The sequence below is a fragment of the Danio aesculapii genome, chromosome 16 (assembly GCF_903798145.1).
Source record: "Danio aesculapii chromosome 16, fDanAes4.1, whole genome shotgun sequence".
NCBI classification, from domain to species: Eukaryota; Metazoa; Chordata; class Actinopteri; order Cypriniformes; family Danionidae; genus Danio; species Danio aesculapii.
In genome coordinates this window covers 5,240,068-5,379,851 of record NC_079450.1, presented here as the reverse complement: position 1 = coordinate 5,379,851, position 139,784 = coordinate 5,240,068, and the positions used below count along the sequence as shown (strand labels likewise).

The 139,784-nt window shown below is 35.7% G+C and overlaps 6 protein-coding genes across 7 annotated transcripts in view; 2 read left to right on the top strand and 4 right to left on the bottom strand.

Moving 5' to 3' along the window:
* The window catches only part of si:ch73-90p23.1 (free fatty acid receptor 3-like), a 17,449-nt gene extending 9,773 nt beyond the window's left edge, over window positions 1-7,676 (bottom strand). The window contains exon 1 of one of the 2 annotated variants that reach the window (XM_056474607.1): window positions 7,565-7,676. The gene's annotated coding sequence lies outside the window, so the exon portion shown is untranslated. Of the gene's footprint in view, window positions 1-2,536; window positions 2,595-7,564 lie in introns of those variants that run through there. The other variant, XM_056474606.1, reaches the window with a different exon arrangement.
* Window positions 7,677-37,909: 30,233 nt separating this feature from the next.
* On the bottom strand, window positions 37,910-47,874 carry LOC130243457 (free fatty acid receptor 3). The gene is made up of 2 exons (XM_056475632.1): window positions 47,580-47,874; window positions 37,910-39,410 (listed from the first exon to the last, which is right to left on the bottom strand). The coding sequence occupies exon 2, from the start codon at window positions 39,383-39,385 to the stop codon at window positions 38,390-38,392; it is 996 nt and encodes a 331-aa protein (XP_056331607.1). The 5' UTR covers window positions 39,386-39,410; window positions 47,580-47,874; the 3' UTR covers window positions 37,910-38,389.
* A 46-nt stretch (window positions 47,875-47,920) lies between these two features.
* On the bottom strand, window positions 47,921-84,618 carry si:dkeyp-97a10.3 (uncharacterized protein DDB_G0292186). The gene is made up of 9 exons (XM_056475631.1): window positions 84,531-84,618; window positions 84,255-84,312; window positions 78,573-78,920; window positions 78,005-78,271; window positions 71,948-72,232; window positions 67,061-67,165; window positions 66,916-66,977; window positions 61,911-63,743; window positions 47,921-48,643 (listed from the first exon to the last, which is right to left on the bottom strand). Exons 2-9 carry the CDS (start codon window positions 84,295-84,297, stop codon window positions 48,617-48,619), a joined length of 2,970 nt encoding a protein of 989 aa, XP_056331606.1. The 5' UTR covers window positions 84,298-84,312; window positions 84,531-84,618; the 3' UTR covers window positions 47,921-48,616.
* Window positions 84,619-85,516: 898 nt separating this feature from the next.
* Window positions 85,517-104,056, top strand: LOC130243131 (uncharacterized). Its single transcript, XM_056475192.1, has 6 exons — window positions 85,517-85,655; window positions 85,804-85,855; window positions 92,087-92,410; window positions 96,388-96,627; window positions 101,012-101,093; window positions 103,499-104,056. Exons 2-6 carry the CDS (start codon window positions 85,807-85,809, stop codon window positions 103,548-103,550), a joined length of 747 nt encoding a protein of 248 aa, XP_056331167.1. The 5' UTR covers window positions 85,517-85,655; window positions 85,804-85,806; the 3' UTR covers window positions 103,551-104,056.
* An 87-nt stretch (window positions 104,057-104,143) lies between these two features.
* On the top strand, window positions 104,144-123,597 carry si:dkeyp-97a10.2 (uncharacterized). The gene is made up of 6 exons (XM_056475191.1): window positions 104,144-104,422; window positions 104,523-104,579; window positions 110,207-110,545; window positions 112,463-112,699; window positions 115,633-115,732; window positions 122,324-123,597. Exons 2-6 carry the CDS (start codon window positions 104,528-104,530, stop codon window positions 122,385-122,387), a joined length of 792 nt encoding a protein of 263 aa, XP_056331166.1. The 5' UTR covers window positions 104,144-104,422; window positions 104,523-104,527; the 3' UTR covers window positions 122,388-123,597.
* Window positions 123,598-129,531: 5,934 nt separating this feature from the next.
* The window catches only part of LOC130243438 (protein argonaute-3), a 101,857-nt gene continuing 91,604 nt past the window's right edge, over window positions 129,532-139,784 (bottom strand). The window contains 1 exon segment of the mRNA XM_056475614.1: window positions 129,532-139,784. This exon segment is cut by the window's right edge and continues 2,318 nt beyond it. The gene's annotated coding sequence lies outside the window, so the exon portion shown is untranslated.

The window sequence follows — 139,784 nt, the reverse complement described above, 5'->3', positions numbered from 1 at the left end:
TTAATATATTGCACGGTGAATCACCCTAACAAATTCCTGATGGCTTAATGCTTGAAAATGTCTCTTTCTCTGTCTTTGGATACTCTGAAGTATGGTAAAAGCTAAATAATAATATATAATATACACAGTTGAAGTCAGAATTATTAGCCCCCCTGTTTATTTTTTCCCCAATTTCTGTTTAACGGAGAGATTTTCTCAACACATTTCTAAACATAATAGTTTTAATAACTCATCTCTAATAACTGATTTATTTTATCTTTGCCATGATGACAGTAAATAATATTTGACTAGATATTTTTCAAGACACTACTATACAGCTTACAGTGACATTTAAAGGCTTAACTAGGTTAATTAGGTTAACTAGGCAGGTTAGGGGAATTATGCAAGTTATTGTATAATGATGGTTTGTTCTGTAGACTATTGAAAAAAAAAATAGCTTAAAGGGGCTAATATTATTGACCTTAAAATGGTTCATTAAAAATTAAAAACTGCTTTTATTCTAGCTGAAATAAAACAAATAAGACTTTCTCCAGATGAAAAAATATTATCAGACATACTGTGAAAATTTCCTTGCTCTGTTAAACATCATTTGGGAAATATTTGAAAAATAATAATAATAATTCAAAGGGGGGCTAATAATTCTGACTTCAACTGTATACTGATATATTCGATCATTTTCCATCGGCCTTAATTCCCTTTATTCATCATGGGTCGCCACAGCGGAATGAACCGTCAACTTATCCAGCATATGTTTTACACGGCGGATGCCCTTTCAGCCACAACCCAGTACTGGGAAACACCCAAACACACTCATTCACTACGGCCAATTTTGTTTATTCAATTCCCCTATAGCGCATGTGTTTGGACTGTGGGGGAAACAGGAGCACCCGGAGGAAACCCACTCCAACACGGGGAGAAACATACAAAGTCCACACAGAAATGCCAACTGGCCAGCCAGGACTCGAACCAGTGATTTTCTTGCTGTGAGGCGACAGTGTTAACCACTGAGCCACCATGTCGCCCTATATATATATATACATAGAAAAAGACAAATGATTTTGTATAAAGCCAATTATCAAGTTGGATTGAATTTTATAGATTATTATTTATTGATTATCAAGTTTTATCAATTGATTTTACTTTTACTTATCAATAAAGGACACAGGCAAGTTTGAAGGCATTTGGAATATGGAGCACCTTAAGTAAAAGCTTTCGCTTTTTAAATAAAAATTTTGGGCTATTACTATCACTATAAAACTATCAACTAAATAATTTTCAAATAATAAAGTTTTTTTAAGTAATCTAATGATGACACATGGAAAAAACAGTATATAAAACAACAACTATTGGATTAATTTTCACAGAAATACCATTTTAGTTTTCCTATTTTGATGCTATTTTGACCCTGGAGCACCAAAGCAGTCTTAAGTTGCATTTATTAAAATGTATATAATTTATTGATTCTTATTTCATGACAAAAATCATTTGAATATTAAGTAAAGATGATGCTCCATGTGAATATGAATATTTTTTGTAAACGTTCTACTGCAAATAAATCCAAATTCATTTTTGATTAGTGACATGCATTGCTAAGAACTTAATTTAGACAACGTTAATGGTGATTTTCTCAATATTTATATTTTTTGAACACTCAGATTCTCAGAAAGTCTAATTTTGCCTAGATATTGTCCTGTCAATAAACTGAAGCGGACAGAAAGCTTATTTATTCAGCTTTTAGGTTACGTAAAATATCTCACTTTCAAAAAATGGACATTTATGATGACAACACATAAATCATTTTGTTCTCCAGGATCACGTTATATATATATATATATATATATATATATATATATATATATATATATATATATATATATATATATATATATATATATATATATATATATATATATATATACATTTGGTAACACTTTATTTTGATGGTCCATTTGAGTATTAGTAGACTGTCTGCTTAATATCTGCTAATACTGCTCCTTCAACAGACATTTAACTGACTATAAGACACTTTGCAAGTACATGTCAACTTACACTAACCCAAACCCTAACCCCAACATAACATCTACGTATAATCCAATGAGAAATAGTCGGCATGTAGATGCAATGAAACTTAAATTCAACAAACAGACCATCAAAATAAAGTGGGACCATATATATATATATATATATATGTATGTATATATGTATGTATATATGTATGTATATATGTATGTATATATGTATGTATATATGTATGTATATATGTATGTATATATATATATGTATGTATATATGTATGTATATATATATATATATATATATATATATATATATATATATATATATATATATATATATATATACATATATATACATATATATACTGTATATATAATCACATTACATTTCATTTCACATTTAATTAAGTGTTACTTGCAGTTTCTTTATACTTTACTATCAATCTTTAATCAATTTCTACTCCACATTTGCTTTTCAGTGTACAATATCAAAAACTAAAAAGTAGAAGCAGAATTCATACCTGAAGTCAGTCCACCAGCACAAACTCAGATGTGAATATGCCCCTGTCTCTCTGTAATATAATGCTTATAACACGCTCATTGTGACACACACACTTATAATGACACAACAGGAAAGAAGCAATAGACACTTCCTGTTAAACACCAAACAAGTATAATCATTTTACTCTAGCAGTATAGGGGGTGCTAACAACAATCCTCAGTGATATAAGTGGGTTGCTATAGTTGTTGAGGTGTTTTACTAATCATGATAAAATAGTTTATTTTATTTTAAATGTACTCAAAGATTTAATAATGTTTCTGTTGTTTTTAGTTTTTTTTAACCTGCATGAAATTAAATTGATAAATTTTAGTTTGACAAATACCTGAAAAAAATATTATAAAAATATTAATTTAATTAAAAAAAAAAATATATATATATATATTTTTTTATATTTTAATATAATCTATATAATTTATATAATATATATAATAACCCTGACCCTAAAATAATAATAATAATATTTGTTTAACTGCATGAAATGAAATTGAAGTATTACTTTGGCAAATTGTGATTTTTTTTTATGAAATGTGAATTTCCCTTTGAGATTAATGAAGTCTAAACAAACAAACAAATACCTGAAATAGTTTTTCTTTAAAATAATAACAATTTAATAATAAAATAAAATATATATATAAATTTTTATATTATAATGTACTGTAATATAAATAAAGGTTTATTTTTAATAATGTTTTTTTTTATTTAAAATGACCAAAGTAAAATCAAGAATATTCCATACCAAATATTTATTTCTCAATTTTTTAAAGAATAAAAAACTAATATTTCAAACATTCATGTCAAAAATGATCTAAATTACAATTTCATTTGATTTTGTAGTTAAGTCATTAAACCAATTTGTATTTTACTCAAACAACCATTTCAAGAGTTCACACTTAGCTGATGATTGATAATCAGGCGTGTTAGGCATGCTGTCCTGCGAGAGAGCCCTGGGCTCCCACCCATTTTGTAGGGCGAAAGGGGAGTCTGAGCTCAGTAGACCTTGAGAGCTCCCCTAAGTTAGTTCTTTGGGCTTAAGTTACCCTAAGTTAGTTCTTATTGGAATTTGCCACAGTGTGATAGACTGATAACTGAATGGCATATGTTTCTGCATTGGAAGCCCAGAACTAAATGTTCATTTACTGAGCAAATTTGATTTAATCAATTCACCCATAGCGCATGTCTTTGGACTTTGGGGGAAACTGGAGCACCTGAAGGAAACCCACGTGCACCCGCTTCGAATGTTATCCCTCAAATGAATGGGCATTATCAGTGGTTATCAGCTGATAGATATGTTCCAGTGGGGGCCTTCTGTGCCTACTGGTAGGTTCAGAAGGCTGTTATCATCCATCCACATGGTTAATCAGCTATATATCACATAAGGCTGCGGCCGGAAGTTAATGAGAATTATTTATATTATTTATTGTATTTCCTATTAATTGTTTTTATTAATGTCTACCCCTACCCTAAACCCAACCGTCACAGTAATGTAAAAACAAATCTGGACCCGGAGTCTTCTCTATTAGTACAGCTGATTAACCATGTGGATGGATGATAACAGCCTTCTGAGCTAACTAGTAAGCATAGAAGTCCCCTACTGGCCCATATCAGCTGATAACCACTGATGATACGCATTCAATCGAGTGATAACATTTGAAGCGGGTGCACTGAGCCGCCATGCTGCCCTATCCTGGATTAATGTAGGAAAGAGGGGGAAGGGAAGGGGTTGATGGAGGGATTCTTCAAGATGAAAATAACTAAGATAAATAATTCTGGATATTTTTGTGTGTTAGGATTCGTCTGATTGGTAAATCATGTGATAGCTAATAAGGGACCAGCTGTGGTCAATCATAAGCACGTCATCCTCTCGAAATGAGTATATAAATATACTTCAGAACTTATAAATCCAGAGAGGTTTACTTCTTTTAATATTTGTTCCTAAGGGTATTTATATGTAAATAAATGATTTGAGTACATACAACCTACAATGTAAACCCTAATAAGTTAAGACTTCTCAAATGATTTGAGGAAAGTGATTCCCTTCGTTTGAGTAATGGGAAATAAACAACTTAATTAATTGAGTTGACCAGATGTGGTCTTTTCATTGAATTAACTTAGATGTTTAAGTACTGATAACTTAAAATGTCTAATAGACTAAACTTCCACAATGTTCAGATTTTATATTCCTTACTTACTTACTCCCACACTGTAAAACATGCTGGGTTCCACACAATTCCTTCATGTTGATTAAGCACAAATTGATTAAGCTAACTTAAATGTTTTATCAAATTTAAGTGGATTGAACATAAAACAATTAAGTTGTGCCCCCAAAAAAATCAAGATTTGTGTTGATTCAACTCATTTTAAACAAGTAGTTTGAACAATCAGCAAAATCTTTTTTTTTGAGTGCTGTTTATATCAAAGTTGATATTTAGTCGCACCATGTTGGTGTTTCGTAACATCTAATTTTTATAAGGTGGGTTGATAGCCCAACGCTCAACCCCCAACCTGGGGTGCGTTTCCAAAAACCATCATTAGCCAACTAAGGTTGCAAGTTCCGTTGTTGCAAACATAGTTTGTTGTAGTTGATTTGGCGTTTCCCAAATCCATCGTTCCAACGAACATTCGCAAACTGCGTCGCAAACTTCTATGCTTGCAACTACACCTCTGGAGCTGTAGTTAGAAACATAGTTCCTGGCTGTGTTTTATTCCCAGTCATCCCCCCTATGCCCTATTAATTTAGAACATTCTAACACTTAACATTGGAATGATTTAAAATAAAGTATTAAAGTCATCTCTCTTAGGTGTAATTCGCTTTCAAGCTATTTTTACAGTTTAGTTTTAGCGATCTTCATGTTTACAATTGCGCAGTGCACTTTGAAAACATTGATGTCATTTTGAACACAGCCGTGGCTCATGACGAAAGCTGCAGGTGACCTATTATTTGAAAGCGCAATGTATGTTACGTCTCCAAAGATTGTAAAACAAAAAACATAGCATATGTTAATGCTTTTAATTTATAGTAGGTTATTTACTAAGTATCTGTACTGTACATGACATGGGCCTGCTGGTTAGAACATTTCTGCAGTGGTTTACATGTGTCAAATTATAAAAGTAGACTTAAAAAAAAAAAAATGAAAATATATACTACTTAATAATAATAATCATCATCATCATCATTATTATTAATGTTATTATTATTATTAATAATAAAGTATGATTTTTTTCATTTCTTAATAAATAATAAATATAAAATTTCATTTTTTAATAAATCGTCGCATTATTTATTTATTTATTTATTCATATGATTCATATATGATATAAGAATAGAATATGTAATGTTCTCAATAATATTTGTAAATACAAACAGGCCCTATTTGTGCCATTTGCATGTATTTAAATTAACATTTAAAGCGAGTTGTTTTGTTACCAAAACTAATATACTAATATTGGATTTTTTTTTTTATGTGTGTGTGTGTGTGTGTGTGTGTGTGTGTGTGCGTGCGTGCGTGCGTGCGTGCGTGCGTGCGTGCGTGTGTGTGTGTGTAAAACAATATAATTTGCCCAAATAAATTATGGGGTTTTCCTCTAAAGAAGGTATTACTCCACCCCGTTTAGAGCATCATTATGGGCATTTACTAACTAACGTGGTTCAAACAATGGATCTGCGACAGAGATACTACAGTTTTGGGAAACACTCATCACTACATCGTTCTTTTCCCAAACGATGCATTGTACTATGATAATTCAACCGCAAATTGCGTCGCTGTTTGGGAAACACACCCCTGGAGGACCAGCACATGCACACATACACTATGGACAATTTAGTTTACCCAATTCCCCTATACCACGTGTGTTTGGACTGTGGGGGAAACCGGATCACCCTGTGGAAAACCACACCAACACAGGGAGAACATGCAAACTCCACACAGAAATGCCAACTGAACCAACCGGGACTCGAACCAGCTACCTTCTTGCTTTGAGGTGACAGCACTATCCACTGCGCCACCATGGCGCCCCTGCATGTATATCAATTAAGAAAAATGTATAAATATCTACTTAAATATCTACGTATACTAATTTAACTTATCTCTTTGGTCAGATGGGATCAGGTAGTGCCTCTCTCCTGCTGCGCTTCAGCAAAATTCAGCATCACAAGCAAAATGACCACCTTGTGTCATATAAAATATATCGATCGCCCAATCAACCAATCATTTTAAACAGACATGATGAATCGTTTAAAGAAATTAAATATTCATTAAACGTTTTCTGCTGCCTAATGAGTAAGTTAAACACACCTGCTTAAATTTTGATGCCAAAACTTGGAATTTTAAGTAATGTCAAGTTACATTAACTTAATACCTTTAGTAATGAGAACAGCGGGGTTTACAGTGTAAATACAATTTCAGTCATTTTATTATAAACCCATTTAATAATGTTTCTAAAGTTTAATATAGCAGTTTCTCAGCTAAAAACTCCTCCAAACTGTTTTTTTCATGATATGATACACAGCATTGTTTTAGTTTATGAGTTGTATTAATTCCAAACCTAATTAACTTTCATTATTATTGCTATACTTTTAGTTTTTATGTATGTCCCAACCTAATAAATGCCAATAAAGGAACCCGAGGTTGCGATGGATGAATTATCAGATGTCTAATTTAAGCAGAAGGCGAGTGTGAGACGTGTTTGGACGCTCCATTGCTTCGCTTATTTCCTCTTGCGCAAAACTCAATAGGATTGTACAATAGAGGGCAACACGGGCTTGTGTAATACTGTACAATGAAACATTTCACTCTTTCAATATAGCTTACTAGTACTTTCACTTTTGTCTGGAAGTCATTTCAGGACACATTAAGTGTTTACATTTATGAATGTAAATCACTGAGCAGTTTTTACCCCAAGGCCCAAATTTTGACTGTGTTCAGCCTGACGGATGAAAGAAATGACTATCAAACTCAAGAAATAGTCAGTCGGGTTATTATTTACTCACCCTGATGTTGTTCCAGTCCCATATGATGTTTGTCCTTCTGTATAAAATAAAGGAGATGTTTGGCAGAATGTTTGTCTATGAAAGGAAATGAGGACTGAAGCGTTGAAGCGACAGCAACAGGCCATAAATGAATCATAAAAACAGTTTATATAACTCGTGCTCCACATTTCAGATCTTCTCAACTTATATGATGATGTTATGTAAGGAACAGAGCCTTATTTAAGTTAATATTCACTTAGCCATCATAATGTTTCAGAACAAGATATACACACAGCAATATCACCCTGCAGCTCGCTGTTACTCACTGAAGCTAAGCAGGGTTGAGTCTGTACCTGGATGGGAGACCACATGGGAAAGCTAGGTTGCTGTTGGAAGTGGTGTTAGTGAGGCCAGCAGGGGCGCTCAACCAGTGGCCTGTGTGAGTCCTAATGCCCCAGTATAGTGAAGGGGACACTATATTGTCAGTTAGCGCATACCTCTTAATATTGTGATGTGAAAATAAGGGATATACCCCCCTGCTTTAAAAAAAATCCCCAAATTACTCAATATATTAATCTGAAGCTGTTTCATTGTAAATAAACAGTTAAACGGTCAGTAATATGTTTCATTATTATAAATATTATTTACTAAAACTTGTCAATTTTCACTTATTAATTTGTATATTTGCATTCATTAATTACTTCTATTTTTAAAATATGTTTATTCTCTGTTTTTTGTCCTGTCTCTGTAATCCTGTTGCACTGTAGAAGCTCTGTCACCAAAACAAATTCCTCGTGTGTGTGAACATACCTGGAAATAAAGGTCTTTCTGATTCTGATTCTGAATTGTATGTGCCATCAGTCCACCTCTTCTTGTCTTGTTTCCTTCTTTGAATAAGCAGGATTTGAACGCGAGTAACATAAGACAGTCCAGCGATGTTGTTTCGAAAATGTTTAATAACAACTTAACTGAACTATATTCCACGGTCAAAAAACTGTCTTGCTTCCATCTTCATCAACACAACTTCTTCATCAACACAACATCTGCATACAGGGGCGTAGCAACCCGGGGGGACGGGGGGGATACGTCCCCCTCACTTTTAGAGACAGACCATTTAGAAACAGGTGATTAATAATTATATGAACGTATGATCTCATACAGCCATCTTCCCCCCACCCCGCCTTTTAAAATGTCCGCTGCGCCCCTGTCTGCATATCCTCTGTACTAAAAATTTAATTACTTAGTACAGTATTTTGTGCTTTACAATACGTTTTGCTTTTCACATTATTATTAATTTAACATAAATAAAAACAATGAACTTATGGCTCTTATGCAAAAGAAAAAATAAGTAGTATACATTAACAGCAAATACATTAGCAAACAGTTTAGCTTAATAGCTATTAAAAAGAAATAGACCAAGTTATCAAATCTCGTTAATCTTTTCTTCACTGTATAACTTAGACATTCTGATTAAAGAGCGACGAATGAATCTCATTTATTTGGCTTTTTTATTTGTTTACATTAACTTACTAAATAACATTAAATAAATAGGTGTCACTTTAAAAGTGCACACATCTAACCTTATAATGAAAGCATTCAATTGCTTTCCCTAACTGCTTATGCTCATTTAGGACGAAATTAGTTGTGTTTAAAAAAAACCCACCAAGATGGACATCTTCAGATGATGTTATTATTAATTATGTGTTTATGTCATACCTACTAACATTCGGATCATAAAATCCGGGCGATTATAATCGGGGGGTGTGCACGAATTGAAGAGCGGGGGTGTGGGAAACGTGCGTGTGAACTGAAGAGCGAGGAGCGGGTATGAAGATGGTTGCACGTTGGGTTCGATGTGCATGGGGACTGAACCAAAAAGCTAGCCGGACTGTACTAAAAAGGCGGGGGGGGGGGGGGGGGGTACAATTCCGGGAGTTTTCCGGGAGACAGAACAATACGAGAGATGGGCGGGAGATGAGTCTGAAATACCAACACAATCTCACGGCAATTCGTAACTTTTTGATTTAGTGGCTAATTCGTACGAATTCGTACGATCTAATTCGTACGAATTCGTACTATCTAATTCGTACAAATTAGTACGATTTGCTCATCCGCCAATGACGGTTGGGTTTAGGGGTGGGGTTAGGTGCCACGCCTCCTTTTTAAAATCGTACAATTTCGTACGACTGCACAGGGACAGGTACTCGTACGACTGAGCCACTTAACTGTCAAAACGTAAGATACTTACGTTTTCTCGTGAGATCAGGCTGTAAATACGGGAGACTCCCGGCAAAAACGGGAGTGTTGGTAGGTATGGTCTATGTCTGTTCAAACACACACACAAAACCCAGACTTTCACTCCACTTCAAATCGCGTGTACAGAATCCATTTGGGAAACAGCCTCTATTTATTACTATGGAGAGTGTCAGCTGGGACTTTATAAATCAATAGCTTTTCAGTAGTGAAGCTTTTTTTTTACTCACGTAGCGCAGTAGTGTCCACACAAGCTAAATTTACCGATCGCAGATCAATAAGTGACAGCACCAACATTCTGTTAGGCCGCTGTCTAGCGGATGAAGGTAAATCCATATGATGGCGAGAATGACGATTTCTTCTTCTTCCTGTTTTACGATGGTCGACAACAAACTTTTTGGTGCGTTACTGCCATCACTCACTCTGGTCGGTGACGTCGCAAATCAATCATTGGGCTGACACGAGAAACTTGCTTGGTGGAAAGATTACTGAGGGAGAGGAGTTATATATATATATACAGTACCGCCACTCCCTATACACAGAGTACGCAGGCTGCGTAGGGCCTCACTCCGGAGGGGGGCCCCATCTCGGCTGCTACAAAAAAAATATTTTTACATTTATTTAATAATATTTACATAAACTGTAAATAAAATATATATTGATAATAGGATGTTAAATACATTTAAAAAATGTATTTTAATTTTATGACGAACGCAAAAACAAACATGTGACGTCATTTTTTCCGCGTACGTGTGGTGCGGTTCGGTCCACTTATCTTTGCGGCTGCTAGCAGCATATAATTGTAATTGATGCAAGTTGCAGCTCTTTGCCCGGGAACAGACAACAGCAAGTCTGGAGCCGGGAAGAGGAATAAAGTACAAGATGAATCACGTGCATCACTTTTAGGTAACTTATGTCCATCAATCTGGAAAACATAGTTTTGTTTGTTCAAGTAAATTAGTGAGGCTAATGTTTAAACTCCGCCACAACTGCACCAAATCTGCCTTATTTGTTGTTGTTGTTGTTGTTGTTGTTGTTGTTGTTTACGTTCAGTTTCTTACTTTGCGGCTATCCGTTATGCTTTAAACTATGACAGCACATGCTTTATGACTTCTCGCGTTTGCCCCATGTTGCTGAGAATTACTCAATTATTGTTATTAACTTGTGCAATACTTTACAATTCTGTTTGCACACCAACTACATACCCTTGCACTGCACATGTATGTATCATTTATTATATAGTTATTAAATTATATTATTAAATGTTATATAATTCTTTGCAGTTGTTTATTGTTTTGTCTATTTCTATACATTTGTTTCACTGCAATGACAATAAAGTCTCTTTAGTCTTTACATCAGTAGATTTATGCGTTTTTAATAGGCCAGATTTTCATTTTTGTACATTACAATATGAAATAACAAAACTCATTCTGTAATTTCTGAGAAATCAATAATAAAATGAGTCAAATTACTGTAAGCCACAGGCCATAAACCATCTTATTTGCATGAATTCATTATTATTGATTACTTTTGTTAAAAAATACTATTATTAATTCTTAAAAACCACGAATGTTTTTAATTTATACTGACAGCAAGGGTTAGCTTTATTCACCATAGATTATAGTGCAGGTTAAATCCACATGTTGGTTGTAGTTTAAACACATTATGAACAGTGCTTGACTAGCCAGTTGTTTTAATGGTATGTCGTGAGTTTTTCTTTAAATTTCTTGAATTTCTTCTGTATTGTAAATGGAGGTTCAATGCTGAAATTTGACACAAAAGAAGAGGTGGAATGACCAGCACTGCTCCAGAGGCACCAGCAGCTGCATAGGTACAGACACATGATGCAGCACTGAGGACTGTCCATCTCTACAGGTACAGAGAGGGATTTATTCCTTACCTTTTGTAAATGTTCGAAATTAGGCATGTTTCTGCAGAAGTCATGTCAGTGTTTATTTTAATGCAAACTATTATTAAATAACTTAAATATTTGAATGTTTAAGTATAATTTTGAGTGTTTAAAAGCATATTTATCTATATAAATTAATAAATAAATACATGTTTAAATACATATTTTTGTGTGTTTTGTTCCTCTGTTCCTCTAAAATTTCGCATAGGACACCCTTTTGGCCAGCAGCGGCCCTGTATATATATATATGTATGTATATGTGTGTGTGTGTTTACTGTTGTAAAGGCTAAAGTATACTACGGTAACTACTATTATTTCATGATAGTTATTAATGATACTACAATATGTAAGTTAGTGTAAATATTTCCCTTTACTATACATTACTATATATTTTAAATGCGTAACACCTGGTTTTATTGGATTTTTTTGTTTTTGCTGTTATATACTATAATTTCTTTCTGTTTGGTACAATTTTAATTATTCATTTTCTTTTCGGCTTAGTCCCTTTATTAATCTGCGGTCGCCACAGCGGAATGAACCGCCAACTTATCCAGCATTTGTTTTATGCAGCGGATGCCCTTCCAGCTGTAACCCATCACTGGGAAACATATACACACTTGTTTACACACACACATACACTACGGACAATTTAGCCTACCCAATTCACCTGTACCGCATGTCTTTGGACTGTGGGGGAAACCGGAGCACCCGGAGGAAACCCACGCAAACGCAGGGACAACATGCAAACTACACACAGAAATGCCAACTGAACCAGCGAGGCTTAAACCAGCAACCTTCTTGCTGTGAGGCGACAGCACTACCTACTGTGCCACTGCATCGCCGGTACAATATTATTTACAGTAAATAACTGAACAATTCTGCCTCATTTGTTTCATTGACAGTTTTATTGATCACTAAGATATTAATAATAATTTAAGTTGCTTCAATTTAAAAATGAAAATTGCAAAAATAGCTTAAATGTAGCTAAGCTACTTGTGCAAAGTAGCTTTTAGCTTAGCTTACATTTCCTATGGTTTAGCTTTTAGCATAGTTAAGCTACATTTTAAGTAGTGTAGCTTAGCTCACTACATTTTTCAAGTACTGTAGCTTGCCCAACACTGGTAAGTCTACTTGGCATCTTTGCATACAAACATATGTGCGTTTTGACTGCACAAGATCAATCATATCATGAAATTTTCTTCTTTTCTTCATGTTTTTAACCTCGGAAAATCATCACGCAGGTTTGAAATGTCAGGATGTTCATTCCTCAGAGCTTCTCCGCAGATCTTCGAGTTTGTTTAAGTGACTCTGTTATTTTGAGTTTGTGTAAGTGATGAGACGCCCGGAGGAAGCACTTCTTCACGTCACGCTGACAGGCAGGAATACGCCACCGAGAGGCTCTTCAGGGTTTTTGTTGTTTTTTCTCTCTTCAGAGGCGCAGGTGAAGGTGAGAGGAAGTTAAATGTGTCAGGCTCATCATGTCACCGCCTGCAGTTTAATCAGAGACAGTGGCAATCAGCACCGCCTCCACTGACATTTCAGCACAAACTGAAAGATGAATCTATGTGATAATTAGACTGGCCTGTTCTGCGGCTCGCCCTATAATTACCCGGAAATCTGCTGCCGTGTGCGAGTCGAGCGGGACGGTGTTTATCAAAAACACACCGCATTCACTGGCTGCTGATTGATCCTGTGATTGTGCATCAGCAAAACCGCCTCATCAATCCCCACATCAGCAATACTGAGCGACGGACACTCACTGCCCTACTAAAAAAAACAGCTTAAACCAGCCTAGGCTGGTTTTAGCTGGTCTACCAGTCTGGTTTTAGAGGGGTTTTAGCCATTTCCAGGCTGTTTTCCAGCTATTTTCAGCCTGGTCTTAGCTGGTCAGGCTGGAAAATGACCAGCTAAAACCAGCTTGACCAGCCTAACCAGGCTGGGAGCCCAGCCAAAACCAGCTATGTCCAGCTTAAACCAGGCAGGTCAAGGGTTTAGATGGATTTTGCTGGTCATTTTCCAGCTTGACCAGCTAAGACCAGGCTGGAAATGGCTGGAAACCAGCCTGGAAATGGCCAAAACCCCTCTAAAACCAGGCTGGTCAACCAGCTAAAACCAGCCAACCAGCCTAGGCTGGTTTTTCAGCAGGGTGGACACTTTTAGAGATGCTCCATGAAGTAAAATTAGGATTAGTGAATCATACATAAGGCCAGCACGGTGGCTCAGTGGTTAGCACTGCCTCACAGCAAGAAGGTCGATGGTTCGAGTCCCAGCTGGGTCAGTTGGTATTTCTGTGTGGAGTTTGCATGTTCTCCCCGTGTCTCCTCCGGATGCACCGGTTTCCCCCACAGTCCAGTGCAGTGTTGCCAGATGTAGCTGACTGAATCCAGCCCAAAAACTGAATCTGAAAACCGCCGAAATGCAAAAAGACCTGCCCAGTCATCTGGATATCACGGTTAATTGGGGAGGGATTGGGACGGTAGCCAGAATCACGCTAATTTTCACTACCTGCCTATGTCCTTTTTTACCCGCTAAGATAAATTCAAAACCGCCCAATATGGCAACACTGAACACATGTATGTATGTATGTCACACATTATGTCACACGGGTTCCCGATTGCAATAGGCCTTTTTCACACTTCCTGGTTCCGGTAAGCAGAACGGCGTATCACAACATCTGGTTCCAATGCAACGGAGTACGATCATAGACTGTAAAATATATGAACGTAGTATCCGTGACATCACCCATAGGTTTCTGAACACAGCAAAAGAAGCTACAAGTAGGCGTGGCCAACCGTCGCCATTTTGTTCGCGCGTCATCGCACCCACGGCGGGATACCAAACAAGGGCAAAGAGGCGGAGAGTGAGCGGAGCTACAGACACCTGCTGGCACTTTGCTTAGACCTGGCAGACAGACTTTACTTTGGGAGAAACGCTTGATACTCTATTACCTGCGACTCGTTTGTGTTCTGACCACATGTGTTTGGCTGTACACCATATCTGTACACTATATAGTGTTTAGACATTTAAAAACACTGTAGTAATACATTGAGCCTCTAAGCATTGTTCTTATGATGTTTTTCTACAGGAGGAAAACGTGAATTACTTCCAAACACTTCAGATATAGTGTGTGTTAGTAAATCCAAGACTATTGATGAACTCCAGCATAACACTGTATGATAACGCTTCAGATGACTGTTCTAGAGCCTACAGCTAATCAATCTGTCACATTCTGGAGTGCTTTATGGGTCTAAAGAAAAATATTAATGATAAATGATCTTAAATAAAACAAATACATTTATAGAGATGGTATACAAGTATATAACTTTACTCACATGGGAAACAAGGCCACGTGAATGGTTTGTGAGCACAATTAAGTGCACACAGCATCCCATATCATCTGAGAATTGTAAGAAATAAGTCCTAAAGGCAGCTGACTGTTTTGCTCTATTATGGAGCCAGGACTAGCGGAATTTTGATGAATTGCAGTTTCAGCTACTTCCGTATTGGCTTCCCGAGGGAGAGCAGGAGGTTGCCGCTTGAGTAAGATAGAATGGCAGAGTCGTCTCGTCGCTGTTATTGCAGCGTTCCCGGCTGCTCCAGTTTAAAAAAACGACATCCTTACCTCAATTTCCACGAAAAGACAAAGGACAGAGGAAATCATGGATGAAATTAATTAGACGGAATGAATATCCTTCGTTTTAAGTGATATGCCAGAATGCGCTCAGATGCAGTGCACTTCAAAGCGGAGATCATTATGTTTTATCAAATATTGGTGGTCTTAGTTTTATTTTGATGTGAAATTATAATATAGACACAATTCCAGTTAAGTTATCTGCCTTCTACAAACAAGTGCTCCTATCAAGATCATTAATATATAAGCATAATTTTCCCCCACATTGGAATAAACTAATACAAATGCTATTTTTTTACAACAAAATTAATTTGGTTAGTCAGTTTTATAATAAAGCTGGTATACTTTTCTTACAATGAATTCCTTTCTCATCACAGTCTCTCAATAACCCTGCAAGTTTTCAACTGTTATTGGTTCAATTCCATCAGAGACCCATATGTTATGTAGTGGTATTAATCAAGACCATCGTCTTTTGATTTGACTAAATCTTATGTTGGCAAAACTTGTTTTACAGTAAACACCAAGAGTAATAATAGAGCTTTTCCAACTCTTTTCCAAAAAGATATCACTACTGTTCCTTATATAAAGTTTTATTGGATGTCTTTATTAAAGGGTGACTTGATTTGCTGGAAAAAAAAAGTGTGGCTGTTCCCACAGAAATATCAGGTTAGAAACAAAATTAAAGAAATATCCTATAAACTTCTCCACAGATTTTATCCAGCAAACATTATTTACAAAAATGTAAAAGTGGAATTGATGTAAATTGTATTTCTGTAATGAATACGAGGAGACGGTTTTACACTTATTTTAGCATTGTACATACTCAGTCAAAAGGAAGAGCTGCAAACAATTATTAACAATTTTCAGTGTTCAAAACCTCTTTTATATTGTGGGAAAATGTACTTTTTGGCTTTACTGTCTAATTTACTAATAAGCAACCAAATTTTAAGGTATTGATCACTGAACTATGCTTGCATATTACCAGCATCAGAGACTCTTTGAACAAGGAAGCCTACCCACTTTAAAAAATTGTGAACTCTATGATGTATTTATTTAATTATTACATATGTACATTTAGTATATTTGTATTTTTTTTATAATTACCCCCTGGCATGTATATTTTTGTGTTGTTATTTGCTGTTCTTTAAATAAATAATAAAAACATTCAAAGCAGATGAACAAAATGAACTGGAACATGAACTAACTTTTCCCTGAAGATTCAGAAACACACCCTATACGCTACAGACGGACTGTTTTGAAGATATGTGCTTTAAAATTTACAAATTGAGTAATTAGTGTTAAACTGAAGTGCTTTAATAGAATCGTATTCAAACACTGAACACAACAAATATCTTTTATATTTTCCGGCGAGTTGGAGCTAAATTATGTTTCCAGACTTGAGTAAACCTTACGAGCATTAAGCAACCTGTCATTATGGGGCTCCTCGTTCTTTCACATTGACCGATAGCAACTCGCCCGTATCTGACCCTGAATACAAAGGAAGGAGGGGGTTAGCACAGCTTACGGACAACTACTAACATAAAACTAATCCTGCTGGATGTTAAATAGATATTTTTGCTAATGAATGGCTTGAGTTAGCAGATCTTATCCTGTTGGCTGCGCACCTTACTGTAACCTAACGTTGCAAACGCTTCGTGTAAGACACAATTTCTGCACAAATTCCTTTTTAAATGCTGATTTATTTAGGCTACGTCAGTTTTACACATTAACCAAGCAAACAACGTGTTCTTGTTCAAATTACGACAAAGTTAACAGGGAAAATGTCATCCAATGTCCTGAGGCTGTCATGTTTCTGCGACTGTTAGCGAAACCGGAAACAGCGAAGCATTACCGCTGTTCAATTCCGCTGTGAAAAAGGTCTGTAGCAAACATGTAATGTTGTGCGGTAGGATGCCAAATTCGAAAAAACGTAACTTTTACCGTACACCACACTGCTTTTAATGCCAACCGCAGACGTCTTTGGCTTAATGGGAGCTGAATGGAGTGAGGACCTAATTAAAAATGCTCGATTCTGCAGTTCTCATTTCATATCAGGTAAGTTCACGCTATGCTGAATCATACACGTTACTTGTTTTTGATGGCAGACATGATTTCAGCAAAAACAGTTAAATATGGTGAATTAACTGCAGATACTGAATGCTCAGAATGAAATGTAAAAATCTAAGTTCACAGACCGTGCCGTACAGGTGCAGTTCGCTGTCAGAATTTTAGATTTAGATTAGATTCATCTTTATTGTCATTACACATGTACAAGGCAACAAAATGCAGGAAAATCGCCAGAACGAATTTAACGGGATTTTTAAAAAGGCCCTGTTCACACATACAGACCTTTCTGGAAATTTGCCGGTAATTTTCTGTAAGGTCATAGCCGCTTTCACACATACAGACCTTTCCAGAAATTTACAGACCATTTTCCGGAAAGGTCTGTATGTGTGAAAAATATTATAGGAAATACTGTGAAAAATTCATTGCTCTGTTAAACATAATTTGGGAAATAAAGAATAAAACTAATAACTGATAACTGAACACAACAGTATGTACTGCTTTCAAGATTCATCCTCACAATTAAGCAATGCCCTAGCAACAACACAGCCACCAACTTTCAATATTTCTGCATAATAAACACTCACTCATCATCGTTCCTGCCAGTAAACACCCTTTAACTTCAAAAAATGTCCTTGTGTGTTTACTTCAAAACATTACTCTTGTTTCCTGTTTAATGATGAGCAGATAACACACGGAATTTACTTGAAAGCGGATGTTGTGGGATGTCTAGTCTCTCCGCCAGCTGATGATCTACTAACACTAAATTCTAGTGCTTTAAATACAGCAGTGACCTTAAAATGCAGACTGCTGAAAACGTGGCTGCTTGAAAGGTTGGAGGTTTTTACTTATATGTGGCGCCATCTTGTGGCCCCTTTTAACATCAGTTTGATATTAGGGTGTGGGTGTGAAATTAAATGCAAATAGATTAAATAGACAGACAGACAGACAGACAGACAGACAGACAGACAGACAGACAGACAGACAGACAGACAGAGACAGACAGACAGACAGATAGATAGATAGATAGATAGATAGATAGATAGATAGATAGATAGATAGATAGATAGATAGATAGATAGATAGATAGATAGATAGATAGGATGGACAGACAAACAGAACAAGGGATGGATGGATGGATGGATGGATGGATGGATGGAGAGATAAAAACAGTTTGAAGATAGACAGACAGACAGACAGACAGATAGATAGATAGATAGATAGATAGATAGATAGATAGATAGATAGATAGATAGATAGATAGATAGATAGATAGATAGATAGATAGATAGATAGATAGATAGATAGATAGATAGATAGATAGATAGATAGATAGATAGATAGACAAACAGACAGACAGACGCCGGATAATGATTAAATATGGATGGATGGATGTCCGCTAATGATGAAATTCGGATGGATGGATGGATGAATGGATGGAAGGATGGATGGATGACAGAACGATGTAACGATAGATAGATAGATAGACAGACAGACAGACAGACAGACAGACAGACAGACAGACAGACAGACAGATAGATAGATAGATAGATAGATAGATAGATAGATAGATAGATAGATAGATAGATAGATAGATAGGATGGACAAACAGAACAAGGGATGGATGGATGGATGGATGGATGGATGGATGGATGGATGGATGGATGGATGGATGGATGGATGGATGGATGGATGGAGAGATAAAAACAGTTTGAAGATAGACAGACAGACAGACAGACAGACACAGACAGACAGACAGACAGACAGACAGATAGATAGATAGATAGATAGATAGATAGATAGATAGATAGATAGATAGATAGATAGATAGATAGATAGATAGATAGATAGATAGATAGATAGATAGATAGATAGATAGGATGGACAGACAAACAGAACAAGGGATGGATGGATGGATGGATAGATAAAAACAGTTTGAAGATAGATAGATAGATAGATAGATAGATAGATAGATAGATAGATAGATAGATAGATAGATAGATAGATAGATAGATAGATAGATAGATAGATAGATAGATAGATAGATAGATAGATAGATAGATAGATAGATAAAAACAGTTTGTAGATAGATAGACAAACAGACAGACAGACGCCGGATAATGATTAAATATGGATGGATGTCCGCTAATGATGAAATTCGGATGGATGGATGGATGAATGGATGGAAGGATGGATGGATGACAGAACGATGTAACGATAGATAGATAGATAGATAGATAGATAGATAGATAGATAGATAGATAGATAGATCAGAATCAGAATCAGAATCAGAATCAGAATCGGTTTTATTGCCAAGTGTGCTTCACACACACAAGGAATTTGTTTTGGCTACAGAAGCTTCCAGTGTACATAAAGTGACAAGTGACAACACAAAATAATCTGAAAAAATAAAATAATAATAATAAAAAATGATGAACATTAAACAGATGCGGTTAGTGAAGAAACCTGGATGTTGAGTTGTATGTACAGATTGTTATAAATATACAGGTTATAAGGTGCTGTGTACAAGTGCAAATGTAGAAAGTATTGCATTGTATATTGATATAAGGTGCTGTGTACAAGTGCGTATGAGAAAGTATTGCACATATTTATTGCACAGTAGGGGAATATTTAACTGTTCATAAGGTAGACAGCCTGAGGAAAGAAACTTTTCCTGTGTCTGGCTGTTTTTGTGCTCGGTGCTCTGAAGCGCCGACCAGATGGTAACAGTTCGAACAGGCAGTGTGCTGGGTGTGAGGCGTCCAGAGTGATTTTGCGAGCCCTTTTACTCACTCTGGAAGAGTACAGTTCTTGAAGTGTAGGAAGGGTAGTGCCAGTGATTCGTTCAGCAGTCCGGACTATTCGCTGTAGTCTACGGAGGTCAGTTTTGGCAGCTGAGCCGAACCAGATGGTGATTGAAGTGCAGAGGATGGATTGGATGACAGCTGAGTAGAACTGTACGAGCAGCTCCTGTGGCAGGTTGAACTTCCTCAGCTGACGAAGGAAGTACAGTCTCTGCTGGGCTTTCTTCACAATAGAGTCTATATGAGTGTCCCACTTCAGATCCTGAGAGATGGTGGTGCCCAGGAACCTGAATGACTCTACTGCAGCCACAGTGCTGTTCATGATGGTGAGTGGGGGGAGTGCAGGGGGGTTTCTCCTGAAGTCCACTATCATCTCCACTGTTTTGAGCGTGTTCAGCTCCAGGTTGTTGTATCTGCACCATAACGCCAGCCGCTCCACCTCCTGTCTGTATGCAGACTCGTCACCGTTCTGGATGAGGCCGATAACAGTAGTGTCGTCTGCAAACTTAATGAGTTTGATGGAGGGGTCTTTTGCAGTGCAGTCGTTGGTGTACAGGGAGAAGAGCAGTGGAGAAAGAACACATCCCTGGGGGGCACCAGTGCTGATGGTGCGGCTGTCGGATGTTATTTTGCCCATTCTGATTAGCTGCTGTCTATCTGTCAGAAAGCTGGTGATCCATTGACAGACAGAGCTAGGAACAGAGAGCTGGGCCAGTTTGTACTCAAGCAGTGATGGGACGATGGTGTTAAAGGCAGAACTGAAGTCCACAAACAGAATCCTTGCGTAGTTCCCTGGTTTGTCCAGATGTTGTAGGGTATAATGCAGTCCCATGTTGACTGCATCATCCACAGACCGGTTTGCTCTATAGGCGAACTGCAGGGGGTCCAGCAGGGGTCCAGTGATGTCCTTCAGATATGCTAGCACCAGTCTTTCGAATGACTTCATGGCCACAGATGTTAAGGCCACAGGTCTGTAGTCATTGAGTCCTGTGATCTTTGGCTTCTTTGGGATTGGGATGATGGTGGAGCGCTTAAAGCAGGATGGAACTTTGCGCTGTTCCAGTGATCTATTGAAGATATGGGAGAAAATGGGAGCCAGCTGGTCAGCGCAGGTTCTCAGACAGGCTGGTGAGACACCATCTGGCCCTGGTGCTTTCCTTCTCTTCTGTTTACTGAAGATCTGACGCACATTTTCCTCACTGATCTGAAGAGCAGGGGGGGAGAGGAAGATGGCTGGAGGTGTTGATGGCTGTGTAGGGCGATGGTCCGGGCTGTGTTGATGTGGTGTTGATGGCTGTGTAGGGAGATGGTCCGGGCTGTGTTGATGTGGTATTGATGGCCGTGTAGGGCGATGGTCCGGGCTGTGTTGATGTGGTGTTGATGGCTGTGTAGGGAGATGGTCCGGGTGGGTGTGAGGTGTCTGGTCATAGGTGTCAAACCTACAGTAGAACATATTCAGCTCGTTTGCAATATGTTTATTGCTGTCGATACTGGGGGACGGTGTCTTGTAATTAGTGAAATCTTTTAAGCCTCTCCACACTGATGCAGGGTCGTTAGCTGAAAACTGGTTTTGCAGCTTTTTGGCATAGCTTTTCTTAGCCACACCAATCTCCTTTGTCAATGTGTTCCTGGCCCGATTGTACAGGATCCTGTCACCACTCCTGTAAGCATCCTCTTTGGCCTGACGAAGCTGTCTGAGTTTTGGTGTGAACCATGGTTTATCATTGTTAAATGACAAGTAGGTCCTGGTAGGGATGCATAACTCCTCACAGAAACTGATGTATGATGTTACAGTCTCTGTGAGCTCGTCCAGATCTGTGGCTGCAGCTTCAAAAACATCCCAGTCAGTGCATTCAAAACAGGCTTGTAAGACCTGCTCTGTGTCGTTGGTCCATCTCTTGACAGTCCTTAATACTGGCTTAGTAGTTTTAAGTTTTTGCCTGTAAGTTGGTATAAGATGAACCAGGCAGTGATCGGAGAGTCCTAGAGCTGCTCTGGCGACGGAGCGATATGCATCCTTTATTGTGGTGTAGCAATGGTCCAAAATTTTATTGCCTCTGGTGGGGCATGTAATGTGCTGTTTGAATTTAGGCAGCTCATGTGTGAGTTTTGCCTGATTAAAGTCCCCAAGTATGATAAAAGCAGAGTCCGGGTGTTGTTGTTCTGTCTCTGTGATCAGATCAGCCAGCTGTTGCAGCGCAGTACTCACGTGTGCTTGCGGTGGAATGTAAACACAGACGAGAATGAACGAGGAAAACTCTCTTGGTGAATAAAACGGCTTACAGTTAATGAAAAGCACTTCCACATCAGGACAGCACATCTTCTTTAACACAGTTACATCCGTACACCACCTTCTGTTGATGTAAAAGCATGTCCCACCACCGCGCGTTTTGCCCGTTGACTCCGTATCGCGATCTGCTCTGTACAGCTGAAAGTCCGGTAGGTTTAATGCGCTGTCCGGAATGGCTTCGTTTAGCCAGGTTTCCGTGAAACACAGGACAGCAGAGTTGTTAAAGTTCTTGTTTTTGCATGTGAGCAGAAGTAGTTCGTCCATTTTGTTAGGAAGAGAGCGGAGATTCGCCAGGTGAATGCTGGGCAGCGCCGTTCTGAAGCCGCGCTGTCTTAGCCTGACGAGCGCGCCGGCTCGCTTCCCACGCTTGCGCGTCTTGTAGCGTTTCCACAATGCGGCTGCTCCGCCGACTACAATGTTCCGCAAAACGCCACAAAAATCAAAAGATAGATAGATAGATAGATAGATAGATAGATAGATAGATAGATAGATAGATAGATAGATAGGATGGACAAACAGAACAAGGGATGGATGGATGGATGGATGGATGGATGGATGGATGGATGGATGGATGGATGGATAAAAACAGTTTGAAGATAGACAGACAGACAGACAGACAGACAGACAGACAGACAGACTGACAGATAGATAGATAGATAGATAGATAGATAGATAGATAGATAGATAGATAGGATGGACAGACAAACAGAACAAGGGATGGATGGATGGATGGATGGATAGATAAAAACAGTTTGAAGATAGATAGATAGATAGATAGATAGATAGATAGATAGATAGATAGATAGATAGATAGATAGATAGATAGATAGATAGATAGATAGATAGATAGATAGATAGATAGATAGATAGATAGATAGATAGGATGGACAAACAGAACAAGGGATGGATGGATGGATGGATGGATGGATGGATGGATGGATGGATGGATGGATGGATGGATGGATGGATGGATGGATGGACGGACGGATGGATGGATGGATGGATGGATGGATGGAGAGATAAAAACAGTTTGAAGATAGACAGACAGACAGACAGACAGACAGACAGACAGACACAGACAGACAGACAGACAGACAGACAGACAGACAGACAGACAGATAGATAGATAGATAGATAGATAGATAGATAGATAGATAGATAGATAGATAGATAGATAGATAGATAGATAGATAGATAGATAGATAGATAGATAGATAGGATGGACAGACAAACAGAACAAGGGATGGATGGATGGATGGATGGATGGATGGATGGATGGATGGATAAAAACAGTTTGAAGATAGATAGATAGATAGATAGATAGATAGATAGATAGATAGATAGATAGATAGATAGATAGATAGATAGATAGATAGATAGATAGATAAAAACAGTTTGTAGATAGATAGACAAACAGACAGACAGACGCCGGATAATGATTAAATATGGATGGATGGATGTCCGCTAATGATGAAATTCGGATGGATGGATGGATGAATGGATGGAAGGATGGATGGATGACAGAACGATGTAACGATAGATAGATAGATAGATAGATAGATAGACAGACAGACAGACAGACAGACAGACAGACAGACAGACAGACAGACAGACAGACAGACAGACAGACAGACAGACAGACAGACAGACAGACAGACAGACAGATAGATAGATAGATAGATAGATAGATAGATAGATAGATAGATAGATAGATAGATAGATAGATAGGATGGACAAACAGAACAAGGGATGGATGGATGGATGGATGGATGGATGGATGGATGGATGGATGGATGGATGGATGGATGGATGGATGGATGGATGGATGGATGGAGAGATAAAAACAGTTTGAAGATAGACAGACAGACAGACAGACAGACAGACAGACAGACAGACAGACAGACACAGACAGACAGACAGACAGACAGACAGATAGATAGATAGATAGATAGATAGATAGATAGATAGATAGATAGATAGATAGATAGATAGATAGATAGATAGATAGATAGATAGATAGATAGGATGGACAGACAAACAGAACAAGGGATGGATGGATGGATGGATGGATAGATAAAAACAGTTTGAAGATAGATAGATAGATAGATAGATAGATAGATAGATAGATAGATAGATAGATAGATAGATAGATAGATAGATAGATAGATAGATAGATAGATAGATAGATAGATAGATAGATAGATAGATAGATAGATAGATAGATATAGATAGATAGATAGATAGATAGATAGATAGATAGATAGATAGATAGATAGATAGATAGATAGATAGATAGATAGATAGATAGATAGATAAAAACAGTTTGTAGATAGATAGACAAACAGACAGACAGACGCCGGATAATGATTAAATATGGATGGATGTCCGCTAATGATGAAATTCGGATGGATGGATGGATGAATGGATGGAAGGATGGATGGATGACAGAACGATGTAACGATAGATAGATAGATAGATAGATAGATAGATAGATAGATAGATAGATAGATAGATAGATAGATAGATAGATAGATAGATAGATAGATAGATAGATAGATAGATAGATAGGATGGACAAACAGAACAAGGGATGGATGGATGGATGGATGGATGGATGGATGGATGGATGGATGGATGGATGGATGGATAAAAACAGTTTGAAGATAGACAGACAGACAGACAGACAGACAGACAGACAGACAGACAGACAGACACAGACAGACAGACAGACAGACAGATAGATAGATAGATAGATAGATAGATAGATAGATAGATAGATAGATAGATAGATAGATAGATAGATAGATAGATAGATAGATAGATAGATAGATAGATAGGATGGACAGACAAACAGAACAAGGGATGGATGGATGGATGGATAGATAAAAACAGTTTGAAGATAGATAGATAGATAGATAGATAGATAGATAGATAGATAGATAGATAGATAGATAGATAGATAGATAGATAGATAGATAGATAGATAGATAGATAGATAGATAGATAGATAGATAGATAGGATGGACAAACAGAACAAGGGATGGATGGATGGATGGATGGATGGATGGATGGATGGATGGATGGATGGATGGATAAAAACAGTTTGAAGATAGACAGACAGACAGACAGACAGACAGACAGACAGACAGACAGACTGACAGATAGATAGATAGATAGATAGATAGATAGATAGATAGATAGATAGATAGATAGGATGGACAGACAAACAGAACAAGGGATGGATGGATGGATGGATGGATAGATAAAAACAGTTTGAAGATAGATAGATAGATAGATAGATAGATAGATAGATAGATAGATAGATAGATAGATAGATAGATAGATAGATAGATAGATAGATAGATAGATAGATAGATAGATAGATAGATAGATAGGATGGACAAACAGAACAAGGGATGGATGGATGGATGGATGGATGGATGGATGGATGGATGGATGGATGGATGGATGGATGGATGGATGGATGGATGGACGGACGGATGGATGGATGGATGGATGGATGGATGGAGAGATAAAAACAGTTTGAAGATAGACAGACAGACAGACAGACAGACAGACAGACAGACACAGACAGACAGACAGACAGACAGACAGACAGACAGATAGATAGATAGATAGATAGATAGATAGATAGATAGATAGATAGATAGATAGATAGATAGATAGATAGATAGATAGATAGGATGGACAGACAAACAGAACAAGGGATGGATGGATGGATGGATGGATGGATGGATGGATGGATGGATAAAAACAGTTTGAAGATAGATAGATAGATAGATAGATAGATAGATAGATAGATAGATAGATAGATAGATAGATAGATAGATAGATAGATAGATAAAAACAGTTTGTAGATAGATAGACAAACAGACAGACAGACGCCGGATAATGATTAAATATGGATGGATGGATGTCCGCTAATGATGAAATTCGGATGGATGGATGGATGAATGGATGGAAGGATGGATGGATGACAGAACGATGTAACGATAGATAGATAGATAGATAGATAGATAGACAGACAGACAGACAGACAGACAGACAGACAGACAGACAGACAGACAGACAGACAGACAGACAGACAGACAGACAGATAGATAGATAGATAGATAGATAGATAGATAGATAGATAGATAGATAGATAGATAGATAGATAGATAGATAGGATGGACAAACAGAACAAGGGATGGATGGATGGATGGATGGATGGATGGATGGATGGATGGATGGATGGATGGATGGATGGATGGATGGATGGATGGATGGAGAGATAAAAACAGTTTGAAGATAGACAGACAGACAGACAGACAGACAGACAGACAGACAGACAGACACAGACAGACAGACAGACAGACAGACAGATAGATAGATAGATAGATAGATAGATAGATAGATAGATAGATAGATAGATAGATAGATAGATAGATAGATAGATAGATAGATAGATAGATAGGATGGACAGACAAACAGAACAAGGGATGGATGGATGGATGGATGGATAGATAAAAACAGTTTGAAGATAGATAGATAGATAGATAGATAGATAGATAGATAGATAGATAGATAGATAGATAGATAGATAGATAGATAGATAGATAGATAGATAGATAGATAGATAGATAGATAGATAGATATAGATAGATAGATAGATAGATAGATAGATAGATAGATAGATAGATAGATAGATAGATAGATAGATAGATAGATAGATAGATAGATAGATAAAAACAGTTGTAGATAGATAGACAAACAGACAGACAGACGCCGGATAATGATTAAATATGGATGGATGTCCGCTAATGATGAAATTCGGATGGATGGATGGATGAATGGATGGAAGGATGGATGGATGACAGAACGATGTAACGATAGATAGATAGATAGATAGATAGATAGATAGATAGATAGATAGATAGATAGATAGATAGATAGATAGATAGATAGATAGATAGATAGATAGATAGATAGATAGATAGATAGATAGGATGGACAAACAGAACAAGGGATGGATGGATGGATGGATGGATGGATGGATGGATGGATGGATGGATGGATGGATAAAAACAGTTTGAAGATAGACAGACAGACAGACAGACAGACAGACAGACAGACAGACAGACAGACACAGACAGACAGACAGACAGACAGATAGATAGATAGATAGATAGATAGATAGATAGATAGATAGATAGATAGATAGATAGATAGATAGATAGATAGATAGATAGATAGATAGATAGATAGATAGGATGGACAGACAAACAGAACAAGGGATGGATGGATGGATGGATAGATAAAAACAGTTTGAAGATAGATAGATAGATAGATAGATAGATAGATAGATAGATAGATAGATAGATAGATAGATAGATAGATAGATAGATAGATAGATAGATAGATAGATAGATAGATAGATAGATAGATAGATAGATAGATAGATAGATAGATAGATAGATAAAAACAGTTTGTAGATAGATAGATAGACAAACAGACAGACAGACGCCGGATAATGATTAAATATGGATGGATGGATGTCCGCTAATGATGAAATTCGGATGGATGGATGGATGAATGGATGGAAGGATGGATGGATGACAGAACGATATAACGATAGATAGATAGATAGATAGATAGATAGATAGATAGATAGATAGATAGATAGATAGATAGATAGATAGATAGATAGATAGATAGATAGATAGATAGATAGATAGATAGATAGATAGATAGATAGATAGATAGATAGATAGGATGGACAAACAGAACAAGGGATGGATGGATGGATGGATGGATGGATGGATGGATGGATGGATGGATGGATGGAGAGATAAAAACAGTTTGAAGATAGACAGACAGACAGACAGACAGACAGACAGATAGACAGATAGATAGATAGATAGATAGATAGATAGATAGATAGATAGATAGATAGATAGATAGATAGATAGATAGATAGATAGATAGATAGATAGATAGATAGATAGATAGATAGATAGATAGATAGATAGATAGATAGATAGATAGATAGATAGATAGGATGGACAGACAAACAGAACAAGGGATGGATGGATGGATGGATAGATAAAAACAGTTTGAAGATAGATAGATAGATAAATAGATAGATAGATAGATAGATGGATGGATGGATGGATGGATGGATGGACGGACGGATAGTATAATTAAAATATTAACATTGAGCAATAAATGCCAATTTAAAATTTAATATAAAAAATAATAATAAATATGTTTTTAAATAAACTCAATTATTATATATTTGAAAATGTTATAGTTAACAATTCTTAAATGTTAATTGTTTAAAATGTAATAATTCAAAAAGTTAAATAAAAAACTACACGTAATTTTAGTGTGATTGAAACAGATAAATGAGTAAACACACACAATAAATAATAATAATATACTGTATGGGCAAAAAATACTTGATCCTTTTTGTAACATAGATAAGCATTTTCCAAAGCTTCTTGGAAACTATATGTATTGTGGAATGTGCTATAAATAAATGTGAACAGAAGTGTGTTTATGAGTCCCCTATAAGAAGACCATGCAGAATCTGCTCTTAAATGAACAGTTCACCCAAAAAATATCAATTCTGCAATCATTTACTCACCTCCAAACCCCGTTTGAGTTCTGTATTTCTTCTAAAGTACACAAAGTTTATTATACAGAACGCCAAAAACAAAAATGAAAGAAAAAGGATGAAAACACATGTAATTCAATCTATACTGAAAAAAAAATGATTCATTTGATGTACTCATTTTATTTTAAGGTAAGTGTTTGCGAACTATTTATTTGAGCTGAATTTAAACAAATAAATGAAGTTAAACATTACTAAATTTAATTTGTTTGCTTAAATCCAGCCCACATCAATTGTTTGCAACCACTTACCTTTAAAAATTAGTAAATCAAATGAATCATTTTTTAACGATTTATAATGAATGTAGTTGTATTCCAAATGTTACGTGTGCTTGAATACGCACTAAGTGTAATTTTTTCTCGCTAATCATACATTCAAGAGTTCACACTTAGCTGATGATTGATTATAAAGCTTGTTTGGCATGCTGTCCCGAGAGCCCTGAGCTCATAAGATCCTCGAGCCCGGGGCTCCCTCCCGTTTGCAAGGCGAGAGGGGAGTTTGAGCTCAGGTAGATCTCGAGAACTCGTCTGCTGTAGTAGCTAATGAACAGATAGTGATTGCTCTTAAGAGATAACTACATACTAGGAGCACGTCTATGGTGGCGATTTGGATTAGTTAATTAACTTAAGTTGCCTGTTTTTGGATGGTGGGAGGAAACCTGGGAACCCGGGGGAACCCACATGAGCATGGGGAGAATGTGTAAACTGCACAGAAACATCGGCTGGCTTGGTAAGGACTAGAAACAGTGATGTACTTGTTGTTAGGCAACAGTGCTAACCACTGGGCCACTGTGTCACCCATCTAGGAAAGGAGGAGGAGTAGGGGTGGAAGGGGGGATTCTTCAAAACGAAGATGGCTGTTATATGGAACTTAGGGTATTTATAGTGGCTTAGGAATCGTCTGATTGGTGAATCATATTGAATAATGCAGGACCGGCTTTAAGCAATCATAAGCATGTGATCCTCTGGAAATTAGTTTATAAATAAACTTCACATATGTAATCCTGCAGATCTTTATCTTTCTGGAAACTAACTTTATAATCGATGGAAAATGATCAGAAAGTGTCCCTCTTTACCTGGATTCCCCTAATATCGCGCAACAGGAAAGTGTGTGTTGTTTCAGACGCCTCTGCCACATGGAAAGAGAGATGAGCTCTTTATAGATTCTGTCATATAAAAGAGCATGCGGGCTAAAAAGAGATGCGGATTTTTGCTGAAGGGGAACTAGGACAGAAAAGACACAAATCCTCGATTAAAGCTTAAAGTTGACAGCCACACGCAGAATAATACAGTAGCTGAAATAAACACGTGATCTCTGCATATAGCAGTAGAGGAATATCATCGCTTGCATGCACAAAACATTTATTCTTAACCCTTTATGTGCTGCTGTTGGGGATGTTTTCATCCACGCTGGGGTGATTTTGAGTCTTCATTTGGCCATAACTTTCTCTGTGTTTCAGCTAGCAGAATGATTTTTGCTGATAATTCTTATTTTGATGCAGTTTTTGAGAAAATACGTTTTTTTTTAACTAAATGATACAACTCTGGGCAAATTCATACGCTTTTGTTATGTTAGGGAAAACATCCACTGAATTAAACTGCTGTAAAAATGCATCAGATAAATATTTCTTTTTTTTTTGCATAAATCTGTTTTTCAACCTCAGTGGCGGTATAGACCACACTGGAAAAAAAACGTCTGTACAAACAATAGTAAAAAAAATGTGAAGCAGCAATCGTAATAGACTATTTAAACCAAAACAGTATATCACTGTATTACATACATTAAATCACCGTAATTTAAGAAACAGTAAATAACTTCAATTTTTACTCTCTTAATATGTAAAATATGTAAATAATATGGCTTCTGGTAGTACCTAGAATAGCAAAGTCGAGTAAAGGAGGTCGAGGCTTCTCATTTATAGCTCCTAAACTCTGGAATAGCCTTCCTGATAACGTCCGAGGCTCAGACACACTCTCCCAATTCAAAACGAGATTAAAGACCTATCTGTTCAGTAAAGCATACACTTAGTGCACCACTTAGCGGGCTTCCACACAGGTTCTGCATCTTGTTGATATACACTATGAACAGCAGCTACGCTAATTATTTTCTTTATTCTCCATTTCCACCTGGAGATACTCTTCCCGAGGCCCTCAGACTATGCAGAGTCACTGATTCGATCCAAGACCAACGACGAGATGATCCCAAGGTTTCCATATCCTGGACCAGGCCGTATCCTGAGCAGCTACTGTGGTGGTCATGGAGGAGTGGAGAACATGAGACTGATTCCTGTGACGCTCCAGAGACAGACGAGTCTTCGCTGAGGCCAGCTTCCAGCATCCGCCACTGAGACTGCAGCTCTGCACGAGACGTTTGGCCAGCAGAGAAATTAAAATGGTCGCTCCCAACCGAGCCTGTTTTTTTTTTCTTCACTTCCGCCATTAGTGAAGTTTTTTTTTCCCTCTCCGCTGTCGCCACTGGCTTGCATGGTTCAGGATCTGTAGAGCTGCGCATCGTTGGATTTGCTCTTCAGTGTTTGGACTCTCAGTAGTGATTATTAAACCACACTGAACTGAGCTAAACTGAACTGAACTTAAACACTACAAACTGAACTACACTGTTCCTATTTACTATTTACTGTGACCTTTTATGTGAAGCTGCTTGGACACAATCTACATTGTATAAGCGCTATACAAATAAAGGTGAATTGAATTGAATTAAAAACTACAACTTTTAACAGTGAAAATATACATTTTTAGTGGAATAAATGGAAAAAATACCATAACTTCCCAAGCAAGCAATTACCCTAAAAGCAACAGTATAATTCTGTGTTAAAGACACATTTTGTTGCAGTGTACTATACAATTTACAACACAAAACTTTGAAAAATGTAACACACACATACAGCCCTGATGGATGTTTATGTCATCGTTGATTATTCTTACTTTTATATATGGACACATTTTATTTCCAACATCAACACATCTGAGTACGCTGATCGAGTTATTGGAGCATTTCCTACTGTTTTTTAACACTGCCTGTATGTAGAAAATGTTTCTTTAAAGTCTAAAATTTATAGCTTTTGCTTGATTTACTGTTGACTGTATTTCTTATTTATTTAGCAATTTCAGTAGCTTGACTGATTGTTGTAAAATCTGTGGCAAACCACTGTAGTGTCTTTTGTGTTTTACCATATTTATTACACTAAAGTTCTGGCAACCACAGCTGCTGGTAAAACTGAACATTACAATAAAATACTGTTATATTTCTGTTAAAATACTGTTTTATTAATAAATTACAGTTGTATTGTATTTATTACGGAAATAGAATGTAGTTAGGTTCACAATATATTTATTATAAACAGTAGTTTACTGTAAAAGAATTTACATTCACAACTGCTATTTTTAAAGTAAATTACTGTAAACATTTTTACAATACATCTGTTTTATTTAACAGAACTTTACTGTAAACAAACAGCAGTTTTCAACTGTAAAATGTAAGGTTTTTCAAAAAGTATTCTGTAAAGTGCTGCACATTGTAACCTTATATTTTACAGTGAAATTCTGGCAACCAGAGCTGCCGGTATTTTACCGTATATTTCAACCATTATTTTTTACAGTGCAGGGGGAACCAGGCAGGGGCCACACTTTAACATACATCAGTGGTTCTCAAACTGTGGTACGCGTACCACTACACTGTAAAAAAAACCCCGTAATTTTATGGTTTATTTCCGGCAGCTGGGGTGCCAAAAGAAAAACGTAAAATAACGGGCGTTAAATTACAGACATTTACTGTAAAATTAAATAACAAAGGTTGAATTACAAAAATTTAACAGAAATTAAAATTTAAGAAAATTTCTGTAATTTAATATCTGTTATTTTACGGTAAATTTCTGTCATTTAATAGCCGTTATTTTACGGTAAATTTCCGTCATTTAATATCTGTTATTTTATGGTAAAATTCTGTAATTTAATACCCGTTATTTTACGGTAAATTTCTGTCATTTAATATCTGTTATTTTACGGTAAATTTCTGTCATTTAATAGCCGTTATTTTACGGTAAATTTCTGTCATTTAATATCTGTTATTTTATGGTAAAATTCTGTAATTTAATACCCGTTATTTTACGGTAAATTTCTGTCATTTAATATCCGTTATTTTACCGTAAATTTCTGTCATTTAATATCTGTTATTTTATGGTAAATTTTCTGTAATTTAATACCTGTTATTTTACGGTAAATTTCTGTCATTTAAAATCTGTTATTTTGTGGTAAAATTCTGTAATTTAATACCCGTTATTTTACGGTAAATTTTTGTCATTTAATATCCGTTATTTTACAGTAAATTTCTGTCATTTAATATCTGTTATATTATGGTAAAACTTCTGTAATTTAATACCCGTTGTTTTACGGTAAATTTCTGTCATTTAATATGTTATTTTATGGTAAAATTCTGTAATTTAATACCCGTTATTTTATGGTAAATTTCTGTCATTTAATATCCGTTATTTTACCGTAAATTTCTGTCATTTAATATCAGTTATATTATGGTAAAATTTCTGTAATTTAATACCCGTTATTTTACGGTAAATTTTTGTCATTTAATATCCGTTATTTTACAGTAAATTTCTGTCATTTAATATCTGTTATATTATGGTAAAACTTCTGTAATTTAATACCCGTTATTTTACCGTAAATTTCTGTCATTTAATATCTGTTATTTTATGGTAAAATTCTGTAATTTAATACCCGTTATTTTATGGTAAAATTCTGTAATTTAATACCCGTTATTTTATGGTAAATTTCTGTCATTTAATATCTGTTATTTTACCGTAAATTTCTGTCATTTAATATCAGTTATATTATGGTAAAATTTCTGTAATTTAATACCCGTTATTTTACGGTAAATTTCTGTCATTTAATATCCGTTATTTTACGGTAAATTTCTGTCATTTAATATCTGTTATTTTATGGTAAAATTCAGTAATTTAATACCCGTTATTTTATGGGAAATTTCTGTCATTTAATATCTGTTATTTTACGATAAATTTCTGTAATTTAATATTTGTTATTTTACAGTAAAATTTCTGTAATTTAATACCCGTTATTTTACGGTACATTTTTGTCATTTAATATCTGTTATTTTACGGTAAATTTCTGTCATTTAATATCTGTTATTTTACGGTAAATTTCTGTCATTTAATATCCGTTATTTTACGGTAAATTTCTGTCATTTAATATCTGTTATTTTACGGTAAATTTCTGTCATTTAATATCTGTTATTTTACGGTAAATTTCTGTCATTTAATATCTGTTATTTTACAGTAAAATTTCTGTAATTTAATACCCGTTATTTTACGATAAATTTCTGTCATTTAATATCTGTTATTTTATGATAAATTTCTGTAATTTAATATTTGTTATTTTACAGTAAATTTCTGTCATTTAATATCTGTTATTTTATGGTAAATTTCTGTCATTTAATATCTGTTATTTTACGGTAAATTTCTGTCATTTAATATTTGTTATTTTACAGTAAATTTCTGTCATTTAATATCTGTTATTTTATGGTAAATTTCTGTCATTTAATATCTGTTATTTTACGGTAAATTTCTGTCATTTAATATCTGTTATTTTACGGTAAATTTCTGTCATTTAATATCTGTTATTTTACAGTAAAATTTCTGTAATTTAATACCCGTTATTTTACGGTAAATTTTTGTCATTTAATATCCGTTATTTTACAGTAAAATTCTGTCATTTAATATCTGTTATTTTACGGTAAATTTCTGTCATTTAATATCTGTTATTTTACGGTAAATTTCTGTCATTTAATATCTGTTATTTTACAGTAAAATTTCTGTAATTTAATACCCGTTATTTTACGATAAATTTCTGTCATTTAATATTTGTTATTTTACGGTAAATTTCTGTCATTTAATATCTGTTATTTTACAGTAAAATTTCTGTAATTTAATACCCGTTATTTTACGATAAATTTCTGTAATTTAATATCTGTTATTTTACGGTAAATTTCTGTCATTTAATATCTGTTATTTTACAGTAAAATTTCTGTAATTTAATACCCGTTATTTTACGGTAAATTTTTGTCATTTAATATCCGTTATTTTACAGTAAATTTCTGTCATTTAATATCTGTTATTTTATGGTAAATTTCTGTCATTTAATATCTGTTATTTTACGGTAAATTTCTGTCATTTAATATCTGTTATATTATGGTAAAATACAGTAATTTAATACCCATTATTTTATGGTAAATTTCTGTCATTTAAAATCTGTTATTTTATGGTAAATTTTTGTGTATACAAAAACTGTAGGCTATTTCTGTCATTGTTCTGCAGTTATAATCAAATCATGTTCATAGAAAAGTTAGTAATAAACATTTATACACAAGTATTTATGTGTATAAAGCCTCTGTTTTGTCAGAAGTGCTTCTTGTTTGATATGTGAACGACCCTTGCAGCTTTACTTTGGGTGAGATTTCCTCGAGCGAGAATGAGGTTGACTGAAACTTTCTGTTGTACACCACGCCCACCATTGGTACCCTTTAGGCAGTGGAAATGCAAGCCTAATAATGGTGACCCGTACAGACCCGTACCCTACCATACTGTACCAGTCAGAGGAAACGGGCCATAAATTACATCCCTGAATGTTGCTTTGAATAAACAAAGTGTTAAAGACACATTAAAAGACTTTACCCATTGAATAAAACATTCAAAAAAGCTGAAAAACACTCGTTCTGGTGACTTGATGGTCTTTGAAGATGAAAAATTTGTTAAGATGGTTGTGTTAAAAAAAATAAAAATAGAGGAATTGACAAAGTTCGAGATTGAGTTGTTTAAGCATTCATGCACAGCGGCTCAGAATGGAGGAATAAATCATGCATTACAAGAGACTCTTTTATTAAAAAGTATAAAAAAAAACAACTTTTACAATGTTGTCAATAATATATATTTTGTTAATCGACTATATCCATAGCATTGCTGTTCGTTAATGAGGCATATTATAATGAATGTTTGATTTTGCACTTTCATTTGCTCACAAACCACTCCAGCATTTCATTAAACTGTGATATAAAATGGCTGCAGCAAAGATTCAGCTAAATTCAACTCAGGAGCCCTCATTGAAAATATGTGCACAGGGCTACATTTTTGAGAACTGAGAAATTAGTCCTAGACGCTTCTGGCAGTTTTTGTTTTCACAATCCACTAGAGGGCGACGTGTACATTTTTTGACTATCGTAAATATGTTACTGGGGCAATTTTTCACATTTGTGCCATTTCTTGTAAATAAACCAGCGCCCGCTGTGAACATTTCTGTGAATCTCAACGCCTTTTTGTGTTCGTTGGGCATAACATATCATCTTGATATCGACTGACCCACACGCTCCTTTCACTAAACCCAACCCATAGTGTTTTCAAAAGCAAACAATTTTTAAAATATATTTCCCAAATGATGTTTAACAAGGCAAGGAATTTTTCACATTATTACCTGTAATATTTTTTCTTCTGGAGAAAGTGTTTTATTTTGGCTAGAATAAAAGCTGTTTTAATTTGTTTAAAAACATTTTAAGGCCAGTATTATGAGACCTCCTAAAGGTTTAATAAACCCTGGAGTACTTTTTTTGAGTTTTTAACAGATTTGTGTGCGTCAGCTTTAATTGTGAGGAAAACTGGAGAATTCTGAGCTTTTGTCAGCTAATTTCATCTTCTGGGTTTAAAATCATTTTGGGGGCGGGACCAAAATTAGTGACATATCAATATCTGCTAGTGGAATGGTGACGTGTCGGTTTCTCATTATTATTTATAGCTGAGTTTTCTTATCCTATAAGAAGACCCTGCTTCTTAATTATTCATGACTGCAGTGACTTCTAAAGACAGACCTGTCAAGCTGTGAGCACACAAGTTTAGCCGTTCATGAAGGGTTGTATGTGTTTGTTTCCATCACCCTCTGGGTTTGTTGCATGGCTTTTCCTGCGATGCTATCAGGGCCACCGATACAGCAAAGCTGTTTGCATGTAGCAAGCATTTTTGTTGGGAAAGCTGTACAAGAATTGGAGAATGGCGGATTTGTCTTTTATTAGTTGAGTTCCTTCCCATTCAGACACATCACCTATATCTGTGCTGCCGTATTCGCACATTTAAAATCATCCAGACTGCCTGCAGTGCTAATGGTTGGAATAGACAGGGAAGGAAATCTGCTGCACTACTATCCACTGTGTCTGCATTCAGACCTAGGGATTCAGGATAAGATAAGTCCTCCTCATTTTACATGTTTACAGTGTTTATATAAACATGATTATTATTATAATGATAGAAATTGTGGTTATGTGTATTTTCATTTATTCATTATTCTTCAGCTTAGTCTCTATTACAGAGGTCACCACTTATGTGTATATTTTATATGAAGTTTTGAATAACCTATCTATCGTATATGTACCAGGGCATTAAATTATTGTTTATTTCTTTGCATTTTAATTTTGTAAACTATAAAATCATGCGCCTCCTCATGGTTTGAGTCTGATTTTGTGAGCCGACTGACAGATGTTCACTGTCTTGTTTTTCCCCTGCTCTGCCGGCCACGCCCACTCCTCCCTCTGCTCTCCACACCCATCATGGAGCATTTTTTTTCAATTCTTAGGTAGACTTGGACTGAAAGAGGGGCCGGGGGGGGGGGGGGTTGTTTATGGCCCTTTAAGCAATATTTTTTGGATTGTCTACAAAACAAACCACTGTTATACAATGACTTGCCTAATTACTCTAACTTGCCTTGTTAACCTAGTTAAGCCTTTAAATGTCACTTTAAGCTGTATAGAAGTGTCTTGAAGAATATCTAGTCAAATATTATTTACTGTCATCATGGCAAAGATAAATCAGTTATTAGAAATGAGTTATTAAAACTGTTATGTTTAGAAATGTGCTGCAAAAATCTTCTTTCCGTTAAACACAAAATATATGTGAGGGCTAATAATTCTGACTTCAACTCTATTTCTCAGTTCTCAAAAATGTATCCCTGGGCACATTTTCCCAATGAGCCTGTACTGGCTAAAATACTCATGTAATCAGCATGTGCATGCTTGACTTTCTTTCAGAAAGCAAACTGCTCATCTTCATTAAGCGTAAGCTGGCTGTATAAATGACATGCATTGACATGCAATGCACAGCAGACCGATCAATGCAAAACGAAAATGACTTGATAATATGCTAGCGGATGCTGTCATCAGTGCTCTGCGTTTTCTCATCATTTCTCCCCACAGTTTTCCCCTGGGTGAATAAGGGACCGCGAACAGCCGAATGGAACCAGGGACAAGGCAAACGCCTCACCAGTGCCCTCAGGACGTTCTTGAAAGTCTCTCTGAGCGCCGAAGACGAGAAGTAGAAAACGAAAGGATCGAGACATGCATTGAGCGTGCTGCTGAGCAGAGCTGGTGTTCTCCATTCAGAGCTGTAGTTATTTATAAAACCCTCTACGTGAGAGATGTTGAAGGGCATGAAACAGATAGCAAAAACCAAAAGTGTTCCCAACGCCATCCCGATGGCTCTAAAACGCTTCTTAGCATTGACATTGGACAAACGGGACAGTATGAGGATGCACTTGATGTAGCAGAAGCAGCAGATGATGAAAGGAAAGAGGAAAAACACAAAGGAAAGCTCTAGTCGAACCGGAAGAAGGATCTTCAGCTGTTCAGAGCTGAATTCTTCATAGCATGTGTTACGCTTGGACGGATCAGTGATGTTGGGGTTGAAATAATTGAAGTACTGCGTGACATAAACAACACTGCAGTGCGCCATTGACACCAACCAGAATATGACAGTGGCGATCAATGCATTCCTGGGGTTGCGTTTAAGCTTGTATTTAATAGGAAAAGCCACACCGAGGTATCGCTCAACACTGATGGCCGTCAGATGGAGGACGCTGTTGCAGATGATGGAGTAGAAGATGAAACCCGACAGCGGGCAGAGGAAATATGGCAGTGTCCACTTCATGTTGGCCGCCTCTACCATGCGGAAGGGCAGGAAGAAGAGGAAGACCAGGTCAGAGATGGTCAAGCTGAGTAACAGCACGTCCATTGGAGTGGAGCGCTGCCGAACCTTCTGGAAGAACGTGTAGAAAGCCAGGATGTTTGCGGGAAGGCCTGTGATCAGCGTGAAGCCGTACACACCCAACACCAGGTTACTGAGATGCTGTGTCCACACCATAGTCACAGTAGATGCAATAAACACTCTGTAAAAGACAGATAATGAGAAAATTTAAAGTTTGTATTTGTTTAGTTTCGTGCAATTTACTGTGGAGGCCCATTTTTAAAGAAAACATGCTAATTATGAGATAAAAATCAATTATGAGATAAGTAAAATGAAGATACAATGTCATAATAAAATTAAAAAGTCAAAATAATGACATGCTCCAAGTAGCAGTCAAGATCAAATTTGAAATTGTTAAAATGTCAATTATGAGATAATGCCTCACCATAATTATAAGATAGATCGGGCTAAATTTATGATCAAACATTTAAATTCTCACGTAAGTCAAAATTATAGAATTAAGAAGTAAAAAAGATGACAAAGTCAAAGTTGTCAATAATGAAATTTATAGTAGCAATTTTTACGTCATAATTTTGAGATAAATGAAGAAAAAGTCCTGATAATCAGATAAAAATCAATTATGAGATAAATAAAAGCTCTTCAGATACAGTGTCAGAATTATATGCAAAAGTCAAAATAAAGACAAATAATGACAATTAAGATAAAACCTGAAATTGAAAAAATGCAAATTATGAGATAATGCATCATAATTATAAGGTAAGATAAAAGTATTGAATTTATGATCAAACATGAAAATGCTTACATACCAAGTCATAATCATAGGATTATAGAGTCACAATGATGACAAACTAAGTAAAACATTCTCACATACCAAGTCATAATTGTAAAATTAGGAAGACAAAATGATGACAAAGTGAAAATTGTCAATAATAAGATATAAAGTAGCAAATTTAACATATAAAGTCTTAATTTTGAGATAAATTAAGAAACAGTCCTGATAATGAGATTTAAAAAAAATCAATTATGAGATAAATAAAAACTCTTGTGTACTCAGTCTATGTAAAAGTCAAAATAGTGACAAATAGTGGCAATTAAGATAAAAGTTGAAATTGCAAAAATGTAAATTGAGACAATGCATCATCATAATTATAAGGTAATATAAAAGTACTGAATTTATGATCAAACATGAAAATTCTCACACAGTCATTCATAGGATTATGGAGTGAAAATGATGACGAACTAATGCATAATTATGAAAAGTCAGACTTGTCAATTTTGAGATAGATTAAGGACACAATCAGAATTATCATATAAAAGTTGAAATTGTCAATAATGATATAAAATGTAGCCATTTTGACAAAGTCATAATAATGAGAAAAATCAAAAAGAGATACGATGTCATAATTATATTTAAAAGTCAAAATATCAAAATAATGACATACTCCATGTGGCAAATACGAAATTGTAAAAATGGCAATTATGCGATAATGCATTATTATAATTATAAGATAAAAGAGTTACATTTATGAACATTCTCAGATACAGTCATAATCATAGGATTAGGAAGTTAATATGATGACAAACTGTCAATAATAAGATAAAAAGTAGTAATTTTAACATATCATGTCATCATTTTGAGATAATCGAAGAAAAAATCTAAATAATGAGATAAAAATCAATTATGAAATTAATAAAAACTCTTGAGATACAATGTGATAATTATGTAAAAGTCAAAATAAAGACAAATAGTGGCAATTAAGATAAAATTAGAAATGTAAAAATGTCAATTATGAGATAATGCATCATCATAATTATAAGGTAAGATAAAATTGCATCAAACATGAATATTTTCAAACACACAGTCTTAATCATAGGATTATGGAGTCAAAATGATGACAAACTAATTCATAATTATGAAAAGTCAAAATGGTCAAAGCTCAAAATCATCCAAAAAGTTGTCAATAATGGAAAAAAAACTGACAATTTAGAGATAAATAAAAACGAGATACAATATCATAACTATAATTAAAAGTCCAAATAATGACATACTCCAAGTAGCAATTAAGATAAAAGTTGAAATTGTAAAAATGTAAATTATGAGATAATGTTCAGATCATCATTATAATTATGAGATAAGATAAAAGTGCTAAATTTATGATCAAACATAAACATTCTCACATAATTATGAGAATTATTATAATCTAACATAATTATGAGAAGTCACAATTGTCAATTCTGAGATAGTTAAATTTATGACACACAAAGTTAGAATTATAATATAGAAGTTGAAAATGTCAAAAATGAGATAAAAACTAATACATTCGGATAAAAATACATTGAGTCATAATTTTGAGAAAAATGTAAATGTATGCCATAAAAGGCAATTATGATATAAAAGAACATCATGGCATGGCAAAATACTATTAGGAGTTGACAAATGGTTGATTATGAGATAAAAAGTAGCAACTTCAACAAGTAATTATTAAGAAATTTTTATCATTAAAAAAGTTGATCATGCGATAAAGTCAACATTTTGAGAAGCCAAGTCAATAGTTTTAAGTAAATTTGTCAATTATGAGTCTGAAAGTTACAGCAATGACATACTGTAAAGGTGAAATAAAAGTTGAAATTGGCCAAATTAGAAAAAAGAAAATGGCTGCTTCTGAAATCGCATCCTTCCATACTGTACAGTACGCTAAAATCAGTATGCAAGTCGAGTAGTATGTCCAGATTCATTGAATAAAAAAAAAAAGTATGCGAGAAGTACCCGGATGACCTACTATCTGGTGAGATTCTGTAGTGTGCATCCGATGAACGCTATGCTATCCCAGGATGCACCATGAGAGAATTCATGAACCGGAGTGAAGCGATGTAACTGACGTACACATTATGATGACAAAATGGCAGTCATACTTCTCACATTTATACTGTATAAAACAGACTTTTCTATCGGTCGAGTAGTACATTTAAATTCAAATGCAGTACCTACTTTGTAATAGGCGATTTCGGGCGCAACCAATGTACATGACATGTGGACTCCCACAAGGTTCAATTCTGGCACCTCTCCCGTTCAACCTTTATATGCTCCCACTGAGCCAAAGAATGAGAAAGAACCAAATCTCCTACCACAGCTATGCTGAAGACACTCAGATCTACATAGTATTACTGCCTAATGACTACAGCCCCATTGACACCCTCTGCCAATGCATTGATGAAATTAACAATTGGATGTGCCAAAACTTTCTTCAGTTAAACAAAGAGAAAACTGAAGTGATTGCATTTGGGAACAGAGAGGAGGTTCTTAAGGTGAATGCGTACCTTGTCTCTAAGTGTAAAACAACAAAAAATAAGGTCAAGAATCTTGGTGTGACTCTGGAGTCAGATCTGAGTTTCAATAGTCATGTTAAAGCAGGTAGTAAATCAGCATACTATCATCTCAAAAACATTGCAAGAATTAGATGCTTTGTTTCCAGTGAGGATTTAGAGAAACTTGTTCATGCTTTTATCAGCAGCAGGGTGGATTACTGTAATGGACTCCTCACCGGCCTTCCCAAAAACACAGTCAAACAGTGACAGCTCATCCAGAACGCTGTAGCCAGGATTCTGACCAGAACCAGGAAATCAGAGCACATCACACCTGTCCTCAGGTCTTTACACTGGCTCCCAGTTACATTCAGAATAGATTTTAAAGTATTATTACTGGTCTATAAAACACTAAATGGCCTAGGACCTCAATACATTACAGATATGCTCACTGAATACAAACCTAACAGATCACTCAGATCTTTAGGATCATATAAACTAGAAATTCCACGAGTTCAGTCAAAGCAGGGTGAATCGGCCGCTGCTGGAATCAGCTTCCAGAAATGATCAGATGTGCCCCAACATTAGGCACATTCAAATCAAGACACATGTTTAGCTGTGCCTTTACTGAATGAGCACTGTGCTACATCCAACAGATCAGGCTATCATATCTTTCTCTTCTTTTTTTTATTCCTTTATAACCAGTTTAGCACGTTTTAATCTGTTTTTAATCATTTTTTATTTTTATTTTCTTGTCTCTTTTCTTCCAGCTTACAGTATGTAAAGCACTTTTGAATTACCATTGTGTATGAAATGTGCTATATAAACAAACTATAAACAAAATATAAACAAACAAAATTATTTTTTATTTTGTTGTTATTATTATTTTTGTATGTTTGGTTTTGCTCCTAAAATCAATAAAGACAGTGTTTAAAATAAAAAAAGATTTATATATTTTATTTTTGTATTTTGCAAATGTAATAGTTTTGAGACTAATCTGGCTCCATAGTCACCAAACTGTCAATAACTCACTCACAATGGGCTTGCCTTGCATATTACACCAAGTCAAAGTTTTGAGATCAGATAAATGAAGAAATAAAACAAAATGATAAATAAATAAATAAATAAATAAATAAATAAATAAATGATGACCATATAAAGCTAGTCTAAGTAGTAATAACTGATTTAATTAAAGTGTAACAGGTTTTTTTAGGCTAAATTCTGATGAATTCAGTGACCCACTTATACACAGTATTTAACTTATGTGTTAAGAGTGTCACGCGTGGCTCAACATAGAATTAACACATTTCATCTTAACAGGAAGTTGATAAGTATCTCTTCATTACCAAAAACTGACAAACATTTTGCATGACGCTTACCACCATTTTATTATCTTTATTAATGGTCAAATATGACTTTACAGTGAGCTGTTATTTAATTCTTGTGTTATTATCCTCTACAGGCTCTGATATCTAATCCTGCAATATCTTGACCACACAAAAGCAGCCTGAGGGTAGTAAAGAAATGATATTTTTGGAAAGTAGGTCACTTAATAATGGCAATAAAACAACTCGATACAGATGGGACTGACTAAAACAAACAGCTGCGATAAATGTACTACTAAAATATCAGTAGTCTATTAGGAGTAGAAATACACTACTCTAAATATGTACTTCACACTTTAAATATACCACACAAAGATTTAGGATAGGCTCAGAAAAGGTCTGATTGCATTAGAGGAAATGCAATCGGAAATCGCTCACAGCATCAGGTATCACGAAGGAAAAAATAATAATTCAATAATAAATAACAACACACACAGATCAAAATGCATGATTAAGTTGTTGCGGTGTAGTGATATTTAAGGTAAATTGAGTACCTATGCAGCATTAAAGTAATCATATACTGCAGTAAAACAACGAATGTAAAAGTTTTACTCATCATGCATTAGTTAAAATAATAAGCAACACATAATTATGCAACACACACACACACACATATTCAGATCAAAATGCAAGATTAAGTTGTTGCGGTGTAGTGATATTTAAGGTAAATAGAGTATCTATGCAGCAATCAGGTTATCATATCCTTCAGTAAAATTGACTAATGAAATAGTTTTACCCATCATGCATTAGTAAAAATATAAGCAACATAATTCTGCAACACACACACACACACACATTCAGATCAAAATGCATGATTAGGTTGTTGCGGTGTAGTGATATTTAAAGTATATAGAGTATCTTAGCATCAAAAAGGTTATCGTATCCTTCAGTAAAATTGACTAATGAAATAGTTTTACCCATCATGCATTAGTAAAAAAAAATAAGCAACATAATTCTGCAACACACACACACGCACATTAGATCAAAATGCATGATTAAGTTGTTGCGGTGTAGTGATGGTTAAGGTAAATAGAGTATCTATGCAGCAATCAGGTTATCATATCCTTCAGTAAAATTGACTAATGAAATAGTTTTACCCATCATGCATGAGAAAAAAAAATAAGCAACACACAATTCTGCAACACACACTCAGAGATTAAAGTACATGATTAATGTGTTGCAGTGTAGTGATGGTTAAGGTAAACAGAGTATCTATGCAGCAATAAGGTTATCGTATCCTTCAGTAAAAACAACTAATGAAATAGTTTTACTCATCATACATGAGAAAAAAAATAAGCAACACACAATTCTGCAACACACACACATATTCAGATCAAAATGCATGATTAAGTTGTTGTGGTGTAGTGATGGTTAAGGTAAATAGAGTATCTATGCAGCAATCAGGTTATCATATCCTTCAGTAAAATTGACAAATGAAATAGCTTTACTCATCATGCATTCGTATAAAGCGGTCGGCTTCACAATCCATCCTTTAAAATTACAGTTGCGTTATATGATCTGTATATATAAATTGTTTATTATTAAGTTTGCATTAGCTGTCACCAGTTAGAGATGTGAAACTTCTGAAAGGGGAATGCCGGCTCTTTCATATGCAAAAATATAGGTTCTAAACTATAATGTGAGAAAAAAAAAAAACAAGCTAGCAGCCGTTTCCTTTCCATAAAAAAAGATAATGTGAGAGTACATGAGATGTAAAAATATCACCTCACACACATATGTGGGTCAAAGACTAGAAGTCTTATTGTGACGTCTGTATCAAATAAAATAACACTGTCTACACATTAGAGCACATTACATGCAAGTACTTAAAACTTCCAGATAACATTTGCTGTCTAAATATTGATGAAATAATGTGCCATCATCATTCAAGGTAATTGATATACTGTATTTCTGACTTTATAAAATAGACAAAAGAAGAAGTGATCATACTACATTTTCGCACATTTGTAATCATTAAAAATGTATAACTTATTGATCAAAGCTAGATTTGGGGTATTTAAACAATAATTTTGCTAAATTACATTTTAGTGGAAATCTTTAGTAAAAAAACAAAAGTGGTCTTAACTAATAAGATTAATCATTTGTTACAATTTTACTTATTGTGTAAATATATGCATTCACATTGTACTTTAGGCATGGGCTGGTATAAGTTTCTGACGGTATGATAACCTTGGATAAAAATATCAAGGTTTTAGGAAACATTTATAATATTTTGGAGCTGTAAACATTTCAGGCTAAATTATTCAAATAAATCATTGACTTCAGCTCTCTTCGTTAGTTTCAAAAACAACAAACAAAAAAAAACAAATACAACAAATAAAAAAAAACACATTAAAAAAACCCTACAAATACCTTAGGAATGGTATTACAGAAAATTTGAGCAGTTTTAAAACTTGACGGTTGCAAACTGTGGTAAACCTTAAAAACTGATTATCATCCCATGCCTATTGTACTTATGATTTATTCAATTAATGCATGCAATTTCATATCTAATTAATTTGCGCTAATACATTTATAATTACACTGTTGACCTGAACCATTCCTTAAATCTTAACCCACCTTTAAACCAACCCATACTTCTAAATCTGTACCCAACGTGACCTATATCCCACCTCAAAAGCACAAGTGTTCTGCAACACATTATAAACAAAGTACATTGTATTTATTTTAGTGCAAGTTTAAGGTGAACTCAATTAAAATGGGACCCAAAATTATATAATAATAATAATAATAATAATAACGTGTAGAATTTACATGCCATATATATATACATACATGCCATATATATATATATATATATATATATATATATATATATATATATATATATATATATATATATATATATATATACATATATATATATATATATATACATACATGCCATATATATATATATATATATATATATATGTATATGTATATATATATGTGTATATATACACATATATATATATATATATATATATACATATATATATATATATATATACATACATACATATATATACATACATATATATATATATATACATATATATATACATACATATATATATATACATATATATATATATATATATATATATATATATATATATATATATATATATACATATATATATATACATACATACATATATATACATACATATATATATATATATATATATACATATATATACATACATACATATATATATACACATATATATACATACATATATATATACATATATATACATACATATATATATACATATATACATACATATATATATATATATATATATATATATATATATATATATATATATATATATATATATATATATATATATACATACATACATACATACATACATACATACATACATACATACATACATACATACATACATACATACATACATACATACATACATACATACATACATACATACATACATACATACATACATACATACATACATACATACATACATATATATATATATATATATATATATATATATATATAAATCTGTAGTCTATAGATTTTTTAATGTGCCATTTTCAGACTAAAGATCAAAGCCTTCAAAAGAATAATTATCTGTAAATAATAATAATTTAAAAAATAGGAATAAGGGAAATGTTTTTACCTTAATGAATCCGTCAGGTGGCCGCTTGGTAGACTGAGCTCTGCACTGATGTGACGCTCCTACAGACTTTAAAGCTTCTTTACATTATGTCATTTTGACACATGCTGCACCTCAGACAACAAACAGGAAAGAAGCAACACATATTTCAGTTCGCCGAAAGAGGCAGAAAATATTTTCCCCGAACAGCATGTGCACACGTCTGTAAATGTGTGTATACACGCATAAATTGCAATCACAAAAATATTTGCTTATGAAACCCTAAATAGGAAGTTTGTATTTCTACGAATGAGAATGTGAAACACCAGACTGAATGTGGCTTTCTAAATAAAGATATAACCAGAAACAATACTAATACACTTTATTTTTGTATCGTGCGACTTAAAACATCTCAAGCGTTTGCTTGTAATCATATTTTGTGCTAGGCCTGTCAGCCACCGATTTCACTTAAAGTCATTAGCATTTTCCACATCATTAACATAAAAATTAAAGAGCTCAATTAATTACACGTCCGCTATAGGTGGGTCTCCTTCATACTCAAATGCGCAATCCATCCACAAGCGCAGCGTAGCGGATCACACTAATTGAGCGGCGTTACAAGAAGCATCTGTGAGCAGAAAGCTGAATAAATAGTTGCGAGAGGACAAACAGTGGCAGTCCATTATTTATCATTTAGTAGTTCAGCTCTGCCATCCATCCTAATTCATTTGGATTTCGTTCAAGACTTCCTGTCTGTGGAAAAACACTGCATTGTGTTTTATTTTCAGATGTTTGAGTGCTAGAAAAAGCCCAGAGCTGCATTGTTCTGAGGGATGAAATTCACACTGCTCTCGCATGCGTACGTGAGAGAAAAACGGAGTAAAAGATCAGTCTTTTTAATCAGAAACGCGCTCGCTCTGATAAAATGCAGAGATTCGTATGGCACAATGAGTCTGAGGAACGGCTGAGCATTTGTTTCCTTCCACCAGAGAGACATTGTGCTTGCTAGGAAAGTTTTTTGCAGTGCAAATAGCGTGGAGATGGACGAGCGTTGCATTTTCTCAACGTCTGGGTCTGCCTCTGTGGACCTGGGGGAGAGAAAAAACAGAGAGAACAAAATGCTTCATTTGATATAAATCATGTCTGGAGGCCTATTCGCAACACTGGAGTCAGCGCTGCCCGCTGAACTCAACTCAGCACTGTTACCTCAGTTTAATGTGTAACACATTTGACGTTGACCTTTTTTTTTTTAAACATTTTGAAAGCCGATGATTACTAAATGATTTGCATTATGTATGAAAAGTCTGTCTGAGCAGTGTCGGCTCCAAATTTGCACTCAAGTTAATAATCGTTTAGAGTAAAAGGAACTAATGTGAAAGATTCAAACAGTCAGACTCTTGTATTTGAGATCCTGAATGGATTATGATGTGCATTTACCTTGTTTTTTAATATATTTTCAACACTTTTTCTTACTTGGAAGCCCAAAATACTTATAAATTGTCATTTTAAAGGAACACTACTCTTTATTTTGGAAATTTTACAGCTTTCCTGAAGCCAAACAGGTGAGTTTTACCATTTTTCAATCCATTCAGATGATTTTTGGGTTGGCAGGAGCACTATTAGCTTAGCATAGATCATTGAATCGGATTAGACCATTAGCATCTCACTCAAAAATGACCAAAGAGTTTGCATAACTTTACAGCTCCCCTAAAGTTAAACAGGTGAGTTTTAACATTTTTAAATCCATTCAGGTGATCTTCGGTTTTGTCAGGAGCACTATCAGCTTAGCTTAGCGTAGATCATTGAATCGGATTAGACCATTAGCATCTCGTTAAAAAATGATCAAAGAGTTTGCATAATTTTACAGCTCTCCTAAAGTTAAACAGGTGAGATTTAACATGTTTGAATCCATTTAGAAAATCTCCAGGTCTGGTGGGATCACTTTTAGCTAAGCTTAGCATGGATCATAGAATCAGATTAGACCATTAGCATCTCGCTCAAAAATGTTACCTCAGTTTAAAGTGTAACACATTTGATGTTGACTTTTTTTCAACATTTTGAAAGCTGATGATTTTCAGACGATTTGCATTATGTATGAAAAGTCTGTCTGAGCAGTGACGACTCCAAATTTGCACTCAAGTTAATAATCGTTTAGAGTAAAAAGAACTAATGTGAAAGATTCAAACAGTCAGACTCTTGTATTTGAGATCCTGAATGGATTATGATGTGCATTTACCTTGTTTTTTAATATATTTTCAACACTTTTTCTTACTTGGAAGCCCAAAATACTTATAAATTGTCATTTTAAAGGAACACTACTCTTTATTTTGGAAATTTTACAGCTTTCCTGAAGCCAAACAGGTGAGTTTTACCATTTTTCAATCCATTCAGATAATTTTTGGGTTGGCAGGAGCACTATTAGCTTAGCTTAGCATAGATCATTGAATCGGATTAGACCATTAGCATCTCACTCAAAAATGACCAAAGAATTTGCATAATATTTACATCTCTCCTAAAGTTAAACAGGTGAGTTTTAACATTTTTAAATCCATCAAGATGATCTTCTGGTTTGTCAAGAGCACTGTTAGCTTAGCTTAGCGTAGATTATTGAATCGGATTAGACCATTAGCATTTTACTCAAAAATAACCAAAGAGTTTTCATAGTTTTTACAGCTCTCCTTAAGTTAAACAGGTGAAGTTTACCATTTTTCAATCCATTTAAATGTTTTTTTGGGTTTGGCAGGAGCACTATTAGCTTAGCTTAACAATGATTATTGAATCAGATTAGACCATTAGCATCTCGCTCAAAAATGACCAAAAAGTTTCCATAATTTTTACAGCTCTCCTAAAGTTAAACAGGTGAGTTTTACCATTTTTAAATCCATTCAGATGGTTTTCGGGTGTGGCAGAAGCAATATTAGCTTAGCATAGATCATTAAATTGGATTACACCATTAGCATCTCGTTAAAAAATTATCAAAGAATTTGCATAATGTTACAGCTCTCCTAAAGTTAAACAGGTGAGTTTTAAAATTTTTTAATCCATTCAGATGATTTTCCAGGTTTGCCAGGAACACTATTAGCTTAGCATAGCATAGATCATTGAATCGGATTAGACCATTAGCATCTTGCTCAAAAATGACCAAATAGTTTGCATAATTTTACAGCTCTTCTAAAATAAACAAGTGAGTTTTAACATGTTTGAATCCATTTAGAAAATCTCCAGGTCTGGTGGGATCACTTTTAGCTAAGCTTAGCATGGATCATAGAATCAGATTAGACCATTAGCATCTCGCTCAAAAATATTACCTCAGTTTAAAGTGTAACACATTTGACGTTGACTTTTTGTCAACATTTTGAAAGCTGATGATTTTCAGACGATTTGCAGGATGAATGAAAAGTCTGTCTGTGCAGTGACGACTCCAAATTTGCACTCAAGTTAATAATCGTTTAGAGTAAAAGGAACTAATGTGAAAGATTCAAACAGTCAGACTCTTGTATTTGAGATCCTGAATGGATTATGATGTGCATTTACCTTGTTTTTTAATATATTTTCAACACTTTTTCTTACTTGGAAGCCCAAAATACTTATAAATTGTCATTTTAAAGGAACGCTACTCTTTATTTTGGAAATTTTACAGCTTTCCTGAAGCCAAACAGGTGAGTTTTACCATTTTTCAATCCATTCAGATAATTTTTGGGTTGGCAGGAGCACTATTAGCTTAGCTTAGCATAGATCATTGAATCGGATTAGACCATTAGCATCTCACTCAAAAATGACCAAAGAATTTGCATAATATTTACATCTCTCCTAAAGTTAAACAGGTGAGTTTTAACATTTTTAAAACCATCAAGATGATCTTCTGGTTTGTCAAGAGCACTGTTAGCTTAGCTTAGCGTAGATTATTGAATCGGATTAGACCATTAGCATTTTACTCAAAAATAACCAAAGAGTTTTCATAGTTTTTACAGCTCTCCTTAAGTTAAACAGGTGAAGTTTACCATTTTTCAATCCATTTAAATGTTTTTTTGGGTTTGGCAGGAGCACTATTAGCTTAGCTTAACAATGATTATTGAATCAGATTAGACCATTAGCATCTCGCTCAAAAATGACCAAAAAGTTTCCATAATTTTTACAGCTCTCCTAAAGTTAAACAGGTGAGTTTTACCATTTTTAAATCCATTCAGATGGTTTTCGGGTGTGGCAGAAGCAATATTAGCTTAGCATAGATCATTAAATTGGATTACACCATTAGCATCTCGTTAAAAAATTATCAAAGAATTTGCATAATGTTACAGCTCTCCTAAAGTTAAACAGGTGAGTTTTAAAATTTTTTAATCCATTCAGATGATTTTCCAGGTTTGCCAGGAACACTATTAGCTTAGCATAGCATAGATCATTAAATCGGATTAGACCATTAGCATCTTGCTCAAAAATGACCAAATAGTTTGCATATTTTTACAGCTCTCCTAAAATAAACAAGTGAGTTTTAACATGTTTAAATCCATTTAGAAAATCTCCAGGTCTGGTGGGATCACTTTTAGCTAAGCTTAGCATGGATCATAGAATCAGATTAGACCATTAGCATCTCGCTCAAAAATGTTACCTCAGTTTAAAGTGTAACACATTTGACGTTGACTTTTTGTTAACATTTTGAAAGCTGATGATTTTCAGATGATTTGCAGGATGAATGAAAAGTCTGTCTGAGCAGTGACGACTCCAAATTTGCACTTAAGTTAATAATCGTTTAGAGTAAAAAGAACTAATGTGAAAGATTCAAACAGTCAGACTCTTGTATTTGAGATCCTGAATGGATTATGATGTGCATTTACCTTGTTTTTTAATATATTTTCAACACTTTTTCTTACTTGGAAGCCCAAAATACTTATAAATTGTCATTTTAAAGGAACACTACTCTTTATTTTGGAAATTTTACAGCTTTCCTGAAGCCAAACAGGTGAGTTTTACCATTTTTCAATCCATTCAGATGATTTTTGGATTGGCAGGAGCACTATTAGCTTAGCATAGATCATTGAATCGGATTAGACCATTAGCATCTCACTCAAAAATGACTAAAGAGTTTGCATAATTTTTACAGCTCTCCTGAAGTTAAACAGGTGAGTTTTAACATTTTTAAATCCATTCAGGTGATCCTCGGGTTTGTCAGGAGCACTATTAGCTTAGCTTAGCGTAGATTATTGAATCGGATTAGACCATTAGCATTTTACTCAAAAATAACCAAAGAGTTTTCATAGTTTTTACAGCTCTCCTTAAGTTAAACAGGTGAATTTTACCATTTTTCAATCCATTTAAATGTTTTTTTGGGTTTGGCAGGAGCACTATTAGCTTAGCTTAACAATGATTATTGAATCAGATTAGACCATTAGCATCTCGCTCAAAAATGACCAAAAAGTTTCCATAATTTTTACAGCTCTCCTAAAGGTAAACAGGTGAGTTTTACCATTTTTAAATCCATTCAGATGGTTTTCGGGTGTGGCAGAAGCAATATTAGCTTAGCATAGATCATTAAATTGGATTACACCATTAGCATCTCGTTAAAAAATTATCAAAGAATTTGCATAATGTTACAGCTCTCCTAAAGTTAAACAGGTGAGTTTTAAAATTTTTTAATCCATTCAGATGATTTTCCAGGTTTGCCAGGAACACTATTAGCTTAGCATAGCATAGATCATTGAATCGGATTAGACCATTAGCATCTTGCTCAAAAATGACCAAATAGTTTGCATAATTTTACAGCTCTTCTAAAATAAACAAGTGAGTTTTAACATGTTTGAATCCATTTAGAAAATCTCCAGGTCTGGTGGGATCACTTTTAGCTAAGCTTAGCTTGGATCATAGAATCAGATTAGACCATTAGCATCTCGCTCAAAAATATTACCTCAGTTTAAAGTGTAACACATTTGACGTTGACTTTTTTTCAACATTTTGAAAGCTGATGATTTTCAGACGATTTGCAGGATGAATGAAAAGTCTGTCTGAGCAGTGTCGGCTCCAAATTTGCACTCAAGTTAATAATCGTTTAGAGTAAAAGGAACTAATGTGAAAGATTCAAACAGTCAGACTCTTGTATTTGAGATCCTGAATGGATTATGATGTGCATTTACCTTGTTTTTTAATATATTTTCAACACTTTTTCTTACTTGAAGGCCCAAAATACTTATAAATTGTCATTTTAAAGGAACGCTACTCTTTATTTTGGAAATTTTACAGCTTTCCTGAAGCCAAACAGGTGAGTTTTACCATTTTTCAATCCATTCAGATGATTTTTGGATTGGCAGGAGCACTATTAGCTTAGCATAGATCATTGAATCGGATTAGACCATTAGCATCTCACTCAAAAATGACTAAAGAGTTTGCATAATTTTTACAGCTCTCCTGAAGTTAAACAGGTGAGTTTTAACATTTTTAAATCCATTCAGGTGATCTTCGGGTTTGTCAGGAGCACTATTAGCTTAGCTTAGCGTAGATTATTGAATCGGATTAGACCATTAGCATTTTACTCAAAAATAACCAAAGAGTTTTCATAGTTTTTACAGCTCTCCTTAAGTTAAACAGGTGAAGTTTACCATTTTTCAATCCATTTAAATGATTTTTGGGTTTTGCAGGAGCACTATTAGCTTAGCTTAACGTAGATCATTAATTCGGATTAGACCATTAGCATCTCACTCAAAAATGACCAAAGAGTTTAGATAATTTTCTTTAAGTCATTATGCTTAACTACTATCCTGCAAACCTCTAGATTTCCCCCATTTGTCAGCATGGGAATTTAACTTGTAAAACTTTGTTGTACAGCTTATTTCTTGTTAATGGGGAAATGCATTGGCACAAATGAAGTTAAGAACTGAAACTAACACTTATTGTGTTGTGACTAATTTAAATATCTTAAAAAACAATTGCAAGACCACAAGTCTTTTGCCTTTCCATGATGCATCAAACAACAATCACCGCAACTTCTCGTAAACGCTCAAACACGTTTCAGTGTTAAAAGATGTTTATAGTGTTCATTTTTCTTCTTTTCCACCAAGCAGCGAGCTTGTAAAATTGCTTTTCTGTGATGCCTTCTGCAGGACTATTCAGAAAATATGCACTGAATAGTTTACAAATCACGTGAAAAAAAGCTTTATTAATACTCACATCCTCATTAATAGCTAATTTGGACTGACCTACATTGGTGAAGCAGAAATGCGTGTTAATTTTAACATCAGAGATGACGGTGGTATATTTAAAGCATGAATAGAAATAGCACATTTAAAAGAAGAGCAAAGATATTTACTCTTAATGATGCTTTTTTTTATAATAACTATGCATTTTGTCACCTTACAGCAAAAGGGTGGCTGGTTCTAGTCCCAACTGGGTCAGTTGCCATTTCTGTGTGGACTTTGCATGTTCTCCCCGTGTTGGGTGCTCCGGTTTCCCCCCACAGTCCAAACACATGCGATATAGGTGAACTGAATAAACTAAATTGGCTGCAGTGTATGAGTGTGCATGTGAGAGTGTATGAGTGTTTTCTAGTACTGGGTTGCAGGTGGAAGGGCATCCGCTGTGTAAAACATATAATGGATAAGTTGGCGGTTCATTCCGCTGTGGCGACCCCAGATTAATAAACCGAACTAAGCCAAAAAGAAAATGAATGAATAAATAAATGAATGAATATTAGACTCCAGATAAATAAAAGGACTAGGCCAAAAAGAAAATGAATGAATGAATGAATGAATGAATGAATATTAGACTCCAGATGAATAAAGGGACTAAGCCAAAAAGAAAATGAATGAATGAATGAATGAATGAATATTAGACTCCAGATGAATAAAGGGACTAAGCCAAAAAGAAAATGAATGAATGAATGAATGAATGAATATTAGACTCCAGATGAATAAAGGGACTAAGCCAAAAAGAAAATGAATGAATGAATGAATAAATATTATACTCCAGATGAATAAAAGGACTAAGCCAAAAAGAAAATGAATGAATGAATGAATGAATATTAGACTCCAGATGAATAAAGGGACTAAGCCAAAAAGAAAATGAATGAATGAATGAATGAATGAATGAATGAATGAATATTAGACCCCAGATGAATAAAGGGACTAAGCCGAAGGAAAATGAATGAATGAATGAATGAATGAATATTAGACTCCAGATGAATAAAGGGACTAAGTCAAAAAGAAAATGAATGAATGAATGAATATTAGACTCCAGATGAATAAAGGGACTAAGCCAAAAAGAAAATGAATGAATGAATGAATGAATATTAGACTCCAGATGAATAAAGGGACTAAGCCAAAAAGAAAATGAATGAATGAATGAATGAATATTAGACTCCAGATGAATAAAGGGACTAAGCCAAAAAGAAAATGAATGAATGAATGAATGAATATTAGACCCCAGATGAATAAAGGGACTAAGCCGAAAGAAAATGAATGAATGAATGAATGAATATTAGACTCCAGATGAATAAAGGGACTAAGCCAAAAAGAAAATGAATGAATGAATATTAGACCCCAGATGAATAAAGGGACTAAGCCGGAGGAAAATGAATGAATGAATAAATGAACTATGCATTTGTCTTTATTAGTTACAAAATAAAATGTATAAATGAATTCACTCATTAAGCTTGATGCGTTGCATATTGGGACAGCATGCATATTGATGACTACAAACGTACAAATTTGGCTAAAACAAGGTAGCATATTAAAATTAATTGTTAATTTTTTAATTCCCAAAAAACTGCAACCTAGTAAACAATGTTTACTTCGTTTGTTTTTTACCAGAACATTGGTAACCAGAACAGTGCACAGCATAAATGAGTATATTATATATTAAAAGAGTATATTATATGAGAATAATATTTTAATCAATATCTCAGTGATTATACGTCATATAATTTGGAGCATTTAAACAAGACAGATTTATTAAACGGATATATTTATTAAAGGTGCAGTAGGGGATCTGCCTAAATGCTAACTGGTTAGCATAATATCTTTGAAACACAGCCCCTCCCCTGCTGTTCAAACCCACGCCTCCTGAAATCACGAACACGCACCTTAAAGATGACAGTAAACTTTACAGTACTTTATAATATTACAATTCTGAACGAAAAACTGTATTATATCAGCAGGTTTTCAGTTGTGTAGCAAGATAAACTTGCATAATGTGCAATATTTCATGCATGCAAGGATCGCTGGTTTCACTCTCTCGTACGTTTTGTCCTAAAGCGACTATGCTTAGTGTTGGCTGGTGGCATGCAGGAATTACACTTATTACTAAGCCATATATGGTAACATTGTGAATGATATAGGGAGCGCGTCACAGGCTGTCATTGTTCAAAAAAAAAGGTTACATTAATTTGATGGAATAAAACTGGCTTGAAGTATTATTGTAAATTTATTTATTACATTTTTTATTTACAGAGACTGTAACTGACTTTGACATTTTCTGCAGGAAACTGATCCCGAGTGTCTTTGTTTTTATTGATCGTATGCGGGTGAAGGCTAAGAAACCTGCCAAGCCACACAATAAACATGTTGCCATGACTTATTGGTGATATGATTTTTTACAATGCAGCACCACAGCAAGGTCATAACCTTAAACCTTAGGGCATAAAATGTACTGCACAGGAAAACACTCATGCATTTCAGCCATTTGAAGCATCCTCGGGTTTAGGGTGAGCATACAGTATGTGGCATTTTGTTTTTACAGGACAGGATTTCTATATTGTCTAAAATATCCAGGTTTTGGCTGTTTTCACTGTGCAGACTGATGTTTATATGATAAGAAGTATAGTGAGCAGATGCTTCTTATATTTTCGAATCACTCTTGTGGTAATGTGGTAAAGCGACCTGTCCGTGCATCACTTGAATGTGCGAACAAACAATAATAATAATAAAAATATTAATAATAATAATAATAATGCAATTTTTTAAAAAGTGCCTTGCTTGGCACTCAATGTACATCACAGCAAAATGTATGCGTGATTACATCACTACATACATTCTCTGAAGATTCAACCATGCCCTGCACCACGACTAAAGGTGATAACTGCATTACCACCTTACCGCCACGATGAGATGTCAACCACGGTGATATTGCTATTATGTGGTTATCACCTCCCATTAGTAGTTTACTATTTATTTTCGCTTGGGAAACTTTCAGGATTGTATAGAAAAACAAAATTGAATAAAAATACTAAAAGGCCTGCACTAAATATTTTCCCCTTAAATTACAAATTTATATTACAAAATAATATTTTATATTTAATAAAAATATCATAAAAATAAAAATATCAAGCATCTCAGCCTGCCTGTCAGACATTTCACACTGGATGAAAGATCATCACCTTCAGCTTAACCTTGGAGTAACGATTGATGAGCAACTGAACTTCTCTGACCACATTTCTAGAACTGCTCGATCTTGCAGATTCGCACTCTATAACATCAGAAAGGTCCGACCCTTCCTATCTGAACATACAGTTCAACTCATTGTTCAAGCTCTTGTTCTCTCCAAACTGGATTATTGCAACTCTCTACTAGCCGGGCTTCCAGCTAACTCTATCAAACCTCTTCAGCTGCTTCAGAACGCAGCAGCACGAGTGGTCTCTGATGAACCCAAAAGAGCACGTCACTCCGCTACTCACCCGTTTGCACTGGCTGCCAGTTGCTGCTCGCATCAAATTCAAAGCTCTGATGTTTGCTTACAAAGCGACCTCTGGCTTTGCTCCTTCTTATCTGCTCTCACTTCTGCAGATGTATGTGCCCTCCAGAAACTTGCGTTCTGTGAATGAACGTCGACTCGTGGTTCCATCCCTAAGAGGGAAGAAATCACTTTCCCGAACTCTCGCATTCAATCTGCCCAGTTGGTGGAATGAACTCCCTAACTGCATCAGAACAGCAGAGTCACTTGCTGTATTCAAGAAACAACTAAAAACTCAACTGTTTAGTCTCCACTTTCCTTCCTAATCTGCAACTGCCTCTCTGGCTATACCACTAGCTGTACTCTCTAAAAAAAAAAAAAAAACACATTACTAATGCTTTGCTTTTTAGACTTTACACACCTGAAACTTGTCTATAGCACTTATTCACTGCTGCTCTTATTGTTGTGTAAATTGCTTCCTTGTCCTCATTTGTAAGTCGCTTTGGATAAAAGCGTCTGCTAAATGACTAAATGTAAATGTAATATCCTGTTTTTCATTTCAAGGTTATTTTGTCTTCCGTCAAAAAAAGCAGGCCTACTAACTCAAATCAATCGCTCCACTGAAAATCTTTAATGCACCACTGTAATTCCTATATCACAAACCTCTATCAACTTTTTTTAAACACAAGTGGTTATTTTAAAGATTATGACTTGAGAGGTGATGCGGTGACGCAGTGTGTAACGCTGTAGCCTCACAGCAAGGTCGCTGGTTTGAGCCTCGGCTGGGTCAGTTGGCATTTCTGTGTGGAGTTTGCATGTTCTCCCCGTGTTGTGGTGGGTTTCCTCCAGCTGCTCCGGTTTCCCCCACAGTCCAAACACATGCGCTATAGGGGAATTGATGAACTAAATTAGCCATAGTGTATGTGTGTGAATGAAAGAGTGTATGGGTGTTTCCCAGTGTTGGGTTGCAGCTGGAAGGGTATCCACTGCCTAAAACCTTTGTTGGAAAAGCTAGCGGTTCTTTCTGCTGTGGCGACCCTAGATTAATAAAGGGACTAAGCCGAAAATAAAATGAATGAATCAATATGACTAAAGAATCTGATTTTACCTCAGCGCTGCACTTTTCTCCTTTTCCCCTCCCTCGCAGTGAGTTCAGGTGAGGGAGAGTTGTGAATTACTTAAACTATTCTCAGTCAACAGTCAACAGTGTGTATAATGTCTCAGTGATTAGAGACAACAATCGCATATATGTTGACTTATTTAAAGTCAGCTATAGGCTACTATAGCATATAATAATTTTGTATCAAGAAGTTTTTAAAACTGTGATGCAACAATTACAGAGGAGCATAATTAAATCCCTATTTTCCCTGGAGCTAAACAAGCACTGTACATTTGTGTAACGGATGGGGACTTACAAAAATATACAATTCATTTCTTTTTGTCAGAAGAAAAATATATTGAAATGAATTTTGTTTTGCACAATTTGTATCTTGTAACTACAAAAAAGTGAGCTAGTCTCTGTTGTCTTCCACATTGAGGAGATTTTGGAGGACATTTGGACTCTTCATTTTGAGGAGAAGCTGTTCCACAGGGCCGCTGAACACATCTATTGGCATGCAGTGTTTTGAACAGTACTATAGTAAAGTACTTCAATTAATCTGTTGTGGTAATACTATAGTTGCTATGGTAACACAAGTGTAATATAAATTACCCAGTTCTTTTTAGCCCAGTTCTTTTTTTACAACATAGGGTAAATTATACTACAATTCACCACACTTTACTGTAGTAGAACTACACTTTGTATTTCATTTTATCAGTTCACTATTCTTAATACTACAGCATGCTGAAGCATTCATTAACAAGTTGTAAATAATAGTAGCCTAAAACAAAGGCAGTAACACTCAGAAACACTAGTGTTTATTATAGAATTTACCTTAACCTTTTAGTTTTCAGAGTATTGTTAATAAATAGTATAGCAATATAGAAACCATATCAACATTCTTGGGATAACCTATTTAACAGGAGGATCTCTGGAGAGCAAAAGCACAAAAGGAAGAGAAAACACAAGGCACAAATCGTGAGTCTGCATCATCTGAGGGAGCCAGAGCAGATCATTCGCACATAAGCAGCCAGTGTTTTGAGAGCGCGCGAGAAGTTTTGCACGTGAGCAGCGTTTATTTGAGAGCACGTTCGTATTACATGAATGCGCTCTCGACTTGTAATACTGCGCTTACGACATTCGTCAGTGAAATAACACCATATGCGCGTACGTCCATCTCACGAATCTACTGTCTTCCACCATTTTCACCTAGTTGCTGCTTTACCGCTCGCATTAGGGCTTACTGCGAACTGGGCTGGCCAATAGCCTAGGACCTCGATCACAGAGGCTAAAAAAATTCCACGTTCAAAGTAAAAAGTTCCAATAGCCAGAAGGAGATTATTGACAATCATGGGTATATTCACTAACCACGAACAGGAAATAGAACTACAGTATGTTGCGGCATTTTTTATTTGTTAATGTCTTGCGGGTGAAAAGTTTTTTGTAACGCAAGCTAAATAATAAAAATGTATTAGTAATGACTTACACTACTGCGTTACAGAAAAAAGTAATACGTTACTGTAAAACATTATTTTTGCAATGCATTACTCCCAACACTGTAGATAAGGTCTATCGATTGAAAGGGTTACAGACAATGTAGTAATCGTTAACGTAATATATAAATACCCTAATATATAGGCCTATGTATGTGTGTGTGTGTATATATATATATATATATATATATATATATATATATATATATATATATATATATATATATATATATATATATATATAAATAAATATATATATATATATATATATATATAAATAAATATATATATATATATATATATATATATATATATATATATATATATATATATATATATATATATATATAAATATATATATATATATATATATATATATATATATATATATATATATATATATATAAATATATATATATATATATATATATATATATATATATATATATATATATATATATATATATATATATATATATATATATATATATATATATATACACACACACACACACATACCGATACCGTCCCAGACCTAACCAAGACTGCTTGATTATTTACATTGGCTGCACATTATTGGTCAAGCAACCTGTCAATCATTACCTTCAGCAAAATTTAAAAGACAGTTCACCCAAAAATGAAAATTTCCACATCATATAACTCACACTCAACAAATAAACTCACACTAAAACAAGATATTGTAAATAATATTGGGAAAAAGCAGACACTGACATCTATACTAGAAACCAAAAATACTATTAAAAATGTATTTCAATAAAAATGAGCATTTCTTTTGTGTAGGTTTGGTAATTTCACTTTTTTATGGCAATAAATAGGTTATTTTTGTTGCCTTTAAAGTGAAATAACTGAACATAAACATAATAGGTTGAGAAAAATTCTGCTTTTAAATGGAAATTTAGATGGCATTTAGATTGTTTTTGCATCTGAACTCTTTATTTACTCATCTTGAGTCTAATTCAACCCTGCTTGAGTTCCTTTCTTCTTTATATAACTCTTCAAACTAACCATACCCTGAACTATACCCTGAAAACAGGAAAGGAATCTTAAAAATATGGTCACTACTCAGGTATGTTCACTAATCAGGTTTCTTACCTGTTGCATATGCATTGGGTGTCCATGCATGTGATGCATCCCTGGCATCCGTTGAGGGCTAATATGCCTAATATGGGTTTGTCTGTGTGCGTTTGGAGATCTGTGTTGATGCTGGACTCTCACAGGCTGGACTTTTTGTGTACGTTCACGTGGAAGTGTTTGAAACTCTGCTGGCCGCAGAACCCGAGGTGGAGTAGGAGCCCTCTTACCCTTTTTATTAACCTGCGGGATGGGTTGAGGAGGTCCAGGGTTCTGCAGGGCTGCTTGAGTTTGCTGGTTTCGATTGGCGAATGTGTTATCAGTCTGGGCGGTGTGTTGGCGAAGTGCCGCCTCAGTAAGAGAAACAATTGGCTGAGCTGGCACTTCTTGAGTTCTGGTGGTAGTTTGTGTCTGGGGATGTGTTTGAGGTATTGTCGTTCCCCGAGGTTGACCAATGGGGATTGGATTCTGACCTGGAGAGGTTTCGGTTTGAGGCAATGCATGTCTTGGGATTTGCGATTGGACTTGACTAAACAAATTTGGATTCATTTGTGATTGGTTGTGCATTATTGGTCTTTGGAGGTCTCTTCTTTGAGGGGAAGAAGCAGCTTGGGTTGACCTGTTGGAAAACTCAGGTTCGTGATGTCTCTGAGGATGTGTTTGAGGTATTGTCGTTCCCAAAGGTTGACCAATAGGGATTGGATTCTGACCCCGAGAGGATTCAGTTTGAGGTAAAGCATGTCTTGGCGATTGAACTTGCATCTGCTCCACCACTTGACTCCACAAATTTGGGTCCATTTGCGATTGGCTGTGCACAGCTGGTCTATGCATGTCTCTTCTTTGGGGGGAAGAAGCAGCTTGGGTGGACCTGCTGGAAAGTTCAGCTTCGTGTTGTCTCCGAGTAGAACGACCCCTTCGATTAGCTTGTTGAGGAGGTCTCGGCATCCAGTCTGAGGATTCACTGCTATCAGTGCTTTCCACTTCTTGGTTGGGATACGCCGGCGTTCCCCGCAGGCGGTCCCAAGGGATCTGCTGGAGGTTTGTGTTTGTGTTGTCGAACTGGTTGTTTGTGCGATATCGGTTTGAATGACGGGTTTGCTCTTCTCCTGTTGACCGTAAGTTGGCATTTCTGCGGTTTGCATTGGTTTGATTGGAATGGTGCGAGTAGCCAGTCTGAATGAGGCTGTTGGTTTGCGGGGATCCATTTGTTGAAGCATTGTTTAGTGTTTGATTACCCAATCTTGAGTTCTGCAAGGCACTTTGAGAGTGATTTCGATGGCTAGAGTTTGTAGGTTGGCGTACTGCATTGGTTTGGTTGGTTTGAACGAAGTTGTTATGTTGGTTAGAATTCAGTAATTCAGTGTGTGAAGGATTTGTATTAGTGTGTTGACTATGTAGGCCACTTTCTCTTTGGTCTACATGTTGCCAGGCTGTCTGCTGTGCATCTGGAGGGTATGTGTTCAAGTTGACATGCACTGTTTGAGGTTGTGTGTTGAACTGATCAGTATGTGGCAATGCATTGAGGCTTACATGAACAGTAGGTGCAAGTGCACCCGGCTGGGAATTGCCTGTTTGTATGACAATATTAGGAGTGTGTTGTGGGAACGACCTTGGAGGGTCATTGTTGGGATTTGTTGAATTGTTGCTGATTTGATGCCCATTGTCTGGCACTGCACTGAAGTTGTGCTGGAATTCATCAGTGTTCAGATGGCCATTATGATGGAGTGAGTTTCTGGCTATGTTTTGTGCCATTGTGCTGATGTTCCCATTGTTGTGATTAGTGACGTTGTGTGGGAGCGAGCTGTGCAATGTTGGATCAGCGTGGTTTTCAGTGACTAGAGCTCTGTTTGCTATCTGAGAAAGAGATTGGAAGAGATGTTAAGGCTTGGCAACAAGAGTATTGTAATTATTACAAATTTCTTTTATCTGGGAATTGAGTTTCTCATCCAGAAATGGAAAATCCGACATCATGTTGATCCAAACCCATAAGGCTTTGGTAAATCTTTAACAAACTAATTCAAATATGTTGAATAAAGCCTGATTATCATATTTTAACTCTTCTTTGTTCATTTACATTGTAATGTAATGTGCATTTGCAGTATATAGCACATTTATTACATTAGATTCGTATTGTTTATTATGTATATTAGGAATGCATTAGCTGTATTACTTTATCTTCTAAATTTAGTTACATTGACAGAAACCTCTCAGGTTCCATAAATAAAAATATTTATGTATACAAAATTAACCATTAAGTATTATGGGTTCAAAATGTTATGGGGGAGAGTAAATGACGTAAAAAAACCCCCAGCTATTTGAATATCAAAAACAGTGCCAGAGTTGGTTCTGAAGAATCTAACTAAGGATCTGAGAATCCTTGTGTGTGTGTTGCTTCAAGAAAGCAAACACTCATTTGTGTTGTGCTTTACTTTCATTTGTTTATATTAATTTATTCTGCATTTAATTATTTTATTTAATCATATGATCTTTAGTCATTTATATAATAATAATTATTATTATATCATTTTATTGATCATTAACTAATGATTTGATTATTATTGATTATTATTCGGGACTGCATGGTGGCGCAGTAAGTAGCACGTTCGCCTCACAGCAAGAAGGTCTTTGTTTTGAGCCCTGGCAGGGTCAAGTGGCATTTCTGTGTGGAGTTTGCATGTTCTCCCCATGTTTGCGTGGGTTTCCTGCGGGTGCTCCTGTTTCCCCCACGGTCCAAAGACATACGCTACAGGTGAACTGAATAAGATTAATTGGCCATAGTGTATGTGTGTGAATGCCAGAGTCTATGGGTGTTTCCCAGTGTTGGGTTGTGGCTGGAAGGGCATCCGCTGCTTAAAAAAAAAAATTCTGGATAACTTGGCGGTTCATTCCACTGTGGCGAGCCCAGATTAATCAAGAAACTAAGCCAAAAAAATAATATGAATGAATGTTATAATCTTATGACAGTGTGGATTCAAGCAACACTTGTTTTCATGAGTAAGAGATCATCGAATGTCTCCATTTCAAAGTCTGTGTTGTCTCTGGACAGCGTTGTGAAGCAGTAATATTCCCTTACAGTTGCTTGTGGTATAATAAAACTTGTTGGATTTAGTCTGAGCATTGAATCATACGCAACTAAGACTATTCAAAAAACTCTGCTCTTTCTTTATCATCATTACTTCGTCTCCTGCTTCTGCTCCTCTCTGGCTTTCTCGGTCAACTCCTTTGTTGATAGAAGACTTGTTGTCCAGATACCTGGAGAAACTGACATTTCCTGACAAGATCTGGCGTCCGGTCATGGGTCTTTTTTTTGTGGCGTGGAGATGGGGATCTAACAGTTCAAAAACTATAACAATCTATTTTTAATAATAATTATTATTTTTAATAATATTGTATAAAATGTTAAGCATCAAAATCCTTTATGTAAGCAAATGCTGCTGATTATTACTGTTATATTGGTTCATACATTTATTTTTGCTAAGTATCATGAAGATTGTGTCATTTATTTAGACTTTTTTTTAACTCATTTTTAAAATTATTAATATTAAAATGATGTTTTGGTATTATTAATAATATTCTTAACAATATTATATTATGAAAACTATACTATGTTATTTTACATTTCATTATTCAAAATAAATCCAATTTGTAAAATTGTAAACTTTGTAAAAATTTCATTCATTTTCCTTTAGCTTAGTCCCTTTATTCATGAGGGGTTGTCACAGTGGAATGAACCGCCAACTTATCCAGCATATGTTTTACGCAGGGGATGCCCTTCCAGCTGCAACCCAGTACTGGGAAACATCCATACACACTCATTCACAAACACTAATACACTACGGCCGATTTCGTTTATTCAGTTCACCTATAGATGAATTACCGGTTTGTAAATATTCTAAACGCGCTCGCAGCGAGGTTGCAGAAAAAAAAACAGGAGAGATTGCATTTACAGCAAGGGAATGACATCCGATGCGATACAGAGTTTGTTGTTGTCTAAGAAATAAGTTATATTGATTTCATATTATATATATTTTTTACATAATGCTTTCAGCGTATTATAACAGCTTGTCACTCAGTGATAAGCACGGTTATTCAGCAAAATTAACGTTAAAGTGAGCGGTGTTCATCTGACAGGTCCATTTGCGATAGCTCCTTCCCAATGGATATTGGATTTGACGAAATGGCCAAGCATCCAACCCGAAATATACAACTGTCTCATTGAAACTACAAGTGATTTTACAAGAGAGAAGTTAAAGGCCTACAAGTCTTTGGATGCCTACGATGTTGTTCTGTGTGGTCATGTGCAAGAAATAATGCTCCATGATGACCAGATTCAACACTATGTAGTGTTAAAAACTGAGGTTCTGCCTAGCCAAAGACAAGGAAAGACGACGGAACTGTACAAGGCCTGGGTAATCATCAACAAGCAATACTACTGCATTCTGACAGCAAGCTACACCGGTACGGCAGGGTATGTGAATTTAGATTTTTACGTTTCATTCTAAGCATTCAGTGTCTGCAGTTTAATTCACCATATTTAACTGTTTTTGCTGAAATCATTGCTGCAATCAAAAACAAGTATTGTGTAAGATTCAGCATAGTGTGAACTTACCCGAAATGAAATGAGAACTGCAGAGTCGAGCATTTTTAATTAGGTCCTCACTTCATTCAGCTCCTATTTAGCCAAAGATGTCTGCGGTTGGCATTAAAAGCAGTGTGGTGTACAGTAAAAGTTAAGTTTTCTATTTTTTGGATGAACCGCACGTGTTTGGACTTGTGGGGGAAACCAGAGCACCCGGAAGAAACCCATGCCAACATGGGGAGAACATGCAAACTCCACACAGAAATGTCAACTGACCCAGCCGGGATTAGAACCAGCGACCTTCTTGCTTGGCGACAGTGCTAACCACTGAGCTTGTAAAAATCATAAATGAAATTTTTGGATTTGTATTTTTTTTTTTTACAAAGCCCTATCAGGTATTATTCTACCCCACACAGAACACAATAAGCAAGAATAACACTGTCTTACTGTCATTCCTTCATTCGGGTTTGTCTTCTGAAGTTCAATGTTATTTTTTACTCTCCGATCAACTGTAAAAATGAGCAAATGAGCAGATCAGCACACTTAACATCATGAATCAAACAATAGACAGACATTTTTAAGAGACACGTACCATTTCTTTGTCGCAAGAGCACAATAATGACAATGATAATAATGAGGAGTGCAACAAAACAGGCAACGACGATCCCCGCGACGGCCCCAGCGCTGAGACACGTACCTGCAAAGAGGATATTTTACACTTTACATCTGAAGAGTTAGATTCACAAACACACAAAAACACAACCAGGGCATGAAGGGCAAAAAAGAAAACACATGAATATTAAAACATTACATGCATGAATAAATTAAATGTGTTTTTTAATACTTTATTTTATTCCATTTAAAGTTTAGCGAAAATCTAATCATCACAGAAGCGGGACGAGACCAGAGCTGCGAGTATGAATGACAGTTTATGAGGGTATGAACAGGAATGATGTAAACATGTTAAGTCTATTTCTTGGTTTTGTTAAGCAGTGAACCAGATGATGGACAGAGACCGGACACTGTTGATTGAATCTGAACACGGGGGATTCAGGAAACACACAACCAGGAGGGAATCACAGTAGGAAGGAGGAGAGATGCAGACACTGGAGATAAGCAGGAACATAGGGGCAAGTATAACTGAGTCGTTTAAGGTTTCACTGACCGTGAGGTTTTGTCCGTCTCTCTAGTGACAAGGCTGGACACTGAGTTATGGACGGTGAGGGGTGTTATGAAGCAGGGATAACGTGCAGATGCATGACTGATTAGAATTCAGGTGAAAGGGATCTTGATGACTAGGGTGACTGTAAGCGGGGTGCTTTGGGTGACTGCGAGTGGGGAGAACCTGGTCTGGCTGTGACTTTAATGTTTTTTAGAGGATTTTACAGCAGGAAATAATTATTTTGAACTCCAAAATTTCTTTATGTCAGTAAAAAAAATAGTTTATTAGTCAAAAAACAAACATTCAGTTATTGAAACTTCCGGGACAATGCATACTTTTTCTACGTTTACAAAATGAAAACAATCATTTGAACAGAAACATGCCATAGGAAATGGAGCCCGGGCATAAAGGGCAAAGAAAAAACCCCACACATGAATAATCGAGCTAGCAAACAGGAGAAAATATCCTGCACAGAAAATCACTGTGGGCGGATGGAAATTATGACTCCTTTCAGTGAGGTGACACATGAATTTATCAGTCCAGTGGTTGATTATTACTCCCTCTCTGGTCAAGAAAATGAATGTCAGGCTGAAGAATGACCCGACAGATGCATCCGTCACCTATAGAGCCAGGTCAGTCTCAGAAATAATACATTTTGAGAAAAAAAAAAATCATACATGCACAGCACAATTCACATGTATAAAATCCAACTCGTGAATTCAAAACGCAATTCATGAATACACACACAATTTATTAGGGGTGTTAAAATTAATTTGAGGTGATGAAATTAATTGCAACACGATGCAGATGCGGACAATTCGGTATCGGTCCAGTAATAATCATAACCGGTTATTATGTAGTGATGTCATTTATCTCATATGCACTGTCACGGTAGCTTACTATGGCGAGGGAGGCAAGCGTGAGTATTTACAACGCTCCAGCTACTTAAAAACGCAGAAACTGTGCACAATTTCACTGCGTGAGTTTGCTGGACAAAGAAGCCCCTATTTCATTGCGATTGAGAAAAAAAAGTAACTTTAAAGTGACTTTTCCTCTCCTCTCGGCTAGTACAGCATTACTTGTGAATCCAGACACGAGCGCGTGTCTGCAGAGCGAGTTTTCTCCTCCGCATCTATCATGGATCAGCTGTGATCGCCGATGCCTTTTATCAGTGTTTATCATCGGTGAACAGTGCCAGAGCGTTAGAGCCAATCGCAGCCCTTTCTGTTGAGTGCGTGACCAATCACTGGGGTTTAAGAACTCGCTTGACAAGCCTCAGTAAGCGAGAGGGATATTTATATTTGTTTATTTGCTAGAAATGCTCATGTTGTTCTGTGCCTATACTTGAGTTTTTAAAGGTACAGTTTATATATCTGACTGTATTAAAGGGCACCTATGGTAAAAATCTACTTTTCAAGCTGTTTGGACAGACATATGTGCATGTATGGTGTATAGACCGTCATATTGGGGTGATATAAACACACCCAGTGCTTTTTTTTTTTCAATTTAACAACATAAAAAACAGTGGACCAATTGGAGTGGTTTTCAAATCGACCGCAACTTTATGTAGGAGAGCGGTCCCCCCGCCCACCAATATTGATTGACAGGCGCGTCATCATATCCTCAGTTTGTTGATTCACGTCCACCATTTTCAGCGTGAGTCGAAGCGATATCACTAAAGGAACACCCTAGCTCTATTTTTAGATGCAAGGCTCATTGGGCTCAACACAAGAGCAATATTCTCCACATTATCGCTCTAATCGGAATTATTGGTTGTATCTTTAGGTAGGTTTGCAAACATGTGTACTTCTCATGGAGTCTACCTTATACTTCAGCCGTTTGCATTTCTCGTGATCACAGAAGCTCCCTGTGATCTTAGCTAGGTGCTGCTGTACCTGACGCAGCGCCATGCATTTTAGAATTCTAAACATAGGTTTATATCAGGGTACACACAACGGCGCTTCAAGTCGATGGCTGGGCACCGCGGAGAGCCGCTGACTTGAAGCGCTGTTGTGTGTACCCTGATAGAAACCTATGTTTAGAATTCTAAAATACGTGGCGCGACGATTTTGTACTCTCTGCTTGGTCTGTGTCCGAGTCGTATATGTACGACTGATTGCTAATCCTCTCACTCATGCTCCTTCTCTTAGTCTGTCTGTCTGACTCTGTTGCAAACACAGAGCGGGTGAGCTCATCGCTCCGCCCCCTTGTTACATTGAGTGGGAAGCCGAAACTAATCTACATGTGAAGCAACACACCCCTAAATCAGCGAGCTGTGGACACGCCCCCAACATGACACTTTTTAACACATTATAATAAAACAATCTGAATTGTGTTTTAAACTGAACCTAAACTGGCACACTCAGAAGAACCATAATATTAATATTAAATCATAAAAAAGAGGTAAACTATGAGCCCTTTAAAGGACAAAATGGTATTAAAAATAATATATAAATATATTTATACATTTATCTTGTGCTGTGAAGTAAAATATAAAATTGTGTATGGAAAGCATCGTCAATACACCGTGATGCACCGAGATATTGAATAGAACCAAATAGATGGCATGATAATCATAACTGAACCGAACTCTGAGACCAGTTTAGGTTTACACCTTTACAATTTATAAATTCAAAACCAACAATCTCATGGCAATTCGTAACTGTTTGATGTTGAGGCTATTTTGTGTTAATTCATACGATCTCATTCATAAAATTAGTACGATTTGCTCTTCCCCCAATGACGGTTGGCTTTAGGGGTGGGGTTGCGTGCCATGCCACTTGTTAAAAATCGTATATTTTCATACGACTGAATGTCGACTGATACAATTGTCATAAAGCGTGAATCATCTCAGACTGGTTTCTTGAACATGACAATGAGTTCACTGTACTCAAATGGCCTCCACAGTCACCAGATCTCAATCCAATAGAGCATCTTTGGGATGTGGTGGAACGGGAGATTCGCATCATGGATGTGCAGCTGACAAATCTGCAGCAACTGCGTGATGCTATCATGTCAGTATGGAGCAAAATCTCTGAGGAATATTTCCAGTATCTTGTTGAATCTATGCCACAAAGGATTAAAGCAGTTCTGAAAGCAAAAGGGGGTCCACCCAAGTACTAGTAAGGTGTATCTAATAAAGTGGCCGGTGAGTGTTATTTATTAAAATTTTTTGCGTTTTGTTTTGATTTCTTTAGTAAATGTTAAAAGCTCCTAAAATCAATAAAGACAGTATTCAAAAAAAAATTGTAATAGTTTTGAGACTAATCTGGCTCCATAGTCACTGAACTGTCATTAAAGTTGCAGTAGGTGATCTGCCAAAATGCTAACCGGTTAGCATATTATCTCTGGACGGCAGGGGAGGAACTGTGTTTCAAAGCCATGCCTCCCGAAATCGCGAACTCGCGCACCGTGACATGACAGCAGACAAGCCACTAGTTCATGTCATTCGCCAGTTAGAAATGTAGCTAGTGTTGGCCGATGGCGTGCAGGAATTACACCTATTACTAAGCCATACTTACATGCTATTTCAGAGCGAATATTCAAGTAGCATGGTGAACAATTTAGGCAGCGTGACACAGGATGTCATTGTTCAAAAATGAACCAATGTGAATTTAAAACCATCTTCAGCTCAGTAAAGCAGGCTAGGCGGAACAGCACTATATACTGATGTTTCGTTGTTACACTAAATAAAAATCGACATTATTGATGCTGTAAAAGTTCCCTTATGAAACTGAAAATAGTCACATCAATCTATCGCCGGATGATTTCAGTAGCTGAACAACACTTCTGTGCATATAACCCATTCATAACAACACAATCTACATCAGCTTTGGGGGACTAAAATAGTTTTTGGACTAAAACTTTAGTTTTGGGGAGTAAAATTGTCTAAGAGAAATACTTCAGCCATGGTGTCGTTCTTCCTCCAGCGTGCAAGAGAAACTCCAATACTGATTCAGGATTTTAAAATGTTTCAATTCAGCATTTGATTTTACAGCGACTGTGACTTTCTCATGTGCAAATGAACGAGCGGTGCGCATGGCGGATATGCGTGAACAGAGACGCACCGTTGGACAAATGTACATTTGTTGACAGACAGTTTGGGCTGCTTATCAGAATTATGGGAGATGTTAGCCCGACAACATTTAATTGGATGGACTTTTTTTTTCTGCCTTACCCAGAATATAAAAATACATATAAAAACATTTAGATGATTTACTTTACTCATTTATATTGGAATGTGAGGAGATTTCAACCAGCACAACACAAAATGTTTCTGAAGGGTGAAGACAATCACCTACTGCACCTTTAACTCACCCACAATGGCCAGGTCGATCTGCTGACTTGATGTCCCTCCCGTGATGCCGTTGTGTGCGGTGCAGACGTAACTGCCGCTCTGATTGGTGGAGAAGATCTGCAGGGTCAGCGAGCCACTCGCTGATTGGCTGGAGCTGACCGTCTGGCCGTTGATCTGCCATGTGAAGGATGCAGGAGGCAGAGAGGCGGATGTACAGCTGAGAAGCACTGACTGACCCACTGTAGCGTCTCCACCTCCGACACACTGATTAGAGCTCTTTGTCAGTTGGGGAGAATCTGGACCATCTGAGAAACCAGCAACAGCATGCATTAATTAAAAGTGTTTAATGATGTTTATTAAAGGCTCATCATACAGTATGGTAAAACATAAAAACAACCAAAAAAACGGTAAGACTGAAATTTCTCTTTTAGTGAATATATACAAGAGTCTTGTTGCCTATCCAAGTTTTAGGAACAGCAAATAATAACTTGACTTCTAGTAGATCATTTGGTATCAGAAGTGGCTTATGTGAAAGGTAAAGGCCTCTAGATTACGCTTATTTTACCAAATCAAAATATGATCATGCCTTGATTTTGAATGATTTCATTAGGACAGTAAGGTCTGACTGTGCTTAGACAAAAGTCTGGTCACTGAACAGAAATAATGTCCAGTATAGAATATGTGGTCATGCTGCAGTGGAAACAGAATGAATATTGTGTCTGACTCCATCATGAGCTTGGAGGACTGCATCCACACATCTCTGCAATGACTCAAATCACTTATTAATAAAGTCATCTGGAATGGCAAAGAAAGTGTTTTTGCAGGACTCCCTAGAGTTCATCAAGATCCTTTGGATTCATCTTCAGTCCCTCCTCCTTAATCTTACTCCAGACATGCTCAATAATGTTCATGTCTGGTGACTGGGCTGGCCAAACCTGGAGCACCTTGACCTTCTTTGCTTTCAGGAACTTTGATGTGGAGGCTGAAGTATGAGAAGGAGCGCTATCCTGCTGAAGAATTTCCCCTCTCCTGTGGTTTGCAATGTAACGGGCAGCACAAATGTCTTGATACCTCAGACTGTTGATATTGCCATCCACTTTGCAGATCTCTCACACGACCCCATACTGAATGTAACCCCAAACCATGACTTTTGCTTCACCAAACTTGACTGATTTCTGTGAGAATCTTGGGTCCATGTGGTTTCCAGTAGGTCTTCTGCAGTATTTGTGATGATTGGGATGCAGTTCAACAGATGATTCTACCTTCTGCCACTTCAACAAATGATCAGTCAAGTTATTATTTGTTGCTCTTACAACTGAGATTGACAACAAGACTTTGTCAGGTAGTGTATATATCAATTAATCAATAATTGAGCTAGAAAATATAGTATCCTGCACAGTAAACACAAATATGAAAGGTGCAAAAATGCCATCTGAATGTAATGAATTACCAGTAATAATTTCGAAAAAAAAATGATTCCTGATCATTTTTAATGGTCCATTTAGTTAAACAATTAAATAAGGTAATGAAAACTAAAACTACTCAAATAAAATGCATGAAATGATGTAGTAAATGAAAAAATAATAACATAAAAGAAATTACAGGGTGACACAGTGGCTCAGTGGGTAGCACAATCGCCTCAGAGCAAGAAGGTCGCTGGTTCGAGTCCGGCTGGGTTAGTTGGCATTTCTGTGTGGAGTTTGCATGTTCTCCCCGTGTTTGCGTGGGTTCCTCCGGGTGCTGGGTTTCCTCCGGGTGCTCCGGTTTCCCCCACAGTCCAAACACATGCGCTATATGTGATTATACTAAACCAAATTGACCGTAGTGTATGAGTGTGAATGTGTATGCGTGTTTCCCAGTGATGCATAAAACATAAGTTGGATAAATTGACGGTTCATTCACAGACACAGATGCACAGACACACACACGCACAGACACACGCATAGACACACACACACGCACAGACACACACGCACAGACGCACACGCACAGACGCACACACGCGCACTAACACACGCACACACGCGCACTAACACACGCACACGGGCACACGCACGCGCACGCGCACGCGCAAGCGCACACACACGCAAACACAAGTAACAATAAAATGCTATGCACAAATCAATGTCTATTTTTGTCTATTCAGGTAATATGTAAAAAATAATTAATAAATAAAAACTATTATATTTAATATAATTAATATAATATTAATATATAAGAAAATATAACAAAAGCATAAACTTTTAAACACAAATTAACACAGCATATTTAAACAGTTTAAATGTAAATATAAAAATTATGCAAATTTATAGGAATCATTATATTCAAACTTTTATAAAAACTAAACCGTGTCTTACTACTAACAACCCCCCACAGAATTAAACATAATAAAACAAAGGTTTTATGCAAATAGAAAGTCTTTGCTCCTCCATCTGCCATAGGCTGGATTATTGGTTGTGACTGTTGTCGTGTTCCCACAGACAGATTGTAATTAGTCACTAGTGGGGCAGAAATTAATCCAAATTATGTATTATGTTTGTCCAACAAACTGGAACACTACAAGTGCTTTTGTCATTTTATTCATGTTACATGTCTGGCACTGTCTTTGAAAGCGTGCTGTCATAAAACTGAGTTAAATAAAACTGTTATTTTATCAAAGCAAATGCAAACATGTTAAAGTACTGTTTTTAATAAATTGGATTATATTTTAGTTTTCATAAAATTTATGTTTTTTTATTTTAGTTAGTTTTAGAAATGTTGTAATGTGCTTTTACTTATTTTTATTTAATTTAAGTTAATTAAGTACATCAAGTTCAATTAAATGTAAAAAATATATATTTTTATAGTCAGTTAAATGTCTGTTGAAGGAGCAGTATCAGCAGATATTAAGAAGATAGTCTACTAATACTCAAATGAACCATCAAAATAAAGTGCTATCATACACATGTATTTTATTCAATTTAAAGTTTGGTAAATTGTTTTATATATTGTATCAGAGGATATATGTCAGTAAAAATAAAGAAATAATTTTTTTATTTTTATGTTTATTAGTCAAAAAAACAACAACAAAGAGAACCTTCAGTTATTGAACTTCTGTGACGATTCATATTTTACCAAAATCACTTTCTTTTCAGCTTAGTCCCTTTATTAATCAGGGGTTGCCACAGCGGAATGAACCGCCAACTTATCCAGCACATGTTCTACACAGCAGATGAGATTCTAGCCGCAACCCAGTACTGGGAAACACCAATACACTCCTATTCACACTCATACACTACGGACAATTTAGCTTACCCAATTCACCTATAGACGAATTACCATGTTTGTAAACATTCAGGATGCACGCGCAGGGAGGTGGCAGAAAAAAACCAGGAGTGCTAGCATTTACAGTGAGGGAATGACATCTGATGCCGTACAGAGTTTGTTGTTGTCTTAGAAATAAGTTATATTGATTACATATATATATATTATTTACATAATGCTTTCCGCATACAGTATAACAGCTTGTCACTCAGTGATAAGCACGGTTATACTGCAAAATTAACGTTAAAGTGAGCGGTGTTCGTTGACAGGTCCATTTGCGATAGCACCCTCCCAATGGATATTGGATAAGACGAAATGGCCAAGCATCCAGCCCCAAATATACAATCTCATTGAAGATCCAAGTGATTTTACAAGAGAGAAGTTAAAGGTCTACAAGTCTTTGGATGCCTACAATGTTGTTCTGTGTGGTCATGTGCAAGAAATAATGCTCCAGGATGACCAGATTCAACACTATGTAGAGCTAAAAACCGAGGTTCTGCCTAGCTAAAGACAAGGAAAGATGACGGAACTGTACAAGGCCTGGGTAATCATCAACAAGCAAAACAACTGCATTCTGACAGTGAACTGCACCTGTACGGCAGGGTACGTGAACTTACACATAGAGCTAAAGTTGGTTTTATATTCGCACATTCAGACTTTCTCCTTCATAAAAGTATTATTTGCAAACTCTAAATAGCGAAATCATATTAGCAGCTAATGACTATCAAAGTACAACATTGTTTACAGTCAAATAAACAGTGTTAATGTTGTTTTCAAGTCACACTTGCAGGTTATTTCAGACCTAATATTCAAAAGTGCCGTGGTAAACAATATAGGGAGAGTGTCACAAGTTGTCACTGAATGAATGTGTGAATATAAAACCAACTTCACCTTAATAACTCACACTTTCACGTTTCATTCTGAGCATTCAGTGTCTGCAGTTTAATTAACCATATGCAACAGTTTTTGCTGAAATCATTGCTGCAATCAAAACTGAGTAATGTGTCTGATTCAGCATAGCGTGAAATTACCTGATATAACATGAGAACTGCAGAGTCCAGCATTTTTAATTAGGTCGTCACTTCATTCAGCTCCCTTTTAACCAAAGACGTCTGCAGTCAGCATTAAAGCAGTGTGATGTACGGTAAAAGTTACATTTCTATTTTTGGACTTCGAATTTGGCATCCTACTGCACAACACGACATGTTTGCTATTGCAACCGGTCTCTTTTTGCAACCGGGGACCCGTGTGACGTCATGTGTGACTATAGCGCATGTTTTTGGACTGTGGAGGAAAGCGGAGCCCTCAGAGGAAACCCACGCCAACACAGGGAGAACATGCAAACTACACACAGAAATGCCAACTTACCCAGCTGAGGCTCGAATCAGCGACGTTCTTGCTGTGAGGCGATTGTGCTACTTACTGCGCCAACGTGACACCCATTATACCAACTTCATTCATTCATTCATTTTCTTTTCGGTTAGTCCCTTTATTAATCTGGGGTCGCCACAGCGGAATGAACCACCAACTTATCCAGCATATGTCTTACATAAAGGATGCCCTTGCAGCTGCAACCCATCACTGGGAAACACCCATACACTCCTATTCACACACATACACTATGGACAATTTAGCTTACCCAATTGCCCTATAGCATTTGGATTTGTGGGGGAAACCAGAGCACCCGTAGGAAACCACCAACACGGGAAGAGCATTCAAAGTCCACACAGAACTGCCAACTGACCCAGCTGGTACTTGAACCAGCAACCATCTCGCTTTGAGGCGACAGTGCTACCCACTGCGCCAACCTTATTTTACCAAATTACTTTTAATTATCGATTTATGCAAATGCACTTATGATCTGTTGCTTTCTCTACGAATACAAAATAAAAGCTGGACCATTTCTTAAAGGACACTGATCCTGCAATGAATACCTGGCAACCCAAAAAAGTCTGCAACTCCCAACCATATAGTTAAAAGGACAGTTCACCCAAAACTGGAAAAACTCATCATTTACTCACTCTTAACATGTTTAATACCTGTTTGACAGTTGTTTTTTTCTGTTGAACACAAAAGATATCTGGAAGAAAGCTGAAAACCTGTAACCATTGACTTCCATAGTATTTATTTTCCTACACTCAAAAAAATGGTCAACCTACATAATTAATAAGCTGAAACAACACAATTCTTGAGTTTTTTTGGGGGGGGGGTGGGGGGGGGACAACTTAATAGTTTTATGATCAATCCACTTGAATTTCTAAAAATTAATAAGCTAACTTAATTGCTTCATGTTTCCCCAACACAAATCGATTGTGTGAAACCCAGTGTTTTTTACACTGTACTATGGAAGTCAATGGTTACAGGTTTCCAGCTTTCTTCAAAGTATTTTCTTATGTGTTCAAGACTAGAATGAAACTCTTAAAGGCTTGAAACCACACAAGGATGAGTAAACAGTAAGTAATTTTTCATTTTTTGGTGAACTATCCCTATTAACACCCTATTATTAACATGTCGATTGGCCAAAATAGACAAAACAGGCCGTAGTGTATGAGTGTGTGTGTGAATGTGAGAGTGTATGGGTGATTCCCAGTGCTAGGTTGCAGCTGGAAGGGCATCCACTGCATAAAACTTATGCTGGAATAGTTGGCGGTTCATTCCGCTGCGGCAACCCCTGATGAATAAGGGACTAAGGAAAATGAATGTGTTGATGATTGAATGCTTCTGTTGATTTGTGTTGTAAGTAAGTACATATAACTAGTTTCTGAGTGACTCACAGTAGACGTTGAGGTTTCCTTTGGCTGTTTGAGCGCTGACAGGGTTGCTGACAGTACATGAATATTGTCCTGAGTCTTGTCTGCTGGCTGAGTTGATGAGCAGAGATCCGGAGCTGATGCTGATGTGAGAATCAGAGGACAGAGGAGCTCCTGCTTTCCCCCAAACCACACTGACCTGAGAGCCCGCAGTCCAGCTGCAGCTCACGGACACATTCCCTCCTTCCAAAGGCAGAGACGGCAGAGAGAGACTCACACTGCTCACTGCATCTAAACACAGAAACATATAGCTGAAGTGTGCATATATAGCATTTTACTTTCACAACTGGTGTAAATACAAGTACTATTATTAATCAGCCATTATTTAAAGTCAGTTTTGAGTGCATATGTAGCATTATACTTCCATAACAGATTTAAATACAACTACTATTATTAACCAGCCATTATTTAAAGTCAGTTTTGAGTGCATATGTAGCATTACACTTCCATAACAGATGTAAAACCAACTACTATTATTAATCAGCCATTATTTATAGTCAGTGTTGTGTGCATATGTACTGTAGCATCATACCGAACACCTTGAGCTGCACTGAACATGTGTTCACACTGAGTCCAGAGGTAGACAAGGGTTCAACAGAGACGCTGTAGTTTCCAGAATCACTGATCTGGCTGCTGCTGATGGTGAACTGGGTGGCAGAGACTGTGATTCTGCCTTGGAACTGCTGGACGGACATCAGGACGGGCCCGCCGTTCACCCACATGGCCAGTGTAGTGGCTGTGCTGTCCGTCCATCTGATGAGGGGCACATTTGGCACAGTCTGCACCGTAAACACAGCATTTGTTCCTGAAGCCACCAGTAATGGAGATGTCGAACACTGAACGGGAACAGGGCTCAGACATACAACTGTCAATGGAAAACCTGTGGAGATTTAGAAATGCAGTATATTAAAGCTGCATAAATCCAAATTTAAAGGTCCCGTGAAATTAAAATCAAGTGTTAGTTTCAGCATCTTAGTTTAAAGCAGTTGTCACCAATCGAGGTCTTGGAGGGCCGGTGTCCCTGCAGGGTTTAGCTCCAACTTGCCTCAACACACCTGCTTGATTGTTTCAAGAATACCTAGCAAGACCTTGATTAGCTTGTTCAGGTGTGTTTGATTAGGGTTGGAGCTAAAATCTGCAGGACACCGGCCCTCCAGGAACAAGTTTGATGACCCCTGGTTTAAAGGATATCTATAAGATAGTGTGCTGCAAAACAGTGACAACATTCATGTTGAAAAAGTCTCTGCAACTTCTGGTTCATGCTGACTTTAGCATATCCTGAAACTGTGGTTGGATGCTAAAACTGTGTTTACTTGAATGTCCTACATACTTTTTTTATCTGATGCCATTTTAAAAACTCTTGATCTTTTCTTTATAATGCATGCTCAATAATAATAACCCCTGTTCTACAACCAGACAAAACAAAGAAAGAAATGATAACACTTCCAGAACAAAAAAAAATGAACGATCAATGCACTGTAGATGAAAAGACATGCAAATAATACACGTCAAAGAGCTTAAAATAGCATCATAACAAAAGCGCAGAATGCTGTGAAACAGGTAAAACTACAGGTGAACACAGAGGTGTGTCACAAAGGTGTGTCAAAAATGCATACATGCGCGCAAAGCCTGAAAAAATACATGTCTGTGAAACATTCATTTGTCTACCAGATCAGTTTTTTGATCACCTTATCTTTTTAGGCATCATTTACTGCATTTGTTTATACTTTGATGTTATATTTAGCCAGAAAATGCCCTCATGTCTATTTGATGTTGTCATTTAAATATCTGCAAGGTTTGTAGATTATATTTGTTTTATGTTTTATGACTATGAGATGTTTCTGATTGGAATGCATGCAAAACTGTCTGAAGAGAATTATTGTGGTCAATTACTAAAAATAATATAGAAATTTATATATTTATATATTTATATATATATATACACACAGTTGAAGTCATCAGCCCCTCTGAATTATTAGCCCCCCTGTTTATTTTTCCCCAATCTCTGTTTAACGGAGAGAATATTTCTTCAACACATTTCTAATCATAACCGTTTTAGTAACTCATTTCTAATACCTGATTTATTTATCTTTGCCATGATGACAGTACATCATATTTGACTACATATTTTAGATATATACTAGATATATAAAACACTTCTATACAGCTTAAAGTGACATTTAAAGGCATAACTAGGTTAATTAGGTTAACTAGGCAGGTTAGGGTAATTAGGCAAGTTATTGTATAATGATGGTTTGTTAGACTATCGGAAAAAATAGTGCTTAAGAGGGCTAATAATTTTGACCTTAAAATGGTTCATAAAAAATTAAAAACTGCTTTTATTCTAGCCAAAATAAAACAAATAAGACTTTCTCTAGAAGAAAAAATATTATCAGAAATATTGTGAAAATGTCCTTGCTCTGTTAAACATCATTTGGGAAATATATTTTTTTTTAATTCAAAGGGGGGGCTAATAATTCTGACTTCAACATGTATATATTATAGGTGGGCATAGATAATTTTTTTTAATCTAGATTAATCTCACTGTAATCTTGGAATTAATCTTGATTTATGTAGATTAAAATGGCTCACTTTAATTCTTCTGAAGGCATTCAGAATAAATGTGCTACGCAATTCATGATTAAATATAAGTCTTTGTGAACGGGTTTCTCAAGCCAGGTGGCACATTAGACCAGGAGCTCATCTACTGTTTCCAAAATGCATCACAAACTGCTTGAGAAACTGTGGATAATGTTGATAACTACTATGATAATGAAGATAAATGATGTTCAATAAGATGTACTTGTGTTTACTAACCGTTTGATTAGTTAAACATGAATTGTGAACTGTAGGCCTACATAAGCTCCAAACAGCGATTTTTGATTACCTTAAACTAAAGTCTTAACTGAACTAAACAGAAATGGAATTAAGACACGTGGAGTATGCATATATTAGTGGCATTATTGAAGTAAACACTGCGATCAAACTATTACCATCATGTAGGACTTTTCACCATATTTTCCAACAAGATACACACACGTGGCTGTCAGTAAAGGACTCTGCGCGCATCGCAAAATGCAGAGGTTTTTTTTTTTTTTGTTTCTTCTTCATTTGGTTATTAAATTCCATAACACTCTCACCAGTCCTTACTCTTTATTTGCCTCCCAACGTTGAAAATAGATTAACGGCGATATTTTTTTTATTGCGCGATAAGAGTCTTGCGTTAATGTAGCACATTAACCCCGATAACGGCCCACACTAGAATGTGTGTGTATATATATGGTGTGTATATATATATATAGTTCTAGTCAGAATTGGGCGACGCAGTGGCGCAGTAGGTAGTGCTGTCACCTCACAGCAAGAAGGTCGCTGGTTCAAGCCTCTGCTGGGTCAGTTGGCTTTTCCATGTGGAGTTTGCATGTTCTCCCCACATTCACGTGGGTTTCCTCCAGGTTCTGCGGTTTCCCCCACAGTCCAAAGACATGCGGTACAGGTGAATTGGGTCTGCTAAATTGTCCGTATGGTATGAGTGTTAATAAGCTGGTTCTTTTTTTTATATATTTTCCAAATGATGTTTAACAGAGCAAGAAAATTTTCACAGTATTTCTGATAATATTTTTTTCTTCTGGAGAAAGTCTTATTTGTTTTATTTAGGCTAGAATAAAAGCAGATTTAAATTTTTTAAAAAACATTTTAAGGTCAATATTATTAGCCCCTTTAAGCTATATATTTTTTCGAAAGTCTACAGAACAAACCATCATTATACAATAACTTGCCTAATTACCCTAACCTGCCTAGTTAACCTAGTTAACCTAGTTAAGCCTTTTTAAATGTCACTTTAACCTGTATAGTAGTGTCCTGAAAAATATCTAGTCAAATATTATTTACTGCCATCATGGCAAAGATAAAATAAATCTGTTATTAGAAATGAGTTATTAAAACTATTATGTTTAGAAATGTGTTGAAAAAAATCTGCTCTCCGTTAAACAGAAATCGGGAATAAACAGGGGGGCTAATAATTCTGACTTCAACGGTGTGTATATATATATATATATATACTGTTGGGGTAAGTAAGATGCATTAGAATATTGAATTAGTCTCCAAAAAAGTAACTAGTTGCTTTTAATGAAAATCCGCTACGTTACTTTTGCGTTACTTTTTCTTACTTTTTAAAAAAAATTTAAATAGAGAAGCTCTGCAATTAACAACACACGGTATAAACTTTATTTCCCTTAAAAAACACATCAAATAATAGTTTAGGATCATTTTTTAGCTCTATATGCCGTATATACAGATTAATGAATGTTTAAAGCATTGTGTTTGATGCTTTTGTACTTTTTGTCTTATTAGTGAAGTAAAATGAGCATTGAGACAATGCCCTTTTACTTTTCTTCCATGGGTTAAGAATAATGAGAATACCTGAACAGCACAGAAATGTAATGCTCTGCCATCTTGGTTACTGCAGGAAGAAAATTCTCTCATTGAGTGCGGGATTCAACGTTGATTTTAATTCAGCAATTTTATTTTTAAAAAGCAAATTACTTCAACTAAAAAGTGACTCACGTTACATTTTTTAAAAAAGTAACTCAAATATTATATTATTACTTTAAGTAATGCATTACTTTACTCGTTAATATTAACAGTAATATTATTACTATTATTGTAATGCGTTAACCCCCAACACTATATATATATATATATATATATATATATATATATATATATATATATATATATATATATATATAGTATGTACACACACACACTTTTGGGAAAAGTTGGGGTTTTTGTTCATGTTTTTTTAAAGAAAATTATTCTGTTGACCAAGCAGGCATTTATTAAATGTAAAAAAAAAAAAAACACTTCAATTGTCAAATATTTATTAAAATTTTAAATAACTGCTTTCTAATTGTATGTAGTTTCAAATTAAATTATTACTCCAGTCATTATTGTTTATATTTCTATTGCCATTATTAATAATAATAATAATAATAATAATAATAATTAATATTAGAGTGTGGGCGACGCGGCAGTGCAGTAGGTAGTGCGTTCGCCTCACAGCAAGAAGGTCCTGGTTCCCAGGCCTCAGCTGGGTCAGTTGGCATTTCTGTGTGGAGTGTGCATGTTCTCCCCACGTTTGTGTGGGTTTCCTCTGGGTGCTCCAGTTTCCCACACAGACCAAAGACATGCGCTTTAGGTGAACTGGGTAAGCTAAAATAGTTATTAATGTATGTGTGTGAATGAGAGTGTATGGGTGTTTCCCAGTGATGGGTTGCAGCTGGAAGGGTATGTGCTGCGTAAAACATATGCTGGATAAGTTGGCGGTTCATTCCGCTGTGGTGACCCCAGATTAATAAGCCGAACTAAGCCAAAAAGAAAATGAATGAATGAATGAATGAGTATTAGAGTGATTTCTGAAGGATCATGTGACTCTGAAGACTGGAGTAATGAAGCTGAAAATTCATCTTTAAAAACACTGGAATAAATGATTAAATTAAAGGATAAACTACTTTTGAACAGTTATTTTGTAGTGCAATAACATTTCACAATTGTTCAACGTGTACTGTATTTTTGATTTAATAAATGCAGCCTTGGTGAGCAGGAGAAGCTCATTTTAAAACATTCAAAATCATAGTGACATCAAACTTTTGACCGGTAGTGTACATACTACCGGTCAAAAGTTTAGTGACAGTATGATTTTTAAATAAAATATCGCGATATCAGATTTTCCCTAATGTACAATATGCTTATATAGGTACAAACTTCATATAGATGTCATTAAAATCTGACTGTAAACAAGATCTGAGCTGTAAAGAGCTCCACAAATGAAGTGTGTTACTGTTGTTGTCTAATTTACTATTAAATGCACTATTGATGTAAAGTTGGTCTTATATATTCACGCATTCACACTCTCTCCTTAGTTATATAATGTCACAAAAATATTATTAGCTAATTCCAAATAGTGAACTCATATTAGCAGCCAAAGATTATCAAAGTACAACATCGTTTACAATCAAATGCATAGTGCTAATGCTGTTTTGAAGTCATACTTAGATGTGAATTCAGACCGAATATACAAAGCACCATGGTAAATAACATAGGGAGCATATATCATTCATATCACTGAATGAATGTGTGACAATAAAACCAACTTTACCTCGATAAATTCGCGCGTGTGTCTTTAGCAAAATCACATTAAGTTTGGAAAACTTACTTGTCAAAGACAAAACTACAATAGGATGAAGAAGTGCGTTCATTTCAGTCTGGAGGGCCTGAGCAAAAACAAAATTAGTTTCCAGATGCTTCATTTTACCACATATTACAGCATATAAATCATATGATAAGAGACATTCTGTTAAAATAAACGACACTGGCATCAATGACTGTCTCAGACTGTATTAACGACAGTTCAGTGTTAAAACACAACGATAGAGCATATACAGTCATTACAGTATTAAAATGTGAAGTTAAAGATGTTAATTACACTCACTATGCGGTTTTCTCCTGCTTTTCATTTTCGTGTTATTTATATATCCGCGTTTGGTTTCACTACGCTTCTTTCATACTATTGCAAAGACTGGTTTTACCTGTCAGTAGCAGCCTAAGGTCTTCAAATCTCACCTCAACGCAAAATAAAAGTCCCCGGTTGCTGTGTACAAAAATAAAACGGTAATATCCTGATCAACTTGACAAAAAAAGTAAACAAAAAAATAATGCAAATTTTTGTATAAACCTCATGTTATTTATTGGAAAGTTTTACACCCATTAATGTAAATACTCTAAATATATTCAAACAAGAAAAGGAAAAGGAAATACCATCACCACCGCTCTCTAGTGGCCTATCAAGAGAAACTGGAATTTGTGCTTTGTTTAACATGCATTAATATTTATTTCCTTTTCATTTGGTCATTTGTTGGGACTTAAAAAATATTACATGGCTGTCATGACTAAATTTGTTTTTATATGCACAGCCATTTAGGTGTTTACTGTGTAATTATTTTTGTTTATTTATGTTTTTCTGTATATTGTCTTTTATTTCTTTTTTTGGAATCTGAAATGTTGCTAAATTAATACAAAATTTGAATTAATTATTGTACAAATGTTTTCTTTTGCTTACCTGAGGGCCCCATTTTGGTTGTTGCTAAATGAGGTACGGTTGCGGCCGGAAGATAACGAGAATTATTTATATTATTTATTAAATTTCCCATTAATTGTACTTACTGTCGCAGTAATGTAAAAACAGTAGTTGTACCGAGTATTATTATTATTATTATTATTATTATTTTATAAAAATACCCAATTGTATTTTTTTAACGTCTACCCCTGCCCCAACCCTAAACCCAACCGTCATAGTAATGTCAAAAATTAATTATTGTTATACAGTGTCATAGAAATGATATATTGATGTGCATATCTGCAGCTGTATTTTATCTGATCTAGACTTTGCACCATTGACTCCACCCTGCGGTGGCACAAATGACAGGTAGCATAACAATACCTGTGTTGCAGCTGTCCCTGTTGAAGACGGTATTCCATCTCGTGTTTGTCGATGACGTCGCTCAGGCTAATAGTAGCGAAAGTCAGTAAACAACGAGATTAAACTTCAGGACTTGAGGTAAAATGGTTTATTTGAACAATATGGGCATAATTGTATCCTAAGTTATCGAAGTACCAGTCGGTATGCTAGAATTTGACCGTGTGTTTCTAGTAAGTGAGTTAATTAGAAGGCAGCTTGTCTAAAGTCTTCTCTGTAATTTTGGTAGGTGATGGGCTCACTGATGCTGGTCTGGATTCTGTCTACCGCAGTTATTCTGAGTGAGTTTAATGTTATTCTGGGAAAAATCAGAAACCTGCTTTACCAGCTGACGAGTGCTACTCTCTAGAGAATCTACATTGTAGACGCGTTATATAACTAAACATCAGAATCAGAAAGAGCTTTATTGCCAGGTGTGTTCACACATACGAGCAATTTGTTTTGGTGACAGAGCTTCTACAGTGCAACAGGGTTACAGAGACAGGACAAAAAAACAGATAATAAATATATATTTTTTAAAAATAGAAGTAGTGAGTGCAAATATACAGATTGACAAGTGTATGTACATGTTTATTACTATATACAACGTTATATGTGCAGCTGTTATGTGCAAATTGGCATGTAAAGTGTGTGGTTAAATAAGTGTATATGTGTATAAAAGTGTATGGCAAGTAGTGATGTTGGCTCCACAATAATTATCATCAAGTGTTCATGAGTTGGATGCCTGAGGGAAGAAACTGTTTCTGTGTCGGGCTGTTCTGGTGCGCAGTGCTCTGTAGCGTCGACCAGAAGGTAAAAGTTTAAAGAGGCAGTGTGCTGGGTGTGAGGGGTCCAGAGTGATTTTGGCAGCCCTCCTGCTCGCTCTGGATAAGTACAGTTCTTGGGGAGTAGGAAGGGTTGTACCAGTGATTCGCTCAGCAGTCCGAACTATTCGACGTAGTCTTTGGAGATCGTATTTAGTAGCTGAGCTAAACCAGACAGTTATTGATGTGCAGATGACTGATTCAATGATGGAGGTGTGGAACTGTTTCAGCAGCTCCTTTGGGAGGTTAAACTTCCTCAGCTGACGAAGAAAGTACAGCCTCTGTACTCTGTACTCATGTTAAACATGAATTGTACTGAATAAAAAACAAATAGCTAGTCTTATCAAATGCATTTTTATCAGCAAAACATAAAACTGTACGCATTTGGGCATTGAAGCAATGCAGAAAATATATAAAAACAAACAATCCAGATTAAGCGCTATGTATGAAGCATTTGGTGTTTTATTAATATGCCAATATAATCAATATTTTCAAACATGATTATGAATTATGAACGTCATTATTATTAAATTTATTTAGTATACAGCCCTTTGGAGTGACAGTCATCTTCTAAACCACCTCAACATCACAGAAAATGCTTCTGTTTAAGCATTAATTTTGTATTAATAATAATGCAGTAATAAATGTGATCACTGTTTTACCACCGATAGATTTATGAACAAGATCCTGTCAGCAAAACATAGTCTGAACATCTGTCGACTCATTTTTTCAGCCTAAATTACATGTATTAATTATTAATATATGAATAACTAAATGGTTTCAGACTAGCTTTAACAAAGTAAATGTATTTTTAAATAATAATAATTAAATTAAAGATAAACTGTAATATGTGGATGTATATTAGAGTGACAAAAACAGTGAAAAAACTAAAACTGCTCCTGTTTTTTAAAATAAACCCACTAAACAAACAGATAGAAATGTAGTGGCAACACAAAAACACACCCTGAGGAGTGCACACTATTTGCACACTAGTTTGTTTAACAAAAAAATACAGTGGCAGTATGATACGACTGAGATAGAAAGCACACAGACAGACTGATGAAAGGAGGAACGTGTCTGTTCAGGTCTAGACAGGGCTTGACATTACCCCCACCAACCCGCCAAATGCAGGTAGATTTCAGCTGTGGCGGGTTAGATAGCCGCACTCACTAGCCATTTTGGCTGGTTGAAAATCATTTTTAAATTGCCAGTGCTGGCTCGTCACTATAAATTACAATTTTAGTTTATGATCGTTTGCTAATATTCGTACAAATGTGATCTTAGAATCGAGAAGCAGCACGACTGACAAAAATAACTGATCGCGCTAGTAAAAGAAATCATGCGATCAGGTGCACGGTGAGACACAGGCGATTCTCAAACACTGACGAAGGATTTAGTGTTGTGCGCACATCTGATGTCAAGCGCGCAGGTTTTTAAAAAGCTTGCGCGCTCCCGTTTCTTTGCCTGAAGCAACAATGCCTGGAAATGCAGCTGATGCGATCGATTCTCTTTGAAATAGATGGGAATTAAAACTATACTTTTAAGAGCTCGAGATTTTTTGTAAGGAGCAGCAGTTGCCACTTTCGCTTTAACCATTGTTTGAACAGATTATTAATGGGCCTAACATTAACCGTGTGCATGCATTCATCCTTTCATTATCGAATGTTTTTCACTGGCTTTCTTTTGCTTACAGTCATTTTTGATCATATATTATCATCCTTTACAATAACACTGCTTTAATAGGAGATTCACTTTCCTTTTTTGTATGGTGAACTGGCGAAACATAAACAAAATTGTGGCTAGTGAAAATGGCGAGTGGTTAGTAATGTTGGAAAACTACTAACCAGAGTGGCTGGTGATCATAAAAGTTAATGTCAAACCCTGGGTACACACATAGTAGTACTGTATTGACCTTAATCTTCATTGCTGAAGTGCGCTCATTTTTGCGATTGTTTTATAACTTCCGATTCAGTCGCCTATTGGAGAAATAACTAGGACTAATAAACGCCAGAAAACAGTCAAACTACTCGCTTTACAAACAAGTGTGTTCATACAGACAAAGCAGACTCGTATAATAAGAAATACCAGTTTACAACATCAAGCAGCATAGCGAGCTGTTTTTAATGTCTAAAAATGAATGGAAGTGAATAAGACTGGAAGTTTCGAGCCAAAAAGATTGCGCCTGTTCATACGCGAAGAATAAGGTGAATATGTCAGAATAATTTGTTATGGAAACACAGTTACATAATAATAAATGGATCAGCTGTATGCAAAACATACAAAAATGGAAATCAATGAGTCAGATTATCTCTATAAACTAAAGATTATTCATTTAAAAACATCTTAAATGTGTACACCCCCCAAAAAACAGTGCATAAGAGTTTAAGGTGCAGTATGTACGTTTGACACCCAGTGGTTAAACTAGGTATTGCACTCCTGGATCAAAACACATTTTCACTCCGCCTGACTATCGAGCCTAAAGGCAGATTTAAGGCTGATTTGAACCGTTTTCTAACTAAAACAACGGCATGTGAAAGAAGAAGCATGTTCTATCTTGACCAACACCTGTAATATATAGTTTAGAAATGACTTCTATTTCTCACAGGTGAACAACTGGATAAACTATGATCACCTCAGGTACACCTCATGTGCTTTATTCAGTGTTAAATGCTAATAATGTGAGTTTGAATGCCATTTTACATGACATTTATTGCCATACTACTGAAAGCAGCAGCAGATAGTTCACCTCAGATCTTGATAATAAAATAAACTGTTTGAAATTGAACTTCAGAACTGTGCAAGTCAACTCATATCAGTAATTCAGCATCTACATTTAATAATGTTAAAGAGGTTGTATATGTATTAATTAAATTATAAACCTTACCATTTCGTTAGAGTGCAGTGAGTGCACTATTCTGTGCTTCTGAATGGCTGTATTTAATTTCTGTCGTGTTTCGTCTGGTGCAAACAGCCAAATTGCTTATCACTGCAAATCTCGATACGTAGCGTGTTGTTAGGACACAGGGTTACAATGTAACCTGTTCACCTAATGTTTTTGTTCGTAATATTTATACTATTTGCTAATTAATAACCCCCTCACGTGAAACTCTGAATCTGCATCTCATCGGAGTCTGCTACTGTCCACCGGAGGTCGCATTTCGGTCACGGACGCATACTTAGAGGGCCTTCATGACTGAATGAATGAAATATGCGGTTTTCCACCAAGGCAACCCGGGGTGCTGAAATATAATTGGCTAAACTGGCATTGGATGGGTTAAAAAGACAAAAACAAAAACAGCTGATCTGGCATATAACGCACATTTTCGAGTGGTGAGATGGTGATAGAGCCAATTCAGTGCATGGTCATGATGGGTAAGGGCTGATGGAGGGAATTTGGCCAGGACACCGGGGTTACACCCCGATTTTTAATGACCACAGAGTGTCAAAACCTTGGTTTAACCTCTGACCCGAAAGACAGCATTCATTGACAGTATAGTGTCCCCTTCACTTTACTGGGGTATTAGGACTCAGACAGACCGTAAATTGAGCACCCTCTGCTCGCCTACAGCAACCTAGTTTTTCCATGTGGACTCCCATTGACCAGGATCAGCCCTGCTTAGCTTCAGTGAGTAAATGGTCTCGGGCTGCAGAGTGACATGGCTGTTGCACCTTTAAATAAAATAGAGAAATGATCTGGATATAGAAAATATATATATCAAATATATCAATCAAATATATATATCAAATATATCAAAATTAAATAAATAAATACACTGTATTCACTTAAAAAGGTAAAATTGTAAGGCAACTTGCTGCAGAGCCTTTTTTTCAGTCAAGTGCAGTACTTGGGTTAAAAGTTGAGTCAGCTCAAAAAAGCTGTGCAGAAAGTTTCTTTACAATTTTAATTTGAGTTAACTTTTTACAGTGTACACATACTGTAGTTAAATATTAGAATGCCTTTCCCAATAGTTCTTATGAATATATATTATATAACTACATCAGTTTACATTATTTTCGCCAATCGTTGACTCAGTGATCGAATGCATTTCTAAACCATTCTGTGATTATTGAAAATACTTTTAAAAATAGAAATTGTATCAGTACAGAAAATGTCAGAATTTAAAAATAATAATTTAAAAAAGTTAATTATATATTACAATACATTTTTCAACATGACTTATGAATTTATATACTACATAACTATTTTACAAGTATGCATTATATTCACTAACTCGAATGTATTTCTATAAACCTGTGATTATTGAAAATACTTTACAAATATAGAGACTTTCCCAGTACAGAAAATAACAAAGGAACATTAAAAAAAATACTTACATTTTTTTACACTAAACAAAAAGTTAACACTTTACAAAAAAAAGTTTACACTATTTTCCACATATGGCTACTATATTATGCTACTTATGAACTTATATTACATTTAAAAAATCTGCATTGTTTTTGCCAATTCTTGACTCCGTTATCACATTTACATTTAGTCATTTAGCAGACGCTTTTATCCAAAGCGACTTACAAATGAGGACAAGGAAGCAATTCACACAACTATAAGAGCAGCAGTGAACAAGTGCTATAGACAAGTTTCAGGTGTGTAAAAGTCTAAGAAGCAAAGCATTAGTAGAATTTTTTTTTTTTTTTTTTTTTTGAGAGAGAGAGAGAGAGAGAGAGAGAGAGAGGGCACGGTTAGTGGTATAGCCAGAGAGGCAGTTGCAGATTAGCAAGGAAAGTGGAGACTAAATAGTTGAGTTTTTAGTCGTTTCTTGAAGACAGCGAGTGACTCTGCTGTTCTGATGTAGTTAGGGAGTTCATTCCACCAACTGGGCAGATTGAATGCGAGAGTTCGGGAAAGTGATTTCTTCCCTCTTAGGGATGGAACCACGAGGCGACGTTCATTCACAGAATGCAAGTTTCTGGAGGGCACATAAATCTGCAGAAGTGAGAGCAGATACGAAGGAGCACAGCTAGAGGTCACTTTGTAAGCAAACATCAGAGCTTTGAATTTGATGCGAGCAGCAACTGGCAGCCAGTGCAAACGGGTGAGTAGCGGAGTGACATGTGCTCTTTTGGGTTCATCAAAGACCACTCGTGCTGCTGCGTTCTGAAGCAGCTGAAGAGGTTTGATAGAACTAGCTGGTAGCCCGGCTAGCAGAGAGTTGCAATAGTCCAGTTTGGAGAGAACAAGAGCTTGAACAATGAGTTGAGCTGTATGTTATCAAATATGGGATTAAAAAAAAAAATAAAAAATTCTCTCAATATAGAAAAAAATACTTGTTTACTCTGTTTTCCACTTATTTCTGAGTTAATTTTAGTGATAAAACTAATTTCTAAATCACTCTGAGATCATGGGCAATATGACGCCATTATTGCACTTTCAGCACATTTATTACATTCCTTTTTTATCATGTGCAGTTATTGCATGCATCTTTCATTAAAAATGATGAAAATGTAAAACTGTTTGTATATAACAACTGTACTCGCATGCTAACTCTTCATGTCAGCTAACATATTAATAATAACCTAATAATTCTTTTATAAGCATCCTCTTGTGCAGTTATTGCATGCGTTTTTTATTAAAATTCTGAAAATGTTTGAATCTTCATTAATAAATGTAAATGCTGTACTCGCATGCTAACTCTTCATGTCAGCTAACATGCTAATAATAACCTACTAATATTGTTTTATAACCATCATCAGTGCCGGTGTTTCTTGATGGAGCAATATCCATACACTTTAAGACTGGACGAACTCTCCATGTTGCTCTTGGGCAAAGTCTTGTTTTGGAGGCCGTATTTGACAAAAATCCAGACGACAAGATAGACATGGTGACTTGGGATCGCCAAAGCAAAGGTGTAAACGTCAGACTATCCGGGACTCAAGGAGGCCGAATATCTCTGGAGAAAGGAGATGCGCTTCTGCGGATCACTAATGTTTCTGAGGATGACTTTGGTGTCTATAAGGTCACTGTTACTGACAGTAATGGATACCAGCAGTATGACTCCATAGAAGTCCAGAGGATAGGTAAATGTGGTTTCAGTTGGACTATGCAAATGTACTTCAATGAAACACCTGTGCTGTTGCTCTTTTGAATATCTTTGCACGCTCACCCAGAGCTGGGTCGATTACTTATTTAAAATGAACTTGAATGAAATGAGTTTTCTTTGGGCAACTTGTAAATGTAATCTGGATTACGTTGTCAAACTGTTGAAGCTCTAGATATAAAATTAAGATATTTTTTTTTGTATCTGTCAAAATAGTACAAGATAATCCAACCTAAATCCACACTCAAAAATGACTTTGGCTGTTTGTTCAAGTTAATTATTTAGAATTAGTTAAAACCAGTGGTGTAGTCGAGGCTATACTCATGTATACTCAGTATGCCTACTTTCTTCCACTAGCTGTTTGGGTATAACGACTTCTGAGGATCAATACTTGCGTATACCCTCGGTATACTCACTTGTTTTGCTGATTAGACTTGCCTAATTTACGTGTATTCGCATCCCTTAACTGTATACCAAAATTTTTTTAACTCTCATCTTAATTTGTTACAATTGGTGCATTTTTGTTTACATTTTGCGCCATTCCCCGCCCCCCGACGACCACAGCAGCTGTGAGAAAATTTTGGGAGTTTGTCGAAGTCAACTGAATGATGTCTCGCTGAAACGTTCAGGTAAAATGATAAAACAGCATAGGCGGGTTGGGTGGGTAATAGTACACCACTGGTTAAAACTACTTAAAGAGCCCCTAATATACATTAAAAAGGGTCATATTTTGGGTTTGGGGGTCTCCAACAACCAGCTGATATGCATGCAAGGTCAAAAAACACTTTCATTTTCTTATAATATGAATTACAAGCTAAAGAAAGCAAGGAGGCAACCATTTTAAATCGCGCTTACTTACATTTGTGAAATGGAGGAAGAAACTGATCCATGAACTGTGTACTGTAAAGTTACTGTCGAGCGCTGAAAGTCCCATACATCAATAGTCTTTTCTGATCCTTCCTTTAACAAACGGCTGATGAATCCCCCATTGTAAGCATGTAGATTGCTGAAGCACTCGCCAGGAAAATGACAGGAACACAGCACAAGGCTGTGCTATAATGCTGAGGTATTTTTGCAAACCTATTTTTACTTCAATCACTGACTCTTTACAACCTCATCTTTGGGTAGGGAAAACAACACTTTTCCTCACACTTCAGAGCACAGCATCTTCGTGACTTGGTGACCAGGATCTGCTACAGTGTTTGTCTTCCTCTTTTTTCTTTCTACAGTGTTTGTGGGCGGGGCCGGGGGGTTCAATTTTCCCGGGACAGCGCCGTATCGACGTCACGCAGGCACAGCTAAAGACTATTTAAAGCAGCGATTCATTGGAACCACTCTGAGTCGACTCTTTTATGAATCAATAGTTTTAAACATGGTTCACGTTCAGAATTAAACATCAGCTGGATATTTCACTTCACTTAGAGCTGTGTTACACACTGCATGAAGGTCACTTTTAAAAACCCATAATAGGGGCTCTTTAATTCTTAAGTCTTTTGGGGGGGACAACTTAATTGTTCGACATATGTTCAATCCACTTTAATTTGTAATAAAACTATTAACATAATCGATTTGTGTTGGAACAACATGAAGGACTTGGTGGAACCCAGCATGTTTTTACACTGTATGCATTGTAATCACCAATTATATAACATTTTTAGTAGGCAAAATAATCTCCTAGAGGGTGATACGGTGGCTCAGTGGTTAGCACTGTCGCCTCACAGCAAGAACGTCAGTGCTGGGTCAGTTGGCATTTCTGTGTGGAGTTTGCATGTTCTCCCTGTGTTGGCATGGGTTTCTTCCGGGTGCTCCAGTTTCCCCCACAGTCCGGACACATGCGCTATAGGGGAATTGGGTAAACTAATTTGGCCGTAGTGTATGAGTGTGTGTGTGTATGTGAAAGTGTATGGGTGTTTCCCAGAACTGGGTTGCGGCTGGAAGGGAATCTGCTGTGTAAAACATATGCTGGATAAGTTGGTGGTTCTTTCCGCTGTGGTGACCTCTGATGAATAAAGGGATTAAGAAAATAAAATAAATAAATGAATGAATAATCTCTTAGATTAAACATCTACACTGTAAAAAATGCAGGGATCCACACAATTCACAATTCAAATTCCAACACAAATCGATTAAGTTAAGTTAACATTTTTGACAAATTTATGTGGATTGAACATTAAAAACTTAAGTAGTCCCAATGAAATCTCAAGAATTGTGTTGATTCAGCTCATTTTAAATAAGTAGTTTGAACGAGCAATATATATATATATATATATATATATATATATATATATATATATATATATATATATATTTTTTTTTTTTTTTTTTTTTTTTTTATGTATGGTTGTGTAATCTGACTACTTTTGGATTACATTTATGATGTCATATACACTGTAAAAATGTTTGGTTCCATAAAATTCCTTTATGTTGTCCCAAACCAAATCGATTAAGTACATTTCATTGTTTTTTTTTACTAATTTAAGTGGATTGAACATAAAACAATTAAACCCCAATCCCAATTCTACAACTTAGCCCTTCCCCTTACCTCACGTGAAGGGGTCAGGTGTCCCAATTCTCTTTAGTTTGATGGCGTATGGCTATAAGAAGCGCTAGATAGCCCTCGAAATGGAGATTTTTCAGGATTTTTCCACGCTAGAAACCAAAAGTTATCAAAATTTCCCAGAATACACCAGCCGCAACAGAAACATGGCTGCACACGAGAGTCAGGAGATTCACAAATTAGTGCATATATTTTTTATAGTGCAAATTATTTTGGACATTATTAAGAATTAACAAACAAGCACATGTTTTAATATATTCATAACGCTGTTCGTGTTTCACCATCAAGCTTTAAAAAAAAACGCTAAATTGATTATAATTCATAATAATAACCCCTGTATTATAGTCCCTCACACAACATACTTTCACATCTGTGCCTTGATGACACTTGAATCCCCTGTCAGAAAAGTCTAGTGGCTGTGAATGAGCTTTTTACAGTGTCTGCTATAATGTTATTTTCATGTGTTTACATAGATATGGCCACGGTGTAAATGCACAGTACAGTTATGATCTTAATGCCACATTATATTGTTATGATAACACAATATCGTTGCCTTCGGTGATTTCCTGAGGATAAATATAAAAAATAACGCAACTGGAATAACTACAGCAGTCGCGATCATCTGATCTCATGTGAAGTAAGAGCTCATGATGACATATGATGACGCATGCAGGTGCTGTAGTGCTGTCCCATTTTTTTAAAGGGTAAATTTGAAGGCCTTCCCCTTCACACTCTTTTTCAAGGGCCAAGGGGAAGTGGAAGGGGTTAAAAAATAGAATTGTAATTGGGCCTATGTTTATTCATTCATTCATTCATTTTCCTTTGGCTTAGTCTCTATTTTAGAGGTCGCCACAGCGGAATGAACCATTAACTATTCGAGCATATGTTTTACGCAGCGGATTCCCTTCCAGCTGCAACCCAGTACTGGGAAACACCCATACAAACTCATTCTCACACAACGGACAATTTAGTTTATTCAATTCATCTATAGCGCATGTGTTTGGACTGTGGGGGAAACTGGAGCACCCGTAGGAAACCCACACCAACACGGGAGAACATGCAAACTCCACACAGAAATGCCAGCCAGCCCAGCTAGGACTAGAACCAGCAACCTTCTTGCTGTGAGGCGACAGTGCTAACCACTGTGCTGCCCCATGGGTAGTTTGAACAAATTTTAAATGGTTTAAACAAACAGCAGAAGTAATTGTTTGAGAGTATGTTGAAGTGAAAAGTTACTCTAAGAGTGCTCTAATTACTTTATTTTTGGCATCCGATTACACATTCCAGATTAGTTATGATCCATTACTCCCCAGCTCTGCCTTCAGTTATAATTGAGTTCAAAGACATGCTTATCGTGACAATCAGCTGGTTGAACAGGTTTATTCTTTATGTTCGTGCAGAGAAACCTCCGAGGGCGTTGACCAAACGGGTGCTGGAATGTGTTTTGGAAAAACACGACATGATGCAGTGGGACACCCCCCAATTCTCATGGATGATTGATGGCATTACAGTAACCAATGAAACCACCCTGATAGCCAATGGTAGTAGACTTGATATCTCAGAGGTCAAGGGTGTGAATTACACCTGCATCATTAAGAGCAGTCTAGGAACGGTGACGACGCATTATGAAATACCAAAAGGTAGGGATGTCATTTTTGAATATAGATGCTATATTGATAGTACTTTACTGTCAGACTTAAAGGGGAACTATTTTGCAAAAATCACTTTTTATAAGGGGTTTAAACAGTTGTGTCGTGACAGTCTGTGAATATTACCAGCTAATAATGGTATAAATGTGTTTATTAAAATTTTTATAATCAGACTTGATTAAAACAGTCTGCAGAAACACTTTGATTGACATTCTCCAGTTGTACGTGTCATCAGAGGGGGAAAGCCCCGCCCACTAGTCACCATCTCTCCCTTATTAGCATAGGACGTTAGTCTTGTTTTTGAATCTGCCACTATGCTGACACAGGCATTTGTAGCTCCGCCCTCTTTTGAAAAGAGCACAATCTCATTTGCATTTAAAGCGACAGTCACCAGAACGGCATAATTAATATCAAAGCCTGAAAGGGTCAGATTCAGAGTTATAAAACATTATCTGTGTGGTATTTTGAGCTGAAACTTCAGACACACTTTAGGCACAGCAGAGACTTATTTTACATCCTGTAAAAAGGGGCATAATAGGTCATTAAGAACATTAAGAGCAGTCTAGGAACGGTGACGACGCATTATGAAATACCAAAAGGTAGGGATGTCATTTTTGAATATAGATGCTATATTGATAGTACTTTACTGTCAGACTTAAAGGGGAACTATTTTGCAAAAATCACTTTTTATAAGGGGTTTAAACAGTTGTGTCGTGACAGTCTGTGAATATTACCAGCTAATAATGGTATAAATGTGTTTATTAAAATTTTTATAATCAGACTTGATTAAAACAGTCTGCAGAAACACTTTGATTGACATTCTCCAGTTGTACGTGTCATCAGAGGGGGAAAGTCCCGCCCACTAGTCACCATCTCTTCCTTATTAGCATAGGACGTTAGTCTTGTTTTTGAATCTGCCACTATGCTGACACAGGCATTTGTAGCTCCGCCCTCTTTTGAAAAGAGCACAATCTCATTTGCATTTAAAGCGACAGTCACCAGAACGGCATAATTAATATCAAAGCCTGAAAGGGTCAGATTCAGAGTTATAAAACATTATCTGTGTGGTATTTTGAGCTGAAACTTCAGACACACTTTAGGCACAGCAGAGACTTATTTTACATCCTGTAAAAAGGGGCATAATAGGTCATTAAGAACATTAAGAGCAGTCTAGGAACGGTGACGACGCATTATGAAATACCAAAAGGTAGGGATGTCATTTCTGAACATTGATATTAATGCTACTTTATAGTCAGACTTAAATGGGAACTATTATGCAAAAATCACTTTTATAAAGGGTTTAAACACACTTGTGTGGTGACAGTCTCTGAATATTACCAGGTTTGTATGGTAAAAATGTATTCGTTTTATTTTTTATAATCACATTTGATAAAACAGTCTGCAGAAACACTTTGATTAACATTCTCCCGTTGTACGTGTCATCAGAGGGGGAAAACCCCGCCCATTAGTGACCATCTCTCTCTTACTCATCACTATGCCGACACACAGGCATTTGTAGCTCCGCCCTCCTTTGAAAAGTGCACAATCTCATTTGCATTTAAAGCAACAGTCACCAAAACGGCATAATTAGGATCAAAGCCTAAAAGGGTGAGTTTCAGAGAGTTATAAAACATTATCTTTCAGGTGTTTTGAGCTGAAACTTCACATACACATTCTAGGGACATCAGAGACTTTTACATCTTGTAAAAATATGCATAATAGGTCTCCTTTAAATCTGATATTTTCTTGCATCATGTTACATACTCCTTTCAAACAGACCAGACATACTGCACGTACAGTACATAGACAAAAAATGTTTTATTTTACATGGACCATATTTAGCTCTAAGACACCCACATGAATGATTTTATTTCGCTCTGATAAATCTTGGGACTTTGAATTGATGGTTAGATTGTAATGGTGGTACAAACTCATGATTCAACATGTCTAGAGTTTAAAATGACATTCCTAGCTAGCATTGTAATGTTCTTCTGATAAAAAAAGATTATAAAGTTGTTCAAGTCAAGTTCAAGAGTTAAAGTTCACCCAAAAAGGACAACTCTGCCATTTTGATATTTTGAAGAATGCTGGTGGATATACTTGAACAAAAATAACTGCTCATTGTTGGTTAATTTCAGTTAATGCAGGTTAATTAACATGACTTTGATGCAGGGTTAGGAGAAATGGTCGTGCCCAACTGAGCCTGGTTTCTCTCAAGGTTTTTTCCTTCACTTTTGTGAAATGGTGAAGTTTGTTCCTCACCACTGGCTTGCTTGGTTTGGGATTTGTGGAGCTGCGCATAGATGGATTTGCTCTTCAGTGTTTAGACTCTCAGTAGTTAAATTAAACCACACTGAACTGAACTCTGAAAACTGGACTGACACTGTTTCAATCTATTAGAACTTCTACGTTAAGCTGCTTTGATACAATCTACATTGTAAAAGTGCTAAAGAAATAAACCTGAATTTAATTTAAATGTGACAGTGGTAATGTTTGGCACACCTTTTAAGGTTAAAAAAAGATATTTTGAAAAATGCTGGTACAGTAGCTGGCACCCATTCACTTCCATAGTAATTTTGGTTCCTATCATGCAGGTCAATAGGTGCCAGTTACTGTACCAGCATTTTTCAAAATATCTTCTTTCGTGTTGAACAGAAGAATCTCCTGAGGGTTTAAGAGGGAGATTGAATGATAAGAATTAATTTATGGGTGGACTATGCCTTTAAAAAAAAAAAGGGGGGGGGGGGTCATTTTTACCTTAAAAAGCACCTATTTTACACCTTTTTGGATGTAAGATAAGCCTTTGGTGTCTCCAGAAAATACCCATTAGATTATTTATTATAGCCCCCAGATTCTGCCTATTTTGGTGTCTAAGTACAGTATAGCTGTTTTTGAAGCCAGTGGCTTTAAATGCAATTGAGCTGCTTCTCCCTACCTGCTGTTACCACATGCGTCTCTGCTTCTCCTGCATTAAATCAGATAAACAGCCGTCAGTGATAGAGACAGACTCGGATGAAGCTGAAATACAGCTCATTAGTCAAAAATACAAAGTAAGTTCATGTGATGTATTTGTGGATGTATAAATGATGAGTCTCATACAAATGTCGTTACATGTGTATACATGTCATAGTGGAGACGTGGTACCTGTAAGTCAATTCGGTGGACTTCAACATCACTGGGATTTTAACGTCAGGAAATTTTAATAAAGAGACTTGTGTTTATATCACTTCAATATGAGTGTGGACACACCATCCACACCTTACAAAACCGCTTACAAAAGCTGATTTTCATCAACAGGTGGCCTTCAAACGGTTTGGCAAATATTACTAACACTGCGTCAAAGTCCTGCTAATTAACTGAAATTAACCAACAGTGAGAAATTAGTTCAAGATTATCCACCTTACGCGACACATAAGCACAGTAAGCTCCCTACATGTGCAATACTTCTGATTCATACTGTAAGTCACAGGTAAATGACTACAACACATTCAATATGTACATTATATAGTGTTACACACCAGTGTGTTTATGGTTATGATCATAAATGAAAATAATGATTAGAAGCATAAGATGAGTACCAAATGGCGCACTGTGCACTATGCACACACTCAACAGCATAGTACAGTATATGTATGTTGTGTTGTCCCAAATGAAACACTAAAGTTTTTTACTAAGCGGAAATTCAAACCGTTTCCCAGATGACGTTTGACGGTTGCAAAATTCGCCATAAATAAAAGACCAAACTACCAAATAATACCTGTCATGAGGGGGCGCTATAATCACTCTCTTAGGAGAATTTTGCTTTCACAATCCAATATAAAGTAATCCAACATGAGTGCCTGAAAGCTCCGCAGCTTCCACTACATGAGCAAAGCAGCGGCCGTTGAGTGTGCGAAGTGTTTATTACACACTTATTTTTAACAGTTGAATAAGTGCATCATCCAGATATTTAAAGTGCACTTACTCTTTTTAGAGTTTCAGTGTGTTTGCACTACTTACACTATTTATACTACAAAATGGCGTAGAATAGTGCATGAGTATGCAATTTGGGATGCACCTTACCAAAAAGCACAACAGGCCTGTTTTTGCATTAAATAGAAGATGGATGCTAGTCTTTGTTGATGTTAGTTTGCATTGTCAGTCCCATTAAATTATATTAATTGATTCAACTTTTGATTTTAATTGTTATTGTCAAGTTAACAACAGTGTCAAAATAACTCTCATTCCCAAGAAAATTTTGCATAACAATTATGCAGTCACATTGTAATATCGATGCTGAAACGATATATTGTGCAGCCTCATATATTCATATATTGTTGTTTCTGAAGTAATGCTAGCTTGTCTATGGCTGGTTTTAATGTTTTGTGTTTTTCAGAATCAGAATCTCAGCCCTGTTGTAAAGGATTGGTTGCAGTTATTATAGTTGCCATAGCAGCTGCAGTAGTGGTTGTGATTGGGTGAGACCTCTTATCAGTACTACTTATCTATTATACTGAATATGATATTGAATAGATCTGTCAACAGGGTGATCATTTAATGCATTTACTTTTATTCGATGCTGATCTCTGTCATTAGCTATGTTTCCATCTAAAGATGCAAATTAAATGTATGCACAAAACTGGAATATTGCATAAAAGATGTGCGAATAAAGCAGACTCGAACCAGCAACCTTCTTGCTGTGAGGCCATAGTGCTAAACCTATGAGCCACAAAATGCGTATAAAAATAGATCATAGAATAGTTAATGGAAAAGTCTTTGAGTGAGTTATTGTTTGAGATAATAAAAACAATGATAAAATAAATCAACATGTTGTCAGAACCTCTGATAAAGGAGATAAAGCAGCTTTTTAAGTTCTATTCTGAACTGTGGGAGAAACATAATTGTGATTCTCATTTTATCCAAAATCTTTCAGACCGAAGCTGCACAGTGTAACAAAATAAAAAGAAAAACTTGGAAAAATGATCGGTTTTACTAACCTTAAGTTGGGTCAAATATGGATAAACCCAAGGTTGGGTACATTTTTACATTCAGATTAAATGACATGTTTTAACCCATCTGTTGGGTTTGCCAGTATTTAACTCAGTGTTGGGTTAACAGCATTTTTTCCTGTGTATAAGTTAGACCTGCATGATATTGGAAAAATCTAACATTGTGATTTTTTTTTTAATCTCTGATATATACTCACTGGCCACTTTATTAGGTATACCTTCCTAGCTCCAGGTTGGACCCTCTTTTGCCTTCATAACTGCCTTAATCCTTCGTGGCACAGATTCAACAAGGTACTGGAAATATTCCTCTGAGATTTTGCTCCATATTGACATGATAGCATCACGCAGTTGCTGCAGATTTGTCGGCTGCACATCCATGATGCCAATCTCCCTTTCCACCACATCCCAAAGATGCTCTATTGGATTGAGCTCTGGTGACTGTGGAGGACATTTGAGTACAGTGAACTCATTGTCATGTTCAAGAAACCAGTCTGAGGTGATTCACGCTTTATGACATGGCACATTATCCTGCTGGAAGTAGCCATCAGAAGAGGTGTACACTGTGGTCATAAAGGGATGGACATGGTCAGCAACAATACTCAGGTAGGCTGTGGTGTTGACACGATGCTCAATTGGTACTAATGGACCCAAAGTCTGTCAAGAAAATATCCCCTACTACATTACACCACCACAGCCTGAACTGTTGATGCAAGGCAGGATGGATCCATGCTTTCATGTTGTTGACGCCAAATTCTGACCCGACCATCCGAATGTGGCAGCAGAAATGGAGACTCATCAGAACAGGCAATGTTTCTCCAATCTTCTATTGTCCAGTTTTGGTGAGCCTGTGTGAATTGTAGCCTCAGTTTCCTGTTCTTAGCTGACAGGAGTGGCACCCGGTGTGGTCTTCTGCTGCTGTAGCCCATCCGCCTCAAGGTTGGCCGTGTTGTGTGTTCAGAGATGCTCTTCTGCAGACCTCGGTTATAACGAGTGTTTATTTGAGTTACTGTTGCCTTTCTATCAGCTGGAACCAGTCTGGCCATTCTCCTCTGACCTCTGGCATCAACAAGGCATGTGCCCCCACAGAACTGCTGCTCACTGGATATTTCCTCTTTTTCAGACTATTCTCTGTAAACCCTAGAGATGGTCGTGCGTGAAAATCCCAGTAGATCAGCAGTTTCTGAAATACTCAGACCAGCTCGTCTGGCACCAACAACCATGCCACGTTCAGAGTCACTTAAATCCCCTTTCTTTTACATTCTGATGCTCGCTTTGAACAGCAGTAGATCGTCTTGACCGTGTCCACATGCCTGAGATGTGATTGGCTGATTAGAGATTTGTGCTAACGAGCAGTTGGGCAGCTGTACATAATAAAGTGGCCGGTGAGTGTACATTGCTTATTATCGTTATTAATTTATCAAAGTTACAAACAGTACAATGTCTTACGCCTGAATGCTTTTAAAACTCTCACACAGTCACATGCCTCAAAGAACACTAGCAAAATAATCAATTATAATCCAGACTCGCGTATACTCCATGTGACTATTGCGAATGATCACATTAAGATATCGATGCTGAAGCGGTATATCGTACAGCCTTAGTAGAAATTAATTAAATGACCCATTTTTAAGTGTGTGTGAAAGTATTATCAATACTCATCTCTGGCAGCGTTCACACTCATTTATTTAAAACAACTGCACTGTAACAGAGACATCTCACCCCTCATCCTTCCATTATTTACATTAATCAATGCTAATACTGTAATGCATTAAATATTTTGTGAAATACTGACTAAATTTATATCTAACATTAGGTTTTATTGCCCAGCACTAGTCTGCTACTCTATATTTATACTGTAAACCTTTTCATTTCAGGCTTATTCTCTGGAGAAAAAATCAAGAATATACTCCAACTCAAAGCCAGTGACAGAAGCTGATTCCACAGAGACACATACTGTACACTCCAATAGTAGATTTGATTTTGTTATTTTATTGTTTTGTTTTCATTGTGGTAATAATATATCATATAAATAATAATACTATAATATTATATATAATATATTATACATAATAATGTAGAATGTAAAAATAAAATATATAGAATTATTATTTATTTTTATTTTTTAAACATGCATTGCTTGTTTTTATTTGTTTATGATTATTATTATTAGTAGTAGTAGTAGTAGTAATTATCCGTTCCTAATTTGACTCCGCATCTGTAGCTCTGTTTCAAGGTTTAAACGTTCTCAGGAAAAATATCTGTTTACTCTTGGTTTTGTTTGGTTTTGTTTTGTTTTTCTGTGGTTTCAGTCAGCAGAATTTCTAAGGTGCTAAGCTTTTGTTTATGGTAAATAGGCTGTACTGTTTATTATATATTATATATAGGTTATATAGATCTGTGTTTAAAATTGTCTTGTTTGCAAAAAAAAAAAAAAAAAAAACTATTCCTGTTCATCTACCTCATTTGTTCTGCAGTTCAAGTTGTACAGCAAAAAATAAACATGTTGAAAGTGCAGTTGTGTGTGTGTGTGATGCTGAAGGGTTTTCTCCATGAGGAAGATCTGCTTGTTTAAACAGAGAATAGTGGCTTTACTCCACAGGAAAGGGAAAAAGGAAACGGCTCAGTTTGGTCAACGCCTAAAGACCTTTCACTTGGCCAGTGGAGTTCACAGATACACCAGAGCTGAGCGTCACAAACAACACATGTGTGTGTGTGTGTGTGCTGGGAAAGCCTCGCTCCTGTGTTTAATGGGATTGAGCATTCTGGACACTAGCGTCTGTTTCAGGAGGTTATCAGAGGTGAGTTATGAACATTATTGCTCATAAGGTGTGTGTGTGACCTTTACGCTGGTAATGCACTGTATGAGGAGGTTTACTGTTGTTTTCTCTCTTTATGCAGGAATCATGGAGCCGCGACTGCAGAGATTCACTGCCGTTCTGCTTTTTAAAGTCTGCTGTGAGTTCCTTTATGTGTCTTTATGCAGTTTTGTGGCTCTCGATTGGCCAGCTGCTGAATACTGCAGCAAATGGGATTTTTATTTCAGGATTTATAATAAGTGCATATATTTAACAAAGAAAAAAGTATCATATATTATATAATCATGTAGCTGTATATGTACAGTGCTCAGCATATATAGGTACACCCCTCACAAATCCCTCGTTTACGTTAATATCTTTAACAGGAAGCTATACAATAAAATATTTGTGCATATACATTAGATTAGTCAGTATTGAAGCCAAATCTGGAGCTGATCTAACAAAATAACGTACGATAATGCTCCAAAAACTAGTACAGACAAATATGTTATAGACAAATATTGAATACAAATTTTTTTTAAAAAGAGAAAAAAAACAAGAGAAGCAAAAAAAAATGGAAAAATTGAGTTGAAATTTTGTGTGTTGTCTTTTATTTTCTTAATTTTTTATTTTTTGCAATATTTAGCTTGAATTTAATTGTATTATATTTCCATTTCTAAATATGTTTGGTGACTAAAATATTATTTTAATAAATATCTGTTTAATAAATTTGTTTTGTTTACATGCACCAAAATACATTGCCTATATTCACTGAGAAATGGAGAAAAATATTCATTTTCAAAATGGGTGTACTCAATGCTCATAGATATATACACTAGATATCGCATACGGACCCTGAGCATGCGTCAATAGAGCCGCCATATTTGTACAGTGCTCCCAGGACAAGTGTCATTTAACCGCACTAGTCAAGACAGTGTTACTACGTGAAGATGCTGGACTTTAGCGCTGTGTGTAGGTGTAGTAATGAGCAAACAAAGAAAACAAAGCATAAAGGCAGAACATTTCATAGGTAAGATCTTGTTTCTTACGTTTTTTTATGTTATGAACTTTTATGCTAAACAGGTAACGTTATTGATGATAATACAGTCACCTGCTGCATTCACCATAAGAGCAAAGTAGCACCAACTCGCACTAAACGCTCGGCTTATGCTAGTTTTGTTGAATAAAATCAGCAAATAGAGTAAAAGAAATATGACAACGAGATGCTGCGGTGCCAGAAACTTGTATTATTGTCGGCTAGTGAAGGAGTCGTTCATAACACAGATTCATTCACAAACGAATCGCTCCCTCCGTCAGTATGAGAAGTGAAAGCGGGAGGGGTTTGGGGGGGGGGGGGGTGTTTCAGGACACAGATAAGATCAAATTTAACAGGGATGGGGTATAGTACATTTCCATACACACACAAACACAAGCTTTTTGTCAGGAATGCCTGAGCGATCACTGATCCATCGATGTAGAAAAGTGATGGAAAATTAAGTTTCGTACAAAAATTGCATACTGATCTCCGGAAAAACTCCCGATCATGGATATATGTGTATATGTGTATATCTCTGGCTCTAGATGGCCACAGTCCTCCACTGCAGCTTGGTCCCGCATTCAGTTCAAAGGAGCACTACCCTGTACTAAAATGGCAGCTCTATTGACGCATTCCTAACAATACACAACAACAGGGTAGGCGACATCTAATGTATATATCTATGCTCAATGCTGAGCACTGAATATATATATATATAATTTATTTATATATCAAGAGATGACTGTTAACAGAACATATTATAGCTATATCAACATTTATATATTAACAATAAAAAAGTTACTTAATAAAATTTTTTAAATATCTCCAATATTCTTAAAAGTTTGTTAAAAGTGACTCTATCGCCATCTACTGGCATACACAATCAAGCGTTTTTTTAGTCACCTTTGTGAAACCTTACAAAACCACAAATCAATTCCTTCTATTGTCATGTAAATGCACCCTTAAATGTAACCCGAGTAAGGTTGTAAAATGAGTGTATACAGGTGTGTGTGTTTGTTTGTAAGCTGTAATCAACCATGTTGAGATTTTGGGCCCTACTATACAACCAGTGCAATAAGGCGCAAGATGTGTATAGTGTGATTTGTTGCTATTTTCAGACCAGTGCAACTCTAATTTTCACGTTTCGCACCACGCTGTTAAAAATAGCAAATCTATTTGCACCACTGTGGACTCATGTGTGTGCTGGTCTTGAAAGGAGGTGTGTTAAGGCGCATTGTTGACGCATTGCTATTCTGAGGAACTGAAATAGACTACGCCACTGAGCAACTAAGAGCTGCTCTAAAGTCCAGCGCAGAGCGCGTTAATTATGTGCCTATGCAGGTCCAAACACTTACACACTTCTTAATACACACAGGATGTACAGCAATACATAAATATCTTTACATGTGAACAAAATTAAAGGATTAAAATGTTACAAAAATTATTATTTTTTACATAAATATAAAAAAATCACTGCCTCCATGCCTTCACCTCGGGGGGGCTTTTCAGTTTATTCATGACAATTTTCATCTGTATAATGTTATTATTATTATTATTATTATTATTAGCAGTTTGATTTATTATCTGCATATTTATGTCTGCTTTAATAAACACAAGTTTAGATTTGTCCACCTGTTGGGTTTTAGAGACGTCTGCATCACCATATAACATTTGCATAAGAACAGGACGTGTGTTTGGATATAACTCAGTGCTTTGACCACACTTCATTATTATTGTTCATTTATTCCTTTGATGTAAATGAGAACTGAATTTAGAAATAGTTTTGAAACAAATCTTTGAGCTTAACAAACTAAATTAAATCTGTAGGCTGATGAATGTCTTCAGTGGAGTGAGTTTCCACCGTTTCCTCACTCCACCAAAGTAAAGGAGGAAATCAGGGCTATTCAATTAGTTTGCCATAGGGGCCAGTTCATGAAAAGCATCCCAAATGAAGGGCTTGAGATATATGACTTGCAATATGAGTGATGACACAACAGCATATTTTGCTCCTTAAGTCACCCACGTCGGCTTTTTCTACATTAAATGTTAATATATTGTATTTTGAAACTACATAACATCACTGCATTGTACAACGTGGCTTTTTTTACACACATTCAAATGTCGTATTTCAGAGCACAATAAAAGCAGTGCATTGCTAAAGTAGGCTTCTCCTACATTCAGACACATTCATATGTTACGTTTTAAACTGCATAACAATTAAAGATGCAACTATTATAGATTTTGGTTGTACGATTATATAGTCTGAAGAATAATCATGGTTTCACGGTTATCACGTCTAATGTTAATTCAAGCTTTATATTAGGCAAGCTATTTCGATTAACAGTTGTTATCATCTGCGTTCATGCATACATAATCATTTTAATAATACTTCGTCTGACATATCTTTTGTTTACATTGCACTGAAAGGCACGCACAACTCTCACCGTGAGATGTTTTCTACTGCGTGCGCCCTGAAAGCCAAGAGCGCGTGCTTCACTTGCGCCCGCATATTGTCATATATTCTTACATTAGAAAAAACAAACTTGCACGTGGAAAAGTCGTGATATGGGAACGGCTGTTGCTTTAGTTAATCCACTGTCATGTGTATTAGCCTCGGTGTACAAGCTCGGAACTTTAAACTAGCGCACAGTTGGCAACTTGGCATAACTCTGTTTAATTGCAGCAGTTTCGTTCCGTGCAAAAGAAATGCGGCTTAGAGAAGCCTTTACGATTAATTAACCGTGACGAATTAAAGCGCAGTTAATAGTGAAATCGGCTAATCGTTGCGTCCGTAATATTGATATCAGTGCATCGTACAAAAGGCCTTTTCTACAAACACATCCAAATGTTTTCGGCTGCCCGCGCCACTCGCTTATGGTGACTCACGCTCTGCGCAGCCTACAACTGCAGCTCTGTCTGTATTGAACAGACGCACGTCACTTCAGAACCATAGCGGCCGTTTTTCGACTGAACTAAATTTATTTTTGATGTCTGCTCACACTATTTGGAGGGCCGGAACAAATTGCCTCGGTGGCCGGTTTCAGCCAGCGGGCCGGCAATTGAATAGCCCTGGAGTAAAGTAAAGAGTAAAAGTACAGTTAAGAGGCTGAATGGAGGAGGCTCGTTCTTTATCCTCGTGCTGCAGATGCTCTGTTTAACTGTTTTCTCGTTCAGTTTTTCCATTTACAAAGTGTGCCGTGTAAATAGCAAATGCGCCATGGCACGATGCAACTGTTCTTGGACCACTTGTCTTCTCCATCTACATGACATCTTTAGGATCAGTCATCCAGAAACATGGATTTTCCTACCACTGCTATGCTGATGACACCCAGCTATACCTCTCTTTTCACCCTGATGATCCCTCGTTTCCAGCTCGCATCTCAGCCTGCCTGTCAGACATTTCACACTGGATGAAAGATCATCATCTTCAGCTTAACCTTGCCAAAACGGAACCCGACTCTTCACCATAACTTCTCAATCCAGATGGATGGAGCAACCATTACTGCATCCAAAATGGTAAAAAGCCTTGGAGTAACGATTGATGACCAACTGAACTTCTCTGACCACATTTCTAGAACTGCTCGATCTTGCAGATTCGCACTCTATAACATCAGAAAGGTCCGACCCTTCCTATCTGAACATGCAGCTCAACTCATTGTTCAAGCTCTTGTTCTCTCCAAACTGGATTATTGCAACTCTCTACTAGCCGGGCTTCCAGCTAACTCTATCAAACCTCTTCAGCTGCTTCAGAACGCACCAGCACGAGTGGTCTCTGATGAACCCAAAAGAGCACGTGTCACTCCGCTACTCACCCGTTTGCACTGGCTGCCAGTTGCTGCTCGCATCAAATTCAAAGCTCTGATGTTTGCTTACAAAGCGACCTCTGGCTTTGCTCCTTCTTATCTGCTCTCACTTCTGCAGATATATGTGCCCTCCAGAAACTTGCGTTCTGTGAATGAACGTCGCCTCGTGGTTCCATCCCTAAGAGGGAAGAAATCACTTTCCCGAACTCTCGCATTCAATCTGCCCAGTTGGTGGAATGAACTCCCTAACTGCATCAGAACAGCAGAGTCACTTGCTGTCTTCAAGAAACGACTAAAAACTCAACTATTTAGTCTCCACTTTCCTTCCTAATCTGTAACTGCCTCTCTGGCTATACCACTAACTGTACTCTCTCATACATTACTAATGCTTTGCTTCTTAGACTTTACACACCTGAAACTTGTCTATAGCACTTATTCACTGCTGCTCTTATAGTTGTGTAAATTGCTTCCTTGTCCTCATTTGTAAGTCGCTTTGGATAAAAGCATCTGCTAAATGACTAAATGTAAATCTAAACTGACTCTAAAACAGAATGGGAGATGAGACTCTGATTGGTTTAATGCATGTTATGCTAAAACACACCCAGAACTCATTAAGAGAATAAGCTCAACCCTGTTAGACCATGCGCCATGGTGCAGACTGTATATTTCCATCCTTAAAATAGCAAAAGTGGACATGCCTTTAATGCTTTTGCGCTGTGAGCTTGAGACTTTGTGCCTAGATCGTTAAAATAGAGCCCTCCGTCTTTACACCCAATCCTCTTCTTAGTAACCAGACAAATCTCTCAGCAGCTTACAAGTGTGTGCGTGTCTGTGTGCGCATGTGTGAACACGCACGTGGCATTCAGTTTCAAACTCAGATGAAATCTTTCTTTTATTTCCTGTACTAATAATAACGCGACATGTTTAATGTGTGTTTTATATGTGCAGGGCTGTGGAGCGCTCAGTGTTTATCTGTTCACTTCTCGAACCCTCAGCCTGTGTATGTGATCAGAGGTCAGCATCTGCTCCTACAGGCTCAAATCCAGCGGCTGGACACTGAACATGTGTTTAAAGTCATCTGGGAGAGAAGTGAAAAGGCTTCTGGGAAAAGATCAACGCTGGCCGAGTTTCCTCTGAAAGAGTCTGACGGACGAGTGAGTTTGGAGAATCAGGGAGCGACGCTGCGGATCAGAGAATATCAGTCAGCAGACGCCGGACTTTACACTGTTACTGTTACTGATACTGCTGGACAGAGACGATCAGCACAGACAACCGTTCAGGAGTATCGTAAGATCATTTAACATCCATGCCTTTTATTTGAGTTTAGTTTAAATTGATGATTAACATTTTTATACAATGAATACATAATATTTTATCTAATTGTATTCAATTATTTATTTTTATTATTAATAATTCAAAAATAAAAATAATTTAAAACATTTAATATATTTTATTTTTGGATGTTAATTAAATTTATTTTAAAATATTTAACTTTTAGGTAATAATTTTAAAAGGTTTTTAGTTGATTAAATGTTATGTTTAAACTATAAAATATATATTAAAAAACTGAAGTCAGTCATTTAAAAAAGGTTTTTAATTTTAATTTATTTTGTTTATATAATATGAGCGATTTTTATTTATTTATTTTTTATATATTTTATTATTTTTTAATTAATAATTTAGTTTTTATTTTTTGCAATATTAACTAAATATTAAATATTTAATTATTTTAAAATATTTTAATTGCATTTGTTAATATCTTATTTTATTTTCATTTATTTACTATTATTTTTGCATGAGCTAGAATAAATTATTTATTTAATTGTTTTAATAATAGTATTATTAATATTACCAAATTTTATATATTAAAATTTTTTTTAATTAAAAAGGTAACTAATTTAATTATTTTTATTGTTTAAATAGTAATAAAAACATTAGTATCTAATTTTATTTATTATATTAACTATTATGTTTTTAAATAACTAGAATTTATTTATTTTATGTATTTAATTGTTTTAATAATAATCAAATTGTATTTGTTTTATTTATTAATTATGTACTATTAATTTAACAGGAGTTAGTTTATTAATTTTATTTCATTTATTTATTTGTTTTAATACTACCAAAAATAATAGTAATTATTATTATATATTTAGATCATTTTTATATTTACTTACAATAATTTATCAGTCATTCATTCATTTTCTTTTTGGCTTAGTCCCTTTATTAATCCAGGGTTGCCACAGCGAAATGAACCGCCAACTTATTCAGCACGTTTTACGCAGCGGATGTCCTTCCAGCCGCAACCCAACACACACTCTCATTCACGCACATACACTACAGACAATTTAGCTTACCCAATAATAGCATGTGTTTGGACTGCCGGGACTTGAACCAGTGACCTTCTTGCTGTGCACTGTGACGCCCTATTTATTTATCCTATTGAACTTATTTAATTTAGCTTACTTCAGATCTACTAAATATAAAGACTCTACAGCACAATAATCAAACTGTTTAGTCATATTTTTATTTTATAAGACTTTATACAGCACAATGTGAATTGTTTTAAAGCAGATTTTCACAGATAAACAAGGAAATAATCATCTATAATGCAAATTATATTCTGTACAACAGTATTATTGAGTGCAGACAATAGTGTCATTATTCAGCTACAGTAAATATGAGTATTTGTATTCAATATTCAGCTCTAATAATTTCCCAGGATTGTGTTGCAGCTGGAAGGGCATCCACTGGGTTAAACATTTGCTAGATAAGTTGGCGGTTCATTCCGCTGTGGCAACCCCTGATTAATAAAGGGATTAAGCCAAAAATAAAATGAATGAATGTCTTCAGCTCTAATCATTATAGATGATTTCAGTCATTTTATATATACAAAATCTACTATTAATATGAAATACTGCAAACAAAACGTGATAAATAGTTCTCATAATGAAATACATCTCATGTCTACATGCCTAAATGCATTGAGTTGCTGCCATGTGATTGAGCAATTAAACAGGTGTGCCTAATAAAGTGGCCGGTGAACATATGAAAAAAGCAGAACTACTGGTTATACAAGTGTTTTTTTCTCCTGATTTATCCAAATTAAAATAAGTTTGGTGGTTGTTCTCTCTGTGTGTGTGTGTGTGTGTGTGTGTGTGTGTGTGTGTGTGTGTGTGTGTGTGTGTGTGTGTGTGTTTTCAGTGGCTGTGCATCACGTGTCAGTGATGTTGAATGTGTCTCACTCTGTCCTGCACTGTATGGAGTCGTGGGGAACTGAGCCGTCCTACACGTGGCTTCATGACAGTGTTCAGCTGACGGAGAAACTGGGTCGTGTTTCTAGTGATGGAGCGTCTCTGCAGGTCTCCGGCAGCTTCTGCGGACGCTTCACCTGCGTGGTGAGCAACAGACTGGGCCACAGTTCAGCCTCATACACCGCAGGTACCGCAGCACACACTAGCCTGCACTGTGCCAGAGGTAAAGCATTAAATATTAGTTATGAAAAATTATACATACATGAAGTACAGTTGAAGTCAATATTTGCCTCTATATTACATTTTTTCCACATATACTCACCGGCCACTTTATTAGGTACACCTTACTAGTACTGGGTTAGATCCCAATGAGTCTGGCCATTCTCCTCTGACCTCTGGCATCAACAAGGGATTTGCACCATCAGAACTGCCGCTCACTGGATATTTTCTCTTTTTCAGATCATTCTCTGTAAACCCTAGAGATGAAAATCCCAGTAGATCAGCAGTTTCTGAAATACTCAGACCAGACCGTCTGGCACCAACAAACATGCCACGTTGAAAGCCACGTTCAAAATCCCCTTTCTTACCTATTCTGATGCTCTGTTTGAACTGCAGCAGATCATCTTGACCATGTCTACATGCCTAAATGCATTGAGTTGCTGACATGTGATTGGCTGATTAGAAATTTGTGTTAACGAGCATGTTTGATGGAGTGAGGAAAATTTTCTTTTGCATTTCCTATACTTTGTCAATATTATTTGCCCTGTTATTTTTTTTTTCTTTGACCGTCTACAGAACAATCCACTGTTATACAATGACTTGCCTAGTTATTCTATTTAACCTAGTTAACCCTTTAAATTGAATAGGAGTAACTTACAAAATAACAATTTACAGAATAGTAAAATATCATGTACTGTCATCATAGTAAAGATAAAAGAAATTAGTCTCTGTTAAATATATACAGGGTATATATATCAGAATTACTAGCCCCCCTCTATATATTTTTTTCTTTTTTAAATTTTCCCAAATGATGTTTAACAGAGAAAGGAAATTTTCACAGTATGTCTGATATTATTTTTTCTTCTGGAGAAAGAATTGTTTTATTTCGGCTAGAATAAAAGCAGATTTTAATTTTAAACACCACTTTAAGGTCAATAATATTAGCCCCTTTAAGCTATATTTTTTTTTGATAGTCTACAGAACAAACCATCGTTATGCAACTTGCCTCATTACCCTAACCTGCCTAGTTAACTGAATTAACCTAGTAGCCGGCAGCTAGCTCTCTGCAACTCTCACATGGTCGCCCACTGAAGCTAAGCATGGATGCACCTGGTCAGTACCTGGATGGGAGACCACACGGGAAAGCTAGGTTGCTGTCGGAAGTGGTGTTAGCGAGACCAGCAGGGGGCACCCAACCTGTGGTCTGTGTGGGTCCTAATGCCCCAGTATAGTGACGAGGACTCTATACTGCTCAGTGATTGTCTTTCGGATGTGATGTTAAACCAACGTCCTGACTCTCTGTGGTCATTAAAAATCCCAGGATGTCCTTCGAAAAAGAGTAGGGGTTTAACACCAGCATCCTGGCCAAATCTGCCCACTGGTATCTGACCATCATGGCCTCCTAACCATCCCCATATCATAATTGGCTTCATCACGCTATCTTCTCTCCACCGATCAGCTGGTGTGTGGTGTGCGGTCTGCCGTCGCGTCATCCAAGTAGGTGCTGCACACTGGTGGTGGATGAGGAGATTCCCCCCAATGTGTTAAGCGCTTTGAGTGTCTACAAAACTGCTATATAAATGTAAGGAATTATTATTATTATATTATTATAGTTCAGCCTTTAAATGTCACTTTAAGCTGTATAGAAGTGTCTTGAAGAATATCTAGTCCAGGCATGTCCAAGCTCGGTCCTGGAGGGCCGGTGTCCTGCAAAGTTTAGTTCCAACCCCAATCAGACACACCTGGGCTAGCTAATCAAGCACTTACTAGGCTTTCTAGAAACATCCGTGCAGGTGTGTTGAGGCAAGTTGGAGCTAAAATCTGCAGGACACCGGCCCTCCAGGACCGAGTTCGGACACCCCTGATCTAGTCCAATATTATTTACTGTCATCATGACAAAGATAAAATAAATCAGTTATAAATGAGTTATTAAAACTATTATAATTAGAAATGTGCTGAAGAAATCTTCTCTCGGTTAAACAGAAAATGGAGGAAACAATAAACAGGGGGGCTAATAATTCAGGGGGCTAATAATTCTGAGTTCAACTATATATATAGTTCAGTTCATATACAGCATCAGGTCATCTTGGGAATGACAGATACAACTCCTGCATGATGGCCAGAGGAATTGGCGTCATTCTTCTTGCAGGATAGTGGCCAGGTCACTACGTGATGCTGGGGGAGGAAAACCTTTCCTGATTCGCTCCTCCAAAACACCCCAAAGTGACTCAATAATATTTAAATCTGGTGACTGTGCAGGCCATGGGAGATGTTCAACTTCACTATCTTGTTCATCAAACGGCTCTGTCACCAGTCTTGCTGTGTGTATTGGTGCATTATCATCCTGATAGACAGCACTGCCTTCAGGATACAATGTTTGACCCATTGGGTCACATGTTCCTCCAGAATGGTTTGGTAGTACTTGGCAGTGATGCACCCATCTAGCACAAGTACTAGGCCTAGGGAATGCCATGGTATCGCAGCCCAAACTATCACTGATTCACCCCCATGCTTCACTCTGGGCATGCAACAGTCTGGCTGGTACGCTTCTTTGAGGCTTCTCCACACCGTAACTCTCCTGAAAAGACAGTGAAGGTGGACTCAGAGAAAAATACATGCATGCATTGTCCACAGCCCAAGATTTTTGCTGCTGGCACCATGGAAACTGATGTTTGGCATTGGCACAGGTGACCAAAGGTTTGGCTGTAGCAGCCCGGCCATGTGTATTGAACTCTGATATGTCATCCATAATGTTCTGTGCATTGCATATTAGCATTTACAGATGTACCAAATGTGTATTTAAGAGAAATGCAACATCTGTTGAGCTGATAAATGCCCTAAAATGTTAAATGCAGCCACAATATATAAATGCATGTGTGTGCGTGTGTGTGTGTGTTTTAGAGCCCTGTGATAATTCAAACCGGAGCACGACGACTGCCATTGTGTTTCTGCTGCTCTTGCTGACCGCAGTAGCTGCATCTCTGGCCTTTATACTGTGGAGGTGCGTTAACATTTGCATTACTATTATAGTTTGTGTTCACTTTTTAAGTCGTTTTATTTTTTAGATATTGAAATGGGAATTTAAATGTTTCCATATTGAGGATCACTACAGGCTTATTTTACTTTAAAGACATTTTAATATGCAGTATGTATGAATTTATTACACATATTCGTTTAATATACAGATACAGATTATTAATTATAAATAAATGCTAACATATATTAGTATTCATCAATTATATTTTAATATTATTAATAATTTTACTTAGAAATTCTGTCAGGTAATACAGACTGTTATAAATAAATGATTACATATATTAATATTCATCATAATTATATGTTAATATTATTAATATTTTAGCTGTGAATTCTTGTTTTAATTTTTTATATTTAATATATGAAATTGTATAATTTAGTAGTTTTAATATTTTTGTAAACTACACTTTAATATGTAGTATGTATTTAATATACATATGAATTTGATATACATAAAAAATATAAATAATAAATAAACGGCTACATATATTATTCATCATAATTATGACTTAATATTATTATAACAAAAATTAATCATATTAAAATTATTATGAATATTAATATATGTAACAATTTACTTATAATTAATAATCTGTGTATTTAATATACATATTTAAAATACATACAGATTATAATTAATAAATAAATGGTTACATATATTAATATTCATCATAATTATATGTTATTATTCTAAATAAAGTTATTGATATTTAAATATTATGATGAATATTAATATATGTAACCACTTATTTATAATTAATAATCTGTGTATTTAATATACATATTAATTTAATATACAAAGATTATAATTATTAAATAAATGGTTATATAAATATTCATCATAATTATATTTTATTATTATTATAAATAAAATTAATAATATTCAAATATTATGATGAATATTAATATATGTAATCATGCATTTATAATAAATAATCTGTGTATTTAATATACATATTATTTATTATACATACAGATTATAATTAATAAATAAATGATTACATATATTAATATTCATCATAATTATATGTTATTATTCTAAATAAAGTTATTGATTTTTAAATATTATGATGAATATTAATATATGTAACCATTTATTTATAATTAATAATCTGTGTATTTAATATACATATTAATTTAATATACAAAGATTATAATTATTAAATAAATGGTTATATATATATATATTCATCATAATTATATTTTATTATTATTATAAATAAAATTAATAATATTCAAATATTATGATGAATATTAATATGTGTAACCATTTATTTATAAGGAATAATCTGTATTTAATATAGATATTAATTTAATTTACATAGAGATTATAAATTATAAATATATAGTTACATATATCAACATTCATAATAATATCTTAATATTATTCATAATTTTACTTACAAATTCTTGTTTTAGTTTTTAATATCGTCACATGCTTGTCGCTTTTAAAATTAATTTCATAATTTTATTAATAATTATATAATTCTTTTAGTAGTTTTATTATTCTTTGGTAAACTACATTTTAATATGAAGTATGTATTTAATGCACGCATGTATTTAATATGCATACAGATTATTAATTATAAATATATGGTTACATTTATTAATATTTATCAATTATATTTTATCATTCATTCATTCATTTGCTTTTCGGCTTAGTCCCTTTATTAATCAGGGGGTCGCCACAGCGAACGAACTTATCCAGCACATGTTTTACACAGCGGATGCCCTTCCAGCTGCAACCCATCACTGGGAAACATCCAAATATACTCATTCACACACATACACTATACTGACAATGTTAGCTTACCCAATTCACCAATAGTGCATGTGTTTGGACTGTGGGGGAAACCGGAGCACCCGGAGGAAACCCACGCCAACACGGGGAGAACATGCAAACTCCACACAGAAATGCCAACTGACCCAGCCGAGGCTCGAACCAGTGACCATCTTGCTGTGAGGCTACCCACTGCACCACTGTGACACCCTCTTTTATAATTGCATAATTAAGTTTTGATAATTCTTTTCTAAAGTTATATCATTTTTAAATACAATTTTAATAAAATTTAATATAAAATTCTTTGATAAACTACATTTTAATATGATGTATGAATTTAATATGCATACAGATTATTAATTATAACATGGTTACATTTATTAATATTCATCATAATTAAATTTCAATATTATTATTATTAATTCTAGTCAGAATTTTGTCAGGTAATACAGATTATTAATCATAAATAAATGCTTGCATATATTAATATTCATTCATTTTCCTTTGGGTTATTCCTTTTATTCATGAGGGGTCACCACAGCGAAATGAACCACCAACTATTCCGCCATATGTTACACAGCGGATGCCCTTCCAGCTGCAACCCGGTACTAGAAAACACCCATACACTTACATTCTCACACACACTTATACACTACAGCCAATTTAGTTCATCAGTTCACCTATAGCGCATGTGTTTGGACTGTGAGGGAAACCGGAAACCCACGGCAACACAGGGAGAGCATGCAAACTCACACAGAAATGCCAACTGACCCAGCCGGCACTCGAACCAGCAACCTTCTTGATGTGAGGCCACAGCACTAACCGCTGAGCCTGTAGTACTGGGTCGCGGCTGGAAGGGCATCCGTTGTGTGAAACATATGCTGGAATAGTTGGCGGTTCATTCCGCTGTGGCCACCTCTGAAATAGAGACTAAGACTAAATGAATGAATGAAATCTGATTGTTGTGCTCATCAACTTTACACCACATGAAATGTCAGTGGTTTAGAAGCAGAAACTCCGCAGTGGGTGGAAAATGTAAAACTCATCTTATAAAACCACAAGCATGCATGTGCGTGTGTGTGTGTGTGCATGTGTGTGAACATGACTCAACTTGTGTTATTGATGCAGTGTGTGAAGTAAAGTGTCTGCATTCTCCCCAGTGCAGTAAAAACACCAATGCAGGACCTTATACTGCATTAAAGGGGCAGTTCACGCCCCAAAAAATACAAACAAATCCTCATTTACTCGTAATCCTTAAACTTTTATGAGTTTCTTTCTTCTGTTGAACACAAAAGAAGATACTTTGTAGAATGTTGGAGCTGTTGACATCCATAGTAGGAACAAAAATACTATGGAAGTCAATATGCCAGCTACAGCATTTTTCAAAGTATCCTCTTTTGTGTTCAACAGAAGAAAGCAACGCAAACAGGTTTTTAACAAGTGAGAGATCAGTAAATTCTGACATGTCATTTTTGGGTGAACTGTCTCTTTAAGAAGATGCATGGAGGCAACAGGAATGTGATGTTAGATTAAGAATGTTATCAGTTCATGACTAACACTCAGATTTATGATTTCAGGTTTAATTACTTTAATAACTCGGGTTAAAGGAAATGAAACCGCAATATAATATGTGAAAATTGTGCAGTAATCTCACAGTTATTAATATTATTTATAGCTGAAAGGTTTTTACAGTTTATTAGACAACAAAATCAGAATTTAGAGCAAGACTATTTGTTTATACATCTCAATATTTATTCATTTAAGTAGTTTACTTTATTTCTTTTGCAGTCTTATATTTCTATATTTGTGTGGTAATACATCATAAATGTAACAGATTACTAATATAATCTGTGAATATGCAGTAATCTAATGTAATAAATGGTTGTATATATTAATATTCATTGATTATATTTAAATAATAGGATTATTAATTATATAGTTATACATTCTGTCAGGTATTTCAGATGATTCATTATAAATAAATGGTTTTGTATATTAATATTCATCGATTATATTTTAGTTTTATAAATATAGTTATTAATTGTTGGGTAATACAGATTATTAATTATAAATAAATGATTATGTTAATATTCATCATTAATATTTTATTATTTTAAATAATTAGAGATCTAAATTCTGTCAGGTAATGCAGATTATTAATTATCAATAAATTGTTACATAATAATATTCATCATAATGATATTTTACATTGATAAATAGAGTAATACATTGTCAGATAATACAGAATAATATTATTATTAATTAAATAGTTACATATATTAATATTCATCATAATTACATTTTGCATTTATAAATAAATATAGATATAAATTCTGTCAGGTAATACAGATTATTCATTATCAATAAATAAATGGTTATATTGATATTCATAAACTATATTTTAATATTATTAAAAACTATGGTTATAAATTCTGTCAGGTAATACAGATTATTCATTATAAATAAGTAATTACATATATTAATATTTATTAATGATATTTTAATACTATTAATAATTGTAGATATAAATTATGTGAGGTAATACAGATTATTAATTATAAATAAGTAATTACATATATTAATATTTATTAATGATATTTTAATACTATTAATAATTATAGTTATAAATTCTGTCAGGTAATACAGATTATTAATTATAAGTAAATTGTTACACATTAATATTCATCATAATAAATCTTTGCATTTATAAATATAGTTATACATTGTCAGATAATACTGATTATTATTATTAATTAAATGTTACATACATTAATATTTGTCATAATTATATTTTATATAATCAATAAGTATACTTATAAATTATGTCAGATAATACAGATTATTAATTATATATATAAATAAATGGTTACATATATTAATATTCATCAATTATATAGTAATTTTATAAATAATTTTGTTATAAAATCTACAAAATATTATTTATAAATAAATTGTATTATTAAAATATAAAATATTAAATCATATTAAAATTGAATTGATGAATATTAATATATTATAAATATAGTTATTAATTTTCAGGTAATACAGATTATTAATTATGAATAAATGGTTAAATATTGCATTATTCTAAATAATCTTACTTAATTCTGTCAGGTAATACAGATTATTAATCATAAATACATTGTTACATATATTAATATCCATTAAAATTATATTTTACATTTATAAACAATTATACATTCTATCATGTAATGCAGATTATTAGCTATAAAGGGTTACATATTAATATTCATCATGATTTTATTTTAATATTATAAATAATTATAATGATAAATTCTCTCAGGTGATACAGATTATTATAAATAAATGGTTGCATATTAATATTCATAAATTATATTTTAATATTATAAATTATATAGTTATAAAATCTCTCAGATAATACAGATATTTAGACTAGTTATAAATAAACTGATACATATTAAATTTAATTGATGAATATTAATATAATATATAGTTATTAATTGTCAGGTAAAACAGATTATTAATTATAAATAAATTGTTACATATATTAATATTGATCAATAATATTTTATTATAATAAATAATAATAGTTGTAAATTTTGTCAGGTGCAGATTATTAGTTATAACTACATGGTTGCTTATATATTAATATATTAGGTGGCATATATTAATATTTAAATTATGTATTGTACATTCATAAATCATTAGTTATAAATTCTGTCAGGTAATACAGATTACTAATTATAAATAAATAGTTACATATACTAATATTCATTAAACATTGTATATTTCTAAATAATCATTGTTATAAATTCTGTCAGGTAATACAGATTACAAATTATAAATAAATGGTTATATTAATATTCATCATAATTGTATTTTAATATTATAAATATAGTTATAGGTTGTCAGATAATACAGATTATTAATAATAAATAAAAGGTTACATATGTTAATATTTATCAATTATATTTTAATATTATTAATTATTAAAGGTATAAATTCTGTCAGGTAATACAGATTATTAATTATTATGTAATTACATATATTAATATTCAAAGATTTTATATGTTTATAATATAAATCTAAATAAATTGTGAATTAGCACAGATTATTAATTATAAATAAATGGTTTTATTACTATTCAGCAATTATATTTTAATACGTATAGTTAAGTATAGTTAATGTTAATTCTGTCTTGTAATAAAGATTATTAATAAATGGCTACATAATATTCATTATAATTTATATTTTAATATAATAAAGAATTATAGATATCAATTCTGCCAGGTAATACAGATTATAATTATAAATAAATAGTTACATTTATTAATATTCATTAAATATATTTTAACATTATGAATATATAGTTATAAAATGTCAGGTAATAGATTATTATTAATAAATAGTTACATATATTAATATTCATCAATTATATTTTTATATTATTAATTATTAAAGATATAAATTCTGTCAGGTAATACAGATTATTAATAAATGGTGGCACATATTATTTGGATTATATATTTTACATTTATAAATACTCCATCAGGTTATTAATTATAAATAGAATTGTCATAATATAAATTCAGAACTAATAAGTGCAGCTCTCTTTATTTTATCATAACAATTTGAATTCATTTCATTTCAATGTTGTTTTTTTAGCTACATGCCAATTATAGTTGTCCTGCAGTACATATTTAATCATCCATATAATAAATATGACTATTTCATCCTTGCACTGTTTCTATATTAATGTTTTGATCAGTTTCTGGTATTTTCTGTCCACTTCAGGAGACGCAGACATGGAGCCAACAGACCACAGAGACTGAGAGAACCCTATGAAGAGCACCTGTGAGCCTCAGACAGATCTCAGACCTGCCAATCGGACCAAAATAACAACACTAATACACGGTTTCTGTTAAATATTGCACATTTCTAGAAGATATTTATAATATTAGTGTATTTATAAAAGCACATCAGGGGGTTTAGTTAATACCCTGCCTTCTCAAACACTGGATTCTGATTGGTCGGATGTGACATTCTGGTCATCAACAAACTCATTTAGTTTTTTGTTATTATTATTATAAAAATTACAGCATTTGTATTATTATTAACATTAAAAATGTAAAATTGGATCTTTTCAATTTATTAGTAAGTAAATACTACAGATATTTACTGTATTCTTCATTTTCTGTGCCTAATGAGTTCATGTTTGTGCAGATTAATGCTTGTACTTTTATTGATCCTAAAATGCTCTAATAATAAATGATAAATAATCTGAATCAGAGAGAAGTGAGGAGGCTGAAAACTGGCCCCGTTTCTCCTTGATCTGACATTACAGATGAGGAAAGTGAGGGTCTTCTGGACAGTAATCAGTCTAAACTACATCTGCATCACATTTGCATAATGAGCTCTTTTGTATTCCATAATTATGAGGTCAAAATTCCACAAGTTCACAAATGGGAAAGACGTGGGAAGAATCACAAAGAGTGAGTTTACACCTCACGAATCTCATTTTCCTCCTCTGAATTCTGAGTTTCTGTCCTTAATTAATGACTTACACTTACCGGCCACTTTATTAGGTACACCTTACTAGTACCGGGTTGGACGCCCTTTTGCCTTCCTAGCTGCGTTGATATTTCATGGCAGATTCAACAAGGCACTGGAAATATTCCTCAGAGATTTTGCTCTATTTGACATGATAGCATCGCGCAGGTGCTGCGGATTTGTCGGCTGCACATCCATGCTGTGAATCTCACATTCTGACACGATGCTCAATTGGTACTAATGGACCCAAAGTGTGACAAGAAAATATCCCCCACACCATTACACCACCACAGCCTGAACTGTTGACGCAAGGCAGGATGGATCCATGCTTTCATGTTGTTTACGCCAAGTTCTGACCCGACCATCCGTATGTTGCAGCAGAAATGGAGACTCATCAGACCAGGAAACATTTCTCCAATCTTCTATTGTCCAATTTTGGTGTATGAACAGTTGATGGTGGCCAAAGCAAAGACAAACGGCAGAGGATCCTTAGTTCAGAAACGCATTTAAATCGCTAAAGGAAGCATGCGTGTTTTTAACATGGTTTTGGACACAATATGCGAACAGCCCCATACAGATTTAACCTGAGAGATACAGTACAAGCACTGATCTACAGTATAATTGATACGTGATTACAAGCCGTGCTGGGTGACTACAACCTATAACACACAATTAAACACATATTTTGCAAACTACACAAAACGAGGCAATAAAGTCCCTGTCAAAGTCCCAAACATAATAGTCTCTGCTGCTCCTTCCTCTAATAGCAAACAGCTAATGAATCCCACGTTGCAGCGTAGGTTATTGTATCAATCAACAGAAAAACGACAGGAGCAAACACAGCACATGGTTGGCTATACTGTGGTATTGTTGTGAAATGACCTTTAACCCTATATTCCTCACAGCCGAGTCTCCATTTCCGTGCTCCGCTAGTGTCTAAAGGGAAAGGCATCACATTTTACCGGATCTGGAACCACATATAGTCACGCCCTCTGCTCACTCCTGCAGTCCCAGTCACCGCACTCAGTCACCATCCACCACACACCTGAACCCTCACCAGACTATTCATCACCCACACCTGCAATCACCAGCTCACTATATATACTCACCTCACTCGTTCACTCACCGGCTGGAATCAAAGTCAGATGGTTCTCCTCGACGACTCTCCCGATTTCTCTTGTGCTCTTCTGTGGATGTCCTCTTTCTACTGTGGATGCAAATACACCTGATTCAGGGAAGTGACTATTATAATATTGGTGTTTGCCGAAGAACTGAACTTACCTTATGAACTGTGTGTGAGATCGCTCTTCCTCTGCTATACCACTCCCCTGCTTCACCTCTCTACTGTTGATGCATCGCACAAATAAATACTCGAAGTGAATTCTGCTTTGTCTTCCTTGTGTGGCCATGACGTGATGTACCGTATCGACGTCAATGCGTTCAAGCTAAAGATCAACCTGATGCATTCATTCGACTCTGAGTCGACTATTTAAAGAATCAATAGTTTTAAACATGGTTCACTTTCAGATTTAAACCTCAGCTGGATATTTCACTTCACTTAGAGCTGATACACGCTGCATGAAAGCTCATTTTCAAAAACCCACAATAGGGGCTCTTAAACATCCAAATTCATGCTTGTTGACGTTAATTAATGTACTGTGAATTAACAAGCTAACAATGATCAACTGTATTTTTATTAGCTAACATAAACAAATACTGTATTTAATGTAGGTCTATTTGAGTATTAGTACACTGTCTGCTGATACTGCTCCTTCAACAGACATTTAACGGACTCTAAGAAACTTTGCAGGTAAATGTTAATTTCAGTGTTGGGGAGGTTACTTTGGAAATGTAATAGATTACCAATTAGACATTTAAAATGTAATAAGTAGTGTACCTTTTCAATTTATAAAAGTAGTAACTGATTACATCTGATTACTTTTGGATTACTTTTACGTTTCTAATGGATATTTTCAACTAAATCATCTTCAAGCATTTATACTGAGCAGGTGTGGCATTACAGTAGCTCTGTTTGCTGTTAGTTTCACAATCTCTCATCACCTGAATTAAGATTATATTCATTTAATTTTAAAGTAAAGCCACTACAAAACCAGACCTTACAACAAGAAATATAGTTGTTACTGTTGTTACAAAATCTAAATTTGAGTTAGTTGTGCAGGGGGGCGGGGGGGGTTGTGGCATTTGCAATAAAACAATACATCAACTATTTTTGCAATTTTCATTTTTAAATCAAAGCAACGTAAATCCAAGTCAATCAGATCCTAGTGATCAACAAAACGGTCAATGAAAAATAAGAGGCAGAGCTGCTCAGTTTTTGTTCTGTTCAGTTCAGTTATTTACTGTAGATAGTATGCTGAACCAAACAGAAACAAATTATAATATATATAACAGCAAAAACTAAAAATCCAATAAAAGCAGCTGTTACACGTTTACAATAGTACAATCATTTATAGTAAAGGGAAATATTTAGGAATGAGCATTATATTGTATACATTTACAACTCTTCATTAATAAATTAGTCATATATATATATATATATATATATATATATATATATATATATATATATATATATATATATGACTTTACTTCCTCTCCCTCAGTCAACTTTCCATACAAGTTTCTCGTGTCAGCACAATGATTGCTTGGCGATGTCACCGACCAGAGTGAGAGGCAGTAGTAACGCACCAAAACATTTGTTGTCGACCACCGTAAAACAGGAAGCAGAAATCGTCATTCTCGCCATCATATAGATTTACTTTAATTCTCTGTGAATGTCGTGCCATCACTTATAGATCTGCGATCTGTAAATGTAGCTTGTGTTGACGCTACTACACTACTTTACTAATAAAATAGCTTCGCTACTGATAAGCTTTTTGATTTATAAAGTAGCGACGCTGCTGGGAAATATAGTTAAGCTAATAGCGTCACTACTTGTAGCATCAGTACTGCCCAACACTAATAATGTTATAAAATTGCGTTGGCCACAGGAGCCCATTGGTGCCCTGAATTTCACAAATCGATAACTTTGTGAGTCATAACATATCATTTGAAACAAAAGGGTCTGTTTTTATTTCTGTACACTCATGATAACAACAAAAACCATTTGCTTTTATAAAATAAAGAAAGACAAGGTTACATACCTGCAGATGCTTCCTCAGGTTCGACATTGAAGCCTTTGATGTCAAAAGTATTTCAACAGCTGCGAAAACATTTTGCACTGATCTGTTTTCTGTTCCCTTCTCAGATTTCAGGGTGAAATTATTTTTACATTTCCAGCAATGAAATGCATTTTTAATCACTCGCCATGGTGGCAGCTCTCAGACTGGTTGTAGCCTAATATGCTTTTAGCGGCAGAGAGGATTAATGTAACTGGTAGGGGTGGTGCGCCGCAATCAAACCAGAAAACCAATCAAAAGCATCAGAATAGCACCGCTTTAATAAATGGCCTTAGCAGAAGGCATCGTGCATACCAAAAACAAGCAAAGCAGCAGATCAATATTATTCAACATATTTAGATGTAACCCCATTTATAATCTTTAACTGTGATTTCATTACACATTTTTTCTCAGTAACTGTAACGAATTACTGTTACTTTTATTTTGTAATTAAATTAAGTAACGCCGTTACATCTAAGTTACTCCCCAACACTGGTCAATTTACAATAACCCAAACCCCAAGCTAATGAGAATTAGTTGCAATATAACTTAAATTCAACAAAACGGGCTATTAAAATAAAGTGTGACGAATACAACCTTTTTGTAAAGTTTTACCATGTAATAACTGTACATTACTTTTTATTTGGTGACAAAAATACATATATTTCGAGCTCTGCTTTTATTAACTCTCGTCCTACATCCAACATGTCGTCAATCTTACCTTGGTTTATGTTCAAGTCAATGCACGTCTCCTTTCTCATTGCACAATAGCTTATTGCCAACATAAACAGCGTAAAATGTCAAGGAGTCCCGGAGGAGCGTTAATCTAGCCTTGATATTCTTCCAGAGAGAGAAAACTCCTCCAAGCTCCGCTGGAAGTTTGCATGCAGCCAATTAGCGGTATAGAACAGGGAAGCGAAATCAGCGACTTCCCGCCATCTTTCAAGCCGACGAACTGCAGCCTTACGCGGGGTGAGAGGTGAGATCATGCCGCAGCGGAGCGCCATCTGTCACGGAGAAAACAGACTCGACACAGCTCAAGATGATCATAAATTGATTACAGACGAAAGGTGACTGACTGAATCAATGAATAAAGCTCTAAGTCACCTCATCCATCATTGAGACACTAGTTTTAGATCCGCTAAAACCTGCAGACTGTTATCTTCAGTGATTTAAGCGTCAATATAATTCATAATAGTGGACGCTCATTTCTTAACATGGACTAGTAATGTTAGGCTTGTTCTTGTTTTCTAAAATATTCATCATTTTTGATAAAGTGGCAATGCAATAAAAAGTAAATGATGGAAAGCTGTATCACATGGGAAGAATGGAGAGTTTAGGTGCATAACTACTGATTAAATCATCATGTAAGATGGAAAACCAATATTGGAAATAAAATAAATACAAGAGACTAAAATTGAAATACAAATAAGCTAAATAATTTTTAAAAAGTAAATTATATTAGATGCTAACCCTAAAATATAAAAACATACTAAAATTTGGTAATTCATTTATTAATTTTCCTTCAGCTTAGTCTCTTTATTCATCAGCCACAGTAGAATGAATCGCCAACTCATCCAGCATATGTATAACGCAGCGGATGCCTTTCCAGCCGCAACCCAGTACTGGGAAACACCCATACACACTCATTCACACACATACACTACAGCCAATTTAGTAATTGGACTGTGGGAGAAACCGGAGCACCCGGAGGAAACCCATGCCAACACGGGGAGAACAAGCAAACTCCACACAGAAATGCCAACTGACCCAGTCAGGACTCAAATCAGTGCTAACCACTGAGCCACCGTGTTGACCAAAATTGGTAATATTAAAGTCATTTTAAAATGTTAATATTTTATATTAACTAACTTTAGAAACAACATTATATGTATCCCATAATGCAATGTGTTTGACCTGATCTTCCACGTTTATGCACTTGATGCATCATTACTGATACTAGCAGTTCATTTGGGTCACCACAAGAGTTTTTCAGAAATTATGCCTAAAATTAAAAGTAATAGCCTACAATAAAAATACCTACTAAAATAAAATAAGAATATTAATTTTATTATATATTAATCAATTATAAATTAATGAAAGATAAATTAATTAAACATGCCAAGTAAGGTCGAGGTCAATGTGCATGCTACTTTTTGCATTATGTGCATTGCATATAAGGACAAATAAATATATATATATATATATATAATATGCAATACACTACTAGTTGATCATCTAATGTTGTGTTTACACCAGATGCGGATGAACCGTCAGTCGCGAGTGGTTTACATTTTAAGTCAATGCAAAAACACTAATAGACATCCTGCGGTGCGATACATGTGAATGACGCGAATCGCTCAAACTTCAGCAGACATTCGCACAGTGTTAACCAATCAGGAGCTTGTAAGCGGTCTGATTATGACGTAGCGCATGTTGTTGATGTTGTGTAAACTCAAAATGTGTATTTACACGCGTTTCACAACAGGTGGACAGCATAAGAGTTCAGACTTAAACTCAACCCAGGCTCATTCTGAAAACGTTCCCCTATATACATTTCTGGAGAGCGCCAAATACACCCCAGGAGCTACGTTTTTTTGCAGTTTTTGTTTCCGCGAATCCACCAGAGGCCGCTGTGTACGCTTTTTCAGATCTTAAATTTCTCTCGCGAGAGCCATTCTTGCCTGCTGTTCTTACGAAAATCCACCAGAGGCCCCTGTCGACTGACTGACTGACTGAACAACTGACCCCCCCTCCTACTTCCCTAAACCAAACCGACAGTGTTTTGAAAAGCAAGCCAGAAAAAGAAAAGCCCTCGCCTGATTTTTACCACGCTTTCCGATTTTACCACATTCTCACCCTGGTTTTTACTTGTTTATTTTGTTTTTTAGCTTCTGTTTTAGTCTTACCTGCTTTGTGGGACCGTTCTTCACCAGATTCAATCCCCATCGTCGTAGTCAACTCCTCTCTGCGTCTCAAGTCCGCCAACATACATGGCGAGCTACTGAGCAAACTGGTAACAGCGGGAAAGCTGTACATATGGAGGTAAGCAGTCAGCTGGTAAACCTGAAAAGAAAAGGCATCATACCGGCCGGCCCATAGCATCTAAGTGGGCCTCAAAAATGTCTCTTATTGCTTAAGTGTTTATTTCTGTCTATCCAGTGGATTTAAAAAAGCTGCAAGTCGACAGACGTTACATCCAAATGATGACACTCAATTAACACCGCGAATGAATCTGCAGCGCTAACCAACAAACCCAATAAAACCCAGATCTGTGTTTCAAAAGCAAAGCTTTTTATTGCAAGTATTAGTGAAAGATACACTCCAAACTGAAGCAAAGCAACACTAAAAGGCCATTGATCTACAAAGAGAGTATTATTAAACAAAGAAAGACATCTGAAATTAAAAGAAAGATCCCTTGGTACGTCAGAGAGACTCCGTAAAGGAGAGAGGAGAGGACAGAGACACGGAGATCACGGAAAAACGAAAGAATAAAATAAAACACACACACGCCGCGGCTGAACTTTGGCTCTTTCGTATAAGCACAGGGAAAAGATGCTCTGGTACCAAGAGACGTGAAATGACAGAAAAACACGTTTGCATTGGATGGTTCACAGTCCGTCAGTGGAATGCTGGAGCGTCGCATTAGCAGTAAACCGTTTTGTAAACATTTTTAAGAGCCGTTCAGCCATTTTGGTGCAACGTCGTCCATAACTCGATGCCTCTGTCCTCTTGGAAAATGAGCATGTCCTCCGAAATCCAAAATGCAATGCTTTGCGACGAAAATGCATGTTTTTTTTATGTTTGTTTTGTTGTCGCACAGTTAGTGGTTTAATAGATGCCGCGTAGTGAGTTAGTAGTTGCTTCTCTACGCACAACTAAAGGCGTCGAATTGGAAATACGAGTACAGTTAAGGCTGAGGCTCATATATATATATTTATATTCATATATATCTGAGTGGAATGGGACCCTCTCTCTGGCACGAAGACGATGAAACTCAAGCAAATGACAAACACCGTGACTCCATTGAAAGCACCGGACGATTCTGAACATCCTTCCAGGGAAACGTGTATGGCTAATCAAGAGTTTTAGCAGCTCTGGATGAAACGAAACGGTCAGCTTTGAATGTGTGTGGAATAAAGTCAGCGTGTTTTCTCCGTCCCTCAGAGATGAGATGATCTGGAAAAGACACGTCAGGCTTGTGGTTGTGCTTGTTATGTGTTTGTTTGTGTGTGTGTGTGTGTGAGAGCTCGAACTCTGCGGATTCTCCAGCCGCGTTATAATAATAAGCACTCCCTCAATAAATACACCGTTAAATATTTCCCATATATATTTCCAATATATTAAAAGAAAAAAAAAACAACACATTTAAATAGGACAACAAAATAAACGTTGGCTCAATAAAAGAAGATACGTGTTATGATTTTAAAAAATAATAGCTTTGTTTTCTTACAATTAGACTTCTCGCTCTAAAATGGTTAAAGATAATGTTGTCAGGCATTAGTCAAGCATTACACTGTAATCAAAGTAATAATATCTGGGTGAATCTCGAAAGCATGTGTCCTTCCCAAAGTCACAAGGAAACGGAAGAATTTACGTTTTGCATGAAGCCTCATTCACACTATAAGCGACTCGCAGTGACATGTGATCGCTCATTTTAATGGAGAGAGCGACTTAAGGCGACCTCAGTCTACACAAGCGACCGTTGGTCCAGGTGGGCGTGTCGAGCAACACGACAAAGCTGAGAATCCTTCAACTTTATGCAAATGAAGAGCGACTTTCTTGAGCCAATAGGAGCACCAGTAGAGCTCACGTGATCCTCTCTCAGCTTGCTAAGTATTCATGCTGTTAAGACCTACACAGACCTCAACACCCAGAGCGACAGGCAGCGCTACAAAGTCGTTACTACTGTGAACGAGGCATGAGAAACTATTCTATTATATTATGGCATACTCTTCGATATTAATTAACTAAACTTGTCGTCAACTGTGACAGAACTGAAGCCATTTTAACTTTTATTTACATTGTAAAAAGCACTGCAGAAATAAAGATTAACTGAAATTAAATGCAACTTTTTTGTTAGGAAAACCTAATTACATTAATTAAATCAGTGTTTAATTTATTTACAATTTAATTAAATTATTAATTTAACAGTTTAAAAAGTTAAATATTATGAACTTTTAATATTGAAACCTCTTTCTTTGCAACGGAATTTGCTAAATATTGATTAAAGCCCACTTTAATAAGCAATTTTTGCAACAATTAATGCCGAGTTCAGACTGCAGGATTTTAGCCCTGATTTTGACTCGCCAACTGGATTTTGGAGAAATCGCAGACGATTGGTTGAAATCACAGGCAAATCGGTGTTCGTTCACATGAGTGACAATAACACAGTGTGAACGATCAAAGACGCCATCTGAGAGAATCGCCAATGTGTCGCCGACACCCCTGAGATATTTACCATGCTAAATATCTAGAGCTTCAGCGATTCAAAATCATGTCGTGTGAAATGTGCTCTGATTGAAAATAACATCCGCAATTGTCTACAGCCAATAAGAGAGCAGCATCCACTCGTATGGGTACCTGCAGGCCAGCGGAAGGTTGGGGGAGAAGTTAAGTGTTTCTTATTGGTCTATTTGGACCCAAGAAATGGAGGAAAAACTAGTGTAAATTTGGCAGGAGCATTCGTGTCTGTTTGACGTGTCATCTGAGCAATACCACAACCGGCTTGAAAAAGAAAAAAAAGTTTGAGAGAAATCGCTAATTCCCTTCAAAACCCAGATGAGCAAAATATGTACATTTTCTACCCCACTAAAGGATTTCTTCTCATTATGTAGTTAATACCAGATATACTGTGACCTCACGTTATTTTCATGTCACTTCTTGCATGTGTTTGGTTGTTAGACATAGTTTGCGGGCCGAGACAAAGTTGTAGATTCTTCTATTGTAATGTCATGTGAAACCCCCTGTCGCCGATCCATCTTGCAGAATAAACAGCAGCGACGGACTGCTAATGAGAGTCAGTTTGAAAACATACGTGACGTGGCTACTTTGAAAATTGTGCAGTCTGAACTCTGCATGAAGCATATACTCTCTAAACATTCATTCCATTAAATCCTCATAAAGTAAATGCAATGCAACTAACATTACTGCAATGAATAAATGCATTTCAGCTTTAATATTATCCTTTTTTTGCATTGCAACAATGAGAATTATAAGAGAAAAATGTGTTGCATATGACACAATGATGAGAATTTAGGGAGGAATGGGTTTAATTCTCCTAAAAACAATGCTAAAGTATTTCTTCTCCCCCTTCTTGCATTAAATGTGAGCAGGACACGTGGTTTCGTGAGATTCACCCGTTTGCAGTTTCTTCCACTATCGTTTGCAGCATACCAAGGTAAGTGAGGTGCAGTGTTTTTGCGATCTCTCATCGAGGTATTTCCTCCTGGACTAACAGCCACCCACTGTGACAAAATACAAGCCAATCGATTGCATTGAACACATGAACTGTATATGCATGTAGACTCACAAGGGCCACTGCACACTGAGAGGGAGCGAACAACCACTACAACGTCAACTAAAATCAGTTTTAAAGGAACACTTCACTTTTATATTTGAAAATAGGCTAATTTTACAGCTCTCCTAGAAATGAACAATTGAGATTTGCCCTTTTTTAAAATCCAGGACAACTTTTAGCTTAGCTTAGCATAAATCATTGAATCAGATTAGACCGTTAGCATCTTGCTTTAAAAATTGACCAAACGGTTTCACAAATGGCATTACACAGACTGTAACTGGCGCTGCAGTGCTAGGGACTATTTTCAGGAAATAGAAATGAACAATTGAGATTTGCCATTTTTTAATCCAGGAAAAAGTTTAGCTTAGCTTAGCATAAACCACTGAATCGGATTAGACCGTTGGCATCTTTCTTTAAAAACGACAAAAGAGTTTTACGATGACATTACACAGATTGTAACTGGTTGTGCAGTGTAGCGCTTGCTGCTAGGGATTATTTTCAGGGCTAATATGGCGCCTATTGCAGTCAAAATACAGCCGTAAATCTCCTTGATTATTACACAAGAATACAAGATTAGTTCCTAGTACTAGTTCCTACTAAAAAATAGCAACTTTTTAGTAGTAATAGGGATTACTTTCAGGCCTAATATTGCACCTATTGCAGCCATAATACAGCCGCAAAACTAATTGATTATTACGCCAGAATACCAGTATAGTTCCTAGTACTAGTTCCTACTAAAAATAGCAACTTTTTAGTAATAGGGATTATTTTCAAGCCTAATATTGCTCCTATTGCAGCCGCAAATCTCCTTGATTATTATGCCAGAATACGAGTATAATTCTTAGTACTAGTTCCTACCACAAATAGCAACTTTTTAGTAGTAAAAGGGATTAAATTCAGGCCTAATATTGCAGCCATAATACAACCACAAAACTCCTTGATTATTGCGCCAGAATACTAGTATAGTTCCTTGTACTAGTAACTTTAGTAGTAATAGCAATGGTCTTAGTACACTACTGAAGAGTCGAACTTTAAATAGCAAAATTATTGAAACTCTTTGGTCTTTTGAGCGAGATGCTAACGGTCTAATCTGATTCAATGATCTATGCTAAGCTAAGCTATAATTGGCTCCCACCAGACCCAGAGATTGGCTGAATGCATTAAAAAAATGGTAAAACTCTACTGTTTCATTGAGGGGAGCTGTAAAATGAGCCCGTTTCAAAAAAAATTTGAGTGTTAGGGTGTGTATAGTGAAATCTAAAATAAGACGTCACTGGTGGCCCACTCTAAACCTCAAATAATCTCGCTCAAGTTCCCCTCAGCAAAGATTTCAAGTGCTAGAAAGCGACTTTTGCTGGAGTAGATGAAAACAGGGGCTTATGGGGGTGAAATAAAGTAAAAAAGGAGAGCAAAGCGCTCTGACTTTGCTTTCTTGTTTGGGTGGCAGTCTTTAAAGTGCTGTGCTAGGCTTTTCTGTCCAGGGTCAGGCTGTGTGTCAAATGAGTGTCCGCTCTGCCCTTCATCTAAAGGTAGCACATATGAACCCTTCCATTGCATTGGTCCGGACTCTTAATACAGTATGATACAACCGTCTGCTCGTATACTTGGCATATTTCATCATCATATAATATCTGAATATACAAAGAGGCACCATTACCAGCCTCCCGGTGGAGATACAAATGTGTTCATGCGTGTTTGCGTGTGCAACACCTTCTTCAAGGTAAGAATAAGACTAATATGCTCTTTGATTTCTCACTTTAGTCTCAGATTATTCAGCACCATCATGAGGAAAGGCACTTTCTATGAACTTTGAACTCGTGTTACGTTTTAGACCCTAAAAGAAGAAGACCCTCCCAAAAAAAAGCGCTAAAATCAAAGACAAGACGAGAGGATCGAGGAAAGTACACCGTGTCTGACTTGGCCGTTTATCTTCGTTTTTAACGGAAGCCATTCAGTCAGGCAATAAACTCAAGTGTGCTACAAAGCGATGGCCCTTCTTCACAACATCTGCTAGCACAGAAACTCCAACAACAACAACACACACACACTATCGACAGTCTTCAGTTAAACGCACTGAGGCAATACGTGTTGGAGCTTTAAAGGAATCATGCAGGTAAAAATTTAAATTGCATTCAATTTCTCACCCGTATGTCATTCCAGGCTTGTGCGGTTTTTGCAATAACAATAGCTCTGTTTCCATCCAAAGATGCGAATTAGACTTATGTAGACAACTGGAATACTGCATAAAACATTTTTGAATAAATCCAATAAGTCAAAGAGAACTAAATTGTCACATGCTGATAAACTGATGGCAAACATCAATAAGAAAAACTGAATCTGCAGTGGTAGGAGAAGCCAATGTGGGCCTTATTTCTTGTAGATTAAATGAGTTACATCTCAGAAATCAATGACAAAACGCAATGAACGCAATGCGGTGGCTTTTGGAGGCGTGAGCCACTCTTTTTGAGCTCAGACAGATGCTCAAGATAGTTCTGGAGCTAATAAGGATATAATAATAATAATAATAATAATAATAATAATAAAAATACTGAACCACTGTGATGACTCCGGCACCTAGTGCAGCTCAGCACAAAAAGTTTGGCCAGAGGAGAAATGGCCATCCCCAACTGAGCCTGGCTTCTCTCAAGGTTTATTTTTTCCCTTCACTTTCGTCAATTGGTGAAGTTTTGTTCCTCACCATTGTCGCTATTGGCTTGCTTGCTTGGTTCGGGTCTTGTGGAGCTGCACATGGATGGATTTGCTCTTCAGTGTTTGAACTTTCAGCAGTGAAATTAAGCCACACTGAACTGAACTAAACTAAACTTGAACTCTGAAAACTGGACTGACAGTTTTAGTTTGCTAGAACTTCTATGATCCATTAATGCGTCCCATCATGCACATTATCATCACATGATCAGTTCAAATTGATTGATTTTTTTAAAGGACATTCAAGAATTTATTTGGTAATTGTGTTTTTATAGTGGTTTATGTAAACTTTTGTTTAAAAAAAAAAAAGTTTAACCTACTCTGTTATGCACATCTTGGTGTCTCCAATAAGATTTTATTTTTATGCAACATTCCAAAATTTGCACATAAATATGTGGATGGAAACCTGGCTATTGACTTTGGCAGCAAAATTTGACTTATTTGTACTATCAAGCTCCACAATTAACGGAAAATAAGCTATTAAACAGCAGCTCATGCAAGCTCGAAACAACATATGGGCAAGTAAACAATTTATAATTATTATTTCTAACTGAACTATTCCTTTAAAGAGACACTTCTTGCCAAAATATTAGGCAAGTGTTAGTAATAAGGTAATATATACATATATATATATATTTTTTTTTTCTTTTAAAGTTAGCTCTACACAAAAATAAAATTGCATGACACCTCATCAAGATTGCTTGTGAAACTGATAGCAGTTTGGCAGCCACACACTCACGGTTTTACTTCCAAGGCTCTGAAGCACCAATAGTGGTTTCATTGGGGAAGGTGGAATATAGAAGGGCACAATTTCAGCAGCCGCAGTTTTGATGCTTATGCATCATTCAAACCACTTTAGATGGGCGTAAAGCATGCTGTACCTTTAATGCACACTTTTACATGTACTAAACCAGGGGTGCCCAAACTTTAGTTAAGTTTTAGCAACGTTTAGTTCCAATCCCAATCAGACACACCTAATCAAGCTCTTACTAGGCTTCCTAGCAACATCCGTGCAGATGTGTTTAAGCAAGTTGAAGCTCAAATCTGCAGGACACCGGCCCTCCAGGAGCGAGTTTGGACACCCCTGCACTAAACACTCTATATAGCTTGCTGACTTTAACAAATGTTTATCAGGTCATTATTTAAAATACATTATATACAGTTGAAGACAATACTATTGTCTCCTCTGACGTATGTCATTTTACATTTCCCAAGTGCTGTTTAAATGGAGAGAAGATTTTTTTCAAACCTAGTTTTAAACAATTCAAAAGGGCTGCACGATTAATGGAAAAAAGATCACAATCTCGATTCGACCCCCACACTATCTTTTCTACAGCAATTCTACGATTCAGCCATTTATATTTTCAAGGTCTGGAGAAAAGGTGGTTGCAAGAGTCTTGACATTGTTTTATATACGTTGTTCAACAACGTGGACACCTCCAAATGGTGTTAAGAGTCACATACTTTATTTATACGGTATGATTCAGCCAAAAATGTATTTCTGTCTTCATGTAATAATGTATTCGCGGACACGAAATCCCATAAGGGCTGACCGTCAGCTGTGTTTTACCACAGAGAGGACACGTGTGCCAGCTAATGAAGTCTACTTCAGTGAACAGAGTTATGATTACGATAAGCATTTGATATGTTTTTTTTTTTTTTTTTTAATAGTGAACACAGAGTGTTGTGTATGACAATAAACAAGTAACAGTGTCAGTATATCTAATCTAGCCTATATAATGTTGAATATAATGCGAGGAAAGCTGAAAATGACAAATGTCTAATTTTACCAGTGGAGAAAAAATGGTCTAATAATGTTGTCAATGACAGATTGCAAGCATATGTCTCAAACATAATAATTCAACTTCAGAGTTATGAATAGTATTATTAGCATGAAGTTTTTCCTCGCCTCTGTCTTGCTCGGATTGGGACTTGTGGAGCTTCGCATCGATAGATTTGCTCTTCAGTGTTTGAACTTTTAGCAGTGAAATTTAAACAACACTGAACTGTGCTTGAAATCTGCACTTTACTAGAAATATGTTAAGCTGCTTTGACAATCTACATTGTAAAAAGCGCTATAGAAATAAACATTAATTTAATTGAATATTCTGATACCATCACTTTAATGTGCAGGGGCGCCTGCAGGATTTTATTCCAAGGTACGCACATATCCAGCACCACCCCACGCCTCATCCTTTATTCTTATTGCAATCTCAAAACAAACTGATGCTTGCTGTCAAAGGCTACATTAATTAAGGGCATTGCCGCAAATGAGACATCAATGTATCTTAATTTGAATTTATTTTTTGTTGGTCAGTTATCTACTAGATAAACAAGTATAACCAATAACATCTGATGTGAAGTGCTTCCAAACCAAACTTTTTTGGAAGGGTGAGAGAACTCAGAAACTTGATGTGAGAATGAAGATGTCAGCTAATTTGTGCCAGTCTGTCAGAAAAAAATGTAAAGTAAGTTTAAAACGCCTTAAATGGTGGCAGTTTCATGCGAGGAGGCTGCACAGCCACGGGCTGGACCTGGAGTTCCCCCGGCTCAGGTGCTGACGAGATTGCCTGTCTCCACCCCGTGTGAGGAAGCAATATTTGTCTTATTAGTTTTAGGCCTTTCGGCGAATGTCTCAATTAAGTTCAGCTGTTTTAAAGAGCGTTAACTCATTTTGAACCTTGTTTTAAACAATAGCTATCTGAATTGTATTTTTTAGTGTGCGGAAAAACAGCCAGCAAAACTAAAGCCAATAGATTTCTTTACTCATCTCCCACCATGCAAACGCACACCTTTATTTATTCTCATTCTTTCTTGCTTCGTCAATGTATCGTAGTGTATACTGTTTAATAATCAATTAAAATAATGTAAAAAAATTAATGAATAAATAAATACTCTGCTTCAATTCACGTCGTCTCATGGTAGGTACGCACAGTGCGTACAGCTGCAGGCGCCACTGTTACTGTGCATTAATGACCAGGACAAATTTAAAGTGTGTTCAAGTCCACCGGTCCAACTCTACACAAAACATAGCATTTTAACCAACAGTAGACATACACATAATATTATTATAAATGTTTTACCCTATGTTTGAGTAATAACAATAATAATAGCCTGCTCATATTAACCTTTATTTTACCACTACAGAATCGTGAGAAAATAATGAGCTTGATTTGAAGCAAAAACAAAACGTGATTCTCATTTTAGCCAGAATCATGCAGCCCTACAATTTAATAACGTTTTAACTTTTGATGACAGAACATTTATTTTCTAGTTATCTTGCTAGATACAGGTATTCAGCTTAAAGTGCAAATTAATGGCTCAATTTGAATAATTAGGCAAGTCCTTGGACAACAGTGGTTTGTTTAACTGTAGCCCATTGAAATAAAATCTAATAAAAATGACCCTAGCAGTGTTGTTTATATTATTTCTAAATAAAACTATAACAATGTGGGAAAAAATATATCACTTGCTCTGTTTAAAAAGCACTTGGGAAATACTTGAACATATTTAACAGGAGGGCTAATTAATATTAATAATTTCATCTTCAACTGTATATATTAGAATTTAAGAACTGCAACCCTCTACATCGAGACAGGGAACCTACAATTTACAAGCCAATGGCAATTTACAGTTTTTCTCAGTGGCTTTGGTGCATTTTTCACAACACTCTTTACATTTGCACAACAGTTCATGCATTTCTCAAAACAATTAGTCATTTGTGCACATCACAGTAGCAGTTTCTCATTCCTTCCAACAAATTGCAAATGCTTTTGGACATGCATCAACTGCTTTCATACGACTCTCTGCTGTTTATAACATTATCATCTGCTTATGTCATGTCAGTCAAAATTAAATAAACTTGTGAAGGCTGAATAGTCATTCCATATAAAACTAATAGTCCTCATTTCATTACTGGAGTCTTTACATACTAAAATGTTGAACTAGTTGTCAAAATCTGTCAAGCTAATTTCATAAAAAATGTTAAATCTTTTTTCTAAATTGAACAATTTCATGAATGATTTACAGGCCTGTGTGTGTTGTAGGTTCAGTTTTAATATGTACTGCAATATTGTCTACAGTTGTGCACAGCTCTACCTAAAGGGAGTTTATGTTTGTTGTAAATAAGGGTGTGTGTATTCTTTTGCACAATGCTGTGAATAAATTAGGAATGCAAAGAGCATACGCAGTAAAAATGTGAAACATACATATTGAGTGTCTTGAACTCCGATACCTCAGTAAATGCAGTGATGTATAACTTTACTGTAGTTTTCAGATGGCTGTGCAGATAGTGTATACT

Excerpts from the sequence above, each read along its gene's own strand:
- si:dkeyp-97a10.3 (XM_056475631.1), bottom strand. The coding sequence starts at position 84,297 with ATGAACGCACTTCTTCATCCTATTGTAGTTTTGTCTTTGACAA. Across the intron at positions 72,233-78,004 it reads AGGAAACCTCAACGTCTACT|ATGGTCCAGATTCTCCCCAA; the intron begins GTGAGTCACTCA and ends CTGGTTTCTCAG. Across the intron at positions 63,744-66,915 it reads ACCCGAATGAAGGAATGACA|ATAGCAAACAGAGCTCTAGT; the intron begins GTAAGACAGTGT and ends TCTCTTTCTCAG.
- si:dkeyp-97a10.2 (XM_056475191.1), top strand. The coding sequence starts at position 104,528 with ATGGAGCCGCGACTGCAGAGATTCACTGCCGTTCTGCTTTTTAAAGTC. Across the intron at positions 104,580-110,206 it reads TCTGCTTTTTAAAGTCTGCT|GGCTGTGGAGCGCTCAGTGT; the intron begins GTGAGTTCCTTT and ends TTATATGTGCAG. Across the intron at positions 110,546-112,462 it reads GACAACCGTTCAGGAGTATC|TGGCTGTGCATCACGTGTCA; the intron begins GTAAGATCATTT and ends GTGTGTTTTCAG.
- LOC130243457 (XM_056475632.1), bottom strand. The coding sequence starts at position 39,385 with ATGGTGTGGACACAGCATCTCAGTAACCTGGTGTTGGGTGTGTACGGC.
- LOC130243131 (XM_056475192.1), top strand. The coding sequence starts at position 85,807 with ATGGGCTCACTGATGCTGGTCTGGATTCTGTCTACCGCAGTTATTCTG. Across the intron at positions 92,411-96,387 it reads CATAGAAGTCCAGAGGATAG|AGAAACCTCCGAGGGCGTTG; the intron begins GTAAATGTGGTT and ends ATGTTCGTGCAG. Across the intron at positions 101,094-103,498 it reads GCAGTAGTGGTTGTGATTGG|GCTTATTCTCTGGAGAAAAA; the intron begins GTGAGACCTCTT and ends TTTTCATTTCAG.